This window comes from Erigeron canadensis, chromosome 7 (assembly GCF_010389155.1).
Source record: "Erigeron canadensis isolate Cc75 chromosome 7, C_canadensis_v1, whole genome shotgun sequence".
Lineage (NCBI taxonomy): Eukaryota > Viridiplantae > Streptophyta > Magnoliopsida > Asterales > Asteraceae > Erigeron > Erigeron canadensis.
Window position 1 is genome coordinate 28595593 of NC_057767.1, and position 144179 is coordinate 28739771.

The window sequence follows — 144179 nt, forward strand, 5'->3', positions numbered from 1 at the left end:
TTAACCGAAAAGCACCAATGACTGTCGATCAAATGGATGACAGTATCATGGTTGATATTCTCGACCACCATTTGTTCAGAGAGAAACTTGTTGCAGTTATGCAAAAGCTAAGTGCGAAGAAGAAATGGTGTGTAGAAAAAATCGGATACATACAAACCGGGTATTGTACTGAACTTGAGTGTCAATACTTTACTTATTTGTAGGTAAAGTTCGACAAGATTCAAGTTGCTCTGGAACAACTTGATTGTGCGGTTACCACCTTGGAGCATTTCATCATAACTGCCAAAGCAATTTATGAGATGAAGAAATGTTGTAATGTTTTTTTTTTTTTAATTATATTGTGTAATGTGTTATGTGTGTTTTCTTTATTTGAAATATTGTAAAAAAAATTGTGTGTTTTTTTAAAAAAAAAAATCTGTGAAGTGTTTTTAATTTGTGTATGTTTTAGTTTGTTATAATTTTGAAGGGTTAAAAGTATAAAATTTGGATAAAATGGTAGAATTAAATAATTGGTGAGTCCAAAACTAGTCCTTGAGAGATGAGTGCACTGAGTGTGTTTGGGGGGATTAGTGAGTGATGGGCATTGAGTAGCCTCTTATATTATCTATATCTATACTATATTATAAAGCAGATTCCTTCCAGATTTTCAACATTGAATTGAAATTTTCAATATTGATTTTAAGTACATCCCCAAAATACCCCTCTCATCTATTCTATATTTATTTAAAATAACCATAATACCCTTTCTCTCTCCTCAAATGTCAACCAATCATCTTTTTTCTCTCTCCTCCATAAATCATTTATTCCTCCAATTCATTCAAAATCTTTTATCTTAAAAATCATATATCGATAATTTATAAAAATTGTATGGGTGTTCTTAAAATTTCATGCTATATTATTAGAGATGTCATTCAATATACTTTCGATGAATTTTTAAATCCGAGAGCGGAGGGCGGAGGCCGTAGGCATTTGACTATCACACTCTCTAACCTAGCTATCACCCCACCATCTCACCGCCGCAACACGCGGGTACTTATTCTCGTCTTTATTCTAATGGAAAAAAGAAAATGAAAAAGATGCTCCGTATATTCTAATTTTGAAATAACCACCACAAATAACTCACTTTCCCGCCATTTAACAAACTCTCTCTCTATATATATATATACTGTAATTACAGTAATATATTCTTAAACACAAATTCAAATTCATTCATTTGTTTACAAGATAGGTTTTGTTTTTTAAAGTAAAGTATATATAGGCACATCTTTATTGGATATCTATGGCAAATGTGGTGCTATAACTGATGCACGGAAAGTGTTCGATGAAATGCCTGAAAGAAATGTGATTACTTGGAATCGGTAATTTCCGGTTATCTTGTTACCAAGTATGTAGAAAATGATTGATTTGTTTCTTGTTGGGTGTGCTTTCAGCTTGTAGTCAGGTAGGGTGGCTTGATAAAGGGCTAGAAAGTTTTGAGTTAATGAGATACGATGCTTCGCTTGAACCACCAACCGCTGACCATTATGCTTGTGTTGTGGATCTGTATGCTAGAGCAGAAGAGTTTATTAATAGCATGCAATAAGAAGCCGGACCTTCAATATATAGAGCCCTGATAGTTGATTGTCGGGTTCATGGAAATAATGAATTTGGCGGGTGTTGGCAAGAAATCAATTTCCTGATGAACCTGCAGCTTATGTGCAGCTGTCATATATTTTGGCCACTGACAGTTACTGGGATGACCCTGCTGGAGCACACAACCTCTTGTGTGCTAAAAGGAATCGAGACTAAAGCAGGCTTTAGCTGGATATAGCGTTGTGGTAAGTACTTTTTTCACCAGCATAAAACATCATCTTGAAGCAGTCTCTCTACCCGCATACGAGTGGGATTGGGTATTGTTGTTAAATTTCACATCTTTTCATTTGAATTCAGCTGAGGATAGGCTATAAATTAATCTTATTTTAGTTTTCATAATGGTTGTACTTTCAATCTGGCGTGGACCTTTAGTTTTGAAATCATAATGAGGTTTTGTTGTATAATGGATGTTCCATATGTAACCAAGAAATTGTAACATTTTTTCTGTTGTGAAATACTCAAATACATGTGAAATTAGCAGATTGTTTATTTTTTGACATGTTAGATTACTTATATTCTAATCCCTCCAGTAGATTGATGTATAAATTATTGTTCGTAGAAAGGTTGTTTCTTTTCGATATTTGATAAGCAGTTAAACAGGTTAGTCTCCAATGAGATGTTGTGATTTTCATAGAGGATGTGTATTTCTTTGGTTGTGGTTCGTTTTTATAAACAAAAATGGGTACCATGTGTTATGTGTTATTGAATAACTTATTTCCTCTTAAAACTACACATAACAAGACTTTTATTCTGCAACGTGCAAGACCGAGCGAGAAAATAGAGTTGTGACTTGTGAGCACAACTGGGTATTTGGCTTGGCATCTTGTAATTGTAGAGCCGCATGATTCATGTTGTACGAGTGAAGTCCATTAGGCCTTATATATGAGATGGTCTCTGATCATGCAGTTGAGGTCTATATGGGTCGTGGAGGGCTACTACTAGTACTACTTGAAGCTCGACTATGGCTTCAGAGTCCATGATACCCTGAACCCTTCAAAGTTTTATGACGTCTTTAAGTTTTCACACTTTGTGTGCGAGAATTGCGGACAGAGGTGGTGGTCTCTGAGCAACTTCTGTACTTAAGCACTTACAATTCAGTGTCAATAGTATTTTCATTGGCTCTGGTATTGGTTGAGCTTCAGATTTGGGACAGGATATTGATACACTTAATAGACTATTTATAAACTCACGATTACAAATACAAATGTTCTTCCTATCAAAACCTCGTTTTCAAGGTTGTTTAGTATTGATGAAACCATCTGTGCGACTATAAACAAAATTTATATAGTTCTTCATGAGCAACTAAGCATTTCATAATATATACTATGGGGTGTTGATGGGTTGGGTTATACGGGTTGGCTTTTGCAATATGGGTAATGATATAAAATTCTAATATACTTTTTCATTTATATCCTTATAATCATTCTACTTCTTATATATGGTACTTGTCTCTTTTTAACCATCTTGTAACATGAATATTGATTTGGTTTTTGTTCAGCTTGATATAACATGCCCAAAAATCCTACATATAGATAAATTATCATGTAAGTACAGTTTTATAGGAGAATGGATGAAGCAGAATGGATATTTTCATCAGTGGTTGAGCACAATACCGTATCCTGGAATTCACTTCTTTCAGGTTATACTCAGCATGGATATGGCAAAGAAGTTGTTGACACATTTGAACAAGTGACCAAGACCAAAGACAAACCCGATCCAGTGACATTTCTTATTGTGCTTTCAGCTTTTAGTCATGTAGGATTGCTTGTAGTCATTTAAGGTTAGTATCTTTTACAGTATTACTCTAATGCTTATTACCCTTTTTCTTAAGGTCTACACGTCACTGCCGTGGGTGTCAAATTGAGGGTACGGATATTTTTACATTTGGCCATAGAGAACAGCTTTTCATCAGATAGAATCTGCCATTAAAAAAGGAACACATAAATATATTTCCCAAATAATCATTAAGCTCATTAGAATAATCAAACCATATATACATACCTGGGAACCACAGATCTAAGAAATCTGAGATGGGCTACATGTGATTATTTTTTATCTGTAAAGCTAAACGAAATAAACAGACTCTTCAAATTTTCCCAATTAGGTCTGCCTTTAATCTTTGATCAACACAATAGGTACCTTGATAGTACATAAAGATTTCAACTCTTGAGACCAGAGCACTTGACAATTATGTGTTGCAAGCCACCATCTGTGACTTGGTACATCTATAATTCTAGATAATCAAGTGCCCACAAGTTAAAATCTGATAATCGTCAAAACGCCTATCTGTAGCTTAATCTATTTGACCCGTTAGCAGTTACATCATAAAACATAACCCGAATCTACCCATTTGTAATAGGTAAACAGTCAAACTTTCCACCCAAAATCAAATAAACATACCGTGTGATATCGAGAAACTCTAGATGAGGATCATTCCTAGAAACAATTTGCAAACTTTTTCTGATATAACCTGTTTAGCCACATCAATACAATGTATCATATAAAATATCAACCAAAATAGATAACTCATCGTATTTAGAGACAAAAAAGAGGTTATAAAACACACCATTAAAGATTGCCTTAATATCTTAATAGATAAATTCAAGTACAGTTTTATAGAATTACAAATATTTGCACCTGATTTAAGATGTTTTTTGATACCATTAGATCATATGCTGGTGCAGATCAGCAGCCTCCTGCTGGGCAAGCTCCATCAGCATAGCCTCGTCAAAGAACTTATTGATGCTCAGATTCTCGCTCATTCCTTTTCTGCGTCTTGTTTTGACCATAAATTCACGTCCAAGATGCTGAACTGGTGCAGGCTCAAGCGGTCTGAGTACGATACTGTCATCTAATGGATCACCAGGAACAATGGCCCAGTGATCAAAAGTCGATAGAGCAAATGCCTGCCCCTGGGTATGATAACGTAAATCTGTCTCGAACCCAAACGATTCAATCACCGGTAGGAATGCCTTGACTATATAGGCTGGGGTTCCTGCTTGAGGAACTTCCGCAGTTATAGCATGCCCACATCTTCTTGATAATACGTTGTATATGGCAGAAACACAATCAATGGGTGTTTGTATCTCCACCAAATAAACCGGCTCCATGAGACGTGGTGTTGCTGTAAGAAAAGCTGAACAGGCCACACGCCGAGCCGTTGGAATGATTTGACCGGTTCCTCGATACAATGGCTCAGGCGCAATCTTTGCACCGACTATTCTAAACTTTACATTACGCATGGGCTCATCACAAAGTGGGCCCTCGCGTGCACCCCACTGAAATCCCTGAACAATAGAGCCCTGCACAGCATTCAACAGGTTTTTGTCGACTTCACTAGACAGCGTGTCATCCACTAATACGTTAGGTCCCTGCTTTTCCGGTCCAAACGCCCATATAGATCTTGCAGCAAGAAGATCCCAATCATATTTAGTTTCAAAGAAATCCCCTAGCTTCTTTCTTGGCCAGTCAAAGCTGACAACACCATTCTCGATATCCTCCGCAAGTCTGCTTTCAAATGGTCCAGCAATCATAGTAAATTTATTTTTCTTGTTTGGAGTTTCCGCGAAGCATGTCCTAGCATAAGGATCCACCACTGTTTCACAAAAAGAGACCACAGGGTCTGCCACCTTGACTTCGACTTCTGAATATAGTTCTGTGAGATCCTTCATAATGGAATCTAGATACAGCTCCCCCGTACCTAAGATAGTGTGCTCTCCAGATTCTTCGACTTTAGTAACAGCTAAGGGAAAGCTCTTGTTGATCTGCCTTAAACCTTGGACCATTTTCGGTAAATCACTTGGATTTAATGGCTCAATTGTTGTTTTCACCACTGGAAGAGTGTTGAACTGAAGTGGCCTAAATATGTATACATCCTCCTCATCAGATCTCGTATTACAAAGAGTTGCAGTCTTCATGATCGAAGCGTCAACACCCTCGATAAGCACCCAAGAGCCAGGAAGGGCCTTATCAATAGGTATTCTGTAACGACCTTGATAAACCCATAATTTCGTTACTTCTTTAAGCGTCATGTCTTCCTCGTCATCTGGTGAATAACCTTCTCCAAGGACACGAACCGCCTGGCCTGTACGAAGTTCACCACTGTAGATCCTTCCGAATGCATCAAATACGCTACAGTCAGATTTGGGATACAATTTTGTTATATTGACCATTAGTGGGCCAGAGGAATCAGAATGTTCCATGGCAGAGTAAATCACTGAATCTTTGGGCCCGGTATATATATATATTCAACCTTTCGAGACGCGGCCTCTTTGGCAGAAGGAATGTGCTGAACCAACATGTCAGTAAAGCCGGTGGCTGACCCGAAGACTGAGCTGCAAGCTAATCTAAGCAAAGGCCTCACATTCAACTTATAGGCAGAATTACTCAGAGTGACACCTAGTTCTGCCAACGTTGTTTCCACGCTCTTTTTGTCTTCTCCAATGACTTGGCTGTAGATCTTGTAAAGAGGTTCGAGAATGAACTGCACAAATGACCTTTCTGTCCCACTTGCAGGCTGTTTCCTCTTAAAAGTTCTGGTAGCCGGATCATAATAATAATCTCCCCAAAGCCGAGAAGCAAACTTATTGGCATCAAAAGGAATTCCGTGAAGCCTAACATATAATCTGGCAAACGATTGCAAAGTGAAACACCATCCTGCACTCCCACTAGCAAAACAAACGTTTCCAGCAGCTGGATCGATAACTTGAATGTCACCAACAGTTGAAGATACCGCAGCAATGTGGTTATTGATGACTTCAATCGTATGTCTCAACTTATGATAAGCGTCTTTTGGAGGTAGTCTGAGCTCAGTTATTAGTCTGTCAACCTTGTTTATCACCACAACTATAGGCAAGCGGTCTTGAATGGCATGTCGGATAGCTCTCTCAGTATTAACCATGACCCCTTCAGCAGCATCTACTATCAAAACCGCCCCATCAGCAAGTCTAAGAGCAGCAGTCATCTCGTCAGAAAAATCAACATGCCCGGGTGTATCCAAAACATTACACAAATAAGATTTCGAATTGCTATCTTCAAGAACGAGTGACATTGGAACCGCCTTGATTGATATCCTTCTTTCCTGCTCATCTACCCTAGTATCAGTATACCTCATATGCTTCTCCTCACCGTTTTTATGATCAAAAGTCGATACATTGTGAGTTTGGTCAACCAACATATCCATGAAAACCGTCTTGCCATGATGCAAGTGTCCAACTAAAGCAACATTCCTAACCAGAGTTGGGTTCGACGAGAGACCCAAAAGAAACGGTGTCGACACATAAGTAGACGAATCTTGAACGCCGACTTCAAACTTAACATCCCTGACCGGCTTAATGATAGGTACCTCGAGTGGCTGGTCGTCTTCATCCATAACGAGTGTTTCCACGTCTTCACCGTACACTTCTTGTGCAGTCGGATAATACTTCTTATCTTCTCCAAGAACTACAATCTGATTATCCATATCGACATCACACTCGACCCTATTCTCGCCTTCTTCGTCCTTCAATACGATTACATCTTCGTTATCTGTTTCATGACTCTCTTGGTCAGAGTCGACGTCATCAGGTCCAATGTAGTTTCCAAACTCATCATATAAACTTTCATCCATCCTAACGAATGTTTAATAATATAATATAATTAAAATCCAAACACCTTAATTTACAAGATAAAACTAATGTTTATTTTTGAGATAAAACTAATCGAATAATTATCCGTTTGTTTGATGTGTAATAATCGGCATCCCCCTATCCTCTATTTATAGAGAGAGACATTATACGTACATTCCTAATTTGACATGTACAACAACGAACCTTGAGTTGCAAGCAATTAACCGATTATAATTAAGGTAAGTTATAATCTGATAGATGTTATTGACAAAATAAAATAAAAACACGTTTTCTAAACTATTCAAGAAAAAATCATACGAGTAACACACGTATCATAACTTTCTCAATCAACTCAATAATTTTGTTTTGAAAAGTTTATTTATTTATTTATTTATTTTTTGAAAAGTATCAACTCAATAAATTTAATTAAACCCCATAACATATAATCGGCAAAACATAGATTTTGGGGAAATAAAAATCCCATTAAAAAAAAAGTTATTATAGCCAAATTTAGACATAATTAATTAATAGTAACATTTGATTAAAAAAAGATAAACCATAAAAAAAACCTAAAAGAAAAGAAAAAGTTTAAGTGAAACAAATTATATAACAGACTAATTTTCTTAAACCCTTTTTTTAGTTTCTTAAACCCTTGATGTGTCACCTCAAATAATGGCGTCCATGGCCATGGCCACTCTTTCGGGTCAATCCATGATCACCCTCCATCAAACCCAAACCCAAACCCGAATCCGAACCCGATCAAGTTTTTCCACTACTTCACCTTCTTCAGTCATTATAAGAAGTAATCACTCTACAATCAAATGTACCAAACTTTCTTCCCATAATGACCCAAAACATCGAACCAAAACCCGACCCATACTGAAACCCTTACTCACCGTAGCGGTATCCGCTGCAGCCGGCATTGCCCTCCATGCAGCCTACAATACGTTCGGCAATGGCGGCAGTAGTGGTGGTGGAGGTGGTGGTGGTAATGGTGGAGGTGGAGGAGGGGGTTTTTGGTCATTTTGGAAGAGGCTATTTACTCGTGTATTCAAAGCCGAAGAAAATGATCAATCTTTGGACTTAAACAAACTTAATGATTTTAAAAAGTATAAGTTATCCGAAATTATGTTTTTTGATATAAGTAAACAGGATTTTGTTAATGGTTTAGATGATTGGTTATATGATATAGTTTGGATTAGATCGGGTAATTTGTATACGAAAGCCCAGTTGAAAAATGAGCTTCAAAACTTAGTTAGTAGTGGTTTCTTTGAAAAAGTTAACTTCGAGTTAAAGCCTAAAGCAGACGGGACGATAGGTGTGATTGTGTCGTTTTTGGAATCTACTTGGGAAAAGGCGGAGAATTTTAGATGTTATGATGTGGGGTTGTTGCCGTTTGGTAAACAGAATAGCGAAATGATGAGAATGGAGAGGGTGAGACCATGTATTTTGTCAGAGAAAGTGCATAATGAGATTATGCAAATGGTGAATAAAGATGAAGGTGATAAGGTGAGTTTTAGGGTGATGATGGAGAGGGTTAGGGATCGGCTTGAGAAATGGTATCGTGATGAAGGGTATGTTTTGGCTAACGTTGTGAACGTTTTTAAGTTGAAGGATCGAAAGGAAGTTGTTTGTGAGATGGTGGAAGGTGATATTAATCAAGTTGAAACTCGGTTTCAAGATGAATTTGGGAATGTATGTAAAGGGAATACTCGGATTGAATTGGTGAATAGGCAATTGCCCAAACAGGTAATATTCTGGGTGTGTTTTTTGACATGAATCTTATAGGAACTTATCAGAGATTAAGATTATAATTTGGTTTTTACAGCTTCAAGAAGGAAATGTTTTCAACATTGAAGCATGGAACCAAGGTTTGAACAACCTAATTTCGCTATCTTTGTTTTCAAATGTTGAAGTATATCCCCGGCCTGCGAGAGAGGGAGGGTTTGTTTTAGAGATTAAACTTCAAGAAAAAGGACTATATGATGCAAATGTCAATCCTTGCAATTGGAGGATTGAACCTAGATTTGGAGGCCTTCCAACTTTGGTAAATCAATCATAGTTATAATCTTAAGTACAAAAATTTTGTGAAAATGGTTATTATTCATTGTTTTGCATGTTGTTCAGGCTGAAGTCCAACCAGGTGGAACCGCTACATTTAAGCGACGGAATATAAATGGTCTTAACAGGTCAATTTATGGGTCTGTGACCACCAGTAATTTTCTCAAGCCTCAGGTGATTATCCTTGCTTTAAACCTATCTTAAAATACCCATATTGAAGTTGGGATGGTGTCTCTTATCAAGTTATATGTTCCATGTCTGCCTACTGCGTGTTGGTTAGAGATTCACAAACGGGCGTGTGCCCAAGGCTGGTACTTTTTAGCTCATAGCCTGTTTGACCCAGAAGTCGCAAAACATTTGATAGAAAGTCAAAGCTAAGCCTGGTCGTGTGACTCCTTTTGTAGGAATGTCAGGCCTTACAGCTCAGGTCCCTTGAGAATGCAGCATAAAAAATTTGGTATACTGGGTTAAAGGGACAGGACATTCTCACAAAACCAAATATTTTTATTGAGTGTTTGGGCCGACTGCTAATTTGAGGCTCAAACGGGCTTAGGAGTTAGGATCAAGCTGGAAAATATATGCTTTATAGATGTAGATTTCTATATTCAGATGCTCTATCAAACTCAGGTATTTTGGTTTCACTTTTCATCAAATGAAGGTAACAAAAAAAGTAAAATTCAAAGCATTTTGGACTCTGCATATGTGCAATCTTTTTGCACCTCTAATACATCAATATTTTATTATGATACATAATATTCCTCATGTACTGATCTTTGCAAGTCTTGAAAGCTTTCCGTCTACTGTAGGATGATCTGGAATTTGAGCTTCAGTATCTGCATCCTTACTTGGATGGTGTAAGTAATCCCAGGAACCGTACTTTACAAATGAGCTGCTCGAAAACCAGAAAACACAGTCCGGACTTCACAGGTGGACCTGAAGTACCCGAAGTACCTAATATATGGGTCAACAGCTCTGGCATCAAAGCTAATATCAGTGAGGTGGACGACACTAATCTTTGTATGCTACAACACAAATATTTACATTAGCTGATAATTAGCTAATTTTTCCCAGGATATCGCCGATGACAGCAAACTTACATATGGAATTGCTATGGAAAAGAGAATGACACGTGATGGAAGCAATCATATTACTTCAAATGGTAAAAGGTTTACACCAAATGGCGATATTAGAACAGATGGTCTTCCAACAACATCAAGTGGAACGCACATAGACCAATCCGCATTTGCTCAAGCTAGTATTGTAAAAGACAACACTAAGTTTGTAAATGGAGCAATCGTCGGTACAAGAAATGTCTTTCAGGTCATTCTTGACCAAAAAGTGTTTCGACTTATACAAGAATCACCCATTTTGGCCCAAATCTGTTCTGATTAGTTACTCAAGCTGCTGAATATTTCAGGTTGACCAAGGTCTAGGCATCGGCAGCAAGTTCCCATTATTTAATCGTCACCAACTAACAATGACAAAATTCATACCGCTGAAGAAAGTGGAGGAAGGTGCTGGCAAATCACCACCACCAGTGCTTGTTCTTCACGGGAATTATGGTAGATACATGGGTGATCTGCCTAGTTATGATGCCTTCATTCTTGGTGGTCCTTACTCAGTTAGGGGCTACAATCCGGGTGAGATAGGCACCAGTAAAAAGATGCTTGAGGTACATTTTGGTGCTTTCAGCTCTTTTGACATAGTTAAGTTTTGTTTTAACTTTTATATAATCTGTTTTAATGTTCTGTTCCTGTTTGTATATATCTGATTATTTGATCTTTAGATAAGCTGGCAATCCGAAACACATTTGTTTATTCATTAATTACTATCAGTCTATCACTTCATTCATTATTTTATTAACGGATTCCCACATTTTCTTTTGTGAACTAAAATTTGTTTTGATGTTTATATACAGCTCGCAGCTGAAGTACGAGTGCCTGTGAAAAAGGCACATGTGTTTGCATTTGCAGAACACAGGAATGATTTGGGCAGTTCAAAGGACGTAAATGGGAATGCGACTGAGGTGGACGCACGAAAGGGTCATGGTTCCTCTTTTGGGGCCAGGGTTATGATAGGTCCAGTACGAGCAGAGTATGCTGTTAATCTCAACTCAGAAGGTGGTGGTTTATCTTTCAGTTTTGGAGATAGATTTTGAGACTTATTTGTGTATCTACCAATTTATCTTTCTGTTTTCTGATTTGTATATACAAAGAACTTATGTCGCCTATAGACTGAACCCATGTACTGTACAGTAACTACTTATGCCTGGTTAATGGAACTGGATCAACAAGGTAACAGAATGAACACATGAACACTGAACAGCATGATTCATATAACCTTCCATTATAATGCTTGGTTGATGAATGATATGTTGGAATGATAACTCTTAAAGTCATTCTTATTTGTGTATTGGCTTACTATACATGGATATTTATGCAACTTGACAAAGGTTTTTGTTGCATATATTGAGTTATGGTGTTTTTATGTCAAGATGTGGGATTGAATTTTGAGAATAGGATATGATAAATAGGATCTGGTTTGTAGTTATGATAGGAATGTGTTTGTGAAAGAAATCTCTGAACCATCCATTAGACAGATAAGACAGATTACATCTTATCTCCCTTATACCTTCCCCCCCAGAGGGAATTGGGCATTGCCCATTGGAATAAGCAAATGTATATTTCCTGTCATTATAAAGTTTTTTATCATTGTAATTAGAACTAAGATCCAGTTACATTCCTAAACCTAATAAAATAGATACCATAAAAAGCTTTACACTCTAACCGAAGAAGAAAAGAAAAATAACTCTTGGACTATCGTCCTTCCTGTTAATGCACGCTGAACACTAACTTGTTAATTTGTTATGTAGAAAAGACCTAATTTGCTGACTTCCTCCAGTTCAGATGTATTTGTATTACTGCAAGGTTTTACATTAAATAAAATTATAGAACTCAATACTCCTTCCTATATCTTCCAACTTTACATTAAATTGTATAACTATTCCAGCATTTGCAGATAAATACTCGTATTTTTGAACAAAATTACAAAATCAAAGAACCTAACAACATTCAAATAGGTGAATATTTCTCACCGTGTATGAAAAAATCACAACCCTAGTTCCCTTTTTAATTGAGCAAGTGCAGCTTCAATCTCATCTATATTATCTTCAATACTGCTTCCACTTTTACTTTCAGTTTTACTACCATTTTCAGTTCTACTCTTACCTGAACTTGCAGGTTCTTTATATTCTCGCTTTGTGTCCTCTTCGGTATCTGTGATGTTCAGCTCTTTTTCAAGAAACTCGACAAACTCTTCCCCAATTTCCTATCAATTGCAACCAGTTTAGTATCATTTATGTAACCTGAAGGTGGCAAATTTGGCTCATTTTACCTATAAATAGGCCAATATGGGTTATGTGTGATCTCTAACAGGTAAATTGACTGACTAAAAGAGAAGCCGGTAAAATGGGTTAAAGATGTTAAACATCATCTGAAAGGTATTTTAAATAAACCCTCTTAGATTGTTTTATCTGAAAAAGCTTAATTACTGTGTTATCATACTGATTGTTTATAGAAGTAAAAAAGTTATATAAAGTGTTGTAGGTCGACCCAGGCAACTTGTTTTGACCCACTACTAAATATTTACATGTTTCAACCTATTATGTCCTACATCAATTTAAGGAAAATCTTACTGATAATTCCTCCCATAAGCTCTTCGGTTTTGTTTGTGAAGGAGCGTTTGCCTCCCAGTTCCTGTATTCTTCTTGCAGATCTTTAAGGAAGTCCCCTAAACCAAGCAAATATAGATCTCAAGAACACGATCATATGGATTTCATATTAGACATAACGAGCTTTGAACAAAACAATAAGTTTAGATTTATATATTCATGAAAAAAAGATGAGTCTACCTAATGATATTTGGACATCCCTCACAAAATTACCTGCACAAGTGGTTTAAGGTATGAGGACAAGAAACTTGGTAGCTGATCCTATCAAAGTCTGAGGTTCTGCTCGTTTTATATCACTAGCCGTCTAGCCTAGCCCCCGTATTTCACTTTGTGGCTCCCGTATTTAATTTTCTTAATATAACTTTTTAACTCTTATTTTGTCATACAAATGGGACCATAAAATGAAGATGTTGGATGACCAAAGCGATTTGGACCTAAGATTTTTGCAGAACAAGGTCATGAACATACATATTAGTTTAGAGGCATATACACATAGGAATAACAATTAAGAGGTATAACGCTATAGAGTAGTACGACACATGAGCACGTGATTTCAATAGATCACGTAAAAACAGTTAAGTAAAGTAACTTTAATATGAAATATGTACATGTGTGACTATTTTAGAATAGTAAAGAAAACCACAAATGGTATGTAATCCCATTAACCAAAAAAAAACATGCATAACACATTTAAACCATAGTAGTTTAAGGGTCAACCCTTGGATGCAAACTAGAAAAATTTAGTAAACAAGAAAAGTTTTAAAGTGCATAATTAATTTACCGAAACCATAAAACTCTTCATCTTCCGCACGCTTGTAGTTGTACGCTTCAGATGTACGGCTTCCAGAGTCGTACTTCTTACGTGAATCTGAATTCAAAACCGTATTGTATGCATGTTTTATTCTCAAAAATTTCTCTTGAGCATTAGCCTGGGCATCAAGAGTTCACTGATTTGTTAAATCACAAAAGTCATAGCTTTAGCCATCTCAATATTTAATTACTCATGCTATACAACTTTTATCCACTTTGATTACTCTAGATAGATAAACCCTGTTATTATTCTAGCTGCAAATATCTTTAGACCTTTCCAACAGATATTCATAAAGTGTCCATTACAACATCTAAACTATTGTAAACTTTAAGGAACTACATGATATAAGTCCTACGAGTTGGCTTAGTGGCAAATATAAAAGGAGGATAACATTCACACCTCAGTAGAGGTCAAAGATTCAAATCCCTCTAGATGTAAACAATTTCTAGGAGCCATGCCCGCCTTAAAATTAATAAGATTTTCCCGGTTAATGCAGAGAGGATGCTTTGCATAAACCTGGCCACCATAAGGTAAAGGCGAAGCCAAAGTATAAAATATCTACTTTATCACCTTTGGGGCCAAGCTAGAGGAATATTCCTTAAACATTTAATCTTGATAGGAAAATTGCAAAGGTAACAAAAATTCCCAAATTTGACTATGTGGGGTACTAAAAATCATCTCACTCATCGAATGGAGTGGTAGTTCAAAACTTTCAAAAGATATAACTTTTCTGAAACTTGAACTAAATACGGATATCTAACTTTTATCTAAACTGAACTTTCTCTCCTAAAGCAGTCTTGAACTAAACTTCACTCTTAAACAGGTCAAAATGTAACATTAATAAAGAAAATCGTGTACAAATTCAGGAGTTCTGTTTATACTTTCTTTGCAATGTTCACATTCTTAATCAATGTCCACAAAGCAATATACTTTCATACAAAAACCTAAATGCAAAACCCCAAACTGCAATATATAATAGAAAAAAACAAGAGTTTTAAAAATCAGATTTTACAAGGCCAGGTACTCCCTACAAGCTCAGTGACTGAGGTGAACTGATCCGAATTGGCCAAAAACACCGGTTTGGTCACAAATTGGTTTGAAGTATTCGAACAACTGTGTTAAGGTTTCTAAACATATTTCTAGGTTCCTATAAACATGTCATACCTATAATTTTGAAATCTATATCCAGGCCAAAACTCACTAAAATTACAATTAAAGATACACAAATATCAACAAATGCACCACCAACAATTCATCAAAATCAAACAAAAAGTTCAAACATTTAACAAAAATACCTCTTTATTGACATCAGGGTGATACTTTAAAGCAAGTTTTCTATAAGCCCTTTTGATCTCAGCTGGTGTAGCAGAAGGAGATACTCCCAAAACTTGATAAGGTGATTCTTTACTAGCTTTCACAAGGGTACTATGGTAATTTCCACTACTTCTTCTTCTTTTTATGATTTTGAAATTTGTGTATATGGTGGTGGGTGTGAACGAAAAAGATTGGGAATCAAGAAAGATAGAAGAATTGAGGTTACTTCCATACCCAAATCTGCATATGGGTATGAAGAAGAAAGATGGCTGATTTTGTATTGAAAATGATGAGGAGTTTGGGAATGGAGATAAGGGATTTACATGCATATTCATCAAGTCATAATCTTTGTTGAAAATTTAGGGGTTTGATGGATGTGATTCCCTTCTTATTATTGGTTGTATGGTGTGTGTTGAGTTAGAAAAAGATATTGTTCAATGCTCGTCAAGGTTTCGATTCGATACAGGAATGTTTGGGTTTTGTTTCTCGAAGTGGTTTAATATTTAGGGTTTTTTACATAGGAAATGATTAATCTTCATAACAAAGTAGTCTAAAAATCCTCCTAATAGATTATGACATGTGGAAAAATCAGAGGACAAGATTAGGAAAGAAAATTAGTGGATACCCATGTTACTTTCTTAAAGTGTTAGGAGGATTTTTAGGCCATTTTGTTAGGAGGATTAGACATTTTCATTTTTACATACATCTCCCAAAAAATTTTACTAATTGCAAATATATCCAAAGTAATTAAATTTAAATTAACAAATTTCTCCATTCTTAGTTCTTCTTGTCATAAAGATCATTATACCCTTTCTCCTCCATTAAGAGCCGATTAATCCCTCCAAAATAATTTTTCTAAATAATCCCTCCATTTATGTATTGAGTCTTCATAAATATACTCTTACTCTCTTGATCAATAAAACAATTCATTAACAATTGATACCGTCTCTTTAATCAAGTAAGTGGTTTTTAGCATACTTACAATTCGTTATAATGCATTGCTGTATATTTTTTATATTAATTTTATAATATGGTAGTGGCATACTGGCATTTTTTTTTATTTCATAATTTTTATCAATTTTCGTCATTATAGTCGTAGTTATAATTTTTTGATTTCATAATTCTAAATATTTTTGTTAATCATTATCTTTTTATGTTTGATAATGTTTCTTGAACAGATTGTGTCATACTTGATATAACTAATTGTTATATCCCAAATATGATGACATTCACCAATCAAAATTGTATCACTTGCTATGTGTATTACCAGTGAGATATATAGTTATAAAATGTAGCAATACAATTAGCATTTTTTTGCTAATGAAAGACACACAACAACGATACATAACTGTATCTGTTAATTTTGCAGAGTTTTTTTTTTTTTTTTTGAGATGGTACATAGTGTAGAAATACTAGAGATTTGTGAAATAAATGTAAACTTTGATAGAACTACGCCTGCCTGGGATGTTTACTCTTTTTATTTGATGATCCATTTGAATATTGGTAGTTATAATTTGGATGCCATCTTGGATGGATGATTGTTAATTTGTTATTGATGAGAGAGTAAAATTGTCATAATTCTAAATATTTTTGATATAATATATATGATTGGATATAAATGTAAAATTATATAAGAATGGGGATAATTGTAAATTTAAATATAATTTGGATATATATGTAATTAGTAAAGTTTTTTAAGGGATGTATGTAATTCTCTCTAATCTATACTCCTTTAATAAGCAAACTACCTCACCCCTCTTTTAACACCTCTACCTTTAAAATGTCTTTTATGCCCTCCTAATTTACACTACCCTATTTTTTTCTCCATCACGCTCATTACACACACATACGTTCATCCAATTTCCGATTTTCTCTCCCTCCCCCCTTATCTGATTTCTCCCCCCATAAACACCATCCACCACCGCCCCAAATACCACCATCCACCGCCGCAATCCACCTTCTATGTACGCTATCCCCCCATAAACACCATCCACCACCGCCCCAAAAACCACCATCCACCGCCGCCAGCTTATTTTTTTTTCTTTTTCATCGTCGCCGCCCCACAAACCACCATCAAACCACCGGCGTTTTTTTCTTATTCCCCGCTGCATCGCGCGGGTACAACGCTAGTATTTATTTAACTAATATTATTGGTTTTTTTTTTAACAATAAGATACTTTTATTAATACGAGTGGAAAAACATACAAGAGGAAAAAGTTAACAGTTTGAGCTGGTAAGAAACATAAGATACTATTATTGTTTTATTTATTTTATCTTTTTAAATAGATATCCTTAATGATAAACCTTGATCAAAATCTCGTAGTCTAAGATATGTGCAAGATTTCACCATTATATGGTGAAGTTTCACATATATCGTATGCTGATTGAATGTTCGAAGAAAAAAATATATTTAAATAAGGGACTTTTATTTTGAAAACCAATTTTTTTAAGTACCTTAAAAACTCTTAAATTAAATAATGGATCATATCTCAAAAACCGTATATCGATAAACTAGTGTTCAGGCCCGTCCAATGGACGGGTAGTCTTAAAATATATTTATCAAAGCTAAAAATTGGAATTCAAGTATATTAAATCTCTATGACCAATATCACAATTTAATCAATACGAAAACTAAAGAATACAACATCTGAAAATTAACTCCATATAAATATTGATTCCAGTTTACCTTTTTTTTTTCAACTTTAGTTAAATAAAAAATTTACAGTTTGTAAAATGTAAACTTACTACAAACAGTATATTAAAAAAAAGCCCTAGTAGTCGACTGTTTTTTTGGTTTGATCGGACGTAGTTTTTTTTTTGTTGAGAAGTATAATTAATTATATTTAAGTTGTGTTAAAGTTTAAATTGGTGATGCAAAATCAAAAAGTGTAAGTTACTTTTAAAATGGGTTAAAGTGTAAATTGGTGATGGAAAACCAAAAAGTGTAAATTAATTATTTTAGATTGGGGTTAAAGTGTAAATTGGTGATGAAAAACCAAAAAGTGTAAATTAATTTATATTAATATTAAAATATTAGAAGATATATAAAGATGGGGGATTAGGCTCTAGGAAGGGGATTAGGGGTGCCAAGTGTACCCCCAACCCCCTCTTTTAGTTATATTATAGATTATAAAAATTATATGGGTGTTTTTAAAATTTCATGCTTTTTCATTAAAGATGTCATTCGATATACTTTCAACGAATTTTTAAATCCGAGGGCGAAGCCCGTACGGTTAAGACATTTGGCTATCATAATCAATGACTTGACCTATTACCCCACCATTTCACCACCACAACACGCGGACAATATCTCTCGTTACAACATAAAATGTAAATTAGATTGTCTCAACTGTTGGTGCATAAAAAAACACTTCATCGAATACCTAAGAAGAAAAAATCACTTTTAATAATCCGCCAAAGATACTAAATTAACTAAATCTACCAACACACATCTAGACTTTTCTCTCACTTAAAAATTACAAAAGTTTTTCTCTTTTATGTATAGCCACATTTTGGAAGAGATATTTTAGAAAAATCAAGAAATAGTGTGGGGGTTAAACTTCCACGGTGGCATTTGGAATCAGATCCTGCACTTTTGCCACATTTTATTTATTATTTAATTCACACTTTTACCCCAAAAAAATATCTCCCAATTCAACAATTTCCCTTTTCTTTCACACCTTATTTTCTTCCTTCACTCAAAAATCTATACATACACATCTATATCTATATCTATCTGTATCCATATCTGTATTCATATAAGCTTAGGTTTCAAAATCAATCTCAATTTCAATTTCTGATGGGAGAAGAAGTCAGAATTACCGGTTACGATATTTCCGGCGACGACGGAGACGACTGTCGAGTTTCCGAGTGGGAAGACGGACTTCCAACCGCCGACGATTTGATGCCGTTATCACACTCTCTGGTTCCTCCGGAGCTAGCGTCGGCGTTCAGTATCGCGCCGGAACCTCACCGGAGTTTGATCGACGTTAATCGTGCTTCACAACATACAGTTTCGAATCTCAGAGGTCAGTCTGTTAATCAACCGCCTTTAAATAATAATAATAATATTAATAATAATAATAGATTTAATATGTTTAAATCATTTGATGATAAAAATTGTGATAATAATTATAATAACAAGGATGATAATAATCAAGGAGAGGATGAGAATGAGATGATTCTAGAAGGAGATGAAACGGTTGACGGTTCGGAATCTCGGAAACTTAGGAGAGTGGATAGTGGTGGTGGTGGTAATGGAGTGGTGGGAGAGGAAGCGGATTCATCGGCTAGGACGTCGAAGAGGCCGAGATTAGTGTGGACACCGCAATTGCATAAGAGATTTGTGGACGTTGTAGCTCATTTAGGTGTTAAAAACGCGGTACCTAAAACGATTATGCAGTTGATGAATGTTGAAGGATTGACTAGAGAGAATGTAGCTAGTCATTTACAAAAATATAGGTTGTATTTGAAACGAATGCAAGGGTTGTCGAATGAAGGACCTTCGTCCTCTGATCATTTGTTTGCTTCTACTCCGGTGCCACAGAGCATACACGAGTCTAGTGGGAACGGGAATCGAAATGGGAATGAGAATGGAAATGGAAGTAGTGCAGTGAGTATTCCAATGCCTTATCCGCCGCAACAGATGGTGCCTATGCCTTATCCGCCGCAGCATATGATGCCTCATCCGGGAGGAGGAGGTGGAGGTGGTGGTGGTTATCATCATGGATTTGAGTCGTACTCTCATCATCCGTATAATATGATGATGCAACAAAGGGATTGGGCTGGAAGTAAATTTGCTTCGGTTTCACCTTATCAGCACCGTATGACTCCCAACGATAAATAGGGATTTAGTACAGTTAATTGGAAATTTGTTCAACCAAAAACAGAGGTATGCTACTTGTTTGCTTAATGGAAGGTGTGCTTAAGAGTTAATTGATATGTGGGTACTAAGTAGACAATTTAAATCTCAATGTGAATTTTAGCTTCATATGATACCAAAATAATAATAACTGAAATGTTGTTTTGATGGCCAAACAGCATAGTCCCTTTGTGAAAGTTATTTAGGATGAACGGGTTATTAAGTAAATTATAGTATCTGTGTTAAGGTCTCCACGCATACAGATCTAACGTTAAGATAGACCATAGGCTCATTTTCAATCAAGATATTTTGTCACTGGAATGATGCTGATATATCCATTAAGTTGGTTGATTAACTTTTTTTTTGATATGCTATGGTAGTATGGTACCATACACTTTTTGGAGCATCTTAATGGTCCAGGGATATGATTCACTTTTACTAGTCTGTCCTTTTGTATGAGTAATTTAGTTAACTAATCAAACTTTGCCACTAATCCTTTTGCTAATTCCTCAAGATTCAAGATTGGGATAGATGCATTTTTATCTTAAAGCTGATTGCCTGATATTTTCTTGTCCATATGCTAGTATATGATTAAATCAATCTTGTAGTGGAACTACTTTAGGGATTCGAGGCTAGTGATTACAACATATTGATAAATACAGAATCTCTTTACTTTTTCATGGACATTTTATCGAAATGTGGTTCAAGTGACTCCCTTGTGGCCTTGTTAAACTGGGAATTAGTTTAATTTGCATTGTGATATTAGAGAATCCATTGCACGTCTAATTTTATCATATAATATTAAATTTGCCTTCAGTTCGCTTCTCCATCTTAATTTAGTTAGGTTCTGATTAGATGCATAATGAAGAGAAAACATGGGTTTCAGCTCTTTAGAAAGAAAAAAGAAAAGAAAGAAAAAGCATTGTTAACAGAGTTTAAGACTTCAAACTCGCCTCCCCTCTTTTTGCTGGAGTGCAGCTTTTGCCCATTTTTATAAGAAAACTAAACTTGCTTTATCTGTAGAATATGTTATTCGGTTTACTGATGCATATACTTATGGTTCTGTGGACACAACAATGACAAGATTGATGTCATATAGTCTAGTCTACCAAGAACCAACATGTTGTATGATAAGAGGAAATTGGAAGGCAATTCGGTTTTTCATAATTCAACATGTCAATGATATTTTTATCAGATGCTGCACTGTATATATTCATAATCCTTGATTTATCTCTATATTCTGATAGGTACTGTTGTCCATAAGGTAGTATGGAGCAGCCCCAGTAATAATATAAAGTTACCCAGACATTGGCAACCAACTTCTTGTGGAGCAATGGCATTGATTTGCTAAAGTCACCTTGATGTATCCAAGCTTCTCAATGCAGAAGTTCAAATCAATACTAGCATCACTTCCGAGTAAGAATAATCAAAATTGGCATCAACTTCAGTTTGAATTGTGAACTGGTGTGATGCTGCACTCGTTCGGGTGGCCTGTAGTAGACATGAGTTGAAGATAATGGATTTTGAATTCCAACTGAGAGTTTAAATGTAACATATATGATTGTTACTCTGCATATAGGGCGGCGACAAAATAAAGTGCACTTCTAATTCGAAGTAGGAAAATAGATGGCATCAAGCCAGCAATTGTTGTAGGTGTGCATCTATCTAATGACATAAAAGCTCTCATGTGGAAAGTGTTTGCTCATTATTGATCCCACCATTTTTGTCTTATGGAAAATAATTAAAAGTATAATATTTCCTTGTTATGTGTATTTCTATTTCTGTAGAGTTGATAGCCTTTGGTATACATATTGTTTCTCTTCCAGATCTTCCGTAATCTACTAGTGATTTATAAGTTTAAGAAAGTCTGGTGAGCGTCATCTATTGCCGTTGGTCTTTCACTATTACTTTCTTGGTAACTTCAGTCTCCTTTCAGGTGGAAGGAATTACTCAAGAACATTTAAGACATCACTGTGCAGTACGTTGTCATATACAAGTAGATGTTTATTCAATGGAAAAATTAAGTCATTCTTATATTTATGATGATTTATGTTGGAACTATAAATGATGTTGCGTACCACAACATAATAATCAGAAATAGAAAATGCTTCTATTTAAGCTTTCTCATCATCTTTTATGGTTTTTCAGGTTTCCAGTAGTTCATAGAATAGTTTTTTATTACTCTATTCCTGCTTGAGTTACCATCTCAGATCAATTTGTTATATATCTGAACAGAACTCAATTGGACGATCTCAGATTGTCAGATTAGCATCAACTGTTTAACTTCAATGATATCTACTCTGTTTTCTTTCTTGGTGTGCGGTCTTTTCGACAATGAGGATTTATGTTGCAATCTTTAAAACTGGTGACACCGAGCTTAAATTTAAACTCCCATCATTCATAGCATTGTTTGCTGAGCAATATATGGAAACCTGAAGCGTCACTAAATTATGTGCTAGATGAGTGTTTGTTGAATTGTAAGTTTTTCTGACCTCCAGTTTTCACATTACTGCCCCAAATTGAGTGCAAGGTTGTTGTGACTCAAGGATCGTCTGTTTTCAAACTTAATCCCTACGGGTTTAAGTTTAGAGGCACAGGAATGGGTTTCCAAACCCATCATCCTTGGTGGCCAGGTTTAGAAAATATCTGTCTGAATAAGTTTGTAGCCCGATATGCATTCCCCGAACCCAATAATTAACCTGCAAGTGAATAGTATCAAAAACCATATACAAGATGAATAAATAAACTTGATCCTTTCTTTCTCATTTGTTCTTATCAGAGAAATATGATTGTTTCATAAAGGCAAAATTGGTCGTTGGAACACTTTCCACAAAACTAAGGTCAAATTAGTACTTGCATTTTCATTAGAAATTACAACATGAAGTTATATCTCTAACCGTGTTCTTTCCTAACAGTCGAAGGATGGTTCCTCTTCGTCCCTAGAATCGCCACAGTCATGCCATCAGCTTTCGATACCTGAGATTCTAGAAGTTTGTAAAGGACCTTCACAAATGGAGAAAATATTTTGGTTGTTGCTGATAAGCAGCTTATCTCAACTTCTAATTAAGATGCAGATGAGTTTTGGGCTGAATTTAAGATGATTTCACTGTTGCTTAGAAAAAAAAAAAAGCGGACAAATGCTCATGCGTTAGCACAACCGCTGTTTGACAAGAGACTACTAATGCTCAGAAATAGCTCACCAAATATCAGCCAAAAAAAGCCTCGCCGGACAGCAAAAACTAAGCATAGACTATAGAATTTCAGAAAAATAGTGTGCTTCTTGAATTAAACAATTATATCCATCTGGAAAGTTTACTTCCATAGGTACTGAAAGAAAATTTTTTTGACTAGACAATGATCCATATGTTCTAAGATAAAATAGACAAATTCCTCTTCCAACATGCAAAACAAACATACGCTTCACGACCCATATTGGTATGGAACGTTCTTCCCTCTCAACTGGAACATAGAATAAAGAATGACCAATCAATGAAAAAATCAGATATATAAGAAACCTGAACAAGTACAGCAAAGAATAATCCTATAACATAGCATCAATTTATTGTATAGTAAAGAAAATTGAGGGGATGATTACTTGGTTGCTGTGGCCACACTTCTTCTTCCTGCAGTTGGTTGCCTTTGGGTGGAGACGAGCATAGCACCTAATAAAATAAAAAATCAGGTCAAGTCATGAACAACTAATCTACTCAACAATCGATATATAAAGGGGCAAAGACGAGAATGAAAAGAACAATATCTTTACTTGCGGCAAATTTTCTTGTTTTGGATATACTTCTGAGCCAAAGCAATCAAAGAAGGTTCAACCTTATAAGCGGCAGCACCCCTGCGTCCTCCCCTAAGCCTCAACACCAAATGAAGAGTCGATTCTGGGACAAACATCGACACAATGAAAAAAAACAAAACTAAATCAGATAAATAAGGATCACATTCCAACAAATCATAGATCAATCTAACATATATGCATTCTGTTTAGAGATCAGTGTAGCAACTAAATTAGTAAATTACGATAATAATAATAAAAAAAAACAAAACAAAAAAAAACAACACTTCTAATATACAAACATTTTTAAAGCACATAACATCCATGGTAAGATAAAAGTCTAAAATATAATCAAACATCTTTTCCCAAGTTAAACAAAGTCTAAAGTGTATATTATAAATAAATTGGGTACAAAATTAACTAACTTTAGGGGACGGTTATTATGATGTACAATATTTCATAAATAGCAAAATTCTGAATAAATATCTATACGTAAGCTTTTTAATTATCATTTATTACAAAGTCAATGAAATTAAACCTTTCTGGATGTTGTAATCAGCAAGAGTACGACCGTCTTCAAGTTGCTTTCCGGCAAAAATCAAACGTTGCTGGTCCGGTGGGATACCTATACATATATATATATGGTATATACATTAGTACATTACATTATGTATAATTAAGGATATAACAAACTGTTAAAAACATATATATAAATAATTATTATTATAATTGGTATATGAAAAACGTTGTTCAAAAAGAAATATATTAAGATAATAATAATAATACATTATTACCTTCTTTGTCCTGAATTTTGGCCTTCACATTGTCGATAGTGTTGCTGCTTTCAACCTCAAGGGTGATGGTTTTCCCTGTTAGGGTTTTCACGAATATCTGCATGTTCTTTCCTCGACTGATTGATTGAATTGAATTTTGTTGTTTATGGAAAATCTATATATTTATGCTATATATTATCGTAAAGTTTTTTTAATCATAACTACTCAACAAATCTTTTTTTGAGTATAGTTGATATAAATAAACATGAAAGTAAATGAACCATTCTAAACGTCCCCAACTCATTTTAATCTGTATTGAAGAATGACAACTTTCTAGCAAAACCCATTTGACTTGTTGCCCAACCCACCAAGCCCATCCATCTTGTCACCTCTAATCCTGTGAGATAAGTTACGTGTGTGTGCTTAAGGAAGCAGATAACTTCACATATGAAGGAATGTTGCCTGGTGACTATATATTAGCTAGGCAGAAGACCTAAATATACTATCTCATAGTTTTGATTTATAGCACCCCTCCCATTTAATCTAACTAGAAAAACCACAGCCCATTAGGAACTGATCCAAACAGCTGTTAATTTTCTTTGAATTAGAAACTAGTCAAGAATAAACAAACCAGATGGGGAAGTCATAGCAGTAGCAGGCTTAGGGTGAAGCAATGCGGGGGAATATAGTAACAGCTCTGAAGAATCAAATATTTACTACTTTTAACCATCTCTCATAATTCATTAACCAGTCAATCGGTCAAAACTGCCGCCTCTAATAGTTTATCTACACGTGGCCAACTCCAGCAAAAAAACAACTATAACATGAAAAATCTTATCACTTGAAATAGACACAACAGTGTATAAGCCAGAAGATTATTTACGACACCACACAATTCATTTCAGATTCTAACCATCAATCTATTTATACATAAGTTATAGCTTAAGATCGCAGTGGAAGTAGACATGTTGATGCATGTATACAAGACCATGAAACACATTGAAGCACCAATTTCTAATTTCAGTTTCCGAGAAGGCTTCACTTTGAATTCCATAAAATGGTAAAAGACTACACTCCTAGAAAAACATGATGATACTTCCATGAGACTTATAATATATGGATGATTTATCTTACACAACAACTGCCAAGAGCAAGTTGATGTTAAAACAGGAAGCTAAGAGATGAATAACAAATAGCGTAAATCTGTCAAATTCGACCAACTTAGTTATAAATGGATCGATTTGGATTTACGATTAATCCAGAAAGTGCCTAACGAACAACTCATTTGTCTGGAAGTCTATTTTTAACCCTTAGAGCCCCCTAGATCGCCTGATAACGGATACAGTAATACAGATATAGTATACTCCTTTAAATACATAGTTTTCGAGATCTGTAACAGTTAATAATTGCATCTTAGTAGGTCAAGCCAACCCAAGCTGGAACCAAAACCAGTTTTGACCTGTTTCCTATCGAGCCCATTTCCCACCTCTAAAACAATAGAACCAAGTTTTTACCTTGACTTCTCTCAAATTTAAGCATTCCTTCCATGTATAATATTTTCTCTTCATTTTCTTAATGGTAACCTGTAAGCATTATACATCAGCTATAACAAATTCAATCGCTTAACTTTTATAAGTTTTTCCAGAATGCTATGCTAATCACAAAAAACCTACCACTTCACCATTATGCTTATTCAAGGCTCTCCAGACAACCCGAAAAGTTCCATTACCAATTTCTATTAAATATGTGGTACCTAAGTCAGAATACCGAAAGAACTTTATGTCTCAAATTTGATTTCGCGACATAGATAACACAGAAGCACATATGAAACTAATTTCACCTATACATTTATGTGTTCCCAACAGCACGTAGCACATTAAATTTAAAAAAGAGACAAACATACAGAAGAAATAACACGCTTTATTTTAAATACTACTGCAAAATCGACAAAATGATTCCCAGCCTGTGTTCCAGCTGAATTTACCTTTACTCTTAGTGCAAGAGCAGAGTAACTCTATAATTCTGATGAACGTTCTCACGGAATATTTCATAAAAGAAATTAGTTCATTGACACCGAGACATTGACAAGGTAAAAGAAGCAGAGACAGCTGAGAATTGATTAGCATCTTGACAGTTGACACTGATCCAGCCATCCAGGAAGTATATATAATTATATAAGCAGAATACTTGTAGCCACAAACAAAAGCCTAAAAAGACTTAATTTTTTAACTTGTTTTTGAAATGGCTGTCTCATATACTTCACTTGAATTCTGTCTCAAAATCTTTGGTCAATAACTCAATATATAATGTAAATCTAACAGAGTAACAGATACCCATCTGCAGGAAGGCGAAGGCCATGTATTGCTAAATTATGGGCGGACCGACAATCTCAACTACTACTTGATAGTGAACAGAGAAATTACAAGCTAGGTTAAGTCCTGTATTTTGGAACATAAGGAAACGAATATGCAATAATAGAAGCCAAGTGTGGATTTCCAACTAGAAGCGGCAACTTAAAGAGGTGTAATCACCATCTGCAATTTGCAAAAGACCCAAGATATTGTACATAACATAAATTTTGAATTATGCATAAAAAATCTAGGTATTCAATCATCTATTACACGCTCTAATACCCAATATGATGTTTTAGAATGTTACTTGCAAGTTTGTGTCGGCTTGGAGACTAAAAAAATGCCAACTTGAACCCTGAAAGGCTCGATAATAATCATCTGAGACAATACAAATCTCAAACTCTTTCGTGAATGGTTGTATGGCAAGTATATGCTTCTTTGAATCAAGCAAATCTGGGTTACCAAGCATAGACCCATGTTGCTCATATTTCTCAAAGCTATTGCCAAATAATAAGATTTTGTTTTAATTGTTGTACCTCCAATTGGTCTTTAAAAGATTGTCGTATAGCTCGGCTTCACAATGGGGCATAAAAAACAGAATTGGATTCACAGCTTGCCTTCTGCCTTGTTCATTAATTGAAAGAACACAACACCCGAAATGTTCCATAACCTTAGATTCAGTCAATGAAATAACCGGATCAAAAACTTCCATGTCACCAATCCAACCAAGTTTCCTCTTCATGAGAATTGCAAGACTAAGCTGCAACCGAGGTGATTCAAACGATTCAATGCTACCAATACCATAAATAACCATCTTTAACTTGCGTTCTGATCCCGTAAGGTTGTCAAAATAGTTTGAAGCTTCAGGAGTTTGGATTTGATCAAGAAAAACTCTAAAGAACCGAGAATTCTCTAGTTTCTCGATGGCATTTTGCATCTTTTGTGTCAACTGAAATTCTCTTTCCGGAGTAGTTTCAAGATCATCAGCAGGAGGAGTCCAATGTGTTTGTTGTTGTATTGCAGGTTTAAGCTTGGGGAACTTTCTTTTTTCATTTTTGCGATGTGGCAGAACGACTGTCCACTCATTTTCAACTAATTTATGTTGGTGGTCAGAGATCAACGTTTCTGCAGACGTTGCCATTTTAAAGTTACAAGTTTTTTTATTCTTAATTTTCCATCTTTTATCTGCAATATATGCGAAACAAATAAGCATAAACTTCGTTTTCGCAGTTTATATCTAACAGCCTGATGCATATAAATTCTGCCATTGAACTAAACTTAACGATTAAAGCATAGATCGACATTGGGTTTACGACCCATGGACTTAAGTATTTGAAGTATTTAGAATCTTTAACACTTGAAAATAATGTATGAATGATCCAAAAGTAATAGGAAAAGTGTTAAGGTTCAGAAGCAGATGTTATAAATTCGAGTGGTGAATCTAGAATTTAAACTATCTCTAAATAAATATATATAAAAGAAAAACCTTAATTTGTGATTGAAGAAGTATGGACGAAATTCAACTTTTAATTAGAGAATTAACTTTTTTATATTTAAATTTATTTTAATAAATTTAATCTATTATTATTTCTTTATTTAAGTTTGTAGACATTATTAGTTAATATTTTTAATGATATAATTATAGAAACTTATATTTTTATATTTTATATCATTTTTTACTTTAAAATTAGTTTTTATTCTTTTTATAATAAAATTCTCTTTTTTTAATGTAACATGTTTTTATCAAATTATATTTTTGTATAGTTATTTTATCATATAACGAATAAAATTTGTTATAAGGATTTTTTATATAGGATTTTTATCATATAACGTTTTTATTAAATAAATATTTTGAAAACCGGACCGGATGTCAAACCGTCATTCTTAATAAAGAACTAAAAACAAATATGGAGTAGTAAGTTATCACAATTATATATTAGAAAAGTAACTGTATGAAAATTGCAATGATTTTATGCATAATTTTAAGTTAGATTAACACAACATGCAATATATAGATTGATAATTAAATTGCTTAGTAAATTTAGTGTAAAACTAAATTATTTGAGTAAAACGTTAAAGCACAAGTAAAATGACAATGCAGAAATATCTGGATGAATGAAAGACATCCAAATAAACGAAAACCTTACTTAGCGAGACCTCTAATAGATGATGTATCCATTTTTCAATTGTCTGGTCACTGTTATCCAGAATCCAAACAACCACTAATATAACTTCATGTTTTTTAGTGGTTTAATTCTTACCTTGTTAAATATTTTTCAACTTATGATATTATAAAAAAATTAACATGTCATTACGCGGGTAATAATCTAGTTGCGTTTGGAAGTAAATGGGGACATTATTACATACAACATTTAATATATAGAAGTTATATTAGTATGAAAAATGTACACAATGTGCAGTGTAGCTAATAATATAATCTAACGTATTTATATATGTCTGTCAATAATATACTTTTTAATCGATTTGGCAGTAAAAAAATAAGAGCTCGAAATCAACAACCTAAAATTACAACTAAAATAAATCAATAATCTAAGAGAGTAAAAAATGTAATTTCTCCACAATGAATTACCTGAGTGATTCGAAGGGAGAGGTGAGGATCGAGTTCAAAACTGTGTATGTTTGTTTTATTGTTTGTGTGTGTGTGTTTTTTTTATTATGCCTTGTTTTTTAATTGGGTGGTGTGACTTGTTTTTAACTGCGTGATGGGTGAGCTTTCATATGCTTCGTGTTTAGGCCGACATTTTAAAATTCGGTTTTTGGACGGGCTTCTATTTCCAATAAATTTAGCCCAAATAAACCTTTCATGACTTCTTGGTACAATAAGTCAATAAGTATTAGGTGCCCAAAATAGGTTTCGAAAAACGAAAAACCGAACCGCAAAAAACTGGTTTATTAAAAAACCGTTGGTTTCAAACCGGTTTGGTTTCGATTTCTAAAATCGGCTTTTTTACCGGTTTGATATCGGATCTGGTTTCAGTGTTTTGGGAAAAAACCAAAAAACTCCGCACATATCAAAGATAAAGAATATGAAAACCGAGACTATTTAAGTCGAACTCGGATATACTGACCGGTAGAGAAAATGCCCCGAGCCAATGTTCGAGTATCAGTCTTTTGACCAAAACCAATTTCAAACCGGTTCGGGTATGATCAAGACCAGTTTTTGATTGCATTGGCTCAAACTGTTTCAATTCCAAATCGGTTTGTTCCAAAACCAGTTGTTGGGCACGTCTAACTATGCACCATGTGCAATTGGTAATTTAATAGGAAAGATATGTATTTTGGGAAATTGATACTCATTATTAAAAAACAAAGGTACAGAAATGCGTGTAAAGAATAGTAACGGACCATTTTATTTCTTTGGACCCGTTTTCATTTTCTTAATGGGCCACTTCATTTTCTTTTGGACTCATCTTATAGTCTTAATTTTGGACTTAGACAAATTATGTTTTAATCTTTTAAATTGCTTCCAATTTGTTTACAAAAGATATCTTATTTTAATTGCATATTATTATTTTTTAAGTTTGTAACATTTTTAAGATTATCTCATCTTATTACAAGTGAATTATAACATAGTATATATACACATAACAGTAGGGTGTATATTTGGAATATATAACCATCTCCGAAAAATTTGTTTGCAATACTTATTAGTTTCAATGTTATTTCAGTTGATGTTTTATTACTATGGATTATTTTTTTTCACTTTCTATTTTCAATGATTTAAGAAATTAGCTTTAATTATGTTTGCATTATTAATTTGTTTTTTTTTATTTTAAATACTCTACTTTCATACCTATTATCTTTTAGAATTTACATAATATATTAATCTGTTATAAAACTATACTGTCGATTTTTTCTAATTAATAATTTCTTACTCATTAAAAAATCAATATCAACTCAGGTTTGAGCTATATAATGTTTCTAAAAGCATGTAATAATTTTTACATAATACGGAACACAATAAATATAATATCTCCCGGGGCAACGCCCGGGTAACGTATCTCATTAACGATTGTAGTGGGTTTTTTATTATTTTAAAATTTCTTTTATAATATAATGTTACTAAGCTTGTTATATTCAAAAAAAAATAAAATATACTCGTATCAAAATATAATTACAATTCATTAAAAAATAAACTTTTATGTTCTAAAGTTCACAAACACCCAAAGATAGCAATGAAATATACACATCAATCATAAAAATCATTAAAAACAAGGTTTGGTCTTTTAAGAAAATAGAAAACCGTTAAAACTGAAAAAAGGGTTTGGTTTAACAATTAACAAAACTAAGGGCACCTTTTTGCGACCACCCATTTCTATTGAATATTGATTACATCTTATCACCTTAGTGGCTGTCGAAGGGTACTTTTGCTCCTTCTTGGGATAATGCAGTTGGCTCGAGTCAACTCGACCAGACGTGCTAATGGATGATGCAACAGTTTGGATCATACCGAACCAGAAGTGGTCCGGTTCTCTTAAGACGGATGCTTGGTAGATCAGAGATAAACTGAATACGATGGAACAACACAACCATGAGAGGATCGAAGGATAGACCCCCTTCGGGTGGCGATTCCCTATTGGTAACTCACAAACATTGTATGTAGGAGGAATGGCACGCCACAGTTCATATGGACTGAACTTCCGATGAGAGAGATAATCATAGTTTAGAGAGAGAGAGAGAGTAGTAAGTGTGGTGATTGTAATGTTTGAATGGTAATCTGAGGGCGCCTATTTATAGTGCCCACTTTGGGTAATAGGATGTTTCGCTTTGGGTGTGCTTCATCACCCAGGTATTAGACTTTCCCTTATCTTATGCATCCATGTATTTATTGGACAATAGCGACTCCCTTCTTAGCTGTTTCTTGAGGATTGGTTCAACTTACTCGTTGGTTCATTCTGATCACTAGTCCATCATACTTGCTGGTCCATCTGACTCGTCGATCCGTCATACTTGCTGGTGCATCATACTTGTTGATCCATCATGCTCACTGATCCATCTTAAAGTGTTGGCCCATTCTGCATGTTGCTTCATCTTGTTCGTTGGTCCATCTTGCTGGTACATCTTACTGGTCCATCTTACTTACCAAGATGGGTCTATCTGTGTTAGAGAACCGGTTTAGTCTATACACCAACATGTCCCCCAGTTTAGTATTATGTGGTTATCACATGATACTAAACTCTAAGCTTATATATATTCTTTGTTTGTTTTTCCCTTCATGTGCTTCGGACGTTTGTTCTATTCGGCTTTGCACCTCTTTGGAGATACATTAATGATATCATTTGAGTGTTTCGGATGTTTCCTTCATCCCGCTCCATACTACTATGGAGATATATTAATAATACTTTTCAAGTGCTTCGGATGTTTGCTCCATCTCGCTTAACACCGTTGTGAAGATATATTAATGATAAGTTTAAGTGATTCTGATGCTTACTCCATGCCATTCCACATCACTATGAAGATATATTATTGATATTATTGAAGTGTTTCAGATGTTTGCTTCATCCCGCTCCACACCGTTGTGGAGATATATTGTGATAATACTCAAGTTCTTCGGATGTTTGCTCCATCCAGCTCTCTTCCTATCATAGTTATACCTTTAGTTTTTGCTTCACATTTTCCATATATTGGTATGAGACAATTTCCCTTTCCTTTGGATGAGACGTCAAGGGTTAAGGCTCTTGGAATTTTCCAATCACACTTTACGTTCCTTTTTACCACCACTATACCCTTTTCAAAACACAAGTTTCACATGTATTTTTTGTCCATTGGTTCGTCTTAGGTATGATGCATCAGCTAGATTGGCTGCACCAGCTGGATCAGTTGGATCGACTGGATCAAGTGGATTGGCATGATCAATTGAATTGATTAGATTAGTTGGGTTTGCTGTATCAGAGGGATCAGCTACATCGGCTGGATCAGATGCATCAGGTGGATCGAATGCACATCTGGATCAACTGTGACACCCTTCGCAACTTTTATAGCAAGTATGGTATTGATCTGTCTTACCATCCTATCGTGTCTAGTTGATGTTACTATCTTACTATGTCCTTGAAGTAAGATGGGCGTGTACACTTGTTCGTTCGAGTGGGTCGTTGCTCATATACCTTTGACTTAATTCTTCTTTTTCGTTAGTGAAAAATTTCATTTACATATTACCCAAATTGTTCCACTTTGTGTGATGAAAGTTATCAATTTTGAAGTAGTTTGTGGTACCCTCGGTGATTCAGCCACTATTCCGTTGTTTTGGAACTTTTATAAGCTGGGAGGATTTGGTCAATGGTATACGATTGAAAACAAAGAATACTTTAAACCATCTTGGAGAAATAGGTGTGTATTTCAAGTGCAACTGTTATAATGGACTGGGACGATCGGTTATTGATGCTTGTATTGCTCTTATTGCCATGGAGTGGCGATCCTCCACCGAGATGATCAACCCCATGCCGAAGGGGGGGGGGGGTACTTATGATGTTCTTTTCTTCGATTTGGTGCAGCGGCCGATGATGCTCTTCCTTATGTCGAGACCTTTCTTCCCCCATCTTTTGAACTTGTTTCGTTTTGTCCTTCTTGTTGTCTTGATTTGGAAGAAATTTGTATCAACTAAGATACTTAGACATAAATGACTTGCTTCAACTAATGGATCTTCCTCGGATCCTCTCTTCCCCACAAGAAGAATAAAAGTGTTAAATCTTCTTTTACAACGTTATACTCCCTGGTGGGAAGCTTGTTGTGAGAGATGATGATGATTGCCACTTCTCCAGTGAGGATATGCCTTTTGAGATTGTCTAAGCATTCTTATGACGCAAAAGTGGTTCATAATGTTCCTCTACATTAGATCGCTCTACTGATACAATTTCGTCCAAAGTTATAACGGTACTACCAATCATTCTCATGGTGAGCTTTTTGTTGTGGGAAGTGGAAAAAAATGACAATGAGGATGATGAGTTACAATGACCATGTTTTCAAGTATGTGGATATCTCCCGTCATAATGATTGTGAAGGTGATTCAATTATAGTTGCTGCTTAAGAGGATAAGTTGGACTATATTGTGGATGATGGTGGTTCAAACCATGAAATATACTAATGATGAAAGCTTTGACGATCCAAAGGTTAAGGGTCAAGGACAAAAAAAATTTATAACTGAAGAGAGCACCAAATCTGAGCAGATGCTTGACGTTTCTTTTTTTTTTTCAAATGAGAGGTTTAGCGTAGTGGTGATAAGAGTTTTGATGATCTAAATGTGAAGGATCGGGGAGAAAGTACTTTTGTAATTGAAAAAAGCACCGAATCAAAGTAGATACATGAGATTGATTCTTCCATTCCAAAGGAGTGGTACAACCCGTGGTAGTGCGTTCTATTTGAATTCTCTGTGGATACCAATTTATGTAAGGATGTTGCAGATCGTATTGCCACCCCAACTGAAGTAATTCGTATGTCGCATACTACGAACGTTTATATTCTGGATAAGATAAATGTTCTCTTGGACCGACTAAATGTTATTGTTCTAGCTATGAGATGACGTTGGGAGTCTTTTATTAAGTCTTATAAATGCAAATGTAAGCAAGTTCGTGCCTGTCGGTTTTGTGCTAAGGTTTTGGATCAAGAAAGAGAATAAAAGATTTAGTGAAACAAGTTGCTTGTTCTTGTGATGATCAAATGGAAGAGCATGAGGTTGTGTGCTTTTTGTGATTGATAAGCAGTTGAAACCACTCGGTTGGAGAAACATCATTTGAGGAGGAACTTCAAAAGGTTGTGTCTAAAATTTTAGCCATTACGGTTGGTTCATCCCACGAGGGTGGTGCATCCTCCTCCGCTGCTACTGTAGGACTTTAGAAAGCTTTAAAGAACTCATTCTAAGCGTCCCATTAAAGTGGTGCATCCTCCTCATATGCTACTGAAGGACTTTAGAAAGCATTTAAAGAACTCATTCTAAGCATCCCATGAGGGTGGTGCATCTTCCTCGTATGGCTTTGACGGATGAGCTTCACGGGAAGTGTAAGATGTTGGAAAGGAATAGTGAACCCATTGAAGAGTGTAAATGTTGGATTTTTAGTGAAGGTGTTGGTTTGGTGGTGGATCAGATGTTTTAGGCTCCCGAGTTATAAAAGGACTTTCACGGGTACAATTGACTTGTAGTGATTCGGGCTACTAAGATGGATTGAAGACAAACTATCTTTAGTCGTCGCTTTAGAATGGCATGTAAGATGCACTAGGATATGACCTCGATGCAACGATTCAAGTGTCCAAATGCCTTGACTGATTTTAGTTCATTGAAGCTGCCATGTGTGGAGAAGATGTCTACCTTTGTAGAATTAACCTTGGATGTCCTTCACCTTCTAACACTTGGGATGATTGGTTGTTTCCTTCCTCTTAAGTTTTTCTCATATGTTTACTATGTGATGTGTTTCAACTCTTCCGATGATAAACTAACCTAAAATTGTGCTATCATTGATATGTTTATGACTTTGAATGATGTATCATTGAACTAATGGTATTATTACTATGCATCCACCACTTTTGGTTTATTCTATGAAAAAGCGACTATCATATGTGCATTCCTTGTATGTTAGTGCACCCTTAATTGGTTATACATATGGTAAGAAAATAGAATACATTTTTATGACAAATGCATAAATATGATGATGCAAAGGTAATGGAGTGTATTCATTACTTGAACTAGAAATGCTTAATAAGACCATCAAATGAGTCGGTACGTCATTATCATAAAATACAAAATGTACGAATAAGTGCCGAAACATACCTCGCGCTAGATAATAAGACCACTGAATGAAGTGATGTCTTTAGTATCATTTAAGACAAAAGATGTGGATAAAGTGCCAAGACATACCTCTCGTTAGATATTAGTACCACTGTATGAAGCAGCATCTTATTCTAACTTGTGTGCTTTGCTAGATAACACGAATAAGTTTGTTTCTTCTGGAGTAACGAAGCTTTATTTGCCTATTGTGGCAATGGAGATTTATTTGTTGAGGAGCAACGGGAATTTGTTTGCTTTGCGAAGCAATGAAGATTTATATACTTCATGAAGCAATGGAAAGTTATTTCCTTTATGGAGCAATGAAGTTTTATTTGCTTCATTCTATGCTTGTAGCATTTTTTGATACCAAGTGAGTTGTTAAGGCGCCCCATTAACATAGTTTGATTTGTTTACCGCCCTGGCGAGGTTAGTCATTTCACCAGTAGGGAGTGTATTAGTAGGTTCTCAACCTGTCAATGTGTCCAACCGTTGTTGAATACATGGAGCTAATTTATGAGGTCGCTCAACCTTATGCCATTCCTTTAGGAAGCCTGTTCCTACGGAAAGGGGCTATGAAGAGGGGGCATCCCAACCCATATATATACATGCGCATGTTCATGTAAATTTGTCCATCTGTTATGGTTCAGATGTATCTTATGCCAATCTGGTATGGACTCCCTTAGAGGGTTTGCTTTTTGTTACCACCATACCATCATCCATGGTATCCAAAGTGTATTTTGGCTCTCTTGGATCATTTGTTATCCTTATGATTTTGTAAAATAAAGATGCAAGAAAATGTATATAATACTTGTGTTTTATTTGTTTAGATGTAACAAACAAGAAGTAATTTATTTCATGCTTGTAGACAAAGAACACCATCTATCTCATGAGTGATGTGTTTTATACTCCATAATATTGAATGTAACATAATTAAAATATGAGGGTCTTACCTTGGCTATGAGAAGATCGAAGAATAAAGGACACAATTAGGCTTTGTGTAACCCTTTGTCTCGAGCTTGCTAGCTTCATTCGATCGATATATCTACATTTTGATTTTATAATTCATTGATTATAATACTTTTCACTTTGTTGCACGCGTTTAGCTTGTTTTGCAGTTGCCCATTCTCACTACTCCTTCAATGATTTGAGGTTCATTCTTGACTCTTCCTCATTGCCTTCTAAATATCGGGTCAGGGTTTGGTACATTGGCATGCCTATTTTTCCTAGGATTACTGCTTTGATGCCATAAGTGAGGTTGAATGGTGCCTCGTGGTTGCTTGTTTTTGGCATCTTTCGATCTGTCTGCAATACATGAGTTAATGGTTCATTGTGTCACTTCCTTTTCAGTGAAGGCTTTCCGTAGTTACATCACTATGCTTCTCTTGGCTTTTTCCACTTGTACATAGCCTTGTGGATATGCCACTGACATAGTCATCTGCTTCATCTGCTACCAATGTACCTCGATGTTATATTGCTAGGATTGGTGTATGCATGAGTAAATGTTGGAATTAGCTTAACCATGGAGGTCCGTTTCTCAATACCAGGTCCAACTTTATTTCCTCCCCCACATTCTCTTGAGTCTCTTGTTTATTTGGGAAACTCCATTGGGCTATTTCGCCTTGTTTTCTTCATCATATATGGTTGTTTGCCAAGATGTTCCATACATCATTATTTCTTCGAGCATACTCTGATGTTGCTTCTTCTATGAGGTGATGGATGTTATTACTAGGTGTGTACATAGCCTCTTGTTGTGTTCCTTCTCGTGATCCCGGTCATTGTGTTGATTCTTGTTGATGCTCCGGACCCTTATAGTCTTTGGTTGGAACTCGTTGTTGCTCGATCACATTTAGGACATTTGTTCATCGTATTTCTTTGATTGAGCTTCCATGATTTTCTGTTGCTGCATCGACTTGGTGCTTCATTGTCTTTCATCGATTAGGCCTCCATGATTTCTTGTTGTTGCATCGACCTGGTGCTTCATTCTTTTTCATCGATTGGGCCTCCATGACTTCTTTTGTTACATCGACCTGGTGCTTCATAGTCTTTTATTAAATCGGCCTCCATGATTTCTTGTTGCTCCACCGACCTGCTGCTTCATTCTCTTTTGTCGATTGGGCCTCCATGACTTTTTATTGTTTCACCAACCTGGTGCTTCATTGTATTTCATTTATTGGGCCTCCATCAGTTCTTGTTATTGCACTGACTTGGTGCTTCATTACCCCTAATGTAAGCTTTAACCATTTCCATGATTCCCTATAAAATCTTTGGGAAATTAACACTTAGTCTGTCACGGGGTTCAAACCAAAGCAGAACTTGAGGGCAATTGGTTCATCCCTTGATTGTGCGATTCCTAAAGGTTTTAGTTCAGTAGGTGATGTGTATTCCATCGGAACGGATGGACCCGAACTTGTGACTTTGTAAGTGTTGGGGTCCCACAGATGGCGCCACTTGTCGAAGGGTATTTTTGCTCCTTCTTGGGATGATGCAGTTGGCTCGAGTCAACTCGACCAGACGTGCTAATGGATGATGTAACAGTTTGGATCATACCGGACCAGAAGTGGTCCGGTTCTCTTAAGACGGATGCTTGGTAGATCAGAGATAAACTGAATACGATGGAACAACACACAACCATGAAAGGATCGAAGGATAGACCCCCTTCGGGTGGCGATTCCCTATTGGTAACTCACAAACATCGTATGTAGGAGGAATGGCACACCACAGTTCATATGGACTGAACTTCCGATGAGAGAGATAATCATAGTTTAGAGAGAGAGAGAGAGTAGTAAGTGTGGTGATTGTAATGTTTGAATGGTAATCTGAGGGCGCCTATTTATAGTGCCCACTTTGGGTAATAGGATGCTTCGCTTTGGGAGTGCTTCATCACCCAGGTATTAGACTTTCCCTTATCTTATGCATCCATGTATTTATTGGACAATAGCGACTCCCTTCTTAGCTGCTTCTTGAGGATTGGTTCAACTTACTCGTTGGTTCATTCTGATCACTAGTCCATCATACTTGCTGGTCCATCTGACTCGTCGATCCGTCATACTTGCTGGTGCATCATACTTGTTGATCCATCATGCTCACTGGTCCATCTTAAAGTGTTGGTCCATTCTGCATGCTGCTTCATCTTGTATGTTGGTCCATCTTGCTGGTACATCTTACTGGTCCATCTTACTTACGAAGATGGGTCTATCTGTGTTAGAGGACCAGTTTAGTCTATACACCAACAGTGGCTTAGTGATCATCAGGCCCCCTCCTAATTCACCTCTCTTTCAAAAAATAAAATAAAAAAGGAGTGCGCAAAATACTCTCGAAAAAGAAAATAATTTGTACATCACGGAGACCTCTTGCTTTTACGAATATGGCCTTTAATCACAAGAAATAGCAAAAATGAAAGTGTGAACTTATCACTTAAAAGAAACAAACCTTTTACGAAACTTGTTTTTAAAGGGAAAAAAAATAGAAATAAAAGATGCTCATTGAAAGGTGATAATTAATGTGTAGAAATGATCATGTTACTAGATTGTCACGCAAAACGTTAGCATGCCGTGAGAAAAACAAAGTGTGAACTATGAATCCACTTAACTACCATTAAGATAGCTAGTGTTTTACACATGTTGTCTTCACAAAAAGTTTCATGTTCAAATCTTATTAATCATTGGTAGGGGCGTTCATAAGGTGGTCCAAACCGAGAAAACCAGAATACCGATCCGGTGTTGGACCGAAACCGAATGAATGGGACCAAATATATCGGTCCGCCTCGGTCCTATATATGATTGTATTTTGGTTTTCGGTCCGGTTCGGGTGTAAACCGTGAAGACACGTGTTTGGACCGAAGAACCGAGAAAAAGCATACAAGTTTAACTAAACTTGGAGTGAAATTCTAATTTTATGTATTATGAGTAGCATACAATATATACATTCTCTGTAATTAGCCTAAATAATAATATAGTCATCGATGACTAATTCATTGTATTATTATTTAACTTTCATGATTCTTATATAGTAGTACTATTATTTTTCAAATTTCTAGTTTCTAAGAACCTTAGCAGTTACGTGTTGTCATCATAGAGTCAGATTACAGTTTGTAACTATTTAAGTATGTATTTTGATAGATTCATAGAATTTACAATCACATTATTATATTATAGCAGAAACATAGTTAATAAGGTGTATGCACATGCCATGCTGCCATAGTTGTAATCTGCTATTACACTTAAAAGCTTGCATATTTTTCGAGAAGATAATATGAGCTTTAATGAAAAAATTGAGCTTTTAATTATTCAAATGAATTTGAAGCTCACAAACGACCTAGAAATTGCACAATAAGCGTGATTTTTGTGTGTAATATGTTAACGATATCCAATATTTACAATACATTTTCGGCCTCGGTCCAACCATGAAAACCCGAGAACCGACAACAAACCGAACATGAACCGAACCGACTTACTAGCTTGGTCCGGTCCTCGGTTCTACATTTTGTACATTTTTGGTTTTCGGTCCGGTCCTCTAAACTATCGGTTCGGCCCGGTTCTTGGACCGTGAACAGCCCTAGGATTCATTGGATATTTTGAGATGATAAGGGGAAACTTTTGGAAATGTTCATGTGCATTTCCTGATTGAATAACGTATATATGAGATAATGACTTGCTTTTTGATAGGCTCATTGATAGTTTTGATATTGTATTAAGTAATGTCTTTTATTTATTTCTAATGTATTTTCTCAGCTACACATGACGTCTCTAAAATGCCAAATAATGAACAGGTCCAAGGCAAAAACGAAAAATAGACCTTCAAAAATATAAAATTTTAACAGGATCTTTTGTTAAAATTTTCAATTACATGATTTAATTGGTCAAACTCATTAGTACTGTGCTATTAAAAGTTTTTGTTTGTGTTAAACATAATAAAGATCATCAAACCTAAAGCTACACAACCTAAATTTTTGAACCAGCTATTGCTCTTGTTGCCTATGACCATCAAGAAAATAAAACTATAAAAACATTTTTGATGCCTTGATGGCAACGTATTAATTTCCTAAAACATTCTGTTAGCATAATTTATATGGTCTAATAATAAGATGATAATTTTTTTATATATAAAATCGCAAATTGTTCAACTCTTACTTCTATATTATGTGAATGCGCGAGTATTCAAAAAAAAAATAATTTCGAATTCCACCTCAATAATCCATCCATAAAACTACGAAGTGTGACTTTAACACAAGTGAAATATCTCAAGTTACAAATGATAATATTAATGAGTTAGATAACCTACAAATGAACTAACTTAGTCAATGGTGAGTAGGTTTTGATAGTGGTTTATATTTAAAAATCGAGTAAATTATACTTTTCGTTTCTAAAGCTGGCACGTTTTTCACTTTTCGTCCCTTAAGTGAAAAAATTACAATTTTGACCTTAAAGTTGGCAAATTTTTTCAATCATCGTCCCTCGGCAAACGTCGTTAAGTTTCAGCCGTTAAGTCAAACACGTGCAACACACGTGAGGGACTGAAACTGCAAAAAATGACAAGTTCAGGGACGAAAACTGAAATTTACTTTTCTGTTGTCATCATCTTCATCTTCTTCGGCTGATTTTCATCGGAAAATTGGCCAAAAAACTTAAAAATGTCTATATCTCATTCAGTTCTTCGAATTGACCACGAAACCACCACCAAACTTCTCAAATTTAATTTTCGCACGAATCCTAAACAAAAGATTTCAGATTCAACACTTGCCGAAAAACTCAAAATACCCATAACATGGATTTTGAGCAATATTTCTGTACGATTTAGCTTGTTCCAAGAATGCAATATTTCTGTTTTCGCAAATAAGTTCATGTTGGATTAGGTGTACGTGCTCCTCACTAAGACACCAATGGTGTGCCTCGTGTGGGTTCGGTTTTTGTCAATGAGGCAAAGACATAAGATCGAAAAATTAGAAATATATATAAAGAGGAAGCAAAGAGGGACGAAAGGACCAGGAGGCCTGACAAGCCCTTGTAACTCAAATATTTCAGATCAAAAATTCTGATCATTGTCACCTGATTCTTATTTTATGTAATAAAAATTCAAAGCAATTTACAGTTCGTCATTTGGTTGATTATAGCTCTTGTTCTATATTTTGTATAAAAACTTTAAATCCGTTGTTCGTGAAATCCTTACGTCGAAATCTCATTCTGAAAAGTGTTACAAGTTTACTATTGATTCATCTAGTATTGTGTTAAGTTTCATAGCGATTCGTTACCTTTCATTTTTGGCGATTTAGTCAGATATTAATTTCATCGTAAGGTTTTCGATATAGTTTACTAGTCAATCGTTAAGGTTATTAAGTTGTTACAATAGTTAGATTAGTAGATTGAGGTACAAATAATTCAGGTGTGACAATCGATTCATTGGATCTCGTTTCGGTTATAGGATTCGTGCGGAAATTAATTTTGAGAAGTTTGGTGGTGGTTTCGTGGTCTAATTCGAAGAAACGAGTGAGATATCGGCATTTTAATTTTTCTTGCGAATTTTCCGACGAAAGTCAGCCGGAGAAGATGTAGATGATGACAACAAAAAAGTAAATTTCATTTTTCGTCCCTGAACTTGTCATTTTTTGCAGTTTCAGTCTCTCACGTGTGTTGCACGTGTCTGACTTAACGGCTGAAACTTAACGACGTTTGGCGAGGGATGATGGTTGAAAAAATCTGCCAACTTTAAGATCAAAATTGTAATTTTTTCACTTAAAGGACGAAAAGTAAAAAACGTGCCAACTTCAGAGACGAAAAGTATAATTACTCTTAAAAATCAAATGAATGAAGTTTTCAACTATCTAAAGGGGTGCAATGCGATACAATGAACAAAAACATAAAAACAATAGTCTTTTATTCATTAAACTTAAACTTAACCATAGTACCATACCAAGTTCTAAATTAAGGCCAACTTATGTTACGGGATTGCAATCATTAAGTCAACGCGGTATTTCCTACAGAGCCGTCAGCTAAAGGTCGCTATATCATTTTTTAAAATATTTTTTATAAAGCATAATAACACTCTTATTTTTATACGTATTTGTTAATATTATATACTGTATGTATAATAATATAATAATATACTTGATAGTAAAGTAAATAATACGAATGCAACGAGTTCGTGTTCATTCATTAAATTTTAATAAGCGGTTCATGATATTATAATGCATATAAACTAACTTTCCATCTAATTATATGCAACACGTTAACTAGATGATTAATTTAAAGCTATACAAGTTAGCTCATATTACACAATTAGATAAATTCATGCATAGTTTTCGCCAATGTTAAAAACTTGAATTGGGAAGTAGGTGATGTACTGATGTATGCACATAAATACTTCGGTGATACATAAAAATATAAAAATCTTGATTTGATTGCTAACATTGAAAAAGGTGTGGTACAACCCACGACGCGCGCACGAAGTGACCGTATGCCACTAACGTCTTGGAACAAAGACACCAACGACTCCCTCCAAAACGTCAATTGGGAGCGGCCTTAATAGTTCGGAGAATTACATCGAAGATATAAAGGATGTTAGGATGGGCCGACACATTAACAACCTATCATATGCTAATGTTCACAAATATTAAGATAAGGATCAATAACATGTACTCGTATTATCATAGTTTTCAATCTTATCTGATAAAGACATGTCTAACTTTTTCTTTATAACTAGTTAAGGAGTTAACAAAAAAATATCTATAAAATGGATTCAGATATAGCCAAGAATTTGTCTAAGTTTGTATTTTGGGAAATACTTTATACGTAATTAACAAAACTTTTCTTTAACAATATACCATTCTATTGTTATTATTAAATTATATGAATGTTAGATGAAATAATCCTCATATTAATCCACTTGATTAACAAACTTAAAAGAATTTTTTTTATCGTAGATTATTTGAAAATATCGTTTAAAAAAATAAACGGAAAGAAAAATTTATGTTGAATACTATTGATTCAATCAATGAATATGGTTGAAAGAAAAGTTATTTAAAATTAGATGATTATTTATCGAGTGGTTTAAGTTAAATCAGATTCAACAATAATATGAGCTCAGTTGGCCAAGCTATTTGAATTTGATATGTTAAATGAATCATGATAACAAATTTACTCTATTAGTTACAGTTATTCGAAAAACCTAATAGGTCAAACTCTTTTTTACATGTCTCTTCGATTGAAAAAGAACAGTTCTGATCAAGGCAACCTATGGGTGACTCTCAATCTTTGGATATTAGGGGACATAATCTATTTAAAAGAGAATTGATATTTGTACCACAAAATTTGATATATTTACCAAACGATATAACTATTAAAGCATGACGTACAAGTCAGTAAAACATGTTTGTAGTAAATAAATCAAAGATTGTGGTACGAATATCACCCCTAGTTGAAAATCGTCATTCAACAGACAAAATTAATTGTAGTTATGTTCAAAGAAAAGTTTTTTACCCTGGGAAGATCCACAAGGGTTTGTGTCACACTTTCCACATTTGTGAGGTGGATTAATAGGGACTTTTCAAGAGTTATGGGTTTCATCCCAGATTAATCCACTTGATTAACCAACTTAAAAGAACTTTTTCGTAGATTATTTGAAAATATCTTTTAAAAAATAAGCAGAATGAAAAATTTAATTTGAATATTATTGATTCAATCAATGAATGAAAAATTTAATTTGAATATTATTGATTCAATCAATGAATATGGTTGAAAGAAAAGTTATTTATGATTAGATGATTATTTATCGAGTGGTTGAAAGAAAAGTTATTTATGATTAGATGATTATTTATCGAGTGGTTGAAAGAAAAGTTATTTATGATTAGATGATTATTTATCGAGTGGTTTAAGTTAAATCAGATTCAACAATAATATGAGCTCAGTTGGCCGAGCTATTTGAATTTGACATGTTAAATGAATCATGATAGAAACAAATTTACTCTATTAGTTACAGTTATTCGAAAAATCTAATAGGTCAAACTCTTTTTATATGTTTCTTCGATTGAAAAAGAACAGTTCCGATCAAGGCAACCTATGGGTGACTCTCAATCTTTGGATATTAGGGGACATAATCTATTGAAAAGAGAATTGATATTTGTACCACAAAATTTGATATATTTACCAAACGATATAATTATTAAATCATGTCGTACAAGTTAGTAAAGCATGTTTGTAGTAAATAAATCAAAGATTGTGGTACGAATATCACCCCTAGTTGAAAATCGTCATTCAAAAGACAAAGTTAATTTTAGTTATGTTCAAAGAAAGGTCTTTGACCTTGGGAAGATCCACATGTGTTCGTATCACACTTTCCACAATTGTGAGGTGTATATTAGAATGTCGTTTAAAAAAAAGATAATTGAGGTGTTTAAAGACTTTTTCTCAATGTCCTACTATTAATACATGATACTCTTATTAAACTTTTTAAGAGTGTTAGTTGAAGTTAAATAAATAATTTATTAAAAGTGAGCGTGAGTGTATAATTTTTTTTTTTGATCAAATAGGTTATAAAAAAAAATTATTTTATCTAATGACGAGATGGGTACCTGTGCAATGCAGCGGTGGTGGCGGAAACAGGTGGTGCTAGTGGCGGTGGTGGTAACGATTTGGTTACTAATATAAAAGTAATAGACTTAAATGGTAGTGTAGTTATTTTATGGTTAAGAGATATATATTTTATAAATAACTTTATTAAGAATATTGTTGAGATATTAGGTGGAAACATTTAAATTAATTAATAAATGCGATAGATAGTTTGGAAAGATATGAGAGTAAAATATTTTAGCGATATATTGAGTAGATTTAGTATGTGAGTTAAGAATGTGTTGAAAATCAAGGGTATCTTGAATATTTTAAAAGTAAATGATTGAAAAAAGGAGGAGTAGTTTGTTTATTAATATAGTATAGATATAGATAAAAAGTTATTTAAAAACTTTTATTTAAAAAAAAAAAACTTTTTATCAACACCTCATTAAAATCTCTAAATCTTTACACTGTATTCTCGAGTTTTTATTAAAAGAAAAGAAAAAAGAAGATTGGATATGGGAAGAAAGGATAGATAATTACATAAAAAAGAGGCATTCTCGAGTTTAAAGAAAAGAAAAGAAAGTTGATAGTTAAATGTATTCTTGAGTTAGAAAGGAAGGAAAAGAAATGATAAAAAAAATACAATTTTACATTTATAGCCTTGTAGTAATTAAAACCTTTATATAAGTTTGAGGGGTATAATAATAATTTCACCACTTTTCTTTTCAGATCTTGCCAAAGTTTTGGGATTAAAACATTCTATTTTTCTTTTTTTTTAAAAAAAAAAATTCAAAAATACAAAAACTAAAAGTTTATTACCCTTTCTTTTTTTATTTCCTCAAAATAAAACTCAAAAATGCAACTTAATTCTTAATTCTAACACCATCGATTTTTGTTTAGATAATCTTACATTCCCACCCATAAAGTAATCAATATTTTTCTTCTACTTGAGCATCAAATTCTTGTACAATAAAGAAAGATTCCACATTATAAATTTGAATCACTTTTATGATATAAAGATTTAAAAAATTTATTATATCCAAACTCACTCACTTAAAGGAGCACCTACCCTTCTTCATCAAGTACTCTCAAAAATTAAATCCACTATTTAAAGAAGCAAAAATTTTATCTCATTTTTATCACTACAAAACCCATCTTTTTATCCTCTTAATTTCATTTCCAATTAACCATTTCATTTCCAATCATGCCAACGACGTCGTTTTGGTGTTACCGTTGCACGCGTTTCATTTCTCTTACCAACGACAACGCCGTCGTTTGTCCTCACTGCGAAGGCGGTTTCGTCGAATCCGTTGACGCCGCCACACCGGAAAACCGCCGCCGGTTTCTGTCCGGCAACATCAACCGATCAGATCTGAGATTCCGCCGCCGTAACCGTCGCAACACCAACAGCTTCTCCCCGTTCAATCCTGTCATCGTTCTCCGCGCCGTCGCCGATGAAAACTCCACCGCCGGAGATAGAGGATTTGAGCTCTTTTACGACGACGGAGCTGGCTCCGGATTACAGCCGTTGCCGGAGATGATGTCGGAGTTTCTAATGGGATCAGGTTTCGATCGGTTGCTTGAACAGTTATCGAGAATCGATATTTCCGGTTTGAACCGGTCGGAGCAAACACCGGCCTCGAAATCCGCCGTGGATTCGTTACCGACTATTTCGGTAACGAAATGCCACGTCAGCACGGAATCTCAGTGTGCTGTTTGTATCGAAACGTTTGATATAGGTGATATAGCGCGTGAGATGCCTTGTAAACATATATATCATTCTGACTGTATAGTTCCGTGGCTCGAGTTACGAAACTCGTGCCCTGTGTGTCGTTACAAACTAACAACAGATTCTGTTGCAACAGAATCAACAAATTCCGTTGTAACGGAGTCTGTTACAACGGAATCCGTAGTTGCAACAGAATCGAGTCCATTAAATACTACCGATGTTAATATTAATGACCGAGCAATTGGATTAACTATATGGAGATTACCTGGTGGTGGATTTGCTGTAGGCAGGTTCACCGGAGGTAGGAGGAGTGAAAGAGAGGTTCCTGTTGTGTATACCGAGCCCGACGGAGGGATAAGTGAGGATTCAAGTAGTATGTCTAGGAGAGTAATGTGGGAGAGGACGAGAGGACAAAGTGGAACCGCGATAGGGGGGATGAGGAGAGTTTTTCGTAGCGTGTTTTCATTCTTAGGAAGAAGGATATCGAGTAGTTCTAATGACTCGGAATTGAATGGTGATTCGATGACTACAAGTAGGAGTTTGTCGAATTCGATTTTGAGTAGGATGACTACAACCAGGAGAAGTAGTAGTACTAGGACTTGGATTTTGGATGAACAAACGGGTGTGTCGAGATTGTAGGATTCGAATATGATGAATAAGTTCATAATAATCGATTGAAGTTTTGTTTGATTTCGCAAACTTGTATTGTAAATATATATGTGATAAAAACTTTGATGTATTTGTTGTATGGCAAATTGGCAATGCCAAACATTGGATATGTAAATTTCGGCAATTATCAAGTTCATATGGTTCTATTTTAGAACTAATTTGCATCAGTTTTGAAGTGTTTTTGCTTAATGTGCTTTTGTTTTATCTTCTGAGCTAAATCCAAGACTCATTCAGAAAGATTTGCCACGAAGTCCAGGTTATTGTAACCTGGGTTTTGTCAATAATCCATGCTACAGGACAGGTAACGAGCAAAACTAGCAAGGAATAAGCTTTATTAATTAAATTTAAAAAACAGAAAAGATAATACTATGGGGTATGATAATTGGGATTCTAAAGTTTTATTCTATATGGATAGATGGATAGATACATCTGAGATATATATTTAGGAAATATCTTTTTGTAAAGTTGGAAAGAAAGTATAAAGATTTGGATGGTCTATATGACTATATCTACAAAGAAAGGTTATCACTTAACCAGATTACTTGTAGAATTTGTTCTAGTTAGACATCACTTTACTATGTGCTTTTATGCTTTACTTTAGCTTAATCTAAAATATCGTATTATGTATTACCAGATATTTATTTGAGTTATTTGAGTCGAGTTCGAAAGTGACGACTATATCCTATCTCGTTTTTAATGAAGTACGAGGGAGGTAACATGTAGAAAACTTTGCTTTACAAAATGACTTCTTCTGGCCATTCGGTGAAAAGTAAGTGAACATTTACTTTTAAGCCCAGTCTATGTCATTTTGAATTTTATTTGATAGATAACGTTCTATGTCACATCACTTATGAATTTGATTGACAAACCCTTTAGAAATCTTTATTTCTTCACCTATCCATCTTCTTTTACTTGTCTCTATTGGCAATATTTCATGATACTTATTTGCTTTTGGCCAAAGAAACAACATAGGATTCATATCTATGGGCACACGTTGTGAGTTTGTGTGGATGTACATGTGAAGAAAGCTACTTTGGTTAAAAAAGAAAGTTTAATTTTTCAAGTCACTTTGATAGAACTTTAGCTTTTGTTTTTGGTAGAGCAGTATAATGGCCTAATGGGCATCTGCTTAGATCTTGTAGGCAAAGTTCTAAACTTTTAAGGTCCATGTTTCTTTAATGGGATAGAAAGCATTTTTCACATGTATTGTCTAGAACTCTAGAAGTCAGTAGTTAATACTTCATGTGGTTAGTTACCAAATTTGAATTCATGTTAAAATAGGCCCTAACATTTTTGTTGAAGAGTAGTCCAAATAAAGAAAAAGGAAGTCACTTTTACTAAGCTAGATCTTGTCCTTTTTTTTTTTTTTGCATTTAGTAATAGTATCATATACCTAAAATTTGATTTTTATGTATAAATAATTAAATATGTCATCAATTATTAGGCAATTAGATAAATAATATCTATGGCGGGTTTTTTAGACAAAGAACAGTAAAATATAATTGTTTCCAGTCCTACATGACGTATTGGAATAGATAGTTCTCCTCACAATAATTCTATATGTTGTATACTAATACCTATAATCTTTGGGGAGTGATATATTTATATTACTTTTTAGTCAACTACAACAATAGTATATATTTTATAGTATGGTGTACAACTGTTTAATGCATATATTGTTGTGGATGGCTAAAAGTATTTGTAAATATATCATTTCCCATAATCTTTTAGTTGTCATCACAAATTCATAATCTTCTAGCTGTCTCACTTCTTAAAAACTCGAAGAATTTAACAAACACATATATTATTCTTATAAGTTTTTTATGCAACTTAAGGGTTGTAATCCTTTTTTTAACAAGAATAATTATAGACTTATAATGTAAAATGTAATGTGCTTTAGTTAACAATGAAATGGAACAAAAAGAGAGAAAATAATTTACTCTATCAAAATTAGTGATAAATCTACTTTAAATATCTTATATAAATAAAGCAAGATTGTAATAACATCAATATTTTTTTAAAAATCTTACTTGATATCATTAGACTTTTTTTTACTAATTATTTATTTTTTGTATAACTCATTTATGACATCATCTTTGATTTTTAATTTTTAGTCCCTTCATTTAAATGTTTTTAAAACTATAATGTAAAATAAGTCTAATGTATAATTACATTTTTTTTATGATGTAGTAAAGGTTAAATCTTCTCTTTTTATTATAGCAACATTGATAACTTGACACTAAAAATATAGATATTTTTACCTTACAGGTTTTTTAATGCTTCATTATTATAATAGACATGTATTTATGAAACTTGATTATAGAATATCTTGGTTGAACCCGAGTTAATTAGCTAGTATATAAATAAAGCAAGATTATAATTACATCTATATTTTTTAAAAAATATTACTTGGCATCACTAGACATTTTCTTCTTAATTATTTATATTTTATCTAATTAATTTATGATATCATATCTAATTAAATTTTGATTTTCTTTATTCCTTTATTAAATATCTTCACTTTTAAATATTTTAGTTTGTTATATGCAAATAGGTTACATGTTTTCTTTTAGTTTGTATATTTTTTTATTATCGGACTATATAACATTTATAAACATTTTTCGGTAAATTAAGGTAAAATTTTTCTTGATATGCTCACGTAATATGCGGGTTATTAAGCTAGTATAATAAAAAAAAATCATCCAATCATATTATCCTGTTCTACCTAATTACTTTAAATTTTAAATAAAATGATATATTATAAGTGACATATCATTATACCTACACCATTATTCCCTTATTTTTAAGCCGTGTAACATAAAAAATGTTACTAAGTTAGTATACAATCATGTGAAACATATTAAATAATGTACAGATAGAAAATGATGATATACATATCATCAAATTTTTTTCTTTTTCTTTCTTACTACCGAAAATTCTCAATATCTCTTTTTTTAAAAAAACCTTAATGTTGAAAAGTTGTTACATGACATGCACAATATGCTAGTATTTATTTATTACTAATGAAAATCAAATTATTACCAATATATTCAGAGTTCATAGTGTCCGTTATAGATTTTTTTTTCCATTCTTTTAGAACGACTTGTTAGTTGGTTAGTGACTCGAACCCTAGCAGTGACATCCAAGCGGACAGTATGCTAGAAGTTGGCATCCGAAGGCACCCTTGAAGACCAAGGGTGCGATAACACGACTCGCACACGACTGAAGAGGTAAATGTCTGAGGCCATGGGAAATTGAGATTCGATCCCTGGTCTCCAAGCCAATATCCTCCCCAAAACCCACAAAGAAGGCCCCAGGTGGCCACTTGATCTAATACCAAATGGTTTCGTTACAGATTTAATATGTCTAAAATACTTTTAATTTATATTTTCGAATGATCAAGTCCTTAAATGAAAATCATATTTCTCTAGAGAATAAAGAAAATCTTATACTTTGTATTTATAACTAGAATTTATCTAAAACATAACAATATACAAAGTTACAATAAACAAAACTAGTTTATTTATTAAAAAGCAAGTTGTTAATTTGACCTACACGAAAATTATTACTGCCCAAGCTCATGCAGCTATCTCCTATAGATAGGTCCTTACTCCTTAATTGTTAATTGTGCACAGATCTCTTTTTTTACTGCATGTGGGACTAGAAGAACATCGCATTCAAGTTACTTACTGCCCAAGCTTGTCCAATTTAATCCCTTCTGGCCTTACCTCGGTGGTCGAAATTACCCAACCCAAACATAACAAGGCTGAAATAAACAATCCTAAACCCATATGGCCCGTATATGACTTGTGTAGTTGTGTTATCCTTTTAATAAAAGGACCAAACAAATTGGTGGATTGGTTTCATATTAAATGGGTTCAGATCAAATAGGCCCAATGGGCTGATTTTTGTTCAAACAAGTTTGTTTCTAGCCAATCCACCAAAAACCTTGTGGAAGATTTGTTTGAGATTGATCAGATTAGGTAATGGGTCAAAATGGGTTCAAGTTAAAAGAGTTACTTTTAGTAGAGACAAATTGGCTAGGCTGCCTTGGTGTCATCTACAAACAATGTTGTCACAATAATGATCCAAATCTCTGGGTAGAAACGTTTTGGAAGTGGTTATATGCATTATTTAGCAGGCTTTCGAGCTTAAGTGACTTTCCATCCCGGCCTTCAATCGACCCTTCCCCTTTTGGTTTTTCTTTGAAAAGAAATCTTATTAACTTGTTGACATAAAATGCAGCCCAAGTCAACTCCTTGATAAGAAATCTTTTAAACTTTGATCCATAATTCTGTTCAAACAGCCCAACCCCCTTACCATTGACTCCTATATAAGATTAGTTGCAGAAAATTCTATATAGTTGAGTTACATGTACTTCGGGTCGAGTTGAGTTACTTTTAATCTCATAAGAATTAAATATAAAATTGTTGGCTAAATAATTTCAGATTTTAATGGAACTATTTTTAACCGATATAATCTGAATCGTTTTGATCAAGCGATTTATGTTGTTATTCAACAATAACAACCGCAAAAATAACCAATGCCGTTATTGGCATGGTATGGAGAGCTAATATGAAAATAGTCATACAACCTCTACCAGAGGATAGAAAGTCTACTTATGTAAATGCATACATTGTTATTATAAAGAGACTAAAGAGTGTTTTCGGCTGAAACAGCCTATAATAGTAAAGTTTGACTCAAAAGATGTTTTGACATGCTACTGTCCACCCAACCTACCTATCTTGCAATCTGTTTTGCATATGTCAAAGAATGTTTTGACATGAGCTTTGCTGTTGGCTAAACTTCATATTAAGCAACAAACTCAATAAGCTTATGACAATTCAAATGTTTAAACCTTCTTGTACTCAAGATTATTTCCCTTAATATAATTTGTAAAAAGTTCAGTCGCGATACATATCAATCTTCAAATGCTTTTTCACTCTTTGCATGTGTTTGTTTGTATATCGCTGTTTTCACATTCCTTCCGGGCTAGACCAGGCTATTTTCAAATATCGACCCAAGTGTTTTCACTATCAACCTTTTTGCTGGGTCAATCCATATCATGACATGATAAATTTTGCTTGAAAGGAAGGTGGTTTGAATGTCTTATTCCATATATGCTTCTCCATTGAATTGGAAGTTGTTAAGGCCCCTATTTGGTTGAATCAATAACATCACAACCTAACTAGTATAGCCCTACAACATTCATCATTGTTCATCTCCTTATTTGTAACAAAAGACTTTGATTGGTTAACTAATCTATTTAACCATTTCTTTATTGACTTGATTAACAAGATTAACGGTTGATCTCCAGACATAGATTTTATGCCTTTTTTTTCCATTGCTTTTTGCCATATCCAATTACCTCTTACTTTCCCAAAATGCTTTTCTTCCTCTACCCACCCAAAATACCCTTCATTTTTTTTCCTCATTTTTAAAAAAACTGTTTTATGAATGTTGCAATTAAAATTAACAAAAGCACCTCATCTACATTTTTTGGGATGATCATTGAAAAAGTTTGGAAATGGTCACAAGGATACTCCAGTTTAGCTGCGTACATCTGAATCAAAAATATGTCCTACCTTAATAACTAAAAGTTAGTTATAAGATACATACATCTAGATGTAAAGAAAATGGACTAGTTAGTCCACTGAGAAACAGTTCCATACTGGTTTGGGTCAAAACTAGGGGTGTGCAGTTGCAGTGCACAACCAATACAAACTGCCTTTGAACTGGAACTGAAAATCTGAATATATTAAAATTTGGAGCTCAATCGCATACTACCAGTGCAGTGATGCTTTGGTCTCGCTTAGCATTGGTTTTGGACGACCACACTAAAACAGGACAAAAACCATACTTTGGTATAAATTTGAAGAGACATGAACTGACTATATTACATTTGGTTTGGATACATGGTATTGACCTAAACTTTATGTGCTCGTGGCCAAAAGAAAGACATTTTCAATTGTTAGTCGAAATGTGCAGGTTCTAGGTGTGTTGTACGCAGATACTAATGAACAGTTTAAAAGACAAAGCGATGTAAAGCTAGGGTTATAAGTTTGACGTATTTGAAGTGACTTTAAGATGTTTGTTTATAACTGTATTTTGTATAGATTAGTTGCATGCCTCATTACCAATAAAATCCCAATCTAAGTTGATTTATTTAATTTATTCATACCCAAAAAGTATATTGCAAAATAATTTTCAAAGAGTGTGTCACCTATACAGAAAAGTTTGTGACTTTTAAAGTACTAAACAAGGGTATCATAGTCACTTAATCATACTAGAATTACAGGAGTTGACAGCAATGGAATAGAGGTCAAGATCAGATAAATTGACTTTAACACCACTCCATGGTATGTTTGGGCCACATTCAGTAGGTAAACATGTGTTCTTCACAATTTATTATACATACATATACATTCCTATAAAGACCACTATTCTCCAAATGTTCTAACTATCTTTGCAATCGACAATTACTACTAAAAGCAATCAACAATCCAAAATGGTTGCACCATCAAGTTTCTTGGTTGCTTTTATCTTTCTCTCATTCTTTTTTTGTTTTTATCCTCATCACGCAATAGCTCAACATGCTGTCAAGCCCGTTACGAGACACTATAAGTTTGATGTAAGCTTAGTGATCATAACAGTTTACATATATAGATTTTTTCTTTTTGATCTTTTTACGTGTGGTTTACTTGACATTGTATGCATATTTAGATACGATTGCAAAATGTGACAAGACTGTGTCAAACCAAAAGCATAATAACCGTCAATGGGAAATTCCCGGGCCCAAGGATTATTGCTAGGGAAGGTGACCGGTTGGTGATCAAGGTGGTGAACCATGTATCAGACAATATTACTATTCATTGGTATGTTTAGTAACATTTTTTAAAAATTTTAAATATGGCAGAATAAAACAGAATCCGGTCTTTGTAACACGATTATTGAATATGTTTTTTTTTTATGAGGGCAGGCATGGAGTTCGACAATTTCGTAGTGCATGGGCTGATGGGCCAGCTTACATTACTCAATGCCCCATTCAAACGGGCCAATCATATGTCTACAACTTCACCATTGTTGGTCAGACAGGAACCCTTTGGTACCATGCCCATGTTTCATGGATTAGGTCGACCCTTTACGGGCCAATTGTCATTCTCCCAAGACGTAACACTTCATACCCTTTTGTGAAACCTTACAAGGAAGTCCCCGTTATATTTGGTAATATATCTATCCTTTTCTTAAGCTACTTTTTTGGCCCATTGGTTGTTTCCTTATTCAAACTATATTCTTTTGATCAACAGGTGAATGGTGGAAGGCCGATACAGAAGCCGTGATCAACCAGGCCCTTCAGACCGGAGCTGGCCCAAATAATTCAGATGCTTATACCATTAACGGGCTGCCTGGGCCACTATACAATTGTTCTTCACCAAAAGGTTTATTCTAATTCTTTATAAATACTCATAATCAAGAGTAATAACTAGATACTTTATGAACCAACAGTTTTTGACCCGAACCATTTTAATGGGCTTGACGTGTCCATTTTGCCAACTTTAGTTTATTATTTTTATTTTCACAGTGGTACTGCAAGTGAATAACCTTAATCTACATGCAGAAACTTTCCATCTCAAGGTGAAGCCCGGGAAGACATACCTTCTTCGTTTGATCAATGCTGCCCTCAATGACGAACTCTTTTTCAAAATCACAAACCACACATTTACGATTGTCGATGCTGATGCAAGTTATGTGAAGCCATTTACAACAGATACAATCTACATTACACCAGGCCAGACAACTAATGTTCTACTCAAGACCAAAAACCTCACCTCAAACGCCAAATTCTTGATGGCAGCCAGACCCTATTCCACTGCAGCTGCAGGAACATTTGACAACACCACCGTTGCAGGTGTTCTCGAGTACAACGCTAATATGATGTCATTCACCAATGCTTCCATCAAAGGCCTACCCCTGCCTTCACTCCCTGCTATAAATGCCACTTCATATGTAGCCAATTGGACCAATAAATTTCGCAGTTTGGGAAATTCACAATTCCCAGTAAATGTTCCACAAACTGTCCAAAACCGTTACTTTTTCACTGTCGGGCTAGGGACTGACCCGTGTCCCAAAAACCAAACATGTCAAGGACCCAATAATAACACCAAATTTGCAGCCTCAATCAACAACATTTCCTTTAACACGCCAACTATTGCACTTCTTCAAGCGCAATACTTGGGAAAAACAAATGGGCTTTTTTCCACAAACTTCCCGTCATTCCCTCTTAACCAATTCAATTACACGGGCACCCCGCCTAACAACACCATGGTTTCTCATGGGACTAAAGTCGTAGTCCTACCATACAACACCACGGTGGAGCTGGTTATGCAAGGCACCAGCATTCTTGGGGCTGAAAACCACCCTCTTCATCTACACGGACACAACGTTTATGTAGTCGGTCAAGGTACAGGAAATTTTAATTCTGCAACTGACCCTGCCAACTATAATCTTGTTGACCCGGTTGAAAGAAACACAGTTGGTGTGCCTTCTGGCGGATGGGTTGCAGTCAGATTTCGGGCTGATAATCCCGGGGTTTGGTTTATGCATTGTCATATTGAGATTCACTTGAGTTGGGGTTTGAAAATGGCTTGGGCTGTTAAAGATGGAAACCTTCCAAACCAAAAGTTACCTCCGCCACCTTCTGATCTTCCAAAGTGCTGACTTTGACTTTATTTGGTTACCCAAAATGTTGACTTTGACTCCATGAGTCTTTTGTTTTTCGAGTTTCCAAGTTACGTATTTGTGAGTGATTGTTTGTACGGCGTTTTTGGCTATTCAATGCTCTTTTTTTTTCCTTCAAATGTATGTAAATTGTTACAATAATTGTTTGATATGCAAAAAGTATTTTATTTAAATGTTTATACTTTATATTTCTTGAGTTTTATTGTTATATCAATATTTTAAATTTGTAATTTCTTAATTTCCTAACAATAAATTATAGTGTACAGTATTAATGACGGCTTTTAAAAATTATACAATTAATAAGCGTGATAAAGAAACGCGACACTCGTATCTTTAGTATACAATCTTATAAAGCATTTTGGGTTTTTATTTATGGTATGTCTTATAAAATTAAGCATATTTTTTTTTCCCAAAAAGCCCCTTTCAGCATAATACTAGATTTTAGATCCGTGTCCAACACTGGATACGAGACTTACGACATTATCAATATTAGATATTAATACATCTAACTCATAAAAGCTTATAAGTTCAAAGTTGAAGATATAAGTGGATACCAAGTGTTCAATTCTAATGTCAATAATGTTAAGCTGATAGAAAAGAAAACTAATGTGATAAAAGAACATTGGAAGGATATACCCTCCTTCATCATTTAAAAGACTTCTTTATAGACGAAATTTGTCGTAGTGCTTTTTGTCTTTTCATCCTTGTCACATATTAACACCTTAAAGCCCCTTATCGACTTAACTCGAGATTCTGCAATGTACAATTGTTCGTGTGTGAAAACCGGACTTTGTAGATAGAAACCAATTTAAATAACATTGTAAAATTAATTATTTTTTTTTTAGTTTTTTATTAGTTAAATAAAATTATGTAAAAAACTAAATGATGACATCAGCGAGAGACAATTTGATGAAATCGAGTGATATAATTGGTTAATAAGTCATTAGTTCAACTGTTTTTTAAAATATATTAAAATTAAAATAGTACAATTACTATTAAAATCTTAATATATTTACATTAAATCTAATTTGCTTTTAATTAATTAATTATATATATATGATTGAATATATTATTGGATATATATTAATTATTATTTTATTGGATAAATGTTAGCTATTATTCTATCGGATATATATATATATATATATAAATTAGCTATTATTATATTTGTTTATTATATTAAAATTATCGGGTAAAAAATATAAATTAGATATATATTAGTTATTATTTTATTAGATAAATATTAGCTATTATTAGATATAAATTAGCTATTATTATATTTGTTTATTATATTAAAATTATCGGGTTAAAAGTGTAAATTTATGATGGAAAACAAAAAAGTGTAAATTAAAGTTAAAATTGAAATCAAAAGTCAAAATTAAAAAATCGAGAGCTGTGATTGGTCGATAAGTTATTAGAGGAACTATGCTTTAGTATAATAAGAGATTGGTTCCTTAAATGCCCCTCCACTACACACTACAACACTAAATTACCATATCTACCCTTATAACAAATTGTCATTCCTAAAACAAAATTCCATGTTGGTGGTGGTATTGGGAAAATGATGTTTCACGGCTTCACACGGTTATATTATTTACATGTTGGTGTATTTGAAAAGAAAGATTCGAGATGATATTTCATGGAAAGGTTTGGTGTGGTCAAACAAGTTTTAAAAGACATTTTCTCTCGGTTTTCTTTGGATCTAAGAATCTCACAAAGAAGGTGTTGGTGTCTTGAGCTATAGCTGTATGCTTTATAGAGATTAATAAATTAGCCATTTAAAAAAATAAAATAATACTCCGTAATGATGTAATCATGTATATTGTTAAATTAGGTCATTTGCAATAGCTAGTGTTTGACTAGGAAAACATTCAAATTGACACAGGTTCGAGCTTGGCATTATCTAGAGACACAATTGCACATGTGTCCAAGTCCAACCTACACGAACTGTGTGTGCTAAGGTAAGGGCCTTCCTGCATATATGTACAAACACTTATATATGGTTACTGGTTAGGTACCTTTCAGATAGTAACAATTCACATAATAGAGAATAGTACAATTATTGATTAATATTACCTGAAAGATACATAGTGATGGTGAGGTGAATATTTAGAAAAGAGTCATTAGTGTTGTTTATACTAGATTACATAATAATAGTTTTTTTTTTTTAACGGTAGAATTCTTTTAATATATCGGCACGGCGATGAACAATTACAACAAATATTACATCAAGTTATCTATTAAATAACCACATAAATGATATAGCAACAATGGAATGAAACACTTTGATATTACTTATGCTACCTGAGTTGACCCTAACTTGATATGTGTATGGTACTTGTGAACAAATTCATTCATATGTCAATTATACGTAATTTTACATAATTTTACATGTATTTGACAAAAAAAAATTTCCTCATATTCGTTTTTATGATTTTTCATATGTGAATAAACTTTGAACACGTGTGATTTTATACACAATTTATCTTTAATTATGATGTCAGAAGAACTCATATCATATCTTTTATTATACTTATCAACTAATCGCAACTTTCGATTTCTTAATGTTGACTTTTTTTCCAATTTTGACTTCAATTTACACTTTTTTATTTTCCATCATAAATTTACACTTTTTACCCAATAGTTTTAATATAATAAATAAATAATAATAGCTTATATATATCCGATAAAATAATAGCTAATATTTATCCAATAAAATAATACGAGTAGCTAATATATATCCAATAATATGTTCTATCATATATATAAAATTAATTATATAAAAATAAATTAAATTTATTGTAAATATATTAAGATTTTAGTAGTAATTGTACAATTTTAATTTTAATATATATTAAAAGGCAGTTGAACTAATGACTTATTAACCAATCATATGGCTCGATTCTATCAAATTAACTCTCGCTGATTTCATCATTTAGTTTTTACATAATTTTATTTAATTAATAAAAAACAAATAACTAAAATAATTATTTTTACAATGTTATTAAAACTGGTATCTATCTATAAAGTCCGGTTTTCACACACGAACAATTGTACATTACAATATCTCGAGTTAAGTCGAGAAGGAGTTTTAAGGTGCTAATATATGACAAAGATGACAAGACAAAAAACACTACAACAAATTTCGTCTATAAATAAGTCTTTCAAATGATGAAGGATGGTATATACTTCCAATATTCTTTTATTACATTAGTTTTCTTTCTATAAGTTTAACATTCTTGGCATTTGAATTGAACACTCAGTATCTACTTATATCTTCAACTTTCACTTTATAAACTTTTATGAGTTACATGTATTAATATCTAATATTAATAATGTCGTAAGTCTCGTGTGCAGTGTTGGATACGAGTCTAAAATCTAATTTATTCTAAAACAAACAAAACAATAGATAAAGAGATTCGTCTTTTATGTATTCACATGTTAAATGAATATTATGAAGGGGAAATCATCTCTATTGTGTTTTTGTTAAGAAAAAACTTTTTTTTATGTGACTTTTAATATTTATTAAATGTACATATTGAATCTTCGTAGTATTAGAAGGGCAATACTCGAGCCGGAGGTCACGGTACCAATGATATCCCCTATTATGAAACTAAATCAATATAAAAAGTATATTTTGTTGTTTTAGAAAGTTAAGTTAAATCGTAATGGTGATTGACATTAAAAAAAAATAATAATAAAATCGTAATGGCCGGTGATTGATATAAGATAAAAGTTTTAGGGTCTACAATATTGTTCACATAATTCATGTGTTTCCCTCTACCCCACTTGGAAGCCTTCTCTCCATTTGAATTATCAAGAAGAAAAAGACATGTGTATTTCTATTTTCTAGTGGTTGAAACTTATATTTTTAGTATACAACTGTGGTACCTGCTTTTAGTGTATCAATAGTTAGAGACATAAAGTTTTCACCTTTTTTTGATGTATAATTCAAGAACCTTAAAATGATATATAGTATATATCAGAAAAAGATGTAGGTCTGTCACTCCTTTCATGGTTTCTGATTTTCCAAGAAGTTAAAGGTAAATGTGCATGAAAAGATTTTTATTTAGAACATCAACAAGTGAACAAACTTATATATATATAATAATATGTATTATTTTAAAGATGTACATTTGAACATATAGTTTAAAGATCATAGATTACTATTAGACTGTATTAGTACACATTGCATCCAAAGTCCCTTTGATGTGGGATATGTAAACTAAAATTACAGATATATATTGAAGAAACTAGAAGTTGTATAGAAAAATAATGCTTGATCAAACTCAATTAGAGCTAATAATAGTATATAACACTAGAGAAAAAGAAGAACAGGGTGATTACGAATCGTTATTATGTTTCTTCCAAGAAACGAGCATCGTGATACAACGCTTGATGATGTAGAACCTTGATTTATGTTCTTTGGTGAAGCTACTACATTTGGTGGTGAAGTTTTCAGATTTGGCCCTTGAGAGAGATGGCGTTTTTTGTGATTTTGAAGTAGTCTTGTGTGAATGTGATCTTTGGAGAGGCGATTTTGAGGAGTTTTTTTGCGATAAATTTCTTAAGAGTGATGATGACGATGATGATGTTGATGCCGACGATGATGACATCATTGAGTTGTTGCATCCATCTTTCTTTGATAGTTTCCATTTCTTCTCCATATCCTTCCTTTAGAGATAGAAAGGTAGTGAGTGAAAATGTTGAGAATGTTAGTATATGTATGTGTGTATATTTTTCAAATGGAAATGGAAGGGCTTTGATTTTAAAAGGACTATGAAAAATCATATTTGATGGGTGACAGTTTTTATTTTTAGGTAAAAAAAAAAGTTTTTGATTGGTGCAATCTTGGAATAAAGACCCAGATAAAAAGTACATTTGTGTATGTTTTTGGCATATAGTATTTGTTTATGCTTATTGAATTTACTAGAGAAAGGGCAATAAGTTTTGAAGTAGATGTAGAATTGAACTTTGTATTACTACTACAAAAGGATGAATAGATGCAGGAAGGAATGCAGTGTATATAGTACATACCCTTGATTTAGCATCCGCATGAAATGAACACCCAATGTGGATATGGACCCATGACCACAGGTACTTTGTTGGCGTACACATCATCAATTATCATGTTATTATTCAGAGTAGTGAACTAGTGATATTCACAACATTTTTTAAGCCATCCATAATATATACGGAGTATATTTTACTGCATATTATACAACGGTATAAACAATGATAGTTATGAATGATTAATTTGTGTTGTAAAATATCACTTCCCTAATATTGAGTGTTTACTTTTCCAATTATTAAATGTTAACTAGGCTAGATAATATTTTTCAGTTTACAACTAAAAAGCATCATTGACCCAGTCATAGTTTGAAGTGACGTATCATTCACTTTAATAATAAAATATTTGTCAGTGACATATTAGTAAGGTATTTGACATTATAAAAATTCATTAGATTTCGAGTTTTACTATTGAGGATTTTTTCGAAAACTCTGGGTTCCATCCCTTTATAATTTAAGGGTATGAGTAAATTAGCTTGATTTTCAAGATAATAATAATACTTAAAAATTTATAGATTCAAGTCTCTTATATAATTAAAGAAAAATAAAAAGAAATGGGGTTAATTTCATGCCAAGGTTTTATCTCAGTTATGATGAGTTTTTCCGATGAACAGTGAATTGATCCGAATTCTGAAATGGGTTTAATTTACCGTTTAAAAAACTATAAAACATGAATTTGAAGTCACTATATTTAAATAATTTAGAAAAGCTTATTCCAAATGTGACAAGAAAATAAAAACTAAAATGGGGACAGTATGATATTTGTCAAAAAACAAACACTACAACACATATACTAGATGTCAAATATTCGTTTTGGCATGTCTATAAAAAATAGTTATATATGGGTTGGAAAATAGGGAGCTTGATATCGTTTTCAAGCCTTAACGTTTGGTCGTAACCTAGGACATATATCGTTGATTAGTTAGACCGAGATCGACACAACGATTGTCATAAAAGAAGTATAGACCGTTAAAGACAAAACTGTATTATTTTTATGCTAAGATGCAAATAATGGCGAACTTGTATATGCTTTAAAGTATGGCACAAGTAACGTATATGCTCCGTATATATATATTTTTGAACATCATTTATATATTTGAGGATACATCATATTTGTATGGAACTAAATGGTCCTTGTCTTTCAAATATGAATTAGCTCATCAAATAATAGGTTTGTGTGTTTGAGTCTTACTAATAACATAAAGATAACACCAAATACCGTTTTTTATGGGTTATGGAACCTGATATTATCTTTGACGGTGTATGAAGTGGTGATATGGTGTATGAAGTGATGATATGTGTAATGATCGAACATTTGACTTTTGTCTCCCTTTTTCACTTGATATAAGCTTTGCTTGTTAATCTTGTTAAAAACATGTGCAATGTTAATTGAATATTTGTTTTAAAAAATAATAATAGGAGGACCAATAACAGAGTTTAGAAAGCTTCTGCACTTTCTATAAATTATTGTTATGGAGTCAAACAGACAATTACGCACATATGAATTGACAAACTTGAAACTCAACTAAATCTGTAATTATCACTTTATTTTGTTAGTTCAATATCTTATGTTTCAACAAACACAAATAAATATGAATCAAACTTCAAAGAATATGAACCACAAAATCAAATTTATGTGTAAGTATTTGTAATAATTAAGTTAAATAAAAACAAAAAATTACCAACGAATCTACGTCCTTGTTTGTCGGGAAGAGTCATGTGAGGTTCAAAATTAACGTCAGAGTAGAAACATGGGTGTACATGTGGGCTTAATATTTTGAAGCTGGCTCGAGACACAATAGACCCATTTGTGTCAAACCATGGGACCAAGATGAGCTCTTGGATGTGGCCACTACTCTTTTGCCAATCCCAAATTAGAACAAACACAGTAAATTGGGGGACCGAAATTAATAGAACTGCTAAGGAGCATTTAAGTTTAGATATTTTTGATTCAAACATTTTTCTAAAAAATATTAATTAATTAATAAAAATATTAATTAATTAATGTATGAGGGGACTAGTTTTTTTTTTATAATATATAGTCAACAAATATAGCCCAGCTTCCAGTGGTAACCTAATGGCGAAATTAAAAGTGACCCCGTACGTCTACAAATGCAGACTGTTTGGATAGTTCAAGTTCACCATGTAGCTCTGTTTCAGGAAAAACGCACAAATATAAGCCAAGAATTTAACCTCCGCTTAGTGGGTGAAATCTGAATGTCCCACCACTCCAACTATAAAAAGTCGTATCTCGTGCATGGGCGGAGGGAATGAGATGGCTAGGGGGTGCCTGGTCACCCCTAATAAGCCCAACAAGTATGATTTTCTAGTAGCCCAAAATCAAATATCTAGTCTAATATGTATACGGATCCCTGCCAACTCTTTATGATTTACATATAGTTTATTAACAATATGATACGAGTATATGATATAATAATATCCAGACTAAATTTTACCAAGTAAAATAAGATAAGGGTAAACGAAAGCTAAACGTGGCATCAAGCGCATCATCACATGTTCAAACCAAAACTCAAATTCCATACGTGTCTTACATTCTCAAGTAAGTACTTCAATATTGTTGGTAAAAAAGTAATTCAATAATATCCTATTATCATCTTTTAACAATCTACCCTTTATTAAATTTGATATAGTTTATCAATATAATCTTCTGATGCTGCTTTCATTAGTTTATGTGATCAAGATTTTCTTATATAATATACTTTAATTATTTAATTGAGTTTTTTTTATCAATAAATATATAGTATACCATAGGTATTTAGAAGTTACCAAATTAGGAGTATAAGTTCATAAGCAAATGCATCAAAAATAAAATTAAAGGCACCAGAAAACAGGGATAAGCATATTTTTCAAAGTCCCTAACCCGTTCCGATCCTGTCCAAATCTCTTACCGGAAAATGGTACCGAATGGGAAATGGGAATGGTACGAGTACTAATTTTTGTGAGAATTTTGGGATAGCTACCAATGACACCGGGATCGCTACGGGAAGATACTGGTATCACGCTCAACCCTCTTAGAAAACTTTTCGGTCCCCGCCAACTCAATTTCCTGGCTCCGCCCCTGATCTCGTGGGATGGTCTAACTTAGTTTCAAGGAAGTTATAAATATAAGTTGGGCCATAATTAATCAAATTTAATTGAGGGCGATGGTTCATTATTTGGATTGTGCTGCGTGTGGTGGAGTGAGGCTAGCGGGTTAGAGTCACACAACCCAAACACGACATAGCATAGTAGCATCTGACATGTTTAAACAATATAAGTCTAATTGTCCGAACACAAAACGAGTAACCCATTTTTGTAACATCTCAAACGGGTTGGGCCGTTGGGTTGTCAAAATTGGACTAGATTTTCAAACTGTTAAACAATTTACAAGTAAATATAACCTATATATAAAGGAGGTTTGCTGCATTTTACGAGTAACTTGTAACTTGGTAGGAGGGACAACCTTTAATCATACGAGTAATACACAATTATATTGGATATCCTGTAAAAGACTACGTATTAATTAGTTGGTGATGAGGTGATTACTAGATGTGCCATTCATAAGCGGCGAAGCCACCTTAGGTGTAAGATGGACCATGACTCGCTCTGGACTTCAATTTTTTAACATGCAACATATGTATATTAAACTTGATATATAACTTTTATATGGCTTTTGATTTATTATTGTTAATTTGACTCATTCCGAACAAATTTTCTAGCTCTATCACTGCCATTCGTGTGTCGAATGAGACGAAACAAATATTGGTTATGAGTTACTAATAAATGTAACATTGTGACCCTTGTTAGTGTTTTTTTTGTTGATATTAATGGGATCGAGGAGATATACAAAATGACTTGATTGAACTGTTATAACCCAACCAAATATCTTTTCTTAGGGTTTTTCTCTCTACTCTCTCTCTCTTTCTACCCTCTGCTCTCTCCTTCCCCAACGACTCTTTTTCCTAGATCTTTAGATTGGAGACTGAGCGTTTTTGAGATCGAGATCAGGGTTTTTGAGATAGAGAGTTTGAGATCGAGATTATTCCCTTCGGGTTAAAGGTCCAACTCCGGTGGATCTAACCATATTTTTTTTTTTCATTCTTGGGCCGGAGGTCCCTTCCATCTTGGTGGATCTGGAAGCAGCCTCTCTACCTTTGAGTAGAGGTAAGGTCTGTCTACATCATACCTCCCCCGTACCCCGGCTTTGCCGGGATTGGGTACCGTTGTTGTTACCGTTGCCGATATGATTCGATATGACATGAGTATAGTAGAATATAAATATAGACCTAGAATAAACTTGCAAAATCCTTAAATAAAAAGACAAATAAGTTATGTGTTTCACAATACTTCCTCGTACCTAGGAATTTATGTATAATTAAAATTACAACTAAAAATTAATATAAAGTCAGATCAATTTATGACCTTTTATAAAGTCGATAGATTTACTTGATGCATACCTCAATTGAATGTTTGTAAAAAAAAAACCGATTTTTTGTCTTTATATAACTACTGAAAATATTTTAGGGAATATGATACTACTTGAGGGAATATGATAAATGCTGAATTTTTTAGGGCATATTAGAAAATGTACACTTTAATGGAATCAAAATAAAACATCGGGTAGCAAAAACAGACAAACACTTTTTTCTTCTATCAAAATTATTTACACCATTCAAAGCTTGATTCCAATCTACCAAACACAACTTTATATATTCAAAATGGGTTGATAAGGCCCCTGCTTATACAAGCGTTCAGGGGGAGTCCTGGACTTGGAGGACGACCGACGCTATTGGCAGGGAGCGTCCGAAGCCAAGCGTCCCACGAACCAGTCCTCCGGTGGACTCTTGAAGAGGCACAAGGTGGGACCCAAACCAACGGAAATTTGTTTTTTTTTTTTCTTTTCTAACGGCTACTCTTTTTTTTCTATTTAAACACTCCACCTTATTCTCATTTCTAACACACAAACATTCTATCACATCTCATTTCATTCATCAAACACCATCAAAATCATGTCTAATTCATCATCAAGTGACGATTTCAAATTTCTAAACTCAAGCGTTACGCAAATGAACACCCTATTTAATCCAAAGATCGCAAGCGCCATTTTTGATGTTTGTAACGAAGACGAAGACGACGATGTCGAGTCAAGTTCACGTGTACCTCGAACCAGGAGGGTTTTATCACGAGATCATGCCGGAGCCGCGGTGCGTTTATGGAATGATTACTTTTCTGATGCACCCACTTTCCCGGCCGATTATTTTCGAAGAAGATTTCGAATGCGCAAGCATATGTTTCTTCGTATATGCCAAGATATACACAACTTTAGCGCCATCGAACCCCTACCCAAACATTTTCTGTTTTTCCAAAAAAGTGAAACCGATTGTACTGGTAGGGCTGGTTTCAACATTTTTCAGAAATGTACTTTCGCCATACGTCAATTGGCGTATGCTTCTAATGCCGACCAATTAGATGAGTACTTACACATGGGTCGTGCGACTTCAACTGAATGCTTGCATAACTTTTGCAAGCGTGTTTATTATTTATATAACACTGAGTACTTAAGAAGACCGACAGCTCAAGATGTTCAACATTTGGTAAGTAAGCATGAACAGATTCATGGTTTTCCTGGTATGCTTGGTAACATTGATTGTATGCATTGGGGTTGGAGAAACTGTCTGGTGGCTTGGCAAGGGCAGTACACATGAGGCGATAAAGGACATCTCACGATCATGCTTGAAGCTGTAGCTTCGTATGATTTGTGGATTTGGCATGCTTACTTTGGCCCTGCAGGTTCGAACAACGACATCAACGTCCCTAATGAATCAGATTTGTTTGATGATTTACTCCAAGATAGGGCCCCCGAATTACAATATACTATTAATGGCGAAGAGTTTACGAAGGGATATTATCTAGTTGACGGTATATATCTCGAATGGGCCACACTAGTCAAGTCTTTTAAATGCCCGATGGACCCAAAGACTACAAAGTTCAAGCGCTACCAAGAAGCTGCAAGAAAGGATGTCGAACGAGCTTTCGGGGTGCTTCAAGGTCGTTGGGCAATCCTTAAACAAGATGCCCGCCCGCATTCGGTGAACAAGATAAAACGTATGATGTATGCCTGTGTCATTCTACACAACATGATTGTTCAAGACAACGGTAATGCAATTCCCGACCTTGAGGAGGATTATTTGTCTGATCCAACTAATATGCCAAGACGTATGTGGGATGAAAGGGTTGCGACGCAAATGCGAGTCGTCGGAGAGATACGTGATAGAAGGACGCATGTTTGGCACCTTCTAGAAAATTACCGTCAACGTTGATTTTTTTTTATTATGTCTACTTTCGTAATTTATATTTTTAATTATTAGGATCGTAATTTATATCAACTAGTATGTTTTTTTTTAATTTTGTGTTGTCTTTTATTTTTAAATAATGTAATTTATGTGTTATTAATAAAATGTGTTTTTTTATTAAATTTGAATGGTGTTTTGTTAATTAAATAAATGAAAAAAGGATTGATGATGTGGCGAAGAAGTTCTGAAGAAGCTGTCTTATAGGCATGGAGAGTCATGTGGAGTTCTGGAGGGAGTCCTGCTGACGTGGCAGTCAGGACTCTCCAGGACTCCAGTCTTTATAAGGAGAGGCCTAAGTTTATCACAAACTTTTCTCATAAACGACAGATACAAATACATTATTAAAATGTCTAAAATTATTGTATATGATAAAAATATGTTACTATACTATACACAACTTTTATTAGTTAGCCTGTAAAAGGTCTCCATCTTATCCGTTCGAGATCGCCTAAAGCCCAAACATTGAGATAGGTTAAAATATCTGATACGCCTTTGGCCAAAAATTAAATTAAAAAAGTAAAAGCCACTAAATTAGTACACTAGTACGTAATACAATAAAAGTGCTCACACGGTGATCAAGTTAGTATGGCTAGCTTTGAGCTGTATAAGAAAACGTTAGCATAATGTCAAATTCAATTTAAACTATTCTCATCTTTTTGATCTTTCTAAAGCTCAAGTTAATGTTTTTTTAGTTGAAATAACTTAAAATAATTTTTCGTACGTTTTGTTAAAAGACTGATATCGACATACATTGAGGATGTCATTCGCGTCGTGCCCTGTGGTTACTTGTAAATAATATGTACCTTCTTTTGCCTTGTTTGAAGTTTAAACTAATCAAAATCATGATACAATGTCGTGCAAATGTTTATTACTTGTGTTTCGATGAAAGTTTTGGTAGTCTCGCTATGCAATACAAAGTTACAAATTAACCAATGTCTCATATTGCACCATTTTGACAATAGTAAATATTCTAGCATTTTTTGTAAAGTTTGACGTCTTTCCATCTTGATTCCATGTAGTAGCTAATATTTTTCGGGGCACCATAGACTCCGAATTTGTAGAACAAGATACCGGGTCCTTGATCCGGCATTTTATACTTCTCTTTGTTATCAACAAATACTATTACTTCCCCTCCATCCACATCATGTATTATGTTAACTTTAAACCATTTATCATATAGATTAGTATCTATCACTTGTGTACTGTAGTACCTCATATCTCCATTGTAAATTCTAAGTAATAACGTCGTGTTACCATGGGCCGCACCATGGATCTGAACTATCGTTGCACCACTTGTTCCATTCGGGACAAAGGCTTGTCCTTCAAATTGCCATACTCCTGAAGTGTAGTTTGGCTGCATATTCAAAGAGTAAACCATATTGGGTCATAAACGCATCACCTCTTTAATTTGGATCCCAAAGGATATGATAAGTTGTTTGTATAGCAAATTGATTAAATTTGGACTCGAAAAACCCATAGTTTAGGCTACCCTTTATTTATGTACGTAGTTACACCGCTGTAGTATTTACTATATAGTACAATACTACAGCGGTGTAACTACGTACATAAATGAGGGATAGCCTAAACTATATGGGTTAATACTTTGCCAAATGTAAACTTTTTTGAAAGGGTGTGTTTTAGCTACGAGTATCAAAAAAATAAGAATACCTGTCAATAAAGCTAATTTAGTCTCAAGTATATTTACATAATCAATGAAGCTTTTGGAATTGTCAAAAGCCCTTAAGATTGTTTGCTAAGACCTTTTTGACCTTTTTAAAACCGTTAAAAATGGTAAAAGTTTGGTCATTATTGTAAATTTGGGCTGATACAAGGCTAATGTTATACGTATACATTATTGTTACATGTTGAATTCAATCCTGATTCCGCTAATATTCGGACTACTAAAAAAAATGCAAGTATTTAATATTTGGAAAGATATATTATTTCTATGACACAAATAACATTCCATCACAATGATAAAAGTAAGTAATTAAAATGCCTAACCAAAGAAAGGGAAGGAAAAAGGAGATTACAAGTAAGTGGATTTCGGTGCGTGGTTGTGTGTTACTACCAAGAGTTTGCGGCTTATCGTCTGCATATACCCAAAAACGATGAGTCCCATTTACGTAGCTATAGCGTTGCTCGAGTGGTATATCGTAAGGCTTCTGACGTATAAAGTTGCTTTCGTTTAGCGTTACTTCAACAAATCCGTATGTCGGATCCATGTGAGCATCATTCACGAAGCACACGATTGATAAGGTTACAAGAAAAAGAAGCATACTACTATACGAAGATTTCATTTTTTTTTTCTTCTTGCAAAACAAGGGAAGAAAAGAATTGAAAGAACAAAGGTTTGCTCACTTAACAGTGATGTTTAATGGTATATAAGGAAAGACTGGCCATGCTTAGGCACAACCCACTCAAGTTAGTAGTTAATCATTTTTGCAAATAGTAAAATCGTAAGGGATTTGTTAAATACAGCCCTTAGAGCTGTGTTTAAAGTGCATAAATTGTTTGTACATTTACCATGAAAATCAGGGGGCATACTTTTAATATGGAATGTACAAGTTTTTTTTTTACACGTCTGTATTTAGCATTTACCAAATCATAAACAGTAAACACATCATATATTCGGATATACCTAGATAGGTAGACTGTAGAAATAATTATTTTAGTTATGGATAGAGAGTATTTACTTTATGTGGATTAAAACCCAAAGTCTAATGGGCTTTCTTCCTATGGGTCTTGCCACTGACATTGTCAAAACTGAGTACAAGTGTACAACCGTCACTTTGATACTACAAATTATTAGGATTGACATTTAGGGGCGTGTTTTTTTAATTGTTAAATGCTGAATGTATAAATAATGTTTGTATGTATTAATTAAAGATAAGCAACTGACGGTTACTTTTTTATTAAGTAAAAAAAAACATGAAATTTAACTAAATGCATTAAGTTTTTAATTATTAAGTCTATTAAGTAAAAAACGAATAAAAAGATTAACTTATCTATAAGAAGTGATATTGCTACAATAAAATTTAATCACGTACGAACAATTAACGCATGATACAAATATATTAACATCGGGTTTTATAATTATAAATGTGGGATATATGAAGATAAACATTTGCATGCCTTTAATGTTTATCATTTATAATTTCCACCGGCCAGTTCCCCTTTAATTTTAGTTCCATTTTTTATAGGAAACATTTAGTGGCCACTTCTTTTTATCCATCTTTTACGAACTAAGGAACATAATCAACCCACTGAGCCGTCGATTTTGGTGCTAGTGTTGTACAATTGTCTTTGGCTCAACGGTTATCGGAACCTTTGAAACTGAAAAAGATCCTGAATTATATTATATATATTAATGAATACCACAACTAAGAGAAAAAAATAATTTTAACTATTTATCTAAACCATTAAAATTCATAATCAAAACAATCTTAACCCTTAAAATTAAAAGTCAACTTAGTTATTTTATATATGGTAACCATTTAAATACTATTTAATCTACACTTTTTAAATCATGTATACTATATACAGATAAGTTACTTACCTACGTACAATTAGCAAATTTTTATGTTTTATATTTTTATATTGAACAACACGTACAAATTACCAATGGATTGAAAATATTTTGAAGTTCAACAGTTTAGAGTGAGTCGAGCACTTTAAAATATTACAAACAACCTTAATGTGTGATATGTATGGTGAACATTTGAGTTTCATGCTAACCGATAGATTATATGTATTATACGAGTGGTGTACCCTTACAATGCAGCGGTGGTGGTAGTGATGGGTGGTGGTGACGGTAACGTGTGGTTATTAATGTAAAAAGTAATTGATATAAAAGGAGGTAGTGTATTTATTTTAATGATTAAAGTAAAAGAATATATATTATAAATAAATTTCACTAAGAATACTGTAGGTATATTAACTTAAAATATATTTAAATTAGTGGGGAAAAAAAGGTAGTTTGGATCGATAGGGTTGGAAAATATTGTAGAGATTTTTTAGGTTAGATGTAGTGTGTGAGTTAAGAATGTGTTGAAAATTAAGGGTAGTTTAAATATTTTGAATATTGAAAGTTAAGCAAGAAAAAAAAAAGGAGGAGGGCAGTTTGTTTTATAAAGGAAAAAAAATAATTATATAATACTGATTGTCCATATTTCAAAAATTAAAAAAGTTATAAAAATATGTATGGTGAACTTTTGGAATTGTTGCTAAACTAGAGATTATACGTATTATACGAGTGGCGTACTGGCGCAATGCGGCAACGGTGGTGGTGGCAGCGGCGGTGACGGTAACGTACGGTAATTATTGTACAAATAATTGATATAAAATAAGGTAGTGTAGTTTTTTTAAGGGTTAAAAAATGTATATTGTAAATAAATTTCATTAAGAATACTATAGGTATATTAGTTGAAAATATATTTAAATTAGTGAAAAAAGATCGAGGTAGTTTGGATTGATAGGATTGGAAAATATTTTGGAAATGTTTTAGGTAGATGTAGTGTGTCAGTTGAGATTATGTCAAAAATTGAGGGTATTTTAAGTATTTTAAAGATAGAATTTTTTTTTTTTAAAAAAAAAGAGAAGTATTAGTTTGTTTTATAAGAGATTTTATTTACAAACTCAAATATGATTATTGGTTAACACAAAAGTTATTTGTCAACAATCCATAGTATGTGTTTCAATTTAAATTACAACATAATTTAATGTGTAACGAATATATTTACAACCTAAAATGGTACACCCGTAATGCGTAAGATGGTAAATGGTTTATCAAAAGATTTTAATTTAGGCTTAAATCAAATATTAAAAATATACTTAATAAACTTTTATCCATGAAAAGGGTGAAGGTGACAACAATCAACTTCACCGGTTGTCGTTTTTAAAAGTTCTAAGTGTAAATAACTTCACCGACCCTTTTTTTCTCTCAGTTTTTTATTTATTTTAACGATGAGGTTGATTGTAATAGGTTTTTGGATGATGTTAAGTTAGTAGGAAATAACATCACTAAGATAAATGAGCAAGTATGTATTTAGAAGTATTATATATTTATTTGAAAATCTAGAACTTTTGATTTTAAGAATCTTATGTTTGGGTGTTTAACGTTTTATGTTATCCGTCACTAATAAAAGTAGGATATGTGTACTTTTGTTATTATTACATACTAGCATGGTGTCCGCGCAAATGCGACGTTGGTGATGAAAATGCGGTGGTGACCGGTGTCGGTGGCGACTAATAGTGGGGACAACAAGTAATGTAGGCTATTGATGTAATTAATATAGTACTTAGTGAAGTTATTTTAAAACTTGAAGGACTGACGGTGTAATTGATTTCATTAAGGATATTTTAAGTATATTAGTGGAGATAATTAAATTAACGAATAAAAAGAGGATGATTTAGAAGAAGAGTAAGGAGTATTATTGTCATATTGCATAGAGTAATTTCAACACTTTCCATAAATAAAAGAGACTATTCTTTTTATATGTAGGTATAGATATAGATAGAGTTTAACATGTTTTATGTGTGTGTGTGTGTTGGAGACTCTTATTTTGAGAACCAATTTTTTTGTAAGAACCGTGAGAAATCCTAAATTTCATATTGAATCACATGTTTTTTTTTGTTCTTTCACATGTGAAACATTATAAAAATATATGTTGTAGAAGAATATTTTTTTTCAAAACCTCATATATAGCTGTTTGTCACATGTGAACAAAAAACGTGAACAAATTCATTCACAAGCTCACAAAAGGCTACTTTGAAGGTTTCTTAAAAAAGTTTCTTTTACAACATAAGTTTTTATAGCATTTCACATGTAAATGTACAAAAAATTCATGTGAACAAGTATATTATTTATGAGTTCTCATGCTTAAAAAAAGCGGTTCTCAAAATAAGGAAAATATATATATATATATATAGGGGTGGGTTATTTGTAGTACATGTACTTTTTATAGTACATAGTACATGTGTAAGTTAACTTACACAATTATTCTTCCTTCTTCCTTTCATCTCCGACCACCACCATGATCATCTCCAACCACCACCATGATTATCCGACGACGGCGACCATCTCTGGCGAGACTTACACATGTGTAAGTTAACTTTTGGCGAGAATCAGGTTCGTTTTCGGGTGGATATGGTAAGGGCCAAAGGCCCTTATTCGTTCTAAACTGACTGTCAAAGGACGCATATGGGAATCGTTTGGATTTGATGGGCGGCGATCCAATAGATGGTGACGATTTGCTATGGTACGGGCGAAGCCCTTACTGCCCGGCGTCGGCGCCGTGGTGGGTGTGGTCGGAGATGATGGTGGCTGGTGGTGGTTGTCTGGCGAAGGAAAAAACCTAGAAATTTTAAACCCTAAAATGCTAAAAATGTTGTACTTACACATGTGTAAGTCTCGCCGGAGATGGTCGTCGTCGTCGTCGCCGAAGGATCATGGTGGTGGTCGGAGATGATCATGGTGGTGGTGGTGGTGGTGGTCGGAGATGGAAGGAAGAAGAAATGTGTAAGTTAACTTACACATGTACTATAAAAAGTACATGTACTACAAATGGAAGGAAGAATGAAGAAGAAGTGTGTAAGTTAACTTACACATGTACTATAAAAAGTACATGTACTATAAATAACTTTCATATATATATATATGGGGGAAGGAATATGGGTTGTTATGCACCCAACTTGGGTGAAAAACCTCTCACATACCAATATTTTAATATTTTGAATAAATGTTTGGCCCCCCATGGTTTTTAATATTTAAAAAAGTTTCTTCTACAACATACTTTTTTATATCATTTCACATGTGAATGGACAAAAAAAAACATATAATCCAATACATAATTTGAGATATCTCATGGTTCTTACCAAAAAAATGGTTCTCAAAATAAGGAAAGTTATATATATATATATATGTGTGTGTGTGTGTGTGTGTGTGTTGTTTCTAACCTGGTCAACGACCGAGTATAGATCTAGTTATTCATAGCCACAAAGACATTACCCTTTCTTTATAAATTACTAGTGCTTAGACCTCGTGCGATGCACGGACAACCATAAATAATTTTTCTTAAACTTTATTTTAAGATTGTATCAATAAATAAATATATAACTGAGTTAGACATAATAAAAATATTCTTATGAGTTGATTAATTTAAAGAAGAATAATGCTAGATATACCTTGGGATTTATTAATGATACACGAGGGCTTAAAACGCGTACATTGCACGCCGGAGAGAAATTATAAAATTGATTGCCCATAGTAGGCGCATATAAGAAGGATTATGTTGGTTACCTGGATGTGATAGGTATTATGAATTTTCCTCCACTTTGATATCTAGACCCACGTGGATGCTCTATAACCTTAAATAATTTCTCTAACACCAGTTCAAACATGCATATAGCAAAGTAAATGTACTCCTATTAAAACTAATGACCATTTTAAAAAAAATTAATGACTTAAAATGCATAGAAAAGTCTTATTTAGCACTAAAATAACATTTTTTCTATCTGAAAGATCATTTTACATTATCATATATTGTGACAAGTTTTCCATCTAGTATATAGGATAATCACATGACATAATGGGGCACAATCAAAATACATTTTCCTAATACTTTCTATCTTCAATCCTTTGGCCCAGTGCAATAAACTCCAGTTGTGTTGTGCCGATATCTGTCAGGATACTGTTTGTTTCTCAATCTACTCGATATATCATTAATCCTTTAGGGTAGTGCAATAAACTCCAGTTGTGTTGTCTTGTGCTAGGATACCATTACCCTGACATTACAAAACATAATGAGTAGATTGAGAAGCAAAATCAAATCCATGGTCAAATATGTATCATACTAAAATGCTCATTAAATCTTACTTTCTGTAGGCAAATTCAAAATTATAGTAAATTATATACTCTAAATATATGAATTGTATTTATAAACAAAGAAATACTTATTTGAAGCTATACTTACAATATCGTGGTCTAGGCCTCTTTAATAGAACGAAGAAAGAACTCTATTTTAGGATCCAACTGACCAAATACAAAAAAGCTAGGTCGAAAAAGAAGCACTTCTGTGGCCTTTAATCCAGCTTAAGATGAACCCTCGCAGCCTTATTTGTTGTTGTGAATGACCAGCAAACAAAACCATTACAAATACTCTTTATAGGCTGATCAAACAGCAGCTACGAAAAACCCCTATAGCAGCCAAATGAAGCTGTAAGAAACCCCACCCATACTTTCCTTTGTATACCCTCATGATAAAAATGTAAAAAAAGGCAGCTTTTGGCCGAATACAAACCTCTTGCTCACAACAATGTATTCCAAACTTGTTGTCCGATATGCAACAATGCAGTCAACATTTGTGGCTATACACGCATGGATCCACCATTTGTTTCAATCTGATTTCCCCAAACCAAGTAGACATGAATTAATATTTGTTTTAGATTTGACTATAACTCGATTGTTGGTCACTCATGACTAAAAAAACTCGGGCGATGTAATAGTTACGGAATCAATAACATACGAAAATATAGAAAATATATTGAAAAACCTTTGAATACATTTCTTCCACTCATCCTTTTGATCAAGCATATAACCTAATAGATAAATCAAGCATTATGTATGTTTAAATAAATTGAACTTAGACGTCTTCATAAAAAGCTAAAACAGACAAGACATATTTCAAAACAATCGAACTTAGACCATATCATCATGCCTTGGAACCATTTTGTGACGATTTACCATTGTCAAGACCATAAAGAACATGTCATCATCATCATCATCATCAAGTTCATCGTCATCAATTAAGCGGATAATTTCTCTTAATCCCTGAGTAAAATCAACATGTTATCCGAAATTAACCTAAGAGCTCATAAGTTGAAACACCAGATAACTATAAAAGACAATACTAACCTTTTCTCACTTATGAAAATGGAAACCTACATGAATACCAACCACTCACTTTTCCATCATAACCAGGATCACCCTTGAGGAAGTACAAATTTGGTACTATTAGATTTTACAAATGAAAGCAAGCTACAAAGTTGGCATATCCCACCTGGTAGTATACTAACTTGATTGATAAACTTTGAATTTGATATAAGCTGAACACGAACTCTTTCCGGATGGGAGGGAAGGGTTCTTTCTTTCCCACCCATTGCCTACACATAGCACGTCAAATACAACTATATTAAATATAAAACGGTGCAATTACTATATAAACACAGATGGCTAAAGACATAATCCATTATAAAATCTATAACATGATTCAAACACAAGGCAAATAACTCCATTCTCACCTCCTACTCTATAACCAAGTTACCATACCATGAACTAAATATTAACCCATACATGCTTTTCAAGATCTATAATATTGGGTCCAAGTATTATGAATAATTTTGAACTAAATATCTAAGTTTGGGTCTAAGTATTATGAAGCTAACCTGGATGTGATAAGTTTCATGGCTTTGGTTTTTCTCCCATTTGGGTACCTACTCATGAATTTTTAATAGTTATATAAAATATTAATAAAAAAACCAAACGTTTTGCATACTTGTGAAGCTTGTAAGCTTCTCATATGAATTATCTATTTGTCATGTCGTTTTACTCGATCTATATACCTTATCACTCGCCGTGCCTCATGAGATGCCACATTACCCTCTGCCCTCTCATCAACCAAGTTATCGATATCTAAATCATTGATATAACTGAAATTAGTAAACAGGATTATTACATACTGGTATGAAATGAAAAAGGAGATTTCATGTTAATATGTAGGATAGAATATAACATCATTACACATATTATATATTAGACAACATAGAATGAACAAATACAGGTTGGAATTATCATAACTATTCAACATATAAGAATCATAATCTATATCTCACACCACCAACATGCACATCGTATCTAATACAATACATGACACTTATCTATGCACATCCTATCTATTCTGTAATACAGTAATGACTTTTAACCACTTATCAAAGATGGCCATATAACATAGACATGCTATTCTATCTCTAAAAGTATTTTTTTTTAGTAGCCTAACTTAAAGTTTCAAACGTATGGCAGTGTGATATTTTTCACTCATGAACATACTCACTAAAACATCAAAATAAAGATTTAAAAGAATCTCAAACTTAATAGGGGGCTTAACACATTCATTCCAAAAAGTGCAAAATTAAAAGATAGAGATACATATTTATATATATATATATATATAGAATAATATAACAGTATACAATATCATCTTCAGAATTTTTTCCTCACTGATGCTTGAAGACGATCTCCCAGTTTTAAAAATAAATATCAACCAATATGATACTGCATATATATACAGTATACAATACAATAATAAATAAAGTAATATGATCATCAAAAAAGAAAAATTCACAAACGATGATTACTTACATGTTCATCCATCAGGATCATTTCAATGCTACCTATGTTATTAACATCTCAATATAGAGGTTGCTTCCATAGCTGCAAAATTATAACCGTTATCGTACATGGCTTATTATTTGGACGCAAATTTCTAATTGAAACATGGTTTAGTGAAGCCATGCTAAATGGTATGTTATGTGATTATGTTTTGAAATGTATTTTTGTTTTAAATGCCTAAAAACTGAATGGAAGTGGCCTTATATAGACATAGACATGCAAGGAAGTAACCGCCACATGCAATACACGAACGGTTACACTTTCAAATTTTCAAATTTTAAGGTATGTATTGTTAAATATACTAATACATGTCGTGGGTAACAAAACATATGAACTTTTTACATAATTTTTTTTTTGAATAAACCAAATATACCTCATAATTTTCATCACTAATTTGATAGGCTGTTCTTTGTATAGGATTTGAAATTTGTTGATCATTCATTTTAACTCCAATAGCACCAGTGGCATCTACAATCCTAACTTGCACATTAAACCTACCAAAAAAAAAGAAAACAAAGATACAATTTTAACACATAACTTAATAATTATAGAGTTTTAATATGATATATATATATATATACCTAAAATTGATGAGAACTCCTTCCTTGTTACATGAACAACAAATCCACATTTTGTTGTCCCTTAAAGCATCAATAATGTCGACTGCATCCATGTAGAGATCGGTCAACTTAACTTCTTGAGAGCAGTTCACACATTCCATTGAATACCATAACTGGTCGGTTGGAATAAAACCGATTGTTGCAACAACAACCATTTTATCAAACTGTCAAAATGAAAATGTTTATACATTAGAATGTTAAAAAGCTAGTTATAAATTCGAAAGAAAGTTATGTTAAAAAGTAATCTAATCAAATAAGAAAAATTCACAAACAAAGAATACTTACATGTTCGTCCATCAGGATCATCTCAATACTACCTATGTTATTAACATCTCCATATAGAGGTTGCTTCCATAGCCACAAAATTCTAACCGTTATCGTACATGGCTTATTATTTGGACGCAAAAATCTAATTGAAACATGGTTTAGTGAAGCCATGCTAAAATTGATATGTTATGTGTTTACGTTTTGAAATGCCTTAAAACTGAATGGAAGTGGCCTTATATAGACACGGACATGCAAGGAAGTAACCACCACAGACAATACACGAACGGTTACACATTCAAATTTTCGAAAATTTGAACTTCTTGAAAGCACAACTAATCCATTCTCGAAAATTTGAACTTCTTATAAAAGTAACTAATCCGTAGACCTTCCAAGGAGCAATATTTTAATGATTTTTGGGCTTTCTTGTATTTTTAAGCATGCCACATAGGCAATAATGATTATAGAGTTTTAATATGAAATATAAATATATACCTAGGATTGATGAGAACTCCTTCCTTGTTACATGAACAACAAATCCACATTTTGTCGTCCCTTAAAGCATCAATAATGTCGACTGCATCCATGTAGAGATTGGTCAACTTAGCTTGTTGAGAACAGTTCACACATTCCATTGAATATCATAACTGGTCGGTTGGAATAAAACCGATTGTTGCAACAACAACCGCTTTATCAAACTGTCAAAATGAAAATGTTTATACATTAGAATGTTAAAAAACTAGTTATAAATTCGAAAGAAAGTTATGTTAAAAAGTAATCTAATCAAATAAGAAAAATTCACAAACAAAGAATACTTACATGTTCGTCCATCAGGATCATCTCAATACTACCTATGTTGTTAACATCTCCATATAGAGGTTGCTTCCATAGCCGCAAAATTCTAACCGTTTTCGTACATGGCTTATTATTTGGACGCAAAAATCTAATTGAAACATGGTTTAGTGAAGCCATGCTAAAATTGATATGTTATGTGTTTACGTTTTGAAATGCCTTAAAACTGAATGGAAGTGACCTTATATAGACACGGACATGCAAGGAAGTAACCACCACAGACAATACACGAACGGTTACACATTCAAATTTTCGAAAATTTGAACTTCTTGAAAGCACAACTAATCCATTTTCGAAAATTTGAACTTCTTATAAAAGTAACTAATTCGTAGACCTTCCAAGGAGCAATATTTTAATGATTTTTGGACTTTCTTGTATTTTTAAACATGCCACATAGGTAATAACTAACAAATTTTGAAGTGAGATTTATATAATGTGGGGATAATATGACTACAAATCTACAATGGTTAAAAGACAACCAAGAAATACTACCTTAATTAGAATGTTAAAATGATTTAACAATTGTTTAAACTTTGTACTTTGACATATATACACATACCTTTGTCCCAGTGAAAAGGTTATTACATGTAAACGAATGCATGGTCCTAAACCCAAACAACTTATTTCATAAATTGTGTTTTTTTACAGGTGTTTTTAATTAGGTTTTTAAAACCCACAAGTACTATATATAATTTCGCACCTAAAACGTGTTAAATGAAATGCATTTTCTTAAAACATAAAACTATACATTCCAAAATGGTTTTAAGAAAAAAAAAACAAATAGTTAAGTTATCATTTGCATATACTACCAAACATGGACAGAACTAGTAAGTTTTTCGAGCTGCTTCAAAATTCAAACCAAGAATGTTTATTAGTAAAGTTAGTGAGTTGATTCCTAGGACTAAATGAAAATTACTAAAACGAAGCAAAAAAAAAATTCCCAATGGTTTCGATTGTACCACTCGGCAAACCTCTACAAAAATGTTTTCTAATTTTTAAACGAAACTTTACCAAGTTATGGGATGGAAAATGATTAATCTTTCCAAAAATATTCTTTTACTAACAATATAATCATAGTATATGTCAAAATAAATTAATGAGATTAAAAGAAAAGTTAATAAATTACTTTTGACATGAAAACATTAAAAAGATTACTAGAAATATTTGTTAGTATTAGCACGGTACTTACGCAATGTGGCGGTGGTGAGGATGACGGTTGCTTAGTTGTGTCGGTGACGGGTGGTGATAACATCGACAATTGATGTTGAGTGGTGTAATCGTGTAAGTTAGTGTAATGATATGATAATGGAGTATTTTAAAATATAAGGACTTAGAGTGTAAATTAGTAGATAAAATTCTAAAGTGTAAATTAATTCATTAATGATAAATTTGGTAATCTCTAATAATCTTTTCATAGAGGGTGTTTATTAAGGGTAATTTAGTATTTTTGCATCTAACCATTTTCTAACACTCCAAAAATATGGAGTTGATATCTTATCTTTATATATACTAAAAAACAACTAACCTAACCTCAATTAACCAATCACAACTCCCAATTTCTCTAATTTAATTAAATTAACACATGTCATAATATAATTTAAATTTTTTTGTTTTATATCATCAATTTATACTTTTAAACCTTTTTTTCTTAAAATAATAATTTAATAAAATACATAAAATATAAAAATCATGTTTATCTCAAATATCACTAATTAAATATTTAAAAAATGATGATTTTAATAAATAAAAAGATATTATCATTAGATTATTAATAATTAAATACATATTACTGTTTTAATCAAATACTCCGGTACAATTCACGTGACCAACAAGTAGTCGATGCATAGTTTGGAGAATTAATGTTTGAAGATATTATTTTAGGCAAGTTAATTTCATTCCGATATGTATAAGTTACAAAACATTTGTTATTATTTATTTTTAAATTTAAGTGAATTGTTTATAAAGTAAAATGACTAATATCGTATTTACTTGATACTAAATTTGGTAATGATACTATTATGTTGATTTAAGGGTTATAATTAAAAGTTTTAACTCATTTTACCTTTTTTTTAAAAATTTTTTTTGCGTTTTTTTGGTAATGTTGTAATTAAATCAACACATGTCTAAATTAATTAACACTTTTTGGTTTTCAATCACCAATTTACACTTTAGGCCCATTTAAAAATAATTAATTTACACTTTTTGATTTTTCATCACTAATTTACACTTTAACCCAATTTAAAAATAACTAATACATTTTTTTTTTTTTTGCATAATGTCTATCTAATAAGAAAATATAGCTAAAAGTTAGAGAGGTTACAACATTGGATTATACAAATTAATATCTTATATAATATTAAAATATTGAATAGTGAGAACTCGATGGATTGTGTAATCAAGGTTAATATATTGTTTTTTGGAAAGGTTTATATAAAAGAAACCATACTACACAATTCAACATTGATATGATTAGTATTTATATTTGAATATCTCAATTCCTTTATAAGTATATTTTTATATTTTAACTTATAAGTATCTTTTTGTTCCATATATTAATTATTATATTGACGTTGTTGTAAAACATGTGTATTTGACACGGGTCTAAAATCTAGTTATTATAAATAAGATTGAGATCCTATAAAGTTATTTATAACTTTATTGGCAAAGTTGTTAATCCTAACCCTTGAATTAAAATCAAGGGTCAAAATTCAAAGATAATCTTTGAATTTTGACCTTTGATTTCAATACAAAGATCAAATTTCTTTCACGAAAGCAACTTTAGTGGATCCTATACTTATAAGTATTTGTTACTTGTTAGTATGATATATCTTGCCGGATAGAATTGTGTAAATTAAAGCCATGCTCCAGCCACGTTACAAATTACTCGTAGAAGAATGGAATAAATTAAAGGTTCATCAAGACAAGACAGAGTAGTTGGCAAGTTACAGGTTTTAGCTTGTTGATCCCTAAAAGGATTCATCCAGCTACGTGGTCCAATCCAAGTTAAGATATTTACGTGTGCGATCTAAACTAGTCTAAGATACTCATAAGATATTTTTCCTAAGCATTTTTCTTTTCTTTTTAACAAAAACGAGCATTATATCTGTGTATTGCGACGAAATTTTGTTTTAGGAGTGACAATATTTATAAGGGTGGATACGTTAATTTAGTGTTGTAGTGTGTGGAGGACATTTTGGGAACCATAAATATGGTGAAAGAGGCTTTTGGGAAAAAAATATGTTTAATATTTTAAGACATACCAAAAATAAAATCCAAAATGCTTTATAAAAGAGTAAAGATAAAAATAATATGTATTGCATTTTAGACAGTATGTACACACACACTTTTAATATTTAGAAATTTAATTAGTACCTTTAAGGTCAATATAATGTCAAAATTCAAAAGTTTTTGAGAAACAAAATTCAATGTTGGATCGAGTAATTGTAAAAATATAAAGGCCATATAACCAAAGGTGAGAGAAATTATCGCATGATGTTAAACAATAACTAAATATCCAATGGATCGAATTTTGATTCAAAAATCAAGTACGGTGGCGTCATGATTTTTCTGACCAACATTTGTATAATTTGCAATTGAGGCAACATCTCTAGCTTCAGTGGTTCTCACTACGTACCACTTAGACTGAAAAGGACTCAATATTGCTTGGTTATTGATAAGATAACCTATGTAAAGGGGCCGGTATTTTATGGGCATGGCCTTCTTGACCCTGATCACATCATCAAATGGATTATGTTACTGACTTGGAAAGACTCCTACTCTTTCTGATTCGACTGACAAATTCACTTTTTTGGTCTCTTTCTCAAGAATATCTCTTCATAACCACGTTATGGGTCATGGACACCTTGCTTGCTTTAATAACAATAAAGAAAAACTGAATGAAGTTTTTGGCGATATTTGGTTCTACTCCTTTAAATGGTTCACTCGTGGATATTGTGTGGAACCAAACATTTTCCTTTTGACTTAATAAATAAAAATAACCGTCAATTACATATATTTTACTTAATACATACATACATTCTTAATACATTTAGCTACTTATTACACTCAACACTTAATGACTAAAAAAAGAAACGGGCTTATATACCAGAATCACTAGATTATTAATCTCTCTACTTGTGATCCTTACCGTTTGTAATTTTCTTCTATAACGTTTGCCAGAGAATTTGTAATGCAGTTTGATGTTCAACGAAAAAGATTTTGATAATGCTAATGTAAATTTAAATATACATCACCTTCAAAGAAAATACTAATGTTAGCTATTGGCAATTGGCTAGTTTCGATGACCGGGCTAAGTAGAAGTGGTGAATTATGATGTTAAGAGGCATTCCAGTTTATTTTTCAGCAAAATTATTTCCATAACTTAATTTGAAGTTATGTTTTACGATCTTTGAATGCATTAAATCCCATCTTCACACATTTCCTCCCCTTTCTTCTCACATAGCGGATCATCCACAAATTCGGCTCAACCTTTTTGCTGACTTTAAACAAAACCAAATTTGAAAGCCTAATTCATTAAAATATAAATTTAGTGTAAGACGTTCGAAAGTTCAATCTCAAAATACTTTTCATATGATAATTCAAATTTGAAATGCTTGCAAAACTAAAAAAGTACCTTTATTTGTGAGCTGTGACAACATGTTTAAAAAATCACTTTTTGTGTAAAAATTTTTTTTTGACAGTTGCATCAATAACTAGTGAGTAGAGGCTGTTTTTACCCCTTTGTTTTAATTGTTTTGAAAAAATTAAGCTTTAAAATAAAATTCCAATATATCTTTAGCCCAATATATCTAAATTTTGGGGGCCTAATATAGTGAGGGCCTAAAACAACTGCCTAAGTATTGGGCCGGCCTGGACATACAGACCTTTTCCTTCTTCTTTTGACACATAGTGAATAAGTGAAATGCTCACATTGAATTAGCCAACCCATACAAAATATCTCTAATTACCAAGTCAGTTAAGTTTGACTTCATAAAACGAGATATGCTTGACTATAACTAGCGCTCTAGCATGAGCTAGATAATCTTCTTGACAATATATACATTTTGGGTGAGTCATCAATGAACATAAAACAAAATTGTCAATTTTACACGCTAGGGTTTACAAATAATTGGCAAATGTTAGAGCTAGAGAATCTTGTTATTTAGGTCTCTTTGGGAAAGTAATATTTATCTCCACTAAACGGGGAGGTGACATGTGTGAACCTTAAGGTAAACTAATGTTTATATTAAATTCTTTGTACACAATCAGATTCAAGTTAGAGTTACATTTGTCATGACAGACTATAACTTTATTAATTATTAAATACCAAATGTTTAGTTCATAACCAATGAAATCACCAAATTGAATTTGACTTCATTTGTGTTAGATCTTTATTCTTTTCATTATTTTATTATTATTATCAGTGTTTGTTGTTATTTGCTATTATTATAATACCGAGTAATATTATGTGATCATCATTTCATCAAGAACATTGGGTTTGACTAGTGTTAAAATAACGTGACGTGTTACATACTAAGACAAATGCCAAAGTGTTTATCGACTTGATGAAGGGCCATTTGCATTGGGTTCTAATTAGTAGGATTCCGTTGGATCGCCGGAACTAAAATCGGGGTGAAAGGTCGGGTTTTGAAGATCTTAAATTGGGTGAGCGGTATTAAAATCTTTGCATTCTTTCACTTTTTTATTTTATGTTTTACTGTTTTAGTGTTAAAATTGTTAGATAAATGTATAATATGATTAGTATTACTCATATGTAACGGAATATTTTTAATCGCCAACATATCATAGTATCATACGTGACAATATCTACTTAAACCGTGACAACAACCGTTAAAGAAAAAAAAAAGACTTAAACCATGTGAAAAAAATCTTTTTGTTGAAAGGTGAATTTCACTGGAAATTTCGTGTCGTGATTCGACAGATGGAGGTCTAACATACCTTATTATAACCGGGTCCGCGCTAGAGAGCTCAATGGTTGAAAGGTCATCCCCTTGTATGAGGTATTGTGTTCAAGTCTTGAGTAGGACATAGGAACTAAGTCCTTTTATGAATGCTTGGCTTTGATATACCCATATTCAAATTTGAAGAGACATATTTTACATTTATTAATCGTCGTGCTTTTAAATGGATTAGCATAATTTTGCTCCAACGGATATTTGAAATGAAATCAAATGATTGATGATATTTTCGTTGAAAAGACAATTAATAGCTTTTATTAATTGATGATGAGGTGTTTTAATAAGTCGGTGACATGTGTCCATAACCCACGACTCCACTTCATACCTCACAATCAAAATCAAAATCAAAATCAAAATACTATATATATCCATCATGAGTTCCATTCCATACCCAACTTTTGAACAAAAACACTACACTTACTGACTTACCTATTTAACTCCGACCATCATATAACCACCGTACAACCACTACCCAAATCCTTAGTATCTCCACCAAAGTAAAGATGTTGGTTCTTGTACCGCCGTCTCTACATCTCCTTCTTTCCCCCTTTGCAGCTGCTTTCCTGTTTTTTGTGACACTAATCGTTTGTAACTTCATATGGCGTCGAAATGGCCTAAAGAAAAATGAACGGCTGCCACCGGGCTCGATGGGTTGGCCATACATTGGTGAAACACTTAGCCACTATAAACAAAATCCCAACACTTTCTTCTCGATACGTCAAAGAAGGTCATTATATATATGTCTTGTTCATATATATAGAACGTTTAATAAAAATATACAAGATACTTTTGTAATTGAAAGAGATTTTATGTAACACGTCATTTTATAAAAGATCCTTTTATAACATATCATTTGATTTTATAAAAGATCCTTTTATAACACATCTATATGGTGTCAAATAATATTATAGGTGTTTTAATTTATTCATTATTTTTTTCTAATTCTTTTGACAAATGAGTAATCATGAGAATTAATTTTTACATTGTAGGTATGGAAATATATTCAAGAGTCACATATTGGGATGCCCATGTGTTATGATATCAAGCCCTGAGATAGCCAAAATAATTTTGGTCACTCAATCTCATCTTTTTAAACCCACATACCCTATAAGCAAAGAGAAGTTGATTGGCCCTCAAGCCATTTTCTTTCACCAAGGTTCATATCATTCTCACCTCAAGAAATTGATCCAATCTTCATTTCTTCCTTCTGCCATTAAAGGCTCGGTTCACGAAATCGAAAACATCGTCCTTGATCTTCTTCCCACTTGGGAGAAAACCAAAACCATCAACACCTTGCATGAAATGAAAAAGGTATGATGAATTTAATTACATTGGATTGTATATAGAATGTGCTATATTGTATGACAAGTTGATTTGACGATACATGTTTCACATTATTATACAGTATTCATATGAAGTGGCGATGTTATCAATATTTGGGAACAAGTTAGAAGTGAAAGATGTGGAAGGATTCAAGCATTTGTATCATTGTATTGAGAAAGGATACAATTCAATGCCATTGGATCTTCCTGGAACTCCATTTAAGAAAGCTATGAAGGTAATTAATATCCATTTCTTTCTAAGATATATATAGCAAATAATATCATTTCTTTAGTATTTTGACATCACTTTATTTTTGTCTTCAAGAAAACAATGAAGGTGAGGACATGACTATATATCAATTTCTTTCTAAGCTAGCAAATAATATCTATCGCCATTAATTTCTCAACTACATTAATCATTTCTTTAGTATTTTGACATCACTTTAATTTGTTGTTATACTAGGGCATTGCCATAAGTTTTGTGGTCTCAAATTAATTACAAGTATGATAGATGAACTGATTAGCTTTACTTTAGCATACCTTAATGTTTCTTTTGTATAATGGTACTCCATTTAATTTGACATGTACATTCTAGTCATTACTCTCGGCAACATTCCATTTTGATTGTCAAGTTTATCGGGGAAGTTGATTTTCTTAACTAGAAATTAACATGAAATTACAGGCAAGGAATCTTTTAAATGAGAGGTTAAGGAAGATGATAAAGAAGAGAAGGGAGAGTGGGGAGCATGGAGGAGGATTGCTTGGGCTATTATTGGGACTAAAGGAAAAATGTCAATTGAGTGATACACATATAGCAGATAATATAATTGGAGTCATTTTTGCAGCCCATGATACAACGGCTAGTGTTCTAACATGGCTCCTCAAGTACTTGCATGATCATCCACATATCCTAGCTAGTGTCAAGGTATATATATATATATATATACACATCTTTTCTTGCTAAAAATTTGAACATAAACCAAAACTTTTCCAAAAAACTGAGTAATATAACCACGAGTGGTGTTGTTTTGTACTTAAAATTGACGACATGGATATTGTTGTAAATGGTAATTGAGTTAAGATGAGTATGCAATATATATAACGATTTTCTAAATATAGATGGAACAAGAAGAAATTCGGAGCAAGAGATTGGAGGCTAATCGTGGGATTACTTGGGATGATATTAGACGAATGTCATTAACTACCCGCGTGTTACAAGAGACGCTGAGAGCCGCAAGCATATTGTCCTTCACGTTTCGTGAAGCAATCAAAGATGTAGAAATAGAAGGATATTTAATCCCTTGTGGTTGGAAGGTTCTTCCGCTCTTTAGAACCATCCATTACTCCTCTGACTTCTTCCCTGACCCTGACAAGTTCGACCCTTCAAGATTTGAGGTAACATATATATTTTAGTTGATAATTTGTTATCTTAGCTTGTTAAAATGTGTTGTTTGGTTTATGGGCCGGATAGAAAATGCATTGTAGCCTCCATCCATAGCCCCAACACTAACACTGTGTTTTTGAGTTTATATTATAAAAAAAAAAAGAAATGATTGGAAGCGATATTATCTTCCTCTCAAATCATCCCATAAATGGGGAGAAAACTTTTAGACAAAATCAACTAAAAAATCATTCCAGTTCTCTTCATTTCATTTCTTTTCCATCCTTAGATTAAACTCAAGAGCACAATTTATTTTGTAATCATTTTCTTTCTTTTATTTTCATTCCATAATAAAACTAAAGAACATAGTGTAATTATTTTTTTTTTTGTCAAACATACCCTAGATCACATTATCAATCATATTTAACTTACCTTTTTTTTAAAGGTGGCACCCAGAGCGAACACGTACATGCCATTTGGGAATGGAGCTCATTCTTGTCCAGGAAGCGAGCTAGCTAAGGTTGAAATGCTCATTCTACTACACTACTTGACTACCTCCTTCAGGCAAGCCTACATTCTACTTTATTATAATGCTTTTAATGACACTAAATTGTGAAATAGACCATTTGTGGTTACAATGTATTGAAACAAGTTTAATGCATAATGGTATGGTACAAAGTTTTTACGCGTATACAATATCTAAATGATTATATATGTTTGGAACCTTGTTTGCAGATGGGAAGTGTTTGGAGACGACGATGGCATAGAGTACATCCCTTTCCCGGTTCCAAAACAAGGCTTGCCTATCAAAATCCATCGTTTAAGTGAGTGTGACGCCTTCGAGAGCTAATGGTATAATTGTCAAGGGAATTCAAAATATAAATTAGCTTAGGGTAGAGGCAAACAAATAGCAGAAACAGAAGTATAATGTAAGGTTTCGTATCTGTTGATCATCAATATATAAGAAAGTTTTCTGTTTCTGAATTTCATATTTGGGCCTCATTCTTTAATATATTGGGCCGAGTATTTTTGGTGCCTTTGGTTGACTGATGGATTATCCTATCAATATGCTAGTAGAAATTAGAAATTAAGAACGAAACAAAAATCATTATATCTAGGAGTACATTTCGATCAGACGGCATTTGAAAATGGTAAATATCAAATGCTCACGGCGAACATTGGTTTCCTACACGTCGAAAGAAAAGCAATATTCAATACACAAACGCTGGGCTAATTATCGAAGTCGGTGCATATGTTGGTTTCTGCATAGAGTCATTCTTAAAAAATTCGATTTAGCTGTTCAGCATTTGATTAACTGATTAAGAACGTACATATACTTGTATGAATAAACTGGGCTTTCATGGATTTCTTGTGACTTAACATTTTGATAAAACACATAGCCATAGGAGGGGAGTTTATTACTCTAATAAAAATTGCTTGTCATATATGGGCTTCATGTGCTTTGTATATATGGCATATGGGCTATGTTTCAAAACACATAAATATCGAAATATGTCAAGCCCAATTTATGAAGTAGCCCATTTTATATATTAGTTAGGTTGGAATTTTATTCCGGGAAAGAAAGCAACGATGTTTTCTTTTTTTCTTAGTGTTGTTCTCTACGAGTATTTCTCATTATTTGTTGGAGTTTGTTATTCACAACCCTAAAAGAAATAAATGATACATAGGTGGTAAATTATTTTTAAAGGCAATTACATTTATATTTGATGATGATGACATAACTTTTTTTTCTTTAGTGTAGAAAATTGTGACATAATTTGATAAAAAGTATGTTGATAATTTTGCATTTTAAAAATCTGATTGTAAACCAACAAATAAATAGCTCAATGATAAAAGGTATCTTACACAAGCCTCGGTGATTCAAGATCCAGGTTTGAGTCATAAAGTTTTATCTTAGTTAAATGTTGTGCCTTTAAGCAATTTAATTGGATATTTTTCATCCTACAATGTATTGAGGGTGGGGAGCTCTCTAACGTGGATCTAAAACAACGTAAGCTAGATCTCCCGTTGCGAATAAATGATTCACGTCTTTTAAAAAAAGTTTAATTGAAGTAAAATTATACGGTAATAGGATAGATTAGTATATCCATTCAATTACCTTTTGTTTCATGCAACTTTAAAGTTATTCCATTCATACCAAGATGCCCTTAATTAGTCAAAAGTTTGACAAATCAATACTCATTCATGATTCATTCATTCAATATCTTGGTACCCAAGTTTCAAATTTTTATTTACACATCTCTTCCTATTTTTAAATACTGAAAAGTGGAAAGAATCAAAAAAGAAAAAAATATCAATCACATCGCATAAACTAAAATCCATAATAATCAAAACATTTCAAAAACAACCAAACTTTATATATCCATCAACAATACATAGGCCCATAGTAAGCCGCATATATTATATATTATATTAGTATATTATAGTATAGTATCGACCCGTGGCTTAAAACCAGAACAACCATATTTATCTGGTTCTATTTTCCTCCAACACCACCTCTTCAAACAAAAGCAAATTCTGCTCCTTTTTTTGTTAAATTAAATCATTTGAATAAACTCATACCATCATATGTTAATCCATAATTAATTGTAAAACGATTTTAATCAAAATAAAATAAATAAATTATTATGATGCTTTCACGCTTAGGTCGCTCAATTTCTCGATCATCATCTCGTTCTAGGGTAAAGATTCTTCCTAATTCTTTTCTTTTTCATGTATTTGTTTTAATTATATATGTATATGTATGTATATATATGTATCTGATGCTGTGTATGTATATTTTTTGTATGTATAGAATGTATTGATTGGAGGAAGATCACAGATACTGACTGATTCTTGTTCATCAGTGTATAATGATTCACAGAATGTTATTGGAAATGGAGATAAATTAGGGTTTTTGAAACGTTATTTATCTTCATTTTCTGCAGCTAATAATAATAATAATGATAATATATTAGGGTCAAATCCAAAAGTGGTGTCTGATTTGAAGTACTTGCTTGCAAACCCTAGTTTTCGACGGTTTTTCTCCAGTGAAAGCCCTAAGAAAAAAAGTAAGCTTTTTTAGCCCCCTCTCCGTTTTTTCTTTTTTTTACATTTTGTGTTGTTTTGTTTTACTGTTTGGATGTATATTGTATTGGGTGTGTTTGGTAAGGGTGGTGTTTTTGGGGGGTGGAGCTCGAAAAACGATGCAGCCGTGTTTGGTTTTAGCTTTTAGGAAAAAAAAGATGCAGCTCAAGAAAGACTGGGAAGACTCAAAAATGGGTATTAATAAGAATTTTGGAATAAAGTCTCAGCCTTTAGCTACATCTACAAACTACAACCACTTTTGCTGAATATACTCATTACTCAGATGTGTTTGGCTGTAGCTTTTAGAAAAAAAAAGCTGTAGCTCGAGAAAGGCCAGAAAGACTCAGAAATAGATAATAATAAGAATGTTAGAAAAAAGCCTCAGCCTTTAGCTACAACTACAAACTACAGCCACTTTTGTCGAACATACTCAGCCGTGTTTGGTTGTAGCTTTTAGAAAAAAAATCTTAAGATTAAGAAAGACCGGAAAGACTAAAAAATGGGTATCAATAAGAATTTTGGAAAAAAGCCTCGGTCTTTAGCGACAACTATAACTACAACTACTTTTGCCAAACATACTCGGCGGTGTTTGGTTGTAGGTTTAAAAAAAAACTGTAGCTCAAGAAAGGCCGGAAAGACTCAAATGTGGGTATTAATAAAAATTATGGAAACAAGCCTCAACCTTTAGCTACAACTACAAACTACAACCACTTTTGCCAAACATACTCGGACGCTTTTGGTTGTAGCTTTTGTAAAAGAAAAGCTGTAGCTGGAGAAAGGCCAAAAAGACACAAAAATAGATACTAATAAGAATGTTGGAAAAAAGCCTCAGCCTTAAGCTACAATTACGACTACTTTTGCCAAACATACTCATGATGTGTATATAGGGGAAAGCGAAAGACCAAATAAGAAGGCCTGTATCTTTGAGAAGGCTTTGAACTATATACATATATATCTATGTACACTCCCACATTCATACACGTAAGGGTTAGTTATTTTTAAATAAGCCTTATGGAAATACACATAGGAAAGAATGAGAAGCTGATGTGTGAAAGTTGTGCATAAAAAGACATTCTTTTGATGCATAGACTGCTTTCCTTTCTCGTTAATCTTTGGGTCTTTTTAGCGGATCTTGTCCACAACTTCATATATTGATTTATGGGTGTATATTGTGGTGTATGCATAACTTAATTTTGGAATGATTTCTTTTTCAGATTATGAAAACTTTTACCCCAAGGAAAAGAAGGAAACACCAAAAGCGGATGACCAGAAAGCTGAATCAAAAGGTTGGGTGGTTACTTTTTTGGAGTATGGCTGCTACTTATGGCGAAGTTTTACTCTTGCGTGTGTGAAAAGTTACAAACTTAAAACTACTTTGGTGTTATGAGCTAGGTGTAGTTAGAGGTTCTTTGGGATCTTGCATATTTTAAGTGTTTATGATATGTTTGGATACATGTTCCATTTAAAAAATTGGGTAAGCTGCTTGTGATAAGTAATTATGAAGTAGTAGAAGCACTTTTGAAGCCACGAGTACATAAAGATATGAAAGTTCCTAACATGCCCTCATTTTGGCTGTTTACGTCAGTTTTGTTCAGTGGTAAACGTGCATAACTGTTATATGTCTTGCTTGAGTATGTCGCAGAGTGCTCGAGGTAGGCTAGTATTAGTATCATTAGGTATATAAATATGCTTACTGGAAATATCCCACGTGTGTCTAGTTTGAACTTCTTGTGGATGTGATCTATGTATTACAATAAAAACTGTGTTTCCATATTTGAGTGAAGTTTTGATATTTGAACTACTTTTAGGTTGATTGATGCAAAATGTTAAATGCACTGTCTTTTGGGATAAATATCAAATTGGACAAGCAGTTTAGCTATGGCACAATCTAATCTTGTATTGTTTTCATAGTAATGACGAATTAGTGACATGTTTGGAGTTCACACACTAATTAATTTGTGCTATGTGTAGAAGAATCGAATTCAGAAGATGATGGGGGTTTCTTTCCAAAACAATTCCAATTCCAAATACCGATTCCACTAATAGTGATTGGATTGTTACTCTTTTCATCGCTATCTTTTGGTCCCCGTGAACAGAAGCAGGTTAGCAAGTTATTTATGGTTATGAACTTATGTAGAGATTTAATACGCCTTTTTATAAAATTGTCGCATACATTTTGTATAGGAGTACTGCGGATTGCCTGATGTTACTGTTCTTTTTTCATTTGCTTTCTGAAATTTGCAGATTAGTTTTCAGGAGTTCAAAAATAAGCTTTTGGAACCAGGCTTGGTGGATCATATAGTTATATCGAACAAATCAGTCGCAAAAGTATACGTCCGAAACACACCACGCAATCAATCAACTGATGGCTCTGCTGAAGGGACTTCAATTGATTCACCTACAAAAGTGAATACCAGCCGGTATAAATACTACTTTAATATTGGAAGCGTTGAATCTTTTGAAGAAAAATTAGAAGAAGCACAGGAAGCACTTGGGATAGATTCTCATGATCACATTCCTGTCACATATGCTTCTGAAATGGTTTGGTATCAAGAAATTATGCGATTTGCTCCAACACTTTTGTTACTTGGTTCCCTTTGGTACATGAGTCGGAGAATGCAAGGTGGTTTAGGTGTTGGAGGTGGTGGTGGGAAAGGTGCCCGTGGAATATTTAACATTGGAAAAGCCCATATTAATAAAGTCGATAAGAATGCAAAAAATAAGGTACGCCTTTCATTACTGTCTAATATAAATTATCCTTTTTTTGTCGTTAATCTGTTGCTTCCACAAGGCTTAGTACTACAATTTAGGGGTGTTTGGATATGTGTTTTTAAATAGATTATTATGGTTTGTGGTTGCAACGTTCAGTTTTTTGTTTTGGAATAAATAGACTGCTTCTGGTTGTATGATTATATAGGTTTCAGAGAATCGATATTGGATAATGGTTTCTTACCAACTTCAACAAAACTGTTAGTAAAAAGAAGAATAAAAGCGTATCTGCTTTTTCTACAACAATGTTCCTATGGTCACTTTTTAGGAAAAAGGCTTTCGTTGAAAATATTCTTATGGTCCTTTTTACTAATTAATTTTAATCAGAGTTAAACATTCATGCAGGTAACTATCTGATTATTGCAAGTTAATTTGTACAACAATAAATAACAAGAATGGACCCAAACATTCAGTTTTACACTTTGTTCTGTTATTGATTATTATCTGATGCTGATATCTTAAGATGACTTGACAGCAAAATGATCCCTTAGTCTCTTAAGATACTCCAAATAAATAATAACTTGTTCGTCTTTCAATGCTATATTTAGGTCTTTTTCAATGATGTCGCGGGCTGTGATGAAGCAAAACAAGAGATCATGGAGTTTGTGCACTTTCTCAAGAATCCAAAGAAATACGAGGAATTGGGAGCCAAAATCCCGAAAGGTGCTCTATTGGTTGGGCCACCAGGCACAGGCAAAACCCTATTAGCTAAAGCAACTGCAGGGGAATCTGGTGTGCCATTTCTCTCGATTTCTGGATCAGATTTTATGGAAATGTTTGTTGGTGTGGGTCCTTCGAGGGTTAGAAACTTGTTCCAAGAGGCTAGACAGTGTGCACCTAGTATAATATTCATTGATGAGATCGATGCAATAGGTCGTGCCAGGGGACGTGGAGGGTTTTCGGGTGGTAATGATGAGAGGGAAAGTACACTTAACCAACTGCTTGTCGAAATGGATGGGTTTGGGACTACTGCTGGTGTGGTTGTTCTTGCAGGGACTAATCGTCCTGATATTTTAGATAAAGCTCTTTTAAGGCCTGGAAGATTTGATAGACAAATTAGCATTGACAAACCTGATATCAAAGGCCGAGAACAGATATTTCAAATCTATTTGAAAAAGCTCAAGCTTGATAATGAACCATCTTATTTCTCTGAGAGACTTGCTGCCCTAACTCCAGGATTTGCTGGAGCTGATATAGCAAATGTTTGCAATGAAGCAGCTTTGATTGCTGCTAGACGTGAGCAGACTAAGATAACCATGGACCATTTTGATGGAGCCATCGATAGGATCATTGGTGGGCTCGAGAAGAAGAACAAGGTAAGATGAAGTATTAGTTATAACAAAATTAGTTCAAATATGTCTAATGCTTAATCAGATTAGGCAATTTTGACCCATTTGTTTATAAACCAGTCAATTTGAGTCCTGTTCGATATCAAACGGGTTGAATGGGTTGGGCATCGTTTAACATGATGTATTGCCCAACTTGTAATTTACTGCATGTAACCTGCCAACTCTACCCTTCTGCTACCTCTACTGATACTCTTGTTGAGACAGGTGATTAGCAAGCTTGAACGGCGAACTGTAGCTTATCATGAAGCGGGACATGCGGTTGTGGGGTGGTTTTTGGAACACGCGGAACCTTTGTTGAAAGTCACCATTGTTCCTCGTGGTACAGCAGCACTTGGGTTTGCTCAATATGTACCAAGTGAGAATCTACTCATGACTAAGGAACAGCTTTTTGACATGACATGCATGACGCTTGGTGGCCGTGCTGCTGAGCAGGTAATGTTTTTTACACTTTCTCGACTTAAATGATGTAATGTTTCCGGGGTCCCATGAAAATTTGTTTAATTGGTTCATACATTAGGTTTTACTATTAAGCAGTTCTCAAATTATTCATCGACTAAATGTCATGTATTAAGATGACTATTATGGGAGTGTTTAGATATACAAATATGAAACTGGTATCTGATTATTGCTATCTGGAGCTACGGTATTGAGTTTTCAGCATTCTGATCGATTAGTTTTGTTTATAGTTATCTGCTTACCTCAGTTTTTTATTGTAAATAGTTTCTTAACAGCGACGGAGTAAGTAAAAAAAACTGAAGTACTTATTTACCCTCCATTTCTGATTAATTTTTCATGATTAGTATATAGAAAAGATGATTGTTGCTTTGTTGATAGTATAGATTAATATCTTAGTAGAACTTATTACCAATAATTCATATAATATGATATTGTATTTGATAGAAAATCAACTGTCATGTTTCACTTCACATACATACTTATTATAGTAGCAAAGAATAGTTTCTTTTTTGGTCATTTTATTTATTGGTTAAACAATTAGAAACAAACACTAAAAGCACTGGTAAACTGGTTAGTGCAACTTCGTAGTAGAAGCACACGCGAACACTGTGTTGTGCGTATTATCGATGATTATTTTAGATATACATTAATTATTTAATGTCACATGATCAGATTTAAAACGCATAGCTTCAAACTTGTAGACATCTAAAAATGTAGTGGCTACTGTTTTGATGGGATAGGCAAATGTCATGTTGCATATTTTTTGTATTTTGAACCGTTTGTGCCGGTGGTTATGAATATATCTTGATTTCAGGTTCTCATAGGGAGGATTTCAACTGGAGCACAAAATGACTTGGAGAAAGTAACAAAAATGACATACGCTCAAGTTGCCGTATACGGATTTAGTGAGAAGGTAGGTCTCCTCTCCTTTCCTCAAAGGGATGACGGGATGGAGATGACCAAACCATACAGCAGCAAAACTGGTGCAATCATCGACACTGAAGTTAGAGAATGGGTTAACAAGGCATATCAACGCACGGTCTCGCTTGTGGAAGAGCACAAAGAGAAACTTTCTCAAATCGCCGAACTTCTGCTCCAAAAAGAAGTCCTCCATCAAGACGATTTGCTAAAAGTATTGGGTGAACGCCCATTTAAAGCACCTGAAATGACTAATTATGACAGATTTAGGCACGGGTTCGGAGATGAAGATGCAAAAGCTGACCAGACCGAAGAGGGTGGGACCACCCTAGACAACCAGTCTCCACCACCACTTGAGCCTGATGTAGTCCCTGCATAGGAGCTTTTTCCAGAAAAGATGTATGGAGACTTTTAGTGACAAAGAAGTTCATCCCTCCCTATTTGGATTTGTATCGAGAAAGATTTAAGTGGCGGAGTGAAGCAATGATCTGTCTTCAAGCTGTATTGGTGACACATTTAGCTTTGCTTGTTGGCTAATTGTATAAGCAAGTGCCAGTGAATGATGATGATACAAAAAGAACACGATGTAAAAATCCTGTGATGCATTTTCATTCTTTTAGAGTTTTTCGCTCTTTGGACATTATGAACATAAGTTTGTACTGGTTCTGGTCCTGAAACATTGTTAATTATGTATTAGACGCATAATGCCAACACTTGCATAAAAATTTCTTCAACTGTTTTTCCAGGCTCGTGATATATGGTTTACGATTTGTAAGGTTTGTTTGCCGCATGATAGACTCAATCCAGACCAATATAGATTTTTCCTTGATAAACTGTTGGAAACCACTAAACCTACCACAGTGCCTATCAATCTGGACAACCAAACATCATGAACCACCATTGACTATAGCAGGTTAAGCATCATAAGCCGCAAATAATCGAAATAAACTATTTTATGATGCCGGAAATAAGGGTTCCTTCCAAACAACCCTTTACCAAATATGGTTCATATGTTGTAACTTGTATATAACATGATTGTATAACATGTTTAAGCACTTTTTTTTTTACATAGTTTGCTATTAGCTAGTTCCACATACACACGGGAATGTCGTGTGTATGAATTAGTATGGTATTCTGCTGTACTACTTGTAATAATTGTTTTCAGGTGATTTATAAAAGTTTAAATCCCCCAATATCCAAATTTCTTTATGTTTGAGATTTCATATAGATTTCATATAAAGCTTTATTTTCATCCTATAATATCATGTTGTGTAAAATAATACATTTATATATCACGTCATGTAGTTCGCCACTGGAGGAGATATTTCGGGCGGAAAAGGGGGAACCCGGTGTCGCCTCAGCCGGGTCGCCTTCTATTGGGTGCCACTCCCATGAGTCTAAACAATCCCAAGTATTTAACTATGTAATATTCTCATCTTTTAAAGAAATGATAAAGAGACTTAATTAAATAACATTAATAATTAAGAGACCTAAATATCAAACTAATAATATAAATATGCTACCTATATTATAATGAGAAGAACAAATATACTACAATCTCCCATTGCCAATCACTTGTATAAATATAAAATTTCCTCCTCTCAAAATCTGGGTAGTTGATGCATACTTGTTAACCCCTATTATAATACCTTCTATTTTTCGATCACTCACTAAAATCTTATATTGATTATTCTTTTTTCGAGTGGCTATATTGATTTCTCTTTAATTAAGAAACTAAAACCAATTCGATAAAAGGGTATATTTGTCAATTTTTTCCGTCGTCGCTATCTATCAAAACCCTTAACCCTTTATACAACCAAACACCAGAAACCAGGCTCGAATTATCTTTTGAAAAAAAGAGGGCTATTTTTTCGGAAACCCTACTATATAATTTATTCAGGATTCTTGAATTCAATGGCGAAAAGAGAATTATCAAGCACATTAAAGAACTTAAAGGTATAATTATATACTCACAATCTTATTTTTTTTACTTATATATCTATTTTGCTGCTGCTATACATATATAAATTTGTATATATTGTATGTATATGTATATGATAGTTTATGCAAAGGGGAGCTACTAACAAAGAGGAAAAAAACAAAAAGAAACAAGATGAAGAAGATGTCTTATTACCTGATGGAAATTTCCCATCTTTTGTTAAATCCAAAAAATGGTACTTTTTTTTTTTTAACTTATTTATTTTACTTTTATATCTGGGATTGGGCAATTTTGTTTTGTTTTTATATTTATGCATGCTTTACTTGTTTATTTATGCTACAAAAGTAATACCCACTTATGGATTTTAGGATATAAATTTTAGGATATAGGATAGTTATCCGAGGTTCGAGAACCTAACAAGGCGAACATGTTGTGGGGGTGGCTAAGGAAAAGGTTTGGATTTTTTAGGGGATATCCTGGTTAGGCTGCGTACATTTGAGTTAGTGAACCCCTCTTTGCAGAAACTTCTTCGTTTTCCAAAGTTGATGCCAAGCTGTGAACTTTTTGTAAATAGGCGAAAGAGAAAGCTAGGATATTAGCTGCATTGAATTCATAAGATGAGCAAGTGACCCTTATTTATATCGACTGTATTGTAATGTTTAATAAGCGTAAAGAATTCGGGCTGTAAGAAAGGTGTATGTTTTAGTGTGTGTGCATATAATGAATATCTGATTTCGGTTGCTTTGTATGAAGTAAAACTGTAAAAGTTTGGCTTTGACTGAAACCTTTGTTTTTCTGTTACAAAAGGACTAAAATTGTTAATAATATCATCATTTCATTTCTTGAGAACATTGTCTTGCTCTTTGTGATTGGATAATATATGAATTATGTTTAATATCGGAAGTTGAAGTATTTAATAGACTTAGGTTTAAAAACATCGGATCAGCGAAATTGGTTTTTCACGTGATTGGGAATGTAAGTGCACTAGGTTTGTATGATATGTAAAGTTCTGTTTCACATAGGCACATTTTAAGCAATAAGCTAGAACAATTTGTCAAACTTGTGTTTATTTCACTGGCAAATAATGTTGTATGCGTTTTCTTCTTTTGGAGTATAATTCCATATATTAGGAAGCTACTAGGGTAATTTCAATTGTATTCATTTGTCTAGATGATTTCATCCTGGAGGCGAAGTTTCTCTAAATTATAATAGGGAATTTCGTTAGGAAATTGACGTATACGATATGATTTGCTTTAGTAATAAAACAGGCATTAGATGTTTATGTTTGTTTGTCAAACATCACTACATCAGTAAATTACACATTTGCTTACATTATATATGCTGTACTTCCATGTATTTTAAGGTTTACGTTAGTTAAATTGCTAAATTGCAATGTAGACAGCCATACAATATATTCAAAATTTTCAGTAGTTAATAGTGGACCAAGTTGAAGGGTGGTCATTGGCTCTGAAGCAGAGTTCAAGCTTGTGTTGAACTTAAACGTTATTTATTCACCACTCGATTACTCGATTCATAAATAACTTTCTAACAATGAAAGCTCAAGCTATGAATTAGCATACTCTTTCATTCTCTCGCCTATTGTTTTTCTGCTAACCTCTTGCATCTATCTTCACAGGTTTTCTGACAATCTATTAGCTCTTCTAAATGTTTATAGTAATATTAGCATCAATATATATACTTCTCACTAAAAAAGCATGAGTACATGCTCAGATGCTCTTTTTTGTTTGTTTGCCTCTAGATGACTAGATGTCAGTGATCCAATTTTTCACATTAGGGCTCTGGATCTAAAGTTTATGATGTTTCTAGTTTATCCTTATCATCTCTGTTCTTTGGCAGTTAGTTTATGAGTTTATCAATGTGTTGATAACAGCAATTGGTTAGCTGAATGTCAGAATATATTGGGGGTAAGGGGAAGAACAGGGGAGGATCATGTAGTAATTGACAGGAATTGATTGGGTTAATGAGTGATTGATAGGATCCATCATAGTGAAACAAGGGCTTTACAAATTTAGGTAGTTAGTTATCATATCAGGTACATTTACCCGGGATCCCTCAGAACAAGAGGTGTATCCCTACATCTAGCTTTTGAAATTTGTTGGCTCCAGTAGGCAAGGGCTAGTGCAGTGTCATCGACTTGTTCCTGCTTTTGCTGGTTTGATCCTGTATATTGTCCATTTTATTATGTGATTACAACAGCTTTTTACCTGCATTTACATCAGAACTCGACAAGAATGGGTGAAATCTGCTGAATAGTTTAACATGTGTGCACAATAAACGGTGTGATAACTGATAAATGGTATTAACAGGATTATTAAATAGTCCATTCACAAAAGTGTAATTCTAAATATGCATCTTCGTAATTTAAACCTCCATTATCAATACTTAAATTTGTAATACCTAAGTTTACATGGCTTTGCTCCTTCCTCTGCCAAAAAGAAGGCATCAACATGAACTAATTCACTCTCTTCCATTAATTAATTGTTTCTTTTATCGAGTCTTCTACTCTTGTCTTAGTTTTAAGTATCACCATTAAATGTTCATTTCATTGTAGTTAAATTTGTTTACTGTAGTCTCTTGTATTATGAGTAGGGTAACAAACTATCTTATAACTATCTAAAGTTACCAGGGATTGCTATATTACTGCATATTTAACGATCTTTGTCACAATTATGCTTTTAGAGTTACAATGTCATTAATGGCTTGTTGCTACATGCAGTATGATCATTATGGAAGGAGATCCTAGTCCAGGGGCCATCAAAGGCCGCATGTCATTTCAAAGTTTTAATCCTAAAATTGATGTAAGTTTTATAGCCTGTTGTTGAGTTTTATTTACTTGTCTATATAAGTTACGCTTGTTTGCTTAATGTTTATGTTTTATTTTTGTAGAAATTAAATGAAGATGCTTCAAACCCAAGACAAGCAGAAGGTGATGCTGCTTGCTCTGGGGATCAAGGAGGAAAACCGTCTAATAGGTTGGTCATCTTTGAATATACCTTAAAAACTTTCTGCTTCCTTTATTTCATGGGAAACATTTTAATGTCAACAAGTTTGTTTTACAGAGAAAATGATGAACCAGTAAGCTTGAATGGCCATAAAGCCAACGGAGACCTCAAAAGGAAACAAGTGGAAGTTATGACAGAGGTACAAAATACGCATAATTCGCGGAATGTTATGGAAGGCAACCAGAGTTCTTCATCATATAATGGTAGATTGCAATCTCATAAGCCACCTAAGCGAGGAAAGCTGGACTTCAATGTATTAAGATCCTCAAAGAGTCAAAGCAAAAGGGGCTGATCTCTTTCAGGTTTTATGGTTAATAGTATGTTTAAATTATAATAGTTTTGCCTGCAGACTTGTAGTTTAGTTGCAATGTAACTTCCTAACAAGCTTGTCATGTTTATTGTATAAGTTTCTGTTTTGGTTGAAATGTTATGCAGCTACCCATTATTTGACTAGTTTTAATTATGATAAATGAACAATCTTTTGCTTTTGTAATTATTGTGGTGTTATAATCTTTAGATTACATGTTCAATTCTTTTTTATTTTGAACATATAGTAGAGTAGTAGGAAAATATTTATGTGGGTGGTATACTTGTCAAGAAAATGGAAATGTTGAATGATATTCTTTTTAACTATGTCACGAAAACTAAGTGATTAGCTAGGAAGTCTTTCAGTTGAAGATATCAATGGCTCTTAAGTAATACTACAAGGGGGTGTTTGGTTTGAGAGATGGAGTTCATAGTGTTTGGGTATGCCTGGTATAAATTTTTTGAGTTTGAGGCAATGGAGTTAACATTGATACTTGTTAGATTTGGTATCCTTCTTCGATATCCACCTAAGGGTTTGGTTTAGAAAACCATACCCATTTCCATTCTCTGTTTCCAAACTCAGATAAGGTTTCAGAGAAGACTGATGATTTCAAAACTAGGGCTGATGGTTTCAGGAGATGATTTTCTCGATGTACCAAGATAGAGAGGTGGTATTTGAGTTCATAGTGGAATATTTAGAGGCTTTACAATGAGGCTCCCTGTGCATACTTGTTTAATTAATGAGTTGCAATGCATATTTGTCAAATTTTTCCTGCTTTTGGATCAGGTAATCTATGGCCAGCTTTCTGTAATTTCCCCGCCCCTTCCCGGGGCATGTAGGCTTTGTTAATAAGACCTCAGCTTTACGAGTATGTTTTTTTTGAAAGTTTTACATTGCACTTACGGGAAACAATTTTCTAGGAGAAAATCTGTCGTGATAAAGCTGAGGTTTGTTTAACAGAAAACTTCGGTCGTACGTTGACTTCTCAGTGAAATAGCTTTAGGTGCCGAAAAGGGCTATTCTGCTTTCAAGTATGTCATCCAGTTTGAATGATAAAAGGCCCACTCTTGGCCTACTCAAAAGGCATATACTGATTCATAATTCATTAATGCTAAGTGTCACTGTACATTTCGAATCTTATTGGCAGGTCAAATTTTTAGTGCTGTGACATAAGTTTTGTAAGCTGGTATAGCAGTTGGTAATCATAGAATTGACAATACATATTTATAGAGTTTATATATTATTGCGATTGGGACCTTTGCTCTTTCAGGTTATCTAGATTGTTTTCATATGTATATTATACTCCTAAACGGAAACTTCCCGGCTTATTGAAAGTTACAGTGCAAATAGACCAGTTCATTGAATTAGTAAAATATAGCTAGTGGAAAATTGCATCATTATGTTAATGCTACATACAAATACAATTATGTCTGCTGAAAATGACTTGTATTATGTTTATCACACAGACAAACACGTGCTGAATGAATCCATACTCATAACTGTAAAATATAAGGATTTACCTGAAGATCATGTTCTTGCTCTGACCGGTCAAAATCAAGCTTAAGAGGTAAGCATTATTTTCACCTTTTGAAAATTTGATAAGTCTATATTCTAATAGTATATATAAACCATTAGATTATAGTGTTTACGGTTATAAACCACCAACAGACTAAAATTTGATGTATCAAGTTATCTGGGAATATTAAGAATCAACGTCAGTAAGAAACACTAAAAATTTTTTGATCTTGATACAGACTAGAATTGCAAAAAAATAAATTAAGACATGAACAATATTAAATATGCTTCTAGGGTTTTACATCTTTTATGCAGGTTTCCATAAAGAACATGCATAAATAACTCTCCCTTTCCATCCTTGTAACATCCATTTACCATCTTCATCCACCAGGAAATCTTTATGGTAATGCAACTTAACCTTACTCTTCACTTCTTCTAATTTATCCCGATACATCGGGACCTGTCGAAACCCGGCCCGAATGGTTCTCGATTGCCACTGCTTATACGTCTCGGGTCTCTGAACTCTAGTAGTCCCTTCACATGCCACCACATTCATCACTTCCCTTCCGAACACCTCTTGTTCGTACAATAGTCTATATTGACATTCTCGATCTGCTGTGTTATCAAGCATGTCAAATAAAGTCGAGTAATGGAATAGAGCCTCTCTGAACCGGTTCAGCAAGAATGGTGCATTGTGAGTCCCATTCAGAACCCCGAGGACAAACAGGTCCGGGTTGATCTCTCTGATTAACTGCAAGACTGTATCTCTTGGGCTGCTCTCTATGACGGTTTCGTCCAGCATATTCTGCAGCCTGTTAACTGAGTTGACCACAGTGACCTCATTTCTTTCAAGTTTCAGGTCGTCAATCGTTATATCTTCCCATTTCTTTGCTATACTGTTATACTGAAAAGGCACATTAAACCTTTTGCAGTATTTTGCCAGTCGTCTACCGGTTTCCTCAACCCGGTCTGCTGGACGAAAACCCGGCTGGGGAAGGTCAATGCCTGTAATCTGAAGCATTGGCGGGCCTTCGGGCCTCATAGACAACTTCTTGATAAAACATGGCCATTGGAACCCATATAAGATACCAAAATCTATAATGTGAAGTTTATTTTTCCCTTGTGACAGTTTCCCAATTGACCCGTTTGCTAAAATATTTGTCATTCGGTGAAACGGGCAAGCCATCATAAAAGAATGATGGGCTCTTAAAATCTGAGCAGCTGGAAACTGTTTTAGATTGAACTCTCGGTAAATCTCTGGGCCAGTTCCTAACAAACGGGCTTCTATCGCTGTTACAAAATAATATGCCAATCTTTCAGTAGAATCTCCATTTGGAGTACAGTGCTCTTTGATTTTCTTCAAAACTTCACACGCCGAACCATGATTAGCGTTTGTGATTGCTTGGGCACATTGAGTTAGCAAATCTCTTAAATCAACCATGATTTCTTGATTATTCGTGTTTTTCTTTCCTCGTGGTCTTCCTCTTTTCGATTCGTTTGTCTTTTTGGCTCGTGGTTCGTGATCATAAAGTAACAGATCTTCATCATATTGTTGAGGCTGATCAAATTCTTCATTTAAAATGTTTGTTATTTTCGTCTCTCGCCCTTCTTCTTGATCCGGGCTTCTTTTTCTACTATAGTTTAAGTTACTCCCCTGGAGATGAGTAGTTAAGACTTCTCCGGGGGAGTAACTACAGTTTTCAAACCAAGGAACCCTTGAAACAATACTGTCTCCACTGCTGTCAGTTCCAGTTGAACAATCTGGAATATCCGCGGGCTGCTTGTTGACAAGAACGTCGTACAACGCTTTTTCAGCCGCTTCGACTTGTAACGCCATACACTCGTTGTACATACATGGCTTTAGTTGCAAGTCATCTTCTTCCATTAGCATTTGGTCCAAATACTTAAGAACAGAATCATAGTTATCTGGAATATCAGGCCCGTTTCCATCGACAAATGTCGATGGACACGGACCTTGATCAAACTCGGATATCGGGTCATTCGGGTTATAATTCAAGAGAGCTACTTGAGCTGTTTGGTCAAAAGGCGATTGAACTGTGTGGTGGTTATAGCTGTTGGGGTAGTTATTCATAGCTGTTACATATAGTGTGTCCATAACAGAAAAAAAGAATTTGAGAATGTGGAATTTTAATAATTGTTTTGAAGTGTGAAACAAAAACATATGGGTAGGGGTTCATATAGAGAGTTGATATGTACAAGTTTTGGTGCATTATTTACAAGTGTTGTGTAATTGGTGTGTCACAGATTGTGAAATAATTGTGTTATAAAATATAGAAAAATGGAAGGTTCATAGAAGTAATGAGAGATGCCTTAGCCACCTTGTATGATAACCGGTAACCGGATGGTCCGGTAAAGGTGCAACATAGATAGTTCTAGTGAAGGAACATTCAAAGGAAGTAGACTTAAGTTAAGCCAAGTTGGAATAGTCAAATGATGATGTTGACACCAAGAAAATCATATCCATTTGTGCTTTATCATTATTATTGTCTTTTCCTTAAATTGCCATTTTTATTTCAAAAACTAAATATGCTTGAAATGTATCTATAATAGTGTACCGAGCTAAAGAAACGACGCACACAAAAAGATGGAAAATAATCTTATAGGATTATAGAAAACAAAAATCAAAATTATTCTTTTAAACTTTTTGAGTTTTTCTCATCTTTCTTTTTGTAAAATGCCCAAAAAGGGTTTTAAAACTTCAATGACAATCAAATGTGTATAGATTCATAATTTAAGTAAAAATCGCATAAATGACAGAATTGATATGGTAGAGGTATGTATGTAGAGCAAAGGGTGTGGTTCTATGTCGGGTTTGTTGTCTTGTGGCCAACTTAATTTGCGTCCTGTGTGGTGATGTTGTCTTGACGTCCGCTTCGACTTGTTCATCGTGGATTAATTTGGCATCCTCGTCTGTCAAACGTCATTCGGGTTCACGCAAAAGTGGAGTTTTTTGGCCTTTTTTCCATCTCTTTTCATGCCTATAATGTGATGTAAAATTAATATGAATTTGACGATCTTAGGTTTAATTATGACATATATGCATCATTCTATTTGTTACATAAGAATTGTATACTTTCCAACCTGGTTCCACTAAATCCCGTTTAACATATATCCAACCTTTAGTTCATTTTAAACATTTTTCTTAATATGGACACGACCAAATTTTTACTTTTAAAAAAAGTGCTTTTTTCTATGACAAACATTGAATATTTTGCTGCTTTGAACGTTTGTCGTATATATATATATATATATATATATGTAGGGTTTAGTATCTAGGGGTGTAAGTAACTTTTACATTTTTTCTATTGTATGAATGTAACTTTCATTTGGTTCATTGTATGTAACTAACCCGTTAAATTGAACGATTAATGTAAAAGTGTATACGTGATGCACCATACGAGTTGCCACGTAAAAGTTTTTGATTGGTCAACGTAAAAATTTTACATTAATCGTTCAAATTTAGCGGGTTAGTTACATACAATGAACCAAATGAAAGTTATATTTACACAATAGAAAAAATATAAAAGTTACTTATACTTTCAGATACTTAACCCATATATATATTACCCTTTTGTCTCCTAAAATAGCTATAATTATGATGACCTTAATATGTTGTTTTAATTAAAAGCTATATTTAATAAAAATGTATTCGAAGTATTCAATGTATGAAGTCGTCTTTTTATCCAATTAGTTTTTTATTCGATTATCATGAAGATTTTGGTTGAGTGGTTGCAGCTTTTTCTACAAAAGTTGCAATATAATATATTTGTTCACTTTTTGACTTGCTCCCCACGTACATGTTATTTGTCACTTTCTCACATTATTAAAGTATTTCTTGAAATTCATGTTCACATTGCACACAGTGAGCATTTCAGTGTTTGATCCATATCTTGAAACTTCTTGTTCACATTGCACGCAGTGAATTTCAGGCTTAATCTTGAAACTTCTTGTTCACGCTAAAATTGGGATATAAACAGAGGTTTTTGAACCAATCAAATATAGTTAAGTATAATACTTACACCACAAGGTTACTATACACAATCACAAATTCACAATTTGACACTATTATTTTATTATTAATAATATAAAAGTATAAAAACAATTATCATGATACCCAAGCCAAGTCCTTGAGCATTAGCTCAATGATTGAAATATCATCTCCTTATCCATAAGGTCTTGAGTTCAAGTATTGGTGAGGACATAAGGAAGTCCCTTTATGATGGTTTGGTTTGGGTATACACATGTTCAAGTCTGAGGGGACAAGATTTACCCATATTGATCGTCGCCCATTCGGACGGATTAGTATGGGGTTTTCCGCCAATCGGGTATTTAAAATAGGCATTTCTACCGTAATTGTGTAATACTAAATTATTACTTAATAGTTAATACAACTAAATAAAAAAGCCCATCATAAAAGTCGGCTGGCAAGAATGTCGAAAAGGCCCAAACATTGGGGCTCACAAAAATATTCGGGCCCACACCAATCCCACAAAATAATTGCCCCTCTAAGATATATTTCCTGCATTTTTCTTTTTTGCAATCAAAGTTTTAGCTGTAAAGAAAATAAAAATTGATGAGACCCATCTTATTGAAATAATAAGGTATTATAATATAATGTATGTTAATGATCACAATTAACATATTGCAACCCAAAGCTTATTAATAAAAGACGAATTGTAGATGCCAAAATCCTTTAATTATGAAATTTAAAGTATGCTTTTTAGACTCCAAAGTTGGAGTTTCCGTTTAACATAATTATTTTCTTCATAGATGACCTTTATGGTAATTCTTTTTCAATTTCGTCTTTACTTTATGATTTTATCCACAAGATCCGGGCCTAATGCTAATTGTGCAAACCGAGGGAGCGGTCCCATTTGGAATTCCCGCTATCAACGCTACTGGTTTCAAGAACCAGCAAAAGTAGGTAACGGCCGTGTCTCACTTCGAACTTGGTATACTTTGCGGTATCAAAACGTACGAGACCAAAACTTAGGAAATTATGCTCAACCTAGGCTAGAGGATGTCGACCCCCGTGGCCCTCCAATCAACAACTGAATTTTCATCGAAAATCTAAATCTACATTACTTTTTATTATTATGTTCATCCCAATCTAACATATGCCCCTTAGAAATCATATCATATCATGCTCGGTTTGTAAAAAAACATGTACACGGAGTATAATATCACCCCTTTCATACTAAAGGAGACATCCAAAGTGACATCACTTTGGTGTGTTGTCAAGCAAACAATCCTTCCACATTGGAAGTATGATGTCAAGTGCTAGGTATTTTATGGTGTATTTGGTGTGTGTGGGGGCGTGTTTGGGAGGGGAGAATAAGGCAGGTGTTCAAATAAGGTGTTTGGCGGGAGTATGGTTGTTAGGTGTCAAGGTGATAGGGTATTTGGGAGGGGGAATAAGGCAGGTTGTAGTACATGGTGTGTGTTAGAGGAGGTGTAAAAATGGACAGGTCTTTTAAATTTTGAAAGTAGAAGGAAATAGAGTGAAGGACTGGAGGGAGAATAGAGAGAGAATGAATAAAAGATTTCAGGCCTCTTCTTTCTCTTTCAAAAACACACATTCTATATCTATATAATTTTTCTCATCTTATCTTGATCTTGTTTCTTGATCTTGTTTCTGGTGAAGAAATTGGGTTTATAAATCTATGTGTGGTTAATTGATTTGAACATGGTTAACAAAATATACAAATGAAATTTCAATGTTCTCTTCATCTTTAACATGTCCGGTTTTGGATAGCCGGAATAGTCGCTGGCGGTGGGTTTTAAATATATACGTATATGTATATATGAGTGTGTGTGTGTGTGTGTGTGTGTAATGAATACGGCGGAAGAGGGTGACCTAAAATCATATTATTCAGCAGCAGATTAAGATGATGATGAAAAGGTAATATTCAAAAGGTTTTTCTTTTTTAAAAAGTGTTCTTATTTTATCAAGTTTTTCATTTTTATCTAATCATAGGTAGTTTATTTGTCATTTTTGGAGTGGATTTTTGTTTAAAAAAAGGTTGTGATTGTTACCATTCGTAAGTTCCACCTCCATATTTGTGATTTAGGTGATTACTAATATAAAGAAATAAAATTTTGGTGATGCATATAAAGTGCTCGATGAAATGTCTAAATTAAATTTGTGGTTGTTTTTAAATTTATATAAGTTATATTCTTGAAAAAGACATGTATATCTGTGTTTATGTGTGTGTGTGTGTGTCTCTTTAGGGTTTCGATCTTAATAGAGGAGGAAGCATGAGGAACTTACATTTTAGGTAGACATAATATAACTATGTTTTTCAGTTCTATATTTCAGAGTGACTTGGAAGGAGGGTTTGATGAAAGGGCTTAGAGAAATGGCATTTCAAGGTATGACTCGTGCTAGATATTGGTGAAGAACACAAGGAGGCTTGAACCAACTGGTTAAACTTTACATTAATGAGGTAATGTGACTGCTGCAAGTATACTACTATTTTTTTATGATTATTCTAACTTGAAATCACTTAATTTAGGTTTTTTTTTAGAAATTATATTGTTATAAAGTTGAAAACTTACGTTATTTTTGCATGTTTTGAGATAATTATTGTGTAGTTGATTGAAAACAAAAGCCTGGTCACTCTCCGACCGGTAGATGGCAAACAACTTCCGGCACGTCCTATTACCAGAAGCAACCGAAAACAAAAAGGTATAATAACCTATATTTGTTATTCAAACTTTCTTGAATAAAAATTCTTTGTTATTCAAATATTTGTTGATTAGAATATGGTTTTTCTTTGTTATGTAAAATTCGGATTAAAGAAGTGGTTTTTAGTTTGTTTATTCTGCTTATGCAGTAGTATATCCATTTTATTAACATCAGCAAGCGAGAGGATCACTATATTAAGGGTATAGTTTTATATGTTCAGGTTTGTAGTAACTTACTCCAATGTTTAGGACGAGTTTGATTTTGTTATATATTATGTATTCTTTTGTTCGAGGCTTTATGATGGTTTTATATGCTCAGGTCTCCAAAATCGTGTCTTGATTGACGATGTTAAAGAATCGATTCCAAACCACAATGCTAGCGTTGATATGGCCATTGGTTTGATTTCAGCCACTTTAAGAGGTATATGTAGACAAGGTATGCATTTCCAGTTTTCGAGATTGTTTATATTTTCTTAGGGAAATTAATGTCCTGCATAGTTTTCTTTGCTACTCCATGACTGAAATAATAAAAAGTCTCAAATATTGAGGAGGCAAAATGGGTTTGGGTCAACATTGGAAGTTGTTTGTGCAATTTGAAGAATGTAAGGTTAGGTTTGATGGGTCAAATGTTGTTCATGAGTCAGTTTCCAAGTAGTATGACTTTAACTTATATATTCCTTAAAAGCGTTATTAATACTATTTAATTTATTGTTTGTTTTCTATATGAGTTGTTCAATGCCTTTTCTCAGTGGCGGCTGCTGATGATGACGACGACGACGACGACGAATGCAACCTAATATCAAGGTATGACGACTATGAACAAATGCAACCTAATATCAAGGTATTTATGTTTATATATTAACTTAATTTTTGTTTCTTAACCTGATGTTTCGTTAATGACATGGTTCGTGTATTTGTCGAGGGGCTGATGCATTTGAAGGGGCTATCGAGATTATTTATATTAACATATGCAGCCTAATATCAAGCTGCTGGATTGAAGGCCAGCTTGGTTTGGACCAAGTCAGATTGAGAACTACAACTGTATGTGTCTTGGTTTGCAGGTATATGCTTTTGTTTTTACTATAATGGATGGTGCTTTGGTTTAAGTTTGGTTTGGTAATAGACAAGGAATGAGTTGGGTATGGGCTGTGTTTTTTGGTGTATTTGTTAAGATACAAGACAAGTAGTGATAGTGATATTTTGGAAAATAAGATTTCTTGAAAAGTTGAAGGTAGTCATTTGTTTAAAACTTGAGTCTATCCAAATGTAGCAGTTTTTGAGCACAATGAATGGTCAAACGAAGGATTTTAGTTCAAAAACCCATGTGGAAAATGTACTTCGTTTTTAGTTGAGCATTGTGAAATATGATATCTAACAAACATATATGATCATACTGACTAAAATATATTCTTTTATATTATGTTGCTTATATCATCTTTTGAGCAGTCTCTATGATCATGTTTTCAAAAGTTGAGTACTCGGTGGATGGTTTAGCCAGGCAGATGCATTCAGGTTAGTCTTTTAATTTTTCACATTATGTGGTATGTCAACAAGGGTTTAGCCAGATTGACCTTGAATCTTAAATCTGATAGAACGTTATAATGTGGTATGTCATACGGTGTTAGTTACTGACCACCAGAAATTGATGCATTCAATAATATATGGGATTGTCACAATTGGTAGTTATAAACTGGGTGTTGGTGGGAGGTCCACTAAGCATGGGACTATTTTTGTCTTTTGAATTCTAGAGGTCAGATGGCATGGGTAGCAACATTGTATTGTTTGATTGGATTATATCCTACATAGCTTATATAGATTTTAGTTGAAATTTTGGTGGTGTAGTGCAAATGAAAAAGGCAGGAGCAGCTCTTGGTTTTTTTGAAAAACGTTTGTGTGAAGACGGTACTTTATAGATATTATAGATGTAGATATCTAAAATCCATTGAAAATTAACCTTTAAGTGCACTAAATGGAAATATTAAGTTGTATGTGCATTAAAGAACTTGTGCCAGTTACCTATCATTCATAATAAACAACAAGAAAACTACATAATGATGAAAGAATTAAAAGTGGAATGTGATTGTAGGATTGTATACTGTATATACATGCTCTTAGTATTAGAAGTTAATATTATATCCATATTTGAATAAGGTGTGATTTTTATTTGAAGGTTTGAAACACATATGATAGTGGATGGTGCAATAACCCTGCAGAGGACTGATATCTATGGTGAAGGGGAACTATCGGCCCGACTGATGCACCTTGCAGTCTTTACGAGGATCCTACAGTAATTAGAAGACGAGGTAATATATATCTTATGCTTAGATCTTTTACTTGGTAATTCAACGAGTTGGTAATATATATCTTTCAGTTTGAGGTCTTAAATGTAACACATGATCATGTAATAGTTCGAATCTGTGTTTTCAGTAAAACTAGCCCAAATGTTTCAGGGTCAGTTCTAAAAAGATTGTTACTTTTCTATTTTCATGAACTGGGTTTCAATAAAATTGTTAGCTTTTTGTATTTTATCACATTTCAGGTGTTGCCACCAAGGGTAGAGTAAGGAAAGGGTTCTTATTAGTATGTAATTTGGAGGCTGATTTGCTAATGTTTTGGGCACTTTTGGAAGTTGTTTTCAAGTTATCTTGAACCATTATTTATAATGCTTATATTCTCATGATTGTATTTCTGTTTATATATAAATGCTTCTCCAAACTTTTTGAAGAAGGAAGAGAGGTTGAGGGAAGAGTTTACGAAGAACATTTATGCATTGCAAATTTCAAAGAGTGTTGGAACTACATACCCCGGTTTAGGATTCCCCGCTAGCCAGCCTCAAATGTCAGAAGAATCCCTTAAGGGTGTTCACTTTCTTAGCCGATAATAATGCCACTATTATTATAGGAATAGATTTATGTGAATTAGTTGCTTAATTATTGCTTGGTTTATCTTTTCCATATTTGCTGTATATCTATTCCTAAATTTCGGATGTATGGTGCCTATTTAAAGGGCCTTTGTATATCAATGAGACGACAAGGAATTATTATAATACAAACGCTTTTATGGTATCAGAGCTTCGGTTCTGAAACCCTAGATCACAAACCTCCGATTTTTTTCTTCTCTCTTTTCTTTTCTTTTCTGTTTCACTGCTGATCCCATGGCAGCAGAACCCTCTCAGAAACCTGTCCCTCTTCACCCAGCATACTCGGTCACGAACATTCAAACAAAGATTCGGACCCTCGACGGCTCCAAGGTGACCTATTCATCCTGGATTAAAATCTTTAAGCTCCATGCCGTGGCCTATAAGGTCAGTGATCATCTTGATGAAACGGAACCTCCACCTGAGACATCAGCCGATTATGCATCCTGGAAAGAAATTGATGCCCTGGTTTTGCAGTGGATTTATAGCACTATATCAGATGATCTTCTGGTTCAGGTCTTGGAAACCGACTCAACAGCACGGGATGCTTGGGTCAAGATTGAGAAGATTTTCTTAAGCAACAAGAAAGCACGAGCGGCTGCCCTGGAAACAAAATTTGTCAACCTTACACTGTCGGCATGCTCTTCTCTGGACGATTACTGCCAACAACTGCAAGATCTTGCTAATCAACTCGGAGACGTTGATCAGCCCGTGAACGAGTCTCGCCTTGTGTTACAATTGGTACGTGGTTTACCCGCAGAATTTGACTCAACTGTCTCTCTTATTAATTCACAGAACGCTGACTGGGATCTAGCTCAAACTATGCTCAAAGATGAGGTCATACGCCAAGCTGCTCACCAAAGCCCTTCATCGGTCCTTATCACCCCTCAAGCCCAAAACACTCAACAACCGCCTTCCACCCAGCCACCACCTTCTCAACCTTCCCAGCACCCTAACTTGCCACCTTCAGGTTACCAACGAGGTCGAGGAAGGGGACGAGGGCAAGGTTATCGAGGTTGCGGAGGTCGCGGGCGTGGGGGTGAACGTTTTCAGCAGCCTATTAACAGCCCTTGGTCTTACCAAACAGCAGGATACCCTCAATGGGCATGGTGGAATACGCCTCCCTGCCCGTACCCAACTCAGCCTTCGTGGGGTCCTCCTCCCGGTCAGCAGAGACAACCATCATCTCCACAGGTTAACTTCATGTACCAGCAGCCTGATCAGTCTCAGTTCACTCCAACAGCTCATCAAGTTCAACAACCAACCGGGTACAATGCTTTATGCCCCACCGATCTCCAGGCAGCCTATACAACAATGCAGTTACAGCAACCAGACCCCACTAGGTTCATGGATACAGGCGCTGAACGACACGTCACTCAGGACCAAGGTATGATTCAACAACCTTTATCTCTTCCTGTTAGTAGTAAAATTTTGGTGGGCAATGGTCAATGTTTACCAATATATGGATCTGGGACAGGTTTTCACACCGTTTTTGACCGCACATACATCCTGCCCGGCATCCTTTACAGCCCTAAAATCATTAAAAACCTTATATTTGTTAGACGTTTTACTCGAGATAATAACCTCTCTGTGGAATTTGACCCGTTTGGTTTTTCTTTGAAGGACCTAACAACTGGACGAATTCTTTCGCGCCATAATAGCACCGGGGATCTCTACCCATTCACTGCTCCCCAGCTTCCACCAGCAGCTTGTTTCATTACCACTACGTCTTTGCCTTGGCACGAGCGCTTTGGTCACCCTGGTGCTCAAGTTTTGGATGTTCTTAGTCGTACTTTCAATTTTCCATGTAATAAAGACAAGTTTTTTTGTCATTCATGTCAATTATCTAATAGTAAACAACTTCCTTTTTTTTGCTTCCAATTCTTTTACCTTTTCACCTTTTGACATTGTTCATTGTGACTTATGGACATCACCGGTAACTAGTAAAAGTGGGTATAAATATTACATGGTTCTAATTGATAATTTCTCACATTTTATTTGGGTTTATCCATTGAAATTCAAATCTGAAACTTTCCCGACTTTCACTAAATTTCACCGCTTAATTGCTACCCAATTTAACAGAAACATCAAAACATTCCAATGTGACCTCGGGGGTGAATTCGATAACCATGCTTTCAAAACATTTGCCAATCAACATGGTTTACTTTTCAGATTTTCTTGCCCACAAACATCTTCACGAAACGGCCGAGCAGAGCGTATGATTCGTCGCCTAAACGACATCATCCGTTCTCTACTCATTCATGCCAACTTACCACCTATTTTTTGGGTCGAAGAATTCCACACCGCAACCTATTTACACAACATTTTGCCCACAAAACGTCTAAACTTTTACACCCCGACATTTGCCCTGTACTTGCGTCATCCCACATATGACCATTTACGAGTTTGTGGGTGCGCATGCTATCCAAACACATTTGCCACACAACCACACAAGCTTCACCCTCGTTCTGTTCGCTGCATATTCCTTGGATATCCCCCAGATTTCCGTGGTTACAGGTGTTTTGACCCCACCACTGGTAAAGTTCATGTTTCTCGTCACGTTACCTTCGACGAGAACACATTCCCATACACAATTCCCTCCTCTGCCAGATCTTATGAGTTTTTGGATGATACAATCCCCTCCCCTTTTGTTTTCAGCAACCCTATCCCGCCCACAGTAGCCTTACCCCAGACCCAACCACGTACTACAACCTTTCCCCTTACCTACACCCGCCGAGCCAAACCTGCCCCTTCCACCTCGGCTGCCAGTAGTCTTCTGTAGCTCCCCAGCGCGTGAACAGTGCCCAGCGACCAGCACCCTCTGGTCACCCTACTACAAACACCCATCCAATGGTCACCCGCTCCAAAGCCAAAACACAACAACCAACAACTTCCTAAACCTTTATATCTACATCCATCTCACCTGTTCCCTCTACCTATGCCAAAGCCTTCGCGGATCCTAATTGGTTACATGCAATGCAAACCGAATTTTCTGCTTTACAGGTGAATGATACTTGGGAGTTGGTTCCAAGGCCGATTGATAGACCAATAATCAGATGCATGTGGTTATTTCGACATAAGTTCAAGTCTGACGGTTCTTTGGAACGGTATAAAGCTCGTTTGGTTGTTAACGGGAAATCTCAAACCGTGGGCGTTGATTGTGAAGATACTTTTAGTCCGGTTGTCAAGCCGGCTACTATTCGGACGATTTTATCCTTAGCAGTCTCTCGGTCTTGGCTGATACATCAATTGGATGTTAAAAATGCATTTTTACATGGGCATTTAAATGAGATTGTATTTATGCATCAACCTCCTGGTTTTGTAGACAAACGTCATCCAGATTTTGTATGTCGTCTAAAGAGATCTCTATACGGGCTTAAACAAGCTCCTAGGGCATGGTATACTCGGTTTTCAAACTTTATTCTTTCAAGGGGATTCAAAAGCAGTATATGTGACAATTCTCTTTTCATCTATCACTCCGGGTCTGACATAGCTTATTTGTTGCTCTATGTGGACGATATTGTGCTTACCGCATCGTCTCCTACTCTACTTCAACAGATTATAGATATGTTGTCCAAGGAATTTTCCATGACTGATTTGGGTCCTCTTCATCACTTTTTGGGCATCACGGCTACTCGTCGTAGCAATGGTCTCTTTTTATCTCAGGCTCAATACACAAAGGACATCATTGCTCGTGCTTCCATGACAAACTGTAAACCATGTGTAACTCCGGTCGATTTGGCAGCCAAACTAAGTGCTACAGATGGTGCACCCTTTAATGACCCTACTCTTTATCGGAGCTTGGCTGGAGCATTGCAATACCTCACTTTCACTCGTCCCGACATCTCATACGCGGTTCAACAGATTTGCCTCTTCATGCATGATCCCCGTGAACCTCACTTTATTTTTTTGAAACGTCTTATTCGGTATTTGCAGGGCACCATCAACTACGGTCTCCACATACATCAGTCGGTCGCCACTTCTTTGGTCGCGTACTCTGATGCCGATTGGGGTGGCTGCCCTGATTCCCGTCGCTCGACCAGTGGATATTGTGTATTTCTTGGCAATAACTTAATATCTTGGTCTTCTAAGCGACAACCTACCATTTCACGGTCCAGTGCCGAGGCTGAATATCGAGGTGTTGCAAATGCGGTTGCCGAAGCCACGTGGATTCGTAATCTACTTCTTGAGTTGCACACTCCTTTACGACAGGCTTCCATTGTGTACTGTGACAATGTTTCAGTCGTTTACCTTTCAGATAATCCTGTACAACACCAGCGTACTAACCACATTGAAATTGATATACATTTTGTCCGAGAAAAGGTTCGCATAGGCCATATTCGGGTGCTTCATGTTCCGTCTTCCTTACAGTATGCAGATATTTTCACCAAGGGACTCTCTCGGCAATTTTTTCAGTCATTTCGGTCCAGTTTGAACGTCTGTCCACCGCCCGTTCAACCTGCGGGGGTGTCTTAGCCGATAATAATGCCACTATTATTATAGAAATAGATTTATGTGAATTAGTTGCTTAATTATTGCTTGGTTTATCTTTTCCATATTTGCTGTATATCTATTCCTAAATTTCGGTTGTATGGTGCCTATTTAAAGGGCCTTTGTATATCAATGAGACGACAAGGAATTATTATAATACAAACGCTTTTACACTTATGTGAGGCCTGTAGCTGTTTCAAAGGAGTAAATGATCTCCTAATCAATATTGGAAGTTTGTTCCCTTTTATACTATATGTACAAACAAGTTTTCATGTCAATCATGTAACAAAGCAAATGCCATTTAACATTTGATTTTGATAATTACTTGGTGCCTATTTTTGTCTAGATATATTGTCGTGAATATTTTTTTGGCATATGTATGTGGCGTTGAAATTGACGATTTAGATGTAATAGTTTTGCTGGTAAGTTGGGTCAAGTCAAAATTGGTCAAAATGTCTATACTTTGTTTCCCACCTCTTTTTAGTATACCGCTAACAAAGTCATGGCTTATTTCATTCGAGCAGGAAACATGTTTTGCTAAAAATATGCTTAATGTCCTATATAAATCTTGGCTTAATATCTTTTGTTACTATCTGTAATATCTAATGTACAATTCCTACTTTGTCCGATTTATATCTAATGCTATTTCATTACTTTTACATTATATATAGCTATATATTTTTGGTAAAATTTAGTTGTTTTAAAATCGTTCCGCGGTTTCCCGCGGGATAAAAATCTAGTGTATATCTACAAGACATTGGCAGAACATAACCAATTCACTTAATTAGGTAGGTTGGCCACCATGACGTCATTAAGAGCCTGCTATCTTAAGGCCACTCGTAGTAGAGCTCGTCCATGCCCCTTCCAAAATCGACGTTAGTGCTACCACCCGCTTCATTCTCGTCTAAAAGCAATCCGTTCCTAAATAAGAACAAGATGGACGAATGTAACACCCCGACAGCGGCGGAAAACTCGGGATGTAAGATAAAGCACACGCGCACATGGATGTTACATAGGAATACTAAATGAGTGCATAGATTAAGCATAATTAATCGATTACATAGTCAATTAAGCAAAAGAGGAGTCATCACACATAGGTTAAATCAACAATCAAATAAATGTATGAAAAGTTCCCATGCAGGGGTAACGGTTAGGCTTATTGCCATCAAGCATAAATGAAAGCATGTAAACTCCAAAACCTAGCCTGTAGTCTGCTAAAAGTCCCATGCTACCAATCCTAGCCACGATTTGCTTCATTACCTGAAAGGAATACTTAAACGTGTCAACACAAAGGTTGGTGAGTTCGTAGGTTTGAGTACATAAATAGGTTATACAGATATGTTTTATGCCGTTAATAGAATTCGAGAATAAAGTAGTATGATGTGGCTAGAGACCAACTTTGCTCATAAGCATGTGGTTATGTGTAATCGTGCACTTACGGTACCTGGCTAGAATAGATCAATCGTGCTCACACAGTCATCAATATGACCGGCAAGTATATATCAATCGAGCACTCACAATCATCAACATGACGGACTAATATCAATCGAGCACTCACAGTCATCAATATGACCGGCTAATATCAATCGAGCACTCACAGTCATCAATATGACCGGCTAATATCAATCGAGCACTCACAGTCATCAATATGACCGGATAATATCAATCGAGCACTCATAGTCATCAATATGACCGGCTAGTATATGTATATCAATCGTGCACTCACAGTCATCAACATGACCGGCAAGTATGACACAAAGTAGTCTAACAGCCATAGAGTAATAAAAGCAGTTACGGCATATATAAAAGTATGAGTAGTATTCCTTTCACCCCAAAACATAAGTAAGAAAAAGGGGCTACGAAGGCTCACTGTGATCTGGTACAAGCGTAGTTTACGAGCACAGAGAACAAGCACAGATATAAGTAGGATATATCTATTTGAATCCAAGTATGTCTTGATGTCAACCTAATCACAAGTCATTGAGCATAGATGAATACATGTATTAGTTCTTGTGATTACTTATTCACTGAGTTGTCCTTGATGAACTGATGATTTGGTCCTTTGAAGATTCTTTGAAAATCTTGACTCAAAAGTGTTCTAAATGCACTTTAAATACATGAACTGGACTCGAAATGAACGTCTTTGAACTCACACCTAAATACTTATCGTGTTAATGAGTTGAACATGACTTTAGTAATGAACTTTAGCCTTAGAACTTAATTTAGTTGTTCATAGAATTCGTACTTTAATAATCGAGATAGAACATATCCTTAATGTACTATAATCGTTGTTCTAGATTGATTCATGAATTAGTTTTGATGTTAATGTGTAGCCTTGAATGTGATTAATCATATGATAATGATGTTATGGATTGGTTTGGTGATCGAATACATGTTTAGATTGATTTAGGTTTAAGTATATGAAGTTATAGAATAAGTTCATGTTGTTTTATGTTTGCACAAAATCGTCCTAGGGTTTGGGGTTCAAGACTGTCCCTCTGGCTTGGCAAGATCGTTTCACTGGCTTGGCAAGATCGTCCCATTGTACAATGCTCAGGATCGTCCCATCTTCCCCTCCAGATCGTCCTAGCTGCTAGCTCAAGGTCGTCCTAGTTACTTGCTCAAGATCGTCTCATGTGTATCAAGGGTTCAAGATCGTTTTAAGGCTTATGAAGTCAAGATCATCCTAGCCTCTAACTAGCCAAGATCGTCCTAGTTTCCAAGTATGAGGACAAGTGTACAAAATCGTTTTAAGAGCAAGTGTTTGAGCTAAACCAATCCAAAGGATCGATTACCCATTAAACGTACCAACAACATCACAACACCACACGAGATCGAGCAAACAAAACCATGAACCAAAGGGCTGACCAGGACGATCTTGGGGACCAAGATCGTCCCATCAGGATCGTCCTAAGGTCCCAAACGGCTGAACAACATAAGAGCAAAAATACGAAGGTCTAGATCGATTCCGGGACTTGTTAGAACATAAAACTAGTACATATATACATAATAACACTAACCATTAACACTTTTAACGATTTCAAGACCATCTATAACATGAACAAGGTGTGGCACATCAAGAACAAGTTTTCCCTTATTTTCAAAAATGGGTTTTGTAGATTAAAGCATGTTATGACCCAAATTTGTTCACAAAAAGGTTACTAAACACATTTAGACACAAACCCATTAGCTATTAACACGTTTTTCATTCAAAAATTGGACCAAATCATCAAGAACATAAACTTGAAAAAGTACACTTTTAATTTGATCAAAAACTCAAAATTTGTTGTTGTTACCTGAGTTTTGATGCTAGGAATATGTTTTGATTATCACAAGGGTGCTAAAAGTACAAATGATTTTGGTTTAACAACCCAAAATCAAAAGATGATTTTTGTGTGTGTGAATGTGGCTGCAAGTGTGTGTTTTAGAGAGAGAGAGGAGAAAGATGAAGAAGAAGGTGAATAGGAATTTCTCTCTCAAGGGTTTCCAATCTTTTCTTTATATACCTTTCTCATAATAAATGAACTCCATAAATGCAAGGGCCATTTGCAAACATTTTTGAACTAGTACTTTTATTAACACAAACGTTTATGACTCGAATTCTAGTATGTTATCGTATTAAATTATAAACTCGTCATTCAAATTAAGATTTAAGATCAAATGGGCCTTCATGTAAATACATAAATGAGGACTGAAATATACCTAGAATTTAAGTTAAATTGAGCCGTCTAATCGTCCTAATGGCGACAGTACGATTCGAGGAATTTATTTAAAACATTTCTATGACGGTTGTTACAACGAAGGAGAGTGGGGCCAGGGAGAGAGAAAGCTACGTATTTTTCCTTTCTTTTATAAAATAATTTTAGAAGATGCGGGGAAGAGGTCTTAATGCTATGTGTAGTTCTTAAATTGAAAAAAGCTGACGTGACATTTCGTAAGAGGTGAGGATGAGATTTAGGAAGAGGCTCTTTAAGAGAGGCCTAAGGGACATAACTTTGCTAAAGGCAAGACTAAAAATAATTGCTAACCATCAATATTAATGCAAAAATTTCACCATAATATTTTGCCGGAAAATCAACCTTAAAATCAAACTAACAACATGAGTATGTCAAGTTTAATCATCAAAGGAAGAGATTGAGAAATAATGAGTAGAATACACTTGTCATATGATGAAGGTTTTTAATTAATTATTAAGTTGGTTTGTTTGATGGATTTATTATTTTTCAATTTTTTAACAAGACATTGTCAGAACATGTTACACTTGAGGTAGCAACCACAAAAAGACGAATGCCTACTTTTAGCATGGCAAACTGGACTAATAAATGTTGTGCACGTATAATATGTACGTGTCTTTAGCCTATGAAGAGAATATGATTTTCTGACACTCGATATGCTAGCAAACATATCTCTACTGATCATATATAAATCCTTAAGTAGCCCAACATGGCCATATCCCTAAAAGAGTGTTAATTTTTTCTAAATCATCACTACAGTTAATTAAATTAAGAAAAGCAATTTATGTATAAGGATAATTTTTAATCACCAACATGAATCAATTTAACTGATTAGATAGATAAAGGGCCTAAGGACTAAAACATAAGTACGGTTGACAAAAATATTAAAATTGTGGTTGGGGTTGAGGTTGAGGTTGGACAAGACTGAAATTGTATCTTAAAAATATGACTAGAATTAGCTAAGTTTTTTTTTTTTTTTTTTTTTTTCATGTCTTCTTACAAAAGGTTTATCTTAAAGATCTTTTATGAAGATTACATAAATTAGGAGAACGTTTTAATACTGATTTATTTTTTGTTTTTCTCAACTAAACCACAAAATAAAAAGAAACACCAAAACCTCATATAGTTCAAGCTTAAAATCACATCAAAGAGTATCTCCTATCATTCATACCTTGCAAGCGAGTTTTCCATCATTCTTGATACACATAAATACAGTTTTTAAAGCTTTTAAAAGCCTCGCACAACAACTGATCTCAGAAAATGAGGTAGAAGTTTTATGGTATTAATTTGTGTCATCTTCATATGGGAAAGATTATAGCGTTTTGCTGCAGGTAAGGAGGTGCTTATTTAGAACTGCGTTTCAAAACTCCAAAACACCAATAATCGGTTTTTAAAAATATGTTGCCAAACACCATTAACATATTATTTACGATTAGAAAACACAATAATAAAAAAGTTATGTTTTAATTGTAATGCCAAATGGGTAATGATCAATTCTCCTAACTCATTAGCCTAAATTTTTTTTTTAATTAATAGGATTGTGACATGTGAAAAATTAGGAGGTAAAATTAAGAAAGAGAATTAGTGGATTCCATGTGTTAACAAATAGATATATTAAGAGGATTAGTTGGGAGGATTTACCATTAAAGCAAAAGAATATATAACTTATAACGATAAATTAACTTTTTGACCCACTACTTCCACTTTTAATCCTACCAACTGAGTGACTACTTTAACCATAACATAGACCTTTGAAACTAACCATTGATGCTACTACTACTAATACAATTGTTGCAAAATTCTCCAAGTCAAACCAAGTAGCAGTCACTACAAGCTAGGTACGGCGCCGAGTACTCCCCACTTTGACCGTTTTGAACCCACCCCCCCCCCCCCTCCACCCCCACACACCGGAGTACTCCCAATTTCCTAGTCGACCGGTCTATGAGCGCTTAGCGACTTCTACGATCTTGACTAATATATATACTAATTAATACTGATAGAAAATATTGAAATAAACTAACAGTCTATGCTTGTGCATGCCTTATATCTAACCCATAATTAAGCACGCAAAATTCTTGTTCATAAGCCAATGTTTATATATACCTCAATCTTAGTTTGGGGGCGCGTATACACTATATATATACTAAAGTTCAGTTATTTTTAACTAATTTTATAAGAAACTTGTTTAATATATATATCGTTTATTATTTGTAGATAAAAGAGTAAAAGACCTTAGAGAACATGTCACATAAAAGTATAATCATATAAGTTGATGTTTTTCTTTCTATTTGATCAACTTTCGGTAGTCCATAAGGAAAGTGCGTAGAGAACTTTCCCCTTCCAACCTTGTAACATCCATTTATCATCTTCATGCACCATAAAATCTTTATGGTAGTGTTTCTCTACTTTTCTCGTTATTTCATCCATAAGACCCGAGTTTAACGGTTGTTTTACAAACCCGGCTTTCGAATTCCTGCGATCCCATTCCTGGTAGGTTTCCGGCCTCTCGACCCGACTCCTTCCTTCACACGCCACCGCGTTCATGATGTCCCTCCCGAACACCTCTTGCTCAATCAACTTTCGGTCCTCGTCTTCACTCTTGGACGTCGTTGCCTCAAGCATGTCAAAAAGCGCGGTGAAGTGGAAAATAGCGTGTCGAAACCTTGAAAGAAAATACGACGCGTTATATGCTCCATTCAATACACCGTGCACAAACATGTCGGGTTTTAACTTCCGGATGAACTTCAAAACTGCGTCGCGCGGGGGATGCTCGACTACTGTTTCGTCGAGCACATTCCTCATTCGGTATATGCTATTCACCACGAGCATCTCCTCCGGATCGATCTTTAAATCTTCTATTGCGATATTTTCCCAATTTTTAGCAATCGAGTTGTACTCAAAAGGGACATTAAATCTCTTGGCATACTCTGCCAACCTACAGCCTGTTTCTTCCACCCGTCCTGCTGGTCGAAGACCAGGCTGTGGAAAATCAATTCCAGTGATCCTCAACTTAGGAGGACCACCTGGTCTCATGGAGAGACCCTCTATAATACAAGGCCATTGAAATCCATATAAAATACCAAAATCAACAACATGTAGTTTATCTCTCCCAATTGCAAGCTTCCAAATGGACTTATTCGCGAAGATATTCGACATCCTATGAAATGGACATGCCGCGATGTACGCTTTGTAAGATGTCAAGATTTGAGCCCCGGATATCGTTGTAGACGAAAAACCTCGATACACTTCCGCTCCATTGCCACTTAACCGCGCCTCTATCGCATTTGCAAAATAATGAGCCAACCTCTTCGAAGAACTTCCATTAGGAGACGAGTGTTTACGTATCGTCTTCAAAATTTGATTCGCTTCGGTTATTTCACTACAAGCCACCATTGCCGCACACCGAGTTAAAAGTTCGCTCAAATCCACACTTTCCACGTCGCCTTTTCGTCTTTTTCTCCTTGCATTCCCGTGATTTATCAAAGAAGCCGAACTACACGTCTTGTCTAGCCAAAGATTGTTTAAATCAGCACAAAGGACAGCAGCATCATAATCTTGCAACTCTAACCGCTTGGTTTCTTGACCAGAGTAGAAGGAATAATGATTATTATTATTATTATTATTACTGTCTACGAGAACATCGTAAAACGATTTCTCGGTCGCTTGGAGAGCCAAGCTGTTTGTCAACATACAAGGCTTGGTTGCTAGATCGTCTTCTTCCATCAACATTTTATTCAAGTAATTGAACACACCATGAAAAAAATCGGCTCCTTTGAAGAAGTCGACTTTGTTGGAACAATTCGTGTTGTCCTCAGCCATGATCACGTACGAGAAATCAGAAAATATGTTTGTCTACTAAATTAATGGCTATGTAAGTATGATATATGAAAAGACTGAGTACATGAAAGAGTTTGTAATTTTAGCTTAATCTGTATATAATATAACTAATATTAGACAACTTTCTATAGTGGACTTATTTATAGTACGTTAGCTATAGTAGATTTTTTCACTTTTTGGATATACTACTTGTGTATAAATCAGTTTGTTACGACTGTAGGTAACATGCCGGTGAGCAAAAGACGACTACTGCGAGAGTTTGTAGTAAAGTCCGCATAAGCACTTTACGTGGCGAACTTCACCACCCTATGTTGTGCACGTATAACGCGTACGTATATGCGAAAAGAACATGTTTTTTGATATTGTGTATATATACATGCAAACACAATCCAATCCTTCGCTCGTAAGTCATAAGGCTTTTAATATGTGGCGTCGGTACACCGTCTATATACATATATCTATCTACTAATATACTAAAACAAGATTGTGACATTTTTTTTAGTAACATATATATGACGTTTTCCTAAAACGACACATGTCCTTTTAAATTTATATATATATACAAAAAGTACTTTTTAAATAACATAAATAAATCTTATAATTAATTAATATATACATAGATTTAAATTTTTAATAAAAAATTAAAACTTTTATATTAAAAAAATATTATATATTGTTATCATAGTTGTGTATTTACCATAATTATTAACGTCATAAATGCTTAACATAATGAGATTAATTAATTATTATTAATTTGAGAAGTAATATTGAATCTTAACCAATATTTTTATGAAAAATGTCTCTCGCATTTAAACTACTATTAGAATTTGATCCTAACACCCATTTTTCTCTCATAATATTAACCTTGATTTCAAGTATCAAATTTTGAATATAATCAACTTTTCAATATTTATTTGAAGACATTTTGTTTTGGTTTTTGTCACATCCAAAGGTTTTTTAATGTTAAAGTTAAGGAAAATATGAAATACAATGATTTTCATCTTACATCTTTAGCTTGCCGGAGTATTCGTTATTTTATTATGTGTTTCTTTAAACAAAAAAAAAAATTATTTATTCACACTTTGTTATAAAAAATATAAAAAATTTTATGAATTTAATCACATATAAAAATGTGTAGAAAAAAATTACATTTAAAAGTGTGAATAAATTTCAAAAGTTATAATTTTTTTCACACTTATAAGTGTGTAAAAAATGTTAACACTTAAAAGTGTGAACAGTTGTCAAATATTTTCACACTTCAAAATATGAAAGTCAATTTGTAACACATGATTTCTTCACACCCTGCATGTGTGAAGAAAATAAGTGTTATTGTACAAATTAACTTCCACACAACAATTGATATATTTTTACACATTTGAAAGTGTAAACTTACTCTTTTACATGTATAAGTGTGTAAATATTGTAATTTTTTAATTTTTTTCACACATTGAAATGTGAATTATTTCTACACATTTTTAAATGTGAATAGATTAACAAAAATTTTCATACTTTTTAAAGGTATGGAAAAACAAATGTGAGAAAATGACATATTAGTTGTAGTAATGTTGATTTGCCATCCCAAGTATGTCTTGGTACGTACGCAAAGGGTTTGAAAGGAACAATTACATTTGCAATAAGCTGATGATAAAGGAACTGATGGAAACCAAACACACAAAAAAAAGGATCTTGGGCTGATTACCTTCAAGCTGTTGAAATAAAAAAATCCTCTTAATGGAAATTGGGAAACACTAACACAGATTATTCTTCGCAAATCCTTTAAAGGGTCTCTTTATCAGCAGGTAGAGTTTAAACTAAATTGGTGTCTTTCATAAATCTTGCTTTATTTAAAATACGTAGTGAGCTGGATTATTATTATTTGATTTAGACCGCTAGCTTCTGAGCCGTAATACTTCAAAAATCCGGTTGAACCATGGTCCGGCCGGTTGAACCGACCCTTTTAAAAAAGTGGCTTTTATCTTACATCGGATCCCAATAAAAGGATTAATTTTATTGTTCAATATAATAAATGAGCGAAACTTCTTGGTTTAACATAGTAAAAATGGTGCATATCTCATACACTAAAAATGTGCCTTTAAAAATAAATTTTTTTTACTCTAAACTAATATCAAAATGTGGTCTAAGTTTTGGGATCACATGTTTGTGTATGTATGTCAATGTATATTATACATGTGGATCAAGTTTTCTAGAAGGGAAGGAAAATGAAATTTGTGTTTTTTCCATATGGGAAATGTTTTGATATCACACTCTTGTTGTTTATGTATGTCAGTCACTCAGTTTAACATGTATATGCTGAAATAATACTTATTCGGCAACAAATTATAACTTGGTGATAACTATTGATGAGAAAGGAATATGTTTGAGGGGTAATTTTTCATGTTTTTTTTAAAAGGCAATTCTACTTTAATTCTATACCACTGAAATAAACACATAAAATCTTTATATAAATTCTTGGAGGATTACTTTAAATGGTCTTCTACTTTGGTTTTGTGCGATAGTTTTCACAAAAATGTTTCACATGGATGTAGATATGGCACAACATGTGATAGTCCTTTATACATTGGTCCTCCTTCGTATATATGGATCCATATAAGCAAATGATTACAAACTCAATCAAATATAAACATAAACATTGCCCCACATGGGCTATGGCCATTACTTAGGCCCGTAATCAAATAGAGCCCCTACTTAGGCTTAACGTCAAATCGATTACCATACACGGAATCCACCATCATATGGTAATCGACCCGACAAACATACAAAGATATGCAAGTTTATTCACTAAGCATTAGCTTACCTTTTAGTTGTTTATCATTTTATAGGTGGTTCCGGAAGAAGGAACTAGGTATTGTTGATTTGAAGTTGTTGACTTTAAGTGCTAGTGACTTGAAGGTATTTTGGCCATCCATAGAAGAATGACATTTTGGTTAGAAACCTAGTTATTTTCCTCTCAAACTCTTGGATCTTGATACATGTGTCTTTTGAATGAAAATGTGATGTATGATGTATTTTAAGTTTTTATGTCATGACTATTATGGTGGTTTAAGTGTAAATCATTTTGAAGTCAAATTGCCCAATTTCGTCACTTTGGGTAAATGCGGGTAATGCAACCCATTTGGTCGTTCTAATGTAAATTTCGAATGTTAAGGTTTTGGATGTATCAATTATGTTGTAATATGTGATTTTACACTTCTTGGTGTTTTGGTTTAAGAATTTGAAGCATGGAATGTGAATATATGAATTTTTGATTAAAATGAAAAAGTACAGGTCGGACCATAAATTTATGGCCCTGGCCATAAATTTACGGCCTATTGATTTATATGGGACCGTAAATTTACGGTCTGGACCATAAATTTATGTCCCTTGTATTTTTGAGTCACTTTATTTCAGAGAAGAAAAAAATCCAGCAGCAAATTACGGCTCATTTTTACGGCTAGTTATAATTTGGACCATAATTTTACGGCTCAGTTTTTACGGTTAATTGTAATTAAACCGTAACTTTACGGCTCTCAGCCATAAATTTACGGCCAGTACACAAAAAAATAAAAAAATCTTTTGGTCGAGTCGAGTTGGGTCGTTTCAAAACTACTTGTTTTTTTGGATCTTATAAAAACGTGGTGGAATATAATAGACAACCCTATTGGCCGGGGGCATTGATCAACGCCATCATCAGTTAAAACTTAAATGTGCTCCCTTCGATTTATATGTGGTCTTTTAAACAACTATTTAGGATCTAACTATCTCCCATTATCAGTTGGGCTTTTTAGCCCTATATATATATATATATATATTACAAAAGTCTTGCATATTATATATTGAAGGCAAATTCCAAATTAAAAATAATTAATCAAACTAAGTTAAGGGGAAATAATCCCAATGAACACAAACAAACAAAGTATCCCAATATAAAGCTTAAAACTTAACACACTTTGATAGCCAGAAACATACTTAACATCCATTGTTCGTAGAAAATTAAAAAATTTTAAATATAAATAAATATATAACAATATAATATATACTGTAATAACGAACCATAGTAAAATGAGAATTAGAAAAGTAGCTGAGTTTTAGGCTCTTTTGAAATATATGTGGGCCCCTCCACCCAAGGAAGATGATGAGGCTTTCGATTCATTGTTAGCCCAAACATGTCATTGGCGATCTCGTCGTCCATCTTCCAGTCGCTTTGAAAATCAGTAGAGACTTCAATTTCATGAGTCTTGTTGTCGGACTTGACATAGACCAAGTGACTAAGTCAAGGGGTACCTTGTGTTTTAGGACACCATAGGGCCTTCCACGTTAAAAGCGAGGCTTTGGGTGGCAATTCTTCCGAGTTTCAGACAATAGTCTTTATTGGGAAGATCTCACCCACACTGCAAATATATTCAAAAACAATGGTATCTCAAAACTTAATTTAAGGTTGTTCAAAAGTTACATGTTAATTTAAGGTTGTTCAAAAGTCACATGTTAAAAAAAATTGGTTTTAGGTGGACCCAAAAGTTACATGTTAATATCTACTCCCAAACCAAAAACCGTTTAGATATTTCATTTTGAACCAATAACCAACCCAAATCCAAATAATTAATATTATTAATCTTACATCGAACTTATACTCGGAGGCCACACCCTTCTCAATGGGAAACTCCAACTTGGTCTTTAATCCACATAATTCACAATTAAGTTGGTTCAAGACAAAGATGAGTTTCATTTTTAATTTACAAAATAAAATGTATAAACAACCCTATCGATCCAAATACATTTATAGAGTAAGTTTATACTAGCTAACAAAAATCTGGATTAAACTTTGAGTTAATTGATTGTCAATTTTTAAACCGGTATTGCAATTTACAAATGTAGATTATAACATGTAAAATTGTTTTACTTAATGTAGTAAACATAGAAAATAGCATACTTTCTGGTGATGTATCCATGGGTATGCCTTATGGAGGAAAAATCAATGTTAATTAATTTTATGTATTTTCTAATTAAATTATTTATAATGCATATCCAAAAACAAAATGAAGCATATTATACTTCATACGAGTATGAAACAAAGAGAAAGAAAAGAAAAGAAAACGTTGGAAAGGAACTAAAAAGAAAAAAATTTATTAAACCAAAAACGAATTATTGATTTGAAAAGAAACACAAGGAAAAGAAAGAAATAGTCTTCTGCTTTGGATTTGTGCGATAGTTTTCACCAAAATGTTTCACAACTACTTGTTTTTTGGATCTTATAAAAACGTGGTGGAACATAATAGACAACCCTATTGGCCGGGGCATTGATCAACGCCATCATTAGTTAAAACTTATAAGTGCCCCCTTTGATCTATATGTGGTCTTTCAAACAACCCTTTGAGATCTAATTATCTGCCATCATCAGTAGGGCTTTTTAGCCCTATATATATTGCAAAAGTCTTGCATTTTATATATTGAAAGCAAATTCCAAATTAAAAATAATTAATCAAACTAACTTAAGGGAAAGTAATCCCAATGATCACAAACAAACAAAGTATCCCAATATAAAGTCTAAAACTCAACACACCTTAATAGCCAGAAACATACTTAACATCCATCGTTTATAAAAAATTATTTTTTTCTAAATATAAATAAAATATATTACAATATATATAATAATAATAATAATAATAATAATAATAATAATAATAAAGGACCATAGTAAAATGAGAATTAGAAAAATAGCTGAGTTTTAGGCTCTTTTGAAATATATGTGGGCCCCTCCACCCAAAGAAGATGATGAGGCTTTCGATTCAATATTGTTAGCCTAAATATGTCATTGGCGATCTTGTCGTACATCTTCCAGTCGCTTTAAGAATCAGTAGAGACTTCAGTTTCATGAGTCTTGTTGTCGAACTTGACATAGACCCTTGCGTACCAAGTGACTAAGTCAAGGGGTACCTTGTGTTTTAGGACACCATAGGGACCTTCTACGTTAAAAGCAAGGGCTTGGGTGGCGATCCTTCCAGGTTCCAGACAATAGTCTTTATGAGGAAGATCTCCCCCACACTGCAAATATATGAAAAACCAATGGTATCTTAAAATTGAATTAGGGTTGTTCAAATGATCAGGTTAAAATTAGTTTAGTTTAACTCACGTCCGCCGCCCAATAACCAAACCAATTCCATTCATGATCAATCCAAATAAGAAAGCGGTTTAATTAGGTCGTGTGTCATTCACCTATACTTATTCTATGCTTGAAATAATATGCTAATTAAAATTCGTAAGTTATGGGTCGAGTTTGATAACAAGGAAAAAGTGGCAATGACTCTAACTCGTGTTTTTTTGGAATATAAATAATGAACAAAAAGAACAAAGCAAAAGGAATATCCAAGAAAATTACATGTTGAGGTCTTCCATCATCAATCACAATGAACCCGAGAAACATAAAAACCAACTAGATACACAAATTGAGAGATTAAAAGACGTCGGTCTTAATTAAATGGTGACTATTTTTCGATTGGTGGCTATTATTTACATCTAGCTTTGGGTATAAGCTTATTACACTATGATTAAATGTGATTCAAAGTAACCCAATTTCAACTTTAAATGTCTACCCTTCGACCCTTCATATTATCTACATATTGTAAATATATGTTTTGTTTTGTTATTGTCTTTTCTTTTTTGAACACATACATGTTTTAAATGGCCCAGTCCACCATGTTTTATTGACAATTATATCTATATCTATATATATATGAAAAAGTGAATGTAAGGTTGTCTGGCACCTAAGCTTAGGTGTGAAATCCCTCACATACAAATTTTTTAATATTTGTTGAATTTTAATTAAATCACATGGCCCCCCTAATTTTTATGGATTAAAAAAACAATATGTGAGTGTTCCACACCCAAGCTTAGCTACCTAACAACATTATATTCCCATCCCATATATATATATATATATATATAGGAGAGAGATCAAATAAGAAGGTGTGTTAAGGAGAGAAGGGAAAGAAGGTTATATTAACCAATCAGAGTGTGACACGTCATTTTTTAAAAAAAAATTATGCGGTGGCATTTTTGTAAATAAATCAAACTTTTGGTCAACCTGGGTTCTGGGTAAGTTGGGTTCTGGGTCAGCTTGGTTGGTCAGCTTGGTCAACCCCAAGCTAACCCAACCCAACCCCAACCTGACCCAACCCAACCCCAACCTGACCTAGAACCCAAGCTGATTCAACCTGACACAAACCCGAAGCTGACCCAATGTGACCCAAGCTGACCCAAAACCCATAATCTACATTTGTGTAGATTATGTGTAAATTATGTCAAGCTAACCCAACCCCAAACTGACCCAACCTGACCAGACCCCAAGTTGACCCAACCTGACCCAACCTGACCCAGAACCCAAGCTGATACAACCTGACACAGACCCAAAGCTGACCCAACGTGACCCAAGCTGACCCAAAACCCATGTAAATTGTGCCAAACTAACCCAACCTGACCAGACCCCAACCTGACCCAACCCAGAACCTAAGCTGACCCAAAACCCATAATCTACATTTGTGTAGATTATGTGTAAAATGTGTCAAGCTAACCCAACCCCAAGCTGACCCAACCTGGCCAGACCCCAAGCTAACCCAACCTGACCCAAGCTAATCCAACCCATAACCCAAGCTGACCCAAAACCCATAATCTACATTTGTGTAGATTGTGTCAAGCTGACCCAACCCTGACCCAGACCCCAAACTGACCCAAACCCAAGCTGACCTAACCTGACCCCAAGCTGACCCAAACTGATCCAGACCCAACCCCAAGCTGACCCAAGCTGACCCAAGTTGACCTAACCTCACCAGACCCTAAGTTGACCCAAACTCACCCAGACCAAAAGCTGACCCAACCTGATCAAGCTAACCCAAACTAAGCTGATCCAACTCAGGCTGACCCAACCCAAGCTGACCAACCCACTGAGAGTTGAAGCTGACCAAGCTTCACAAAACTTTAAATTATTTACGAAATTGCCACCGCGCTTTTTTTTTTAATTTAGACACATGTCGCGTTCTGATTGGTCAATAGGACCTTCTCTCCCTTCTCTCCTTAACACCCCTTCTTCCAGGATCCTCACCCTATATATATATATATATATCGGACCCTTATTTTGAGAACTCATTTTTTGTAAGAACTGTGAGAACTCCTAAATTTTATATTAGATCAAATGTTTTTTTTGTTCATTCACATGTGAAACGTTATAAAAATATATCTTGCAGAAGAAAAAAATTTCAAAACCTTATTTATAACCATTTGTCACATGTGAACAGAAAACGTGAACAAATTCATTCACAAGTTCACAAAAGGCTATTTTGAAGGTTTCTTCAAAAAATTTCTTTTACAACATACATTTTTTTTTATCATTTCACATGTGAATGAACAAAAAAAAACATGTGAACAAACATATATATTAAGAGTTCTCATAGTTATTAAAAAAAAATTGGTTTTCAAAATAAGAAAACTCTCTCTATATATATATTCTTTTGTGCGATGCACACCTGAATATAATTTATTTACATGTATAAAACAAATCAAGTTATATATTTTTAGTTTATTTTTAATCATATAGTTTTAATATATCATTTCTATATATACCAAATAATTATACACATATTATATAAAATATACAAACTTGTTAAAAAAAAATAAGATTTTAAATCGGTTCAAGAATTTACGAAACAACAACTATGTTCATAACTCACACCCATATCTAATTAAAAAAAAAACTTAGACTCAAGTTATTGTTTCAAAGCAAAAGATAGCTTAAACTTTATACCAAAAATATGGAAAATCAATGTTAATTATTTTATGTATTTTCTAATAAAATTATTTAAATGCATATCCTAAAAAAATGGATGCATATTACACTTCATTCTCGAGTATGAAACAAAAAGAAAGAAAAGAAAAGAAAGGGTTGGAAAGGAAATGAAATAAAAGGAAAAAAATTTTATTAAACCTAAAAACCATTGTTAATTTGAAAATAAACTAAAAGGAAAAGAAAGAAATAGAAAATAGTTAATTAAATTGTCGACTTAAAATGAAAACAAAAGAAAAAAGCTATAGTTTTACAATTATATCCTTAATATATAATTATGAATATAATTAGGTTCGCATTACTTTCCCTTTCTTTTTCATTTTTTTTTAAATAGAAGTCAAGATGTCTTTCAACTTTTTTTTACTTTTTTTTTCTTTCGTTTCCAATCAAAATCCAACTCAAGAATGCAATGTAAGGCATGAGTAGATATAATACACCATTTGGTGTTTATGAGTTCAAACAAAAAATCTGATTTTTATAATATCTTCTTTTTAATAATAATAAAATCATGACAACAAATACATTTCGATCATTGTTTAGAAGTTTAATTACTTCCCACAACTCAAAAATACGATTTGTTATTTGTTAAACTCTACCAGCAAAAGCTAACTAGTTAAAATTATACTTTTAAATGCACCTTCACGTCATAATTAGGATGAGGTTCAAAGAATGTGATGTTTTTTTACTTGTTGCTCACATTTTCTTGCATGCTAAACTTTTGGTTAGCGGCCATTTTATTACTACAAAGAAATGATATTGAGAGAGAATTTAAGTATATTAAGAAACAAAAAAACCAATAAAGTTTGATAAGTGGTTAAACCATCAAGTTTGATAAATAGAAGGGGAAAAGAAGGTCTTGCATAGTATATAACATTTAGGACTCAATGTTTGTTTGAAATATTATTTTCATCCCTCAAGTTTACATAAATTACGCTTTTGGACTTTACATAATATATTTTTATTATATTAATGTTATATGGTACTATACTACTATCTATTTTCATCACTTATATATATTTTTTAATATTAGTGTTTAATGTCTAATAATTATATATATTAATTATACTTTCATGTCAATAATTTATTTGTTTGTAATCATAATTTCTTTAACTATTATATATTTTGAGTTAGTAAATAAGTTTGTGCTTATGATTTTCTTTTCTTTTTAGTAATTTTTCATAACTTTTACTACATTTATAAAATTATTTGGTTTCTAATTTGAATTATATTTTTATTACACATGATTGGTTACATATGAATGAGAACCACACGACTTATTTAAATATATAAACTATACTATAATTTTAATTGTCATATTTTGTTTTAAATGTCAATAACATTTGTTGTTGTGATATTATGATTATTTTTATTGATTTACTATTTTGAGGGACAACTTTTTATACTAGAGCCAGACCCCGAGTTTTTTTTTTCATTTTTGAAGACGACGTTGTATTTTAAGTTTTTCCCTCTTAAGTGATTAGAGGGCTTTCTAATACAGATTTGTATAAGATGATATGGAATATATGTTAACCTTATGTCATTTTCACACCTTAAAAAAAATTTACAAGACAAACTTGCCTACTTTTCATTATCCTTTAATTTGTTGTACTTATAAACTGGTGTCAGACAACATATCTGACATACGAACAAAAAATATGCTCATCCTTATTCGACATATATTGGTACTCCATTATCTTAGATGATTGGCTTATAGAATAACTAAACATATAAAATTGTTATTTTCTTACAAAAAAATTTAGTAATATGAGAGGTGTATTAACAACAACATATGTTAGCTTTTTAGTTGTTAAGAAAAACTATCGTGTGTAAGAAAATTAAATATAATAACCAAGAAATATGAGAATTATAAAATCCTTTTTCGTCGTCTTTATTATGGAAAATTAAATGAATCAATTTCCTGGTTCATATCATCGCATATAGATTTTTTTTTTTTTTTTAACATTCATTGCATATAGAATTAACCACTTTAAAAAGACTATGTTATAATCGTTCGCAAAGTTCATGTATTGTGTGGTCCAACTGGACTTCCTTTAACTTTTAACTTGTGCTTCTGTTTTGTTTCCTTTCCTTTTTATGTACTCTCTAGCTCTTTGCAAGAATTTACATTTAGTAAGATTTGAATGTTCAAAAAAAAAAAAAAAGAAAAAAAGAAAGATATGGGACATTTAACCCTATTATGGAAAAATAGAATTCATAAATCAATACCCGACTTATGTTGTTGTTTGTTCTTTTAACAACTAAAAGAGCAAAAGTATACAATTGTTGCTGTCATGCAAAAAATATACAAAGACTTGTTATCATGCAAAAAGTGTACATAAACTATGAAAAAAAATGAGGGAAAATTAGTGATACAAGTAGCAGTAAGATATGTGTTTAATTATTTTGAAAAATATGACTAAATATATTACCGAGTAACATATGGATCATTTCAAACAACGATTAATATCAGTATTCTATATCTAAAATGGTACTTTACTCTAGAAGATGTATAAGTAAGTAGTAGAAATTAATGCTATATTAAATTCAACCTAACTGTTACACTTGACCAAATTTCCTCGTATGAAAACTTACGTGACATAGCGAAGTTAAACTACTACAAAATGAGGAATTAATCTACCCTTATTTTACAAGGTTACCAAGAAAACCGTGTAAAATGTAAAAAAAACCTGAAAACTTTAACACGATTGATGTGATTTCCGCCAGTTCATTCTAAAAGAAGCTAGGATCTTCGTCGATTCCTAACCTTAATAGCTTATTCAAAAAGTCATTTTATACCTTGATGCGGTTGTTGTAAAAAACAGTGTAAGAAAGGCCGTAACAGAAGGGTAGTAATTGAACACATTTAATGCTACTTATTAATATGGTTGCATACTAAAACCGTGTAAAAATATTTGAACAAACTATCTACCATTAGCTACTTAAATCATATTTCACATTTTTTTTCTTCCCCTAACATTCCACACTCAATTCTTCTACAACTTCACATTCAATTCTTCTAAAAATTTTCATTCAATTCTTTTAACATTCAACATTCAATTCTATCTATATCTTTAATATCTTGGTGGAAATCTCAATATCTATTACAAGTGAGTTAATTTAAGTATATTAATATAAAAATAAGTATATTATAATATATATAAATTTAAATTAATATATTATAATAATTGTATCAGTTGTATAATATGAGACTGGATATATCTTGAGGAAAAAAAAACATACATTATAACTGTAACTTACTTTGAAAAAAATTTGTGTGAATTATTGTAAATTATAAATTTTATTGCTTTTTATATCATTTTTCTTAAGATTTTTAGCGATGCATTGAAACAAGTTTGTCTAAAAATTGTCAGAGAAAGGATCGACATAAATAAATTGGTCGTCCGTCGCTAACCAAGTCCGTTGGTAATTTCATTGAATTTCAATGGTCGTAGATAAATTGACCGTTTTAAAATCCTTTAGTCAAATGTCTTTAGGGACGAATTTGAGAAAGAATTTGCATTGGTAATTATAATTTTTCTAGTCGTACGGGTCATACATACATATATATATATATATATATATTAACAGTGAATTGAAAACAAAAACACAATGATAACAAAGATCGAACACGTTTAGATATCATTGTATAATATTGTATTGAACAACACAAATTATGATAAAGAGAAGATGAGTACATATAATAAAATGACATAAACTTAATTAAGAAATTTTTAAAGATGTATGCGCATGCACCAAAGGGCTATACGATCTTCCATGAAGAAATAGCATAGATCACCCTTCTTTTCCACCCTTGCACCATCCAATCTCCGTCACCATCCACCATGAAATCCTTATGAAACCCAATTTTCACCTTTGCCTTAACCTCAGCTCCTTCATTATGAGACGGTCCATTGGCACAACTTTAAACCCCGCCCTCTCGTTCCTTACTTGCCATTGCTTATATGTCTTTGGCCTCTCAATCCGCCGAGTTCCTTCACACGCTAACACATTGATAACTTCTCGACCAATCACTTCCTTCTCAAATAACAATCTCTCCTTGTCTTAACGATGTAATGAAGCCTCAAACATATCAAATAACACGGAGAAGTTGAAGTAGGCCTCGCGGAATCTTGTTAAGAAGAATGGGTTATTGTAGTTCCCATTCACAACTCCCTGGATAAACAAGTTTGGCTTGATAGTTCGGATTAACTTTAGGACCGCCTCACGTGGACAATCAATGGCTCCAAGTGAAGTCTCATCAAGAACATTCCTCAACCGGTACAAGCAATTAGCGACAAGGATCACATCCTCATCTATTTTAAGATCCTCGATTGAAACACTATCCCATGGCTTTGCAATAGCATGATACTCAAATGGGACATTGAATCTTTTGCAGTAATCAGCAAGGCGACGTCCTGTCTCTTCAACTCTCTCAACCGGATGGAAGCCTGGCTGAGGAAAGTCAATTCCTGTAATTCTAAGATTTGGAGGCCCACCGGGTCTCACTGATAGGCCCTGAATGAGACAGGGCCATTGGAATCCATATAAAATGCCAAAGTCAATGATGTGTGAACCCCTTGCCAAGTTCCCAATCATTTTATTTGCATAGATATTAGACATTTTCTTGAAAGGACAAGTTGAGACATAAACCTGATAAGCTTTTAGGATATCACAATGTGCAATCTTACTCGATGTTATATCCGCATAGAGATTCATCCCATTGCGTGTAAAACGTGTGTGCCTCAAGTGCATTGGCGAAGTAATGAGCCAATCTCTCCTCTGAATCCCCGTTAGGAGATGAATTGTTTCTGATTTTCTTCAAATACGTTTCGACGTTGAGTTTGTTGTTTGATGACATGGCTTATGCGCATTGAGTGAGTAGATACTTCAAGTCGACTATCTCCTTTGTGGCATCGGTCTTCCTTCTTCTAGGTTTCCCCGAGTTCAATTAACATGTTGGCTTGCCAAAAGGACAACAAGCAAGCTCATCGTGTAATCTAACATGCTTTGATCCGGGACAAAGCAAGAACTTGTCCATCATTGTCACCATCTCAGACACCATTAGTTCTTCGTCACCATTACCTCCTGCTAAAAGCTTCTTACTGTAGAATATATTAGAAGTACAAGGTTTATTTCGTAAATATTAGAAGTTGAGGGTTCATAATGTAAATATATTAGTTAGGTGGTTAATTTAGATTTGAATATATAGTTAGTTTTGTTTATTCATATATTCCTGTAATTTTGATTTTATATATCTTGTAATCTTGATCAATAAGATGAGTTAGTTTTTCTCTCACAAATTACATTTCTTCATGGTATCAAAGAACACGGATCTATGAAACCTTAATTTTTCAGATACATTTTCTTCTTCTCCGGCTAAGATTCCGATCAATTATTGATCACTTATTCCGGCCGGCTTCAATTTTGTTCGCATTCATAATCCGATTAAATCCTGATCTTTTACATTACTCAAATTAAGGTTTTGATATTTCAATTCGTTTATATTCTATAATCAGATCAAATTCTGATCATTAATCAAGTTAGGGTTTCGAATTTTGAATCGGTTTAATGGCGATTCCTGATTCTAATTCTTCAAATTCCGCAAATTCTGCAAATATCTCTAACATCAATGATCCTTTGAGTTTAACTAACTCTGATCATCCTAGAATGCTTCTCACCAAGACTCCTTTCAATGGAAGCAATTTTTTGGGATGGAGTCGTAATATCAAGATGGCTTTAGGCGCAAAACTCAAGTTAGGGTTTATTGATGGTACTTGTATTAAGCCAAACAACAATTCTGTTGATGCACAGAGATGGATAAGATGTGATTATATGGTCATTTGTTGGATACTCAATTCTATGGTTCCAGAATTGTCAGATGCTTTCATGTACAATGAATCCGCAAAGGATCTTTGGAAAGAACTCAATGAAAGGTATGGTCAAAGCAATGGTCCTCTTATTTTTCAATTAGAAAGGGAATTAAGTAAAGTTTCACAGGGCAATTTGACTGTTGCTGCTTATTTCAATAAACTCAAGAAGTATTGGGATGAATTGAATAATTTGAATGGAATTCCTACTTGTAATTGTGGTAAGATGACTGAATGCACTTGTGATTTGATTAAGAAATTCCTTGAAATGGATAGTAAATCTAAGTTGATGCAGTTTTTGATGAAACTGAATGATGACTATGAAAGTGTTAGGAGTCACATTTTGTCCACAGACCCCTTGCCCTCTGTTAACAAAGCATATTATATTGTTCAACAAGTGGAAAAACAAAGACAAGTGACCATTAATCATATAGAACCAACTGCTTTCTTTGCAAATAATAACCCTAAGAGCACTTTTGGTGTCAAGAGAGATTTTAAAACTGGGAGATTTGACTCAAGAGGGAAATTAAAAGGAATTGCACTTATTGTAAGCAAGATGGGCATCTTTATGAACAATACTTTGAGAGGTTGGGTTATCCAGACTGGTACAAAGGTACTAGGAAGCCAAAAAGGGGTACTAGGGTTGCTGCACAAGTAGGATTTGATGATATGAATGGAGATTCTCCTTTGGATGTTCAAATGATTCATGAGAATTCTGGTGAAGGGAAGTCAGGATTGGATCAACAATTAGTTGCAGCTGTTTGCCAAGAGGTTCTTAAGATGTTTAATGGCAAGAATCCTGTGATTGATAATAGTTCTTCTCACCATGTTGATTCCAATCATGCTAGTACTTCTGGACATGCAGGTATATTCTCTTTTTTTGCCTCCTGCAATAGCTTATTTGTTAATCCTGTGGCATATGCTATGATGTGCCACTCTTCTTTTGATGTCAAAAATGATTGGATATCTGACTCTGGAGCTACTGACCACATGTCACCAAATCTCTCTTTGTTTCATTCTATTCAAATTTTATCTACTCCAATTCTTGTAAAATTACCTGATGGATCATACAAAAAGGTCTTTATTATTGGTCAGGTCACTCTTACCCCTTTTGTCACACTCACTAATATGTTTTACATTCCAGAATTTCAAGTAAACCTGTTATCTGTTGGTACTTTAGTACAAGCAAATAAACTTGTTGCTCATTTCTATCCTGATGATTGTGTTTTCCAGGATCCTTCAACTAAACAAGTTGTTGCACTTGGAAAAGGGTCAAAAAGACTGTACATATGCAAGCCTACATCAAGTATGGATGCATTTACAGCCTCAGTCAGTGCTTTTCATGCTAGCTGTTTTGATTTTGTTCCTTTTGTTTCTTTGAATAAAACTGCTTGTAGCAACTTTACAATGCCTAAACCTTCTGTTGATGTGGATGTCATTCATGCTAGGCTTGGACATACATCTTTGTCCAAAATAGCACATCTTGAGGCATACAAACTAGTTAAATGTTTCTCAATTTCATTGTGACAGTTGTTCTGTTTCTAAAAGTCATAGGTTACCTTTTCCTTCCAGTAATTCTATTTCTGCCAACTGTTTTGATCTATTACATATGGATCTTTGGGGTCCATATAAGGCTCCTTGTTTAAATGGTGCTCACTACTTTTTCACAATTGTTGATGATAAAAGTAGAGCCACATGGACATATCTGGTTCATACCAAGGACCAAATTCTGAGCACTGTTTCTGATTTCTTATCTTATGTTGAAACACAATTTCACACAAAAGTCAAGACCATTAGATCTGATAATGGGACTGAACTTGTTAATAAGAATTGTCTTTCTTTATTTCATTCTAAAGGAATCATACATCAAAGGCCTATGTCTTACTCTCCATAACAAAATGGTGTTGTGGAAAGAAAACATAGACACCTTTTGGATACTGCTAGAGCCCTTAGAGTGCATGCTAATTTACCTTTGAAATTTTGGGGAGATTGTATTCTTGCTGCTACTTACTTGATTAATAAAATGCCAATGCAAATTTTAGCCTGGAAAACTCCTTGTGAAATTTTACATGGCAATTTTCCTTCTTATGATCATCTTAGGGTTATTGGATGTCTTTGTTATGCAAATGTTCCAAAACCTCTTAGGGATAAATTTGAGAATAGGGCCTGGAGATGTGTTTTCATAGGATATCCTCCTTGCAACAAAGGATATAAGTTGTACAACCTTGATACAAATGAGGTCATTTTCAGCAGAGATGTCATTTTTAAGGAAAATATTTTTCCTTACAAAGAAGCTACTTCTTTTTCTCAACATGAATCACCCAAATTTTCTGATTTTCCTTCATTTGAGACTAACATTGATCATCAAATTCCTTCCACCACTATTTCTGAAAATCAGTCTCTTCTTCAAAATAATTCTAATACTCCTACTATACCTACTTCTTTATCAAACACCACATCTGTTTCTAATCCTAGAAGATCCACTAGGAATACTACTGCACCAGTTTGGCTTAAGGATTTTGTCACTAACATTTCCAAATCTCAAAGCAATTTTGTTTCTTCTACAAAATTGTTTTATCCTCTGCTCACTAGTGACAATACAAAATCCATTCCTCAAGATCATCTTTGTTTTTTGGCCAATGTGATGGCCATTCAAGAACCATCTTCCTATTCTGAGGCAGTTAAGAATCCTCAATGGGTTGCAGCAATGGATGCTGAACTCCATGCTCTTGAACAAAATCATACTTGGGATCTCACATCTTTACCCAATGGGCATCAAGCCATTTCTTCCAAATGGGTTTATAAAGTAAAATACAAATCAAATGGGGATGTAGAAAGATTTAAAGCAAGACTAGTTGTTAGGGGTTTTGTGCAGCAAGCCGGCATTGATTACAAACATACTTTCTCCCCTGTAGCTAAATTGGCTACTATTAGGGTTATCATTGCCTTGACCACTGCCAGAAATTGGTCATTGCATCAACTGGATATCAATAATGCCTTTTTACATGGTTATATTGAAGAAGACATATATATGTTGCCACCAGATGGGTATTTTAAGGCTAAACCTTGTGAGGTTTGTAAACTGAAAAGATCACTTTATGGCTTGAAACAAGCTTCAAGACAATGGAACCAAGAGTTTACCAAATTTCTTCTCACCTTGGGATTTACTTAATCTAGACATGATTATTCTCTATTTGTTAAGAATGAGAAAGGCAACATATTAATTGCTTTGGTCTATGTGGATGATGTGCTTTTAACTGGCACATGTGATGATGATATTATTTCTGTGAAAGCTGCACTTGATGCTAAATTCACAATTAAGGATTTAGGCCCTGCAAAATATTTTTTGGTTATTGAAATTTGCAGGACTGATGTGTATTTTCTAGTCTTAAATTTACGAACACGAAATACCTAGCTACTGACTACTACACACTTGCGGGCAGTGAACCCGTTCGTATGCAATATAGTTGACTTGGTAAACTGAGGTCGAACACAAGGACTTAATAAGCAATTATTACAATAAAATGATTCAGATAAAAGGGGGGTTTTGTGACCGAATTGTCACGTTGCAAAGTTAGTGAAGAAAATCAGTAATCCCGTAAGATTAATCGCAAAGAGTATTTGATTGGTTGAATCTTAACACAGATTTAGAAATGAACACCTACTTGGATCAGCTCACATGCCAATCATCGGGTCTAAATATTACTTGCATTTGTTGAACGACTAAAAAAGTAGACAAGATGAACTCCCGTTATACTTGAAACTTTAAC

The 144179-nt window shown here is 33.9% G+C and overlaps 14 protein-coding genes, 1 long non-coding RNA gene and 2 pseudogenes across 18 annotated transcripts; 9 read left to right on the forward strand and 8 right to left on the reverse strand.

Annotated features, from left to right (window-relative positions):
• Positions 1-4295: 4295 nt before the first annotated feature.
• On the reverse strand, positions 4296-7240 carry LOC122606521 (annotated as a pseudogene).
• A 670-nt stretch (positions 7241-7910) lies between these two features.
• Positions 7911-11616, forward strand: LOC122609230 (protein TOC75-3, chloroplastic-like). Its single transcript, XM_043782289.1, has 7 exons — positions 7911-8987; positions 9067-9285; positions 9366-9473; positions 10106-10297; positions 10371-10619; positions 10717-10971; positions 11218-11616. The coding sequence occupies exons 1-7, from the start codon at positions 7911-7913 to the stop codon at positions 11455-11457; spliced, it is 2340 nt and encodes a 779-aa protein (XP_043638224.1). The 3' UTR covers positions 11458-11616.
• Positions 11617-12234: 618 nt separating this feature from the next.
• Positions 12235-15616, reverse strand: LOC122607393 (chaperone protein DnaJ). Of its 2 annotated transcripts, XM_043780356.1 has the most exons (5): positions 15136-15616; positions 13811-13958; positions 13210-13242; positions 12994-13088; positions 12235-12626 (listed from the first exon to the last, which is right to left on the reverse strand). In XM_043780356.1, the coding sequence occupies exons 1-5, from the start codon at positions 15487-15489 to the stop codon at positions 12408-12410; spliced, it is 849 nt and encodes a 282-aa protein (XP_043636291.1). In that variant the 5' UTR covers positions 15490-15616; the 3' UTR covers positions 12235-12407. The 2 variants fall into 2 exon arrangements, with proteins under 2 accessions (XP_043636291.1, XP_043636292.1); XM_043780357.1 differs by lacking the exon at positions 13210-13242 and having other exon boundaries at positions 15136-15615.
• A 3179-nt stretch (positions 15617-18795) lies between these two features.
• Positions 18796-21852, forward strand: LOC122606787 (transcription factor LUX-like). The gene is made up of 2 exons (XM_043779642.1): positions 18796-20045; positions 21263-21852. The coding sequence occupies exon 1, from the start codon at positions 18954-18956 to the stop codon at positions 19998-20000; it is 1047 nt and encodes a 348-aa protein (XP_043635577.1). The 5' UTR covers positions 18796-18953; the 3' UTR covers positions 20001-20045; positions 21263-21852.
• Positions 21853-23273: 1421 nt separating this feature from the next.
• Positions 23274-25447, reverse strand: LOC122606788 (ubiquitin-like). The gene is made up of 5 exons (XM_043779643.1): positions 24591-25447; positions 24335-24421; positions 23779-23902; positions 23611-23677; positions 23274-23474 (listed from the first exon to the last, which is right to left on the reverse strand). The coding sequence occupies exons 1-5, from the start codon at positions 24691-24693 to the stop codon at positions 23436-23438; spliced, it is 420 nt and encodes a 139-aa protein (XP_043635578.1). The 5' UTR covers positions 24694-25447; the 3' UTR covers positions 23274-23435.
• Positions 25448-27172: 1725 nt separating this feature from the next.
• On the reverse strand, positions 27173-28082 carry LOC122608734 (protein SENSITIVITY TO RED LIGHT REDUCED 1). Its single transcript, XM_043781829.1, is given in 1 exon segment — positions 27173-28082. A coding segment is annotated over 1 exon segment (846 nt). The 5' UTR covers positions 28062-28082; the 3' UTR covers positions 27173-27215.
• Positions 28083-46280: 18198 nt separating this feature from the next.
• Positions 46281-47803, forward strand: LOC122607331 (E3 ubiquitin-protein ligase RDUF2-like). The gene has a single exon (XM_043780286.1). The coding sequence runs from the start codon at positions 46443-46445 to the stop codon at positions 47604-47606; it is 1164 nt and encodes a 387-aa protein (XP_043636221.1). The 5' UTR covers positions 46281-46442; the 3' UTR covers positions 47607-47803.
• Positions 47804-54117: 6314 nt separating this feature from the next.
• On the forward strand, positions 54118-56561 carry LOC122608100 (laccase-2-like). The gene is made up of 5 exons (XM_043781190.1): positions 54118-54267; positions 54360-54511; positions 54616-54860; positions 54944-55075; positions 55255-56561. The coding sequence occupies exons 1-5, from the start codon at positions 54145-54147 to the stop codon at positions 56352-56354; spliced, it is 1752 nt and encodes a 583-aa protein (XP_043637125.1). The 5' UTR covers positions 54118-54144; the 3' UTR covers positions 56355-56561.
• Positions 56562-66511: 9950 nt separating this feature from the next.
• LOC122609231 lies at positions 66512-67765 on the forward strand. The gene is made up of 2 exons (XM_043782290.1): positions 66512-67094; positions 67236-67765. Exons 1-2 carry the CDS (start codon positions 66512-66514, stop codon positions 67763-67765), a joined length of 1113 nt encoding a protein of 370 aa, XP_043638225.1.
• Positions 67766-68768: 1003 nt separating this feature from the next.
• LOC122609232 (citrate-binding protein-like) lies at positions 68769-70098 on the reverse strand. The gene is made up of 2 exons (XM_043782291.1): positions 69832-70098; positions 68769-69152 (listed from the first exon to the last, which is right to left on the reverse strand). The coding sequence occupies exons 1-2, from the start codon at positions 70096-70098 to the stop codon at positions 68769-68771; spliced, it is 651 nt and encodes a 216-aa protein (XP_043638226.1).
• A 16273-nt stretch (positions 70099-86371) lies between these two features.
• On the forward strand, positions 86372-89651 carry LOC122606492 (abscisic acid 8'-hydroxylase 2-like). Its single transcript, XM_043779350.1, has 7 exons — positions 86372-86686; positions 86949-87270; positions 87365-87517; positions 87964-88206; positions 88401-88676; positions 89108-89226; positions 89398-89651. The coding sequence occupies exons 1-7, from the start codon at positions 86463-86465 to the stop codon at positions 89510-89512; spliced, it is 1452 nt and encodes a 483-aa protein (XP_043635285.1). The 5' UTR covers positions 86372-86462; the 3' UTR covers positions 89513-89651.
• A 1332-nt stretch (positions 89652-90983) lies between these two features.
• On the forward strand, positions 90984-97975 carry LOC122606491 (ATP-dependent zinc metalloprotease FTSH 3, mitochondrial-like). 2 transcript variants are annotated; one of them, XM_043779348.1, is made up of 8 exons: positions 90984-91364; positions 91478-91733; positions 92964-93035; positions 93721-93851; positions 93994-94473; positions 95067-95834; positions 96072-96299; positions 97138-97975. In XM_043779348.1, exons 1-8 carry the CDS (start codon positions 91311-91313, stop codon positions 97618-97620), a joined length of 2472 nt encoding a protein of 823 aa, XP_043635283.1. In that variant the 5' UTR covers positions 90984-91310; the 3' UTR covers positions 97621-97975. The 2 variants fall into 2 exon arrangements, with proteins under 2 accessions (XP_043635283.1, XP_043635284.1); XM_043779349.1 differs by having other exon boundaries at positions 93724-93851.
• Positions 97976-99039: 1064 nt separating this feature from the next.
• LOC122608186 lies at positions 99040-102699 on the forward strand. Its single transcript, XM_043781276.1, has 5 exons — positions 99040-99197; positions 99303-99415; positions 101918-101999; positions 102088-102173; positions 102261-102699. The coding sequence occupies exons 1-5, from the start codon at positions 99156-99158 to the stop codon at positions 102493-102495; spliced, it is 558 nt and encodes a 185-aa protein (XP_043637211.1). The 5' UTR covers positions 99040-99155; the 3' UTR covers positions 102496-102699.
• Positions 102700-104234: 1535 nt separating this feature from the next.
• LOC122608401 (scarecrow-like protein 14) lies at positions 104235-106277 on the reverse strand. The gene has a single exon (XM_043781501.1). The coding sequence runs from the start codon at positions 106205-106207 to the stop codon at positions 104333-104335; it is 1875 nt and encodes a 624-aa protein (XP_043637436.1). The 5' UTR covers positions 106208-106277; the 3' UTR covers positions 104235-104332.
• Positions 106278-111709: 5432 nt separating this feature from the next.
• LOC122606557 lies at positions 111710-113583 on the forward strand. Of its 2 annotated transcripts, none has more exons than XR_006324943.1 (4): positions 111710-111794; positions 112180-112245; positions 112904-113036; positions 113459-113583. It is a non-coding gene; the product is annotated as an uncharacterized LOC122606557 (long non-coding RNA). The 2 variants fall into 2 exon arrangements; XR_006324942.1 differs by lacking the exon at positions 113459-113583 and adding an exon at positions 113273-113328.
• A 10584-nt stretch (positions 113584-124167) lies between these two features.
• LOC122609233 (scarecrow-like protein 14) lies at positions 124168-125694 on the reverse strand. Its single transcript, XM_043782293.1, has one exon. The coding sequence runs from the start codon at positions 125692-125694 to the stop codon at positions 124168-124170; it is 1527 nt and encodes a 508-aa protein (XP_043638228.1).
• Positions 125695-138302: 12608 nt separating this feature from the next.
• Positions 138303-139400, reverse strand: LOC122609234 (annotated as a pseudogene).
• Between the last annotated feature and the right edge of the window lie 4779 nt (positions 139401-144179).

Bases quoted from the DNA above. Each gene is read 5' to 3' on its own strand.
- LOC122606492 (XM_043779350.1), top strand. From the start codon at position 86,463: ATGTTGGTTCTTGTACCGCCGTCTCTACATCTCCTTCTTTCCCCCTTT. The intron at 86,687-86,948 runs GTCATTATATAT...TTTACATTGTAG, and splicing joins TTCTCGATACGTCAAAGAAG to GTATGGAAATATATTCAAGA. The intron at 87,518-87,963 runs GTAATTAATATC...ATGAAATTACAG, and splicing joins CATTTAAGAAAGCTATGAAG to GCAAGGAATCTTTTAAATGA.
- LOC122608401 (XM_043781501.1), bottom strand. From the start codon at position 106,207: ATGTTTTTGTTTCACACTTCAAAACAATTATTAAAATTCCACATTCTC.
- LOC122606787 (XM_043779642.1), top strand. From the start codon at position 18,954: ATGGGAGAAGAAGTCAGAATTACCGGTTACGATATTTCCGGCGACGAC.
- LOC122609233 (XM_043782293.1), bottom strand. From the start codon at position 125,694: ATGGCTGAGGACAACACGAATTGTTCCAACAAAGTCGACTTCTTCAAA.
- LOC122609230 (XM_043782289.1), top strand. From the start codon at position 7,911: ATGGCGTCCATGGCCATGGCCACTCTTTCGGGTCAATCCATGATCACC. The intron at 9,474-10,105 runs GTGATTATCCTT...CGTCTACTGTAG, and splicing joins GTAATTTTCTCAAGCCTCAG to GATGATCTGGAATTTGAGCT. The intron at 10,298-10,370 runs GTGGACGACACT...AATTTTTCCCAG, and splicing joins TCAAAGCTAATATCAGTGAG to GATATCGCCGATGACAGCAA.
- LOC122606491 (XM_043779348.1), top strand. From the start codon at position 91,311: ATGATGCTTTCACGCTTAGGTCGCTCAATTTCTCGATCATCATCTCGT. The intron at 93,036-93,720 runs GTTGGGTGGTTA...TGCTATGTGTAG, and splicing joins CCAGAAAGCTGAATCAAAAG to AAGAATCGAATTCAGAAGAT. The intron at 94,474-95,066 runs GTACGCCTTTCA...TGCTATATTTAG, and splicing joins ATAAGAATGCAAAAAATAAG to GTCTTTTTCAATGATGTCGC.
- LOC122609231 (XM_043782290.1), top strand. From the start codon at position 66,512: ATGAACACCCTATTTAATCCAAAGATCGCAAGCGCCATTTTTGATGTT. The intron at 67,095-67,235 runs GTATGCATTGGG...TTGGCCCTGCAG, and splicing joins TATGCTTGGTAACATTGATT to GTTCGAACAACGACATCAAC.
- LOC122606788 (XM_043779643.1), bottom strand. From the start codon at position 24,693: ATGCAGATATTCGTGAAAACCCTAACAGGGAAAACCATCACCCTTGAG. The intron at 24,422-24,590 runs GTAATAATGTAT...ATATATGTATAG, and splicing joins CAAAATTCAGGACAAAGAAG to GTATCCCACCGGACCAGCAA. The intron at 23,678-23,778 runs GTAAAGATATTG...TTATTTTATTAG, and splicing joins AACAAGAAAATTTGCCGCAA to GTGCTATGCTCGTCTCCACC.
- LOC122608186 (XM_043781276.1), top strand. From the start codon at position 99,156: ATGGCGAAAAGAGAATTATCAAGCACATTAAAGAACTTAAAG. The intron at 99,198-99,302 runs GTATAATTATAT...TGTATATGATAG, and splicing joins GCACATTAAAGAACTTAAAG to TTTATGCAAAGGGGAGCTAC. The intron at 99,416-101,917 runs GTACTTTTTTTT...TGCTACATGCAG, and splicing joins TTTGTTAAATCCAAAAAATG to TATGATCATTATGGAAGGAG.
- LOC122608100 (XM_043781190.1), top strand. From the start codon at position 54,145: ATGGTTGCACCATCAAGTTTCTTGGTTGCTTTTATCTTTCTCTCATTC. The intron at 54,268-54,359 runs GTAAGCTTAGTG...ATGCATATTTAG, and splicing joins CGAGACACTATAAGTTTGAT to ATACGATTGCAAAATGTGAC. The intron at 54,861-54,943 runs GTAATATATCTA...TTTGATCAACAG, and splicing joins GGAAGTCCCCGTTATATTTG to GTGAATGGTGGAAGGCCGAT.
- LOC122607331 (XM_043780286.1), top strand. From the start codon at position 46,443: ATGCCAACGACGTCGTTTTGGTGTTACCGTTGCACGCGTTTCATTTCT.
- LOC122609232 (XM_043782291.1), bottom strand. From the start codon at position 70,098: ATGAAATCTTCGTATAGTAGTATGCTTCTTTTTCTTGTAACCTTATCA. The intron at 69,153-69,831 runs GTAATCTCCTTT...TTGAATATGCAG, and splicing joins GCACCGAAATCCACTTACTT to CCAAACTACACTTCAGGAGT.
- LOC122607393 (XM_043780356.1), bottom strand. From the start codon at position 15,489: ATGAATATGCATGTAAATCCCTTATCTCCATTCCCAAACTCCTCATCA. The intron at 13,959-15,135 runs GTATTTTTGTTA...CTTGATGCCCAG, and splicing joins ACCCTGATGTCAATAAAGAG to GCTAATGCTCAAGAGAAATT. The intron at 13,243-13,810 runs GTAAATTAATTA...CCACTTGTGCAG, and splicing joins TGAAGAGTTTTATGGTTTCG to GTAATTTTGTGAGGGATGTC.